This window comes from Ornithorhynchus anatinus, chromosome 4 (genome assembly GCF_004115215.2).
Source record: "Ornithorhynchus anatinus isolate Pmale09 chromosome 4, mOrnAna1.pri.v4, whole genome shotgun sequence".
NCBI lineage: Eukaryota > Metazoa > Chordata > Mammalia > Monotremata > Ornithorhynchidae > Ornithorhynchus > Ornithorhynchus anatinus.
Genome location: NC_041731.1, coordinates 33,535,162 through 33,678,348, shown reverse-complemented (window position 1 = coordinate 33,678,348; position 143,187 = coordinate 33,535,162). Strand labels below are relative to the sequence as shown.

Sequence of the window (143,187 nt, the reverse complement as noted above, 5' to 3'; positions counted from 1 at the left end):
AGAGATTATTAGACTGAGAGCTCACCGTGGGCAAGACTGGATCTGTTTGTTGCTACGTTGTACTCTCCCAAGCGCTTAGTACAGTGTTTTGCACACGGGAAGTGCTCAATAAATGATTGAATGAATGAACATAAATAAATTAAGGATATAAATAAAGTAGGGCTCAACCTTGGCCAGAAAGTGACTAATCAAGAAATGGTTCCCTTTGGTAACAAGGATATGGTTAACAGACAAGTTTTTCTTCGACCGCCTCCCCATTAATGAACGCGCATCGTTTCGGAATATAGTATGTGGATTTTCTACATCGATTAGGCTTGAATGAAGAAGGTGCATATTAAATTCTTGCTCAGCAAGACAGTAATAGCCCAGCCTGGTGTCAGGATTGTATAGACCGGACTAAAGCCGGGGAGCTGGAGGTGAAATTTTGTTTTTGATGGGTCGGTCAGTCAGTTATATTTATGGAGCGCTTATTGTGTGCAGAGCGCTGTACTAAGAGCTTGGGAGAATTCAGTACAACAATAAACACACACATTCCCTGCCCACGACGAGCTTACAGTCTAGAGAGGAAGGGTTCCTTTCACACTGCCTCTTCATTCAATAGTATTTATTGAGCGCTTACTATGTGCAGAGCACTGTACTAAGCGCTTGGAATGAACAAGTCGGCAACAGATAGAGACGGTCCCTGCCGTTTGACGGGCTTACAGTCTCTTCCCAGATTCTTTGGTGGGAAGTACATAGAAATGAGTCAAACCGGTCCCTATTTTCTGATTTCAGTAAAGGGGTTTGCTCCATCTGGCTCAGGGCGGATTACGGCCGTCGGCTGGAAGGATATGGGGTGTGAAAAGAGAGAGCGCCAACTCCAATCTGCTTGAAACCTCCCACCTGGCCAGGTGAAGGGGCTGTCTCCTCACTCGTTTTTCTTTGCAGAAAGGGGAAGTGTCACAGTAGAAGACAGAAAGGGGGATGACCGCCAAATGGCAGAGCTGAGATTCGAACCCATGACTTCTGACTCCCAAGCCCCGGCTCTTTCCACTGAGCCACACTGCCAGACAGTTCAACTAGCTAACCTAATAGCCCTATGCATATCTTCCCCCTCTCTCTCTCCCTGGGAACATCTGTAAGGAAAATCTTGGGGTTGAACCCCTCCTTAGCCCACCTCACACGATTTCAGCCTCCTTTAAGGAGGTGAATGTCACGGGTACTCAGACCTAGCCTCTTGGGTCCGTATCCAAATGTTGTAGTCTATACGAGAAGCAGCGTGGCCTCACTGGAAAGAGCACGGGCTTGGGAGTCAGAGGTCATGGGTTCCAATCCCGGCTCAGCCGCTTGTCAGCTGGGTGACTCTGGTCAAGTCACTTCACTTCTCTGTGCCTCCAGTTCCCTCATCAGTAAAATGGGGATGAAGACTGTGAGCCCCAGGTGGGACAACCTGATCACTTTGTATCCTCCCCAGTGCTTAGAACAGTGCTTTGCACATAGTAAGTGCTAAACAAATGCCATTATTATTATTATTATTATTATTTAGCATATTCAGTAAAGGTAAATAGGGGAGCAGCAGGGCCTAGTGGATGGAGAACTGGCCTGGGAATCAGAAGGCCCTGGGTTCTAATCCCAGCTCCGTCACTTGTCTGCTGTGTGACCTTGGACAAGTCACTTCACTTCTTTGGGCCTCAGTTTTCCCTCATCCGTCGAATGGGGATTAAGACGGTGAGCCCGATGTGAGAGTTGGACTGTGTCCAACCTGATTAGCTTGTATCTCCGCCAGAGTTTAGTACAGTTTCCAGCCCACAGTAAGCACTGAACAGATACCATAAAAAAGTCCCCAAATCTAATTTCTACGTTTATGCTGTACTCGGAAATGGAAGAATTGAACCCAAGGCAGGGGCTCTGTTATGATAAATAGTCCTAGAAAGAAGAAAACGAATAATTATTCAGATGAGGGGCCCTGAAACTTGAGGACTACTTCACTGCGGATCAAAATTCCTTAGAGATGACTTTGGGAATAGCTGACGTCAAGCTCCCTCGTATCTATCCTTTATCACCGAGGACTGCCAGCTTGTGCTTTTTGGTTCTTCCAAACTAAGCCCCTTCATCCCTCCTTCACCCCCTCACCCTCGATTCTCCCACCTCTGACCCACTGGTGAGGGCTTCCCTTTTGCCTGAAATGTCCTCCTGCCTCAACTTTACCGAACCACATCTCTTCTCTCTATCAGACTCTTTCTAAAAAGTCCCCTCCTCCAGAAGGCTTTCCCTGATTACCCTTCGCTTTCCTGGTCACCTAGTTAACTACCTTAATTCTTATATGTGTATCGGTTTATTTGTTATACCCAAAACACTGGCTAAGTTTAGTAAATACCGTGATTATTAATGAACGGCACGCATCTAATGTTTATATCTTCGATCTACATCTCCAGCTCTGATCTCTCTCCTTCTCTTGTCTTGTCTTGTGCCGGCGAGACAATTCCAACCCCTTGCGACACCACAGACACAGTGAGTAGGTTAGTGTTAGAGGAATGAAGTGAACATACTGGCTGGTAGAAGGAAGTCAGAGAGGTGAGGTAGGAGGGAACAAGGTGATTTAAAGTCAATGTCAATGGTAAGGCATTTCTGTTTGATTAGGAGGTGGAGAGCGAGCACTGGAGCTTCTTGAAGTTCTTCAGATGGTCCCGCTCTCCATCTGCAGTCGTTCGGATAGTGTATCCAAGGAGTTTTCTCGGTAAAAATAAGGAAGTGGTTTACCGTTGACAGCTTCCGCGCAGTAAACTCAAGTCTCCGCCTTCGACTCTCTCCCATGCCGCTGCTGCCCAGCATGGGCGAGTTTGGACTCGTTGCAGATTGCTTTCCACTCGCTAGCCACTGCCCAAGCTAAGAATGGAATGGTTAGGCCTCAGCTTGACTCTCCCTCCCGTAGCCGAGACCGGTAGAGGGCCGGAAACTCTCCAGGTGCCACCCTGAGAGGGGTCTCCTTCTCTACAGTCTTGTATATCCTCCTGCTTTCACGACATCTCTCTTTGGATGTCTCGCCTACACTTCAAACTTAACATGCCTAAAACTGAACTCCACACCTTCCCAACCAAGCCTGTCCTACCCTTGACTTTCCCATCGCTGTAGGCAGCACCACTATCTTCCCTGTTTTACGAGCCCATAACCGAGATGTTATCCTCAAGTCATTGCTCTGATTCCACCTGCGTATTCAAGCAGTCACCAAATCCTGTTGGTTCTTCCTTCACAACTCTGCTAAAATCCGCCCTTCCCTCTCCATCCAAACTCTAACCGTGTTAATACAAGCACTTATCCTATCCTGCCTTGCCTCCTCGCTGATCTCCCTTTCTGTATCTTCCCACCCCAGTTCATACTTCACTCTGCTGCCCAGATCATTTTTCTGAAGAAAACAACACTCAGTCCATGTTTTCCCACACTTCAAGAACCTCCCGTGGTCTCCCTCCACCTCCTAATCAAACGGAAACACCCTTACCATTGACTTAAAAGCACTCGATCGCCTTGCTCCCTCCTACCTCACCTCGCCGACTTCCTACTACGACCCAGTTTGTTCACTTCATTCCTCTAAGACTAAGCTACTCACTGTACCTCAAGCTGATATTATCTCACTGCCTACCCCTTGCCCACATCCTCTCCCCGGCCTAGAGTTCCCGCCCCCTTCATATCAACAATCACTCTCTTCACCTTCAAAGTCTTATTAAAATCACGCCTCCTCCAAGAGGCCTTCCCTGACTAAGCCCTCATTTCCCCTACTCCCTCTCCCTTCTGCGTCACCCAGGCACTTGGATCTGTACCCTTTATTAACCCATCCCTCAGCCCCACAGCAGTTATATGCGTATCCGTAATTTTTTTGAATGTCTGGCTCGCCCTTTGCTTCACTCAGGGTTTAGGCGAGAAGAGAGGAAGTGATAGAACGGTGAAAACTCCCTGAATTCCTTTACAGAACTGAACTTGTCTCCAGGTGAAATTCGGGCAGTTCCAGGCAGTGTTGTAAAATCCAGGTCTGGCAGCCGTTTTGGGAATCCGTAATAAGCCCGCATGAAACTTTTACTTGTCTTCCAGAGTTTCATTTAGGAGGGGCAGGGGACCCAAGCTGCTACTGTCTCCTGGGCTGACAATCCTGCCAAGGGCCCTGTAGGGCTTAAGGTCACGTGGACTAAGGGAACAGATTCAGCTTCTGATAATAATAATGATAATAATAATAATAATAATAACTGTGGTATTTGTTAAGCACTTACTATGTGACAAGCACTGTTCTGAGTGCTGGGGTAGGTACAAGATATTCGGGTGGACCCAATCCATGTCCCACATGGGGCTCCCGGTCTTAGTCCCCATTTTACAGATGAGGTAACTGAGGCCCAGGGAAGTGAAGTGACTTGCCCAAGGTCACACAGCAGACAAGTAGCAGAGCCGGGATGAGAACCCACATCCGCCGACTCCCAAGCCCGTGCTCTTTCTACTAGGCCGCGCTGCTTCTGATCCGCTAGCCCTTCACCGTTCTTCTTTTCTTTCTCCTCCTTCTCCTCTCCCTTCTCCATACGGCTGACTAATTATAAGGCTGAGAGGATCTATGATGCTAGAGAAAAACATCAGACAAAGAAGGAACACCCATTTAGACTTTACGAGCGAGTTGAGTAACCCTGACTGTTGGATTGTGTCTGGAATCATTAGGTGAATAACTGAGGTAGGCATTAGCACTCAGTCAATCAATCAGTGGTGTTTATTGAGTGCTCTACTAAACGCTTGGGAGACTACGATGCAACAGAGTTGGAGATGTATTTCCTGTCCTTTAGGAGCTTATAGCCTAAAGAGATGAAAAACGTTAAAATACGGATATGAACACTAGTGCTATGGGGATGAGGGTGGGGTGAATGTCAAAAAAAATCATAATATTAATAAGAATAATCACGGTTTTTGTCTACCACTTACTATGTGTCCGACACTGTTCTAAGCACTGGGTAAGGTACAGGATAGTCAGGATGGACATAGTCCCGGTCCCACATAAGGCTCACATACTAAGTACTGTATTCTATTTAGTTGCCATTGTTTTTACGAGACGTTCTTCCCCTCGACTCTATTTACTGCCATTGTTCTCGTCTGCCCGTCTCCCCCGATTAGACCGTGAGCCCGTCAAACGGCAGGGACTGTCTCTATCTGTTGCTGACTTGTTCATTCCAAGCGCTTAGTATAGTGCTGTGCACGTAGTAAGCGCTCAATAAATACTATTGAATGAATGAATAAGTAGGGAGGAGACCAGTTATTGAATCCTCATTTTACAGATGAGGTAACTGAGGCACAGAGAAATTAAATGATTTCCCCAAAGCCTTGCAGCAGGCACGTGGCGGAGCCAAGATCAGAACCCAGGTCCTCTGACTCCCAGGCCTGTTCTCTTTCCATTAGGCCACAGTTATTATACGAAGAGAGAGGGAGTTCCAGGCCAGAAGCAGGATGAGGGCTAGGGGTCGGCAGTAAGATAGTTGAGATGGAGGTACAGTGAGTAGGTTGGCGTTAGAGGATTAAAGGGTGCCTGTTGGGTTGTGTTAGGAAATCAGAGAGGTAAGGTAGGAGGGGAGAGCCGATTGAATGCTTTGAAGTTGAGGAGAGGAAGGTTCTGTGTGATTCTGCTGCGGATGGGCAACCGTCCGCTGGTTGGTTGTCCATCCACTGGAAGTTCTGGAGGAGTGAAGAGGCATGGATTGAATGTATTTTTAGAAAAATGATCTGGACAGAGGAATGAAGTAATGGCCGAAGTGGCGATCAGTGAGGAGGCTGATGCGGTAGTCAAGGTGGGATATAAATGCTTGGCTCAACATAGTAGAGGAGATGATGAGGAGAGGGCAAATTTTAGAGAGGTCGTGAAGGTAGAACTACAGGATTTGGTGACGGATGGAATATGTGGGTGGAATGACAGAGATGAGTCGAGGACAGCACCAAGGTCATGAGCTTGTGCGATAGGGAGATTAGCGGTGTTGTCTACATTGACGGGAAAGATGCGGGGAGGACGAGGTTTGAGTATGAAGATTAGGAGTTCTGTTTTGGGCATGTTAAGTTTGAGGTGAGGGCGGGACATCCAAGGAGAGATGTCCTGAAGGCAAAAGGACAAGCGAGACTGCGGAGGAGACAGGTCAGGCCTGGAGAGGTCAGAAGGGAAGGAGGAATGGAGGCTGAATTTGGTCAGTCAATCATATTTATTGAGTGCTAACTGTGTGCAGAGCACTGTACTAAGCCCTTGGGAGAGTACAATGTAACGGACACATTCCCGGCCCACAACGAGCTTAGGGTCTAGAGGGGAGGATCTTGGTCTGTCCACTTTTTAGGCATTCTTTCATTTTAGGCCTTTGATCCTTATTATTCCTCTCCTCGTTATTCATTTATAGGTGTAATATTAGGATGACTTCAGCGTGGTGCCGGCGAGATTTAAATCATTCAATTTTGTAAACCATTTAGTGCCCCTTGAATGGAGGGCAGAGAAGAGGGGGCCATCAGCAAGGAAGGGCTAAGATACGATTTGTCTGCGCTCCCCTTTTGGAACGGGACTCCCAGAGAATTAAGGCAGATTGCCTTCCACTCGCTAGCCACTGGCCAAGCTAGGAATGGAACGGGTAGGCCTCTGCTTGACCCTTCCTCCCGTCGTCGAGACTGGTAGAGGACTGGAAACTCTCCAGGTGCGACCCCGAGAGGGGCTTAGGTGCCCTCTAGGTGCCCAGCAAAGCTAGTAAGCAGGAAGGCCTTTTAGATCTGAACATCTGCTAGCTGAGAATGGAGTATCTTGAGTCATCCCTAACTTTCAAAGCCTTAGTGACGACACATCTCTTTCCAGAGGTCTTCCCCGACTAAACTCTCATTTCCTCTTCTCCCGCTGCCTTTTGCGACACCCTTGCACTTGAATTTGCACCCTTTATCCACTCCTCCCTTAGCCCCACATCGCTTATGTCCCTATCCGTACTTCCTTTATTTATATGAATTTTTGTACGAGATGTTCTTCCCCTCGACTCTATTTATCGCCATCGTTCTCGTCTGTCCGTCTCCCCCGATTAGACCGTGAGCCCGTCAAACGGCAGGGACTGTCTCTATCTGTTGCCGACTTGTTCATTCCAAGCGCTTAGTACAGTGCTCTGCACATAGTAAGCGCCCAATAAATACTATTGAATGAATGAATATGAATGTCTGCCTCCCCCTCTAGACCGTGAGCTCACTGTGGGTAGGAAACGAGTCACTGAATGAAGTAGGGCCAGAGATACAGAGTGGGGTTGTGAGCCACTTTTTCCTCGTTGGAGGGTTGTGATTATTTCTGGTTCTCTCTTCTGTCTCTTCACCCCAGACAAGTTTGGATGGATCCAACAGAAGCTCGCTATGTGCAGGAATGTGTCTACCGACTCTGGTTGTATTGTGTTCTCCCAAGCATTTAGTACAGTGCTCTGCATATGGTAAGCACTCAGTAAATACCACTGATGGATTGATGGATCGACATAGTCATTATTTAGAACTCATCCTTTCACTCTGAGGTCACTGTGTCCTGCACCATTAACCCCGGAAGCTTTATGACCCTTCCAGGTAAGGAAGTTAGGATTTTTTTTCCCTTCTAGGAAAAAGGAGAAATTGAAACAGATAATAGGGAAGTGTTATCAAATGACAGTGCCCGCGTCTGGTAGAACTCCACTTTGGTCCTGTATTTTGCATCCAAATCTGACCTGAACCCACAGACTAGTCATCCAAATCTGACCTGAACCCACAGAGAAGGTCTACTAATCCCCCGGACCCCCATTTGTGAATTCATTCAATAATATTTATTGAGCGCTTACTATGTGAAGAGCACTGTACTACCCTGAATCGAGACAAACGTAGCTGCTACGTTGAACGTTAAATATTTCATTCATTCATTCAATAGATTTATCGAGCGCTTCCTATGTGCAGAGCGCTGTACTAAACGCTTGGAATGTACAATTCGGCAACAGAGAGAGACAATCCCTGTATTTCTATTATGCAATAATATCTGAGACAGTCAAAGGGCCAGTCAGAAATAATTTCCCAAAAAGAGAATTCAGAAATGTCAAACAACAGAAAATACTTTTGTACTCTAATCCGCTTAGGTTGAGTCATAGCGACAGGCCTGATGATCTTCTTCCTGGGGGTGATGACAGCATCTTAAGAGCACTAAAAGATACATTCATTCATTCGTTTGTTCAATCGTATTTATTGAGTGCTTGCTGTGTGGGGAGCACGGTATTAAATGCTTGGAAAGTACAATTCGGCAACAGATAGAGACCATCCCTACCCAACAACGAGCTCACAGTCTAGGAGGGGGAGACAGACAACTGAACAAAACAAAACAAGTGAACAGGCATTTGTTCCTATGTCAACGAGGGCCTTTCAGAAGAACTAGTACTGATTTTCGTGCCCTCCTTAATCGCATCCATGGATGTTTTATATGCATTTGACCTATAGCAGGATAGAAACCCTATTTTTTTACGGTATTTCTTAAGCACTTACTAGGATCTAGGCACTGTATCAAGCTCTGGGGTAGATGATACAGGATATGCAGGATAACTGGGTTTGGGGGGGGGGTTTGTTTGTTTTTTATAGTATTTGTTAAGTGCTTCCTATGTGCCAGGCAGGGTACAAAGTTCTAGAGTAAATAGGAGCTAATCAGGTTGGACACAGTCCTTGTCCCACGTGGGGTTCACATTCTTAATCCCCATTTTACAGATGAGGTAACCGAGGCACAGAGAATGAGTGAATGATGATATTTGTTAAACTCATACTATTATCTACACACTGGGGTAGATACTGGCTAATCCGGTTGGATGCAGTCCCTGTCCCATGTGGGGCTCAGAGTCTTAATCTCCATCTTACAGATGAAGTAACTGAGGCCCAGAGAAGTGAAGTGTCTTGCCCAAGGTCACACGGCAGACATGTGGCAGAGCCGGGATTAGAACTCAGGTCCTCTGACTCCTAGGCCCGTGCTCTTCCACGAGTCCATGCTGCTTCTTTCCCAATCCAGCCGTTACCTTTGCTGTGGACACCAATGGGTCAAGTAAATTGCAGGTATTCCGGTCTCTAATATGGAGTGAGGTAATAATAATAATAATGATAGTAATAATGGTATCTGTTAAGCGCTTACTATGTGCAGAGCACTGCTCTAAGCGCTGGAGTAGATACAGGGTCATCAGGTGGTCCCACATGAGGCTCACGGTCTTCATCCCCATTTTACAGATGAGGGAACTGAGGCCCAGAGAAGTTAAATGACCTGCCCACAGTCACACAGCTGACAAGTGGCAGACGCGAATTCGAACCCATAACCTCTGACTTCCAAGCCCGGGATCTTTCCGCTGAGCCACGAGGTGATGTGGCCCGGCTGCTGAGGGCTAAACCTCTGTCCTTCCGTGTGCTACTATCTCTAGAAATAGCTGAAATAGGTAAAATCGGAAGCTCACTCATCTCTCCTGCCAGTTTCCGGGACCAGATTGTTTAAACAGTAGGTTATGCAAATATCCTTCTGCTATTGCCTCCCAGCCTGGCCTCAAGGGGGATGGAGACAGGCCAAGAGAGAAGATAAGAGACCTGATATCATGAAGTGGGTTGAGCCAATGCCAGTTCAAGAACTGGATCTGGGTATAAAATACATGTGAGAGTAAAGAAAAAAAAGAGCATTCATTCATTCATTCATTCATTCATTCAATCGTTCTTATCGAGCACTTACTGTGTGCTAAGGACTGTACTAAGTGATTGGTAGCGTACAATATCACAACAGACACATTCCTGCCCACAGAGAGCTCACAGTCTAGAGGGGGAGACAGATATTAATATAAATAAATAGATAAATAACATCTGGGGACATGAAGTAGGGGCCAAGTAAAATGCCTTTCATCTCTTTCTTACACGAAGAGGAAATACTTGTATACTATACCCGTACACTGGGAACCCTCTAGACCTAAAATTCGTTGTGGACGGGGAATGTGTCTGTTTATCGTGGTGTTGTACTCTCCCAAGTGCTCAGGACAGTGTTCTGCACACAGCGAGTGCTCAATAAATGAGAACGAATGAATGAACTCTCCCCTATTTGTTTGGGAGGACGCAGCCTAGGGAAGTGGAGGACTGAGAAGCGTTCCCTCCAAACCCAGCTACTACCTCCAGTTTGGGGGGGCGGACGGGATAATGGAATGGGGAACGCTTCCAATCCCTTCAATATGTTGGAAATTCAAGTCCCCGATTAAGTCTTAACTTCTCCTATTCACCCTCCCTTCTGCCTCACCGATACTTTCGGGTCTGAACCCCTCAAGCACTTTGCCATTCACCCCGGTCCCAATCCCACGGCACCTACTTACATCTACCGACTCTGTTATATTGTACTCTCCCAAGTGCTCAGTATAGTGTTCTGTGCTTATTAAGCGTTCAATAAATACGCTCGATGGATTGAAATCCATCCTTAATGTGTTTGAATGCCTGGTCTCTTCCTCTAGACCGTAAGCTCATTTTGGGCAGGGAAAGTGTCTACTGACTGTTGTACTGCACTCTCCCTAGCTCTTAGTACAGTGCTCCGCACACAGTAAGCGCTCAATCAATGCCAGCAATTAATTGATTGAAGTCCATCTGTAAAGTATTTCGATACCTGTCTCTCCCTCTAGATTGTAAACTCGCTGTGGGCAGGTATCAGTTCTACCTACTCCATTGTATTGTACTCTCCCAAGTGCTTAGTACAGAGCGGCGCAGACGGGAAGTGCTTAATGAATTCAATTGATTGATCGATTGATTATGGGTTGTTGACAGTGATTTGTCTCGGTCACCTCAGGGTCCACGAGCAGGGAGGCATTTTTGATAGAGTGTGAAAGACCCGGGATCTCAAGATAATGGATGGTTCGAGTTGGCCTGTTGCTCAAATAATAGCAGGCAGCATAGTAGAACTTTGGTTTCTACCTTTTTTCTACCTTTTTTTGGTTTCTACCTTCTGCACTTGGATCTGTGATCTTTGGACTTTTGATATTTGCCCCATCCCCGATCCCTCAGCACTTATGTACATATTGCTCTTGTTTTAATGAGATGTACATCCCCTGATTCTATTTATTGCTATTGTTTTTGTCTGTCTCCCCCGATTAGACTGTGAGCTCATTATGGGCAGGAAACATTTCTAATTCTGTTGCCTCATACTCTCCCAAGTACTTAGGATGGCATTCTGTACATAGTAAGTGCTCAGTAAATGCTATTGATTGACTGACTGATTTTTTAGAGGGGGCCATTTGAAATTACAAAAGAAAAAAGCAAAACTTCATTTTCCCCCTGTAGAGATTTTTGAATTTTCCTGGACTATTGTCCTGGTTTGAGTTTCATAGGATAAAGAAGGGAGAGAGAAGGAAGAGGGAGGGAGACAGCAAGATAGACAAGCAGCGTACCTAGTGGTTAGAGCATGGGCCTAAGAATCACAAGGTCCTGGATTCTAATCCCGGCTCCGCCGCTTCTCTGCTGGGTAACCTCGGACAAGTCGCTTCACTTCTCTGTGCCTCCGTTCCCTCATTTGTAGAATGGGGATTAAGACTGTGAGCCCCATGTGGGACATGGACTGCGTCTAGCCCGATTGGCTTGTATCGACCCCAGCGCTTAGTACGGAGCCTGGCACATGGTAAACAGTTAACGAATACCACGTGCAAAAAAAATTGGGGGTGAGGTGGGGGAAAAGGAGAAGGGGATTGAGAGAAAAGGGAGAAAGAGGAAAGCTATTTTGAAGAGCCTCCTTAAAGACAGCAACACTGTACACTCCTTTGTGGGCAACTGATTATCATAGAAACGTGTTTTCTTTGGAGGTCCCCCTTAGAGGGAGAGAAAGGAAAGGCTGAGCGAGAGTTGTTTCAGGTTGGAGCATGTTGTTAGCCACCCCGTGGCCCCATTTCCGGGAGGATTTACCAAGCAGCAAGTACACCCCTACATCCTTCTATGCAGGACCAACCTCTCTGAGGCTATATCCCACTTTCAGCAGGGCTGTTCTAGGTTGGAGCAGCTCCGAGTGGTAAGACCGAGGCAAAATGATTGCCCGTAGCCACGTCTGGGGTAGGGGAGGCCGGGAGAGTCGGGGAGGAGGGAGAAGGGAAGGGCGAGGGAGGTGGGAAGGTAATGGTGAGTAATGGTGTTTGCGTTTTCTATGACAGCCTCTTTTCCTGACTCTCGGCTCATTCCCAAACTCTCCCTCTTTCTTTCAGCCCTAGAAAAGGAGGTGAGGTCTTGTCTCCTGCTATTTCATGGAGAAACCTAGAAGCCTGCAGTTTTGGGGGAGGGGCTCCCTTGTCTCTGGTGAACCATTTTCTTCGTTAGGTGATAGGTCGGGGGGGGGTGCGGGTGTAATCCCGGCATTCCGCTCTCTTTGATGGCTTCAGGTGAAGTGGCCACTTAGTAATCAGCGTGGCGCAGTGGAAAGAACATGGGCTTTGGAGTCAGGGCTCATGAGTTCGAATCCCAGGTCTGCCACTTGTCAGCTGTGTGACTGTGGGCAAGTCACTTAACTTCTCTGTGCCTCAGTTCCCTCATCTGTAAAATGGGAATTAAGACTGTGAGCCCCACGTGGGACAAACTGATTCCCCTGTGTTTACCCCAGCGCTTAGAACAGTGCTCTGCACATAGTAAGCGCTTAACAAATACCAACATTAATCATCATCATCATCATCATCATCATCATAATTGGTGTATCTGTTAAGCGCTCGCTATGTGCCAGGCACTCTACTAAGCTCGGGGTGGAGACAAGCAAATCTGCTGGGTCACGGTCCCTGTCCCACGTGGGACTCGCAGTCATAATCCCCATTTTACAGATGAGGGAACTGAGGCACAGAGAAACCAATGGCCTTCCCAAGGCCACACAGTAGTCAAGCGGTGGAGCCGGGATTAGAACCCATGACCCGCTGACTCCCGGGCCGGGACTTTAGATACTACACCATGCTGCTTAGTACATCACACTCAGTGGGTGCTCACTAAGTACCCTTTTGACTAAACGGTACCCTAGTCTCATCTTAGGGGCTCCCCAGACCTGCTGCAAGATAGGAGGCGGAGAGGGGTAGAAGATGGGGAGGGGCAGGAGGAGCGCCTGGAGACCGATGGATTGTAGGGGAAGTGGAGAAACCCAAGTTTGTTTTGGCACAGAGTCAGAGATCATATCAATTCTCATTAAGCTATCACCTGAGGAAACATAGCCCAGGAAAGGGTGAAGCCTCTCTTGGCTTTGGAGCCTTGGTTTATCCCTTTTTTTTTCACTATATGGAGGTCAAGTAATAGAGAAGCAAGGCCTGTTTGGGACCAGAGACCCTCTGGCGGGATAGAGTCCGTGAGTAGCCTGCTTCCTGCAAATTACAATTCTTGCTATGTGTCCCAGGAGCTTTCATTCAATAGTATTTATTGAGCGCTTACTATGTGCAGAGCACTGTACTAAGCGCTCGGAATGAACAAGGCGGCAACAGATAGAGACGGTCCCTGCCGTTTGACGGGCTTACGGTCTAATCGGGGGAGACGGACAGACGGGAACAATGGCAATAAATAGAGTCGAGGGGAAGAACATCTCGTAAAAACAGTGGCAACTAAATAGAATCAAGGCGATGTACATTTCATTAACAAAATAGGAGCTCTGTACTCCGGTCAAGAAAGGGATCCTAAAAAAGCTACAGCTTCTATTTGCCAGGCTCCTCTTTCCCATGGCAGCTTTCGCTTCCAGGCAAATAAGTTGGCCCCTTATTTTTCTTTTAACATCACATCCCAGGCTACCGTACATGCTTTATCCCAGCAGCTTGTTGACCACGTAAGTCTTACCTTCTCTGAGCCATTTGGAAACCTGCGGGGACAGGGACCGGGATGGGGAAAAGCATGAGGTAAGGGGCTGTGTTGGGGAACAGGGGAGCTACGGGGATGGCTTCTTAAAAGCGTCATGGGAGGGCCTAGACAGGCAGAAGTGGAGAGGAAATGAGGAAAGGAGTCAGGGAAGGAGGGGGCAGGAGTGGAGCATGTTGGGGAAGCAGCATGGCCTATTGGCAAGAGCATGGAGGAAGTGGGATCTAATTCCAGCTCCACTACTTGTCTGCTGTGTGACCTAGGGCAAGTCACTTAACTTCTCCGGGCCTCAGTAACTCATTTGTAAAAGGGGGATCAAGACGCAGACCCCCAAGGGGGACGGGGACTGTGTCCAACCTGATTACCTTGTATCTAACTCCAGCGCTAAGAACGGTGCCTTGCACATAGTAAGCGCTTAACAAATGCCATTATTATTATTATTCTTCTTAAGAGTCCAAAGTAGTAACAGTATTTATTAAGCCCTTACTGTGTGCAGAACACTGTACTGGGCTCTAGGAAAGAATACACAGTAAGGAATTAGACACGGTCCCTGTCCCTTAGGCTTCCAATTAAAAAGTGCTTCATCCAGAAGTAAAAACAGCTATGCTATTAGGGAACTCACCTAGGCCCCACCCAGGGAAAGTTTGAAATGAAGACAGATTCAAATAAAGAGAAAAAGAAAAACGGGAAAGTGGTAATGGCTAAGCCCTCGGCAAGAAAGAGGGAAACAGAAGCTGGTATTGTCCTCACCCTGGGAAGCAACTGGGGGGGGGGGGGTGGTTTAGTGGAAAGAGCACGGGCCTGGGAGTCAGAAGTCCTGGGTTCTAATCCCAGACCCTCTACTAGCCTGCTGTGTGACCTTGGGCAAGTCACTTAATTTTCCGTGCCTCAATTTCCTCATCGGTCAAATGGGGATTCAATCCTACTCCCTCCTACTTAAGGAGGGACTGTGTCCACTCTGATTGTCTTGTTTCTACCCCAGCACTTAGTACAGCGCTTGGCACATAGCAAACGCTTAACGAAATTCATTCATTCCTTCAATAGTATTTATCGAGCGCTTACTATGTGCAGAGCACCGTATTAAGCGCTTGGAATGAACAATTCGGCAACAGATAGAGACCATCCCTGCCCACTGACGGGCTTACGGTCTAATCGGGGGAGATAGAGAAAAACAATAGCAATAAATAAATAGATATAAATAGAATCAAAATAATACCAGACCATAATAATACCATAGTCATTATTATTATCATTCCCCATAGTTTCCCAGAGCCAAAACAGGGATTCATTGCCTCAAAACTCCAGAGTCCTTTGCTCTCACTAGCTGGAGATCTTTATGTAAGTAGGGGATTAAAGGGTTAGAAAGCGGACATCTCGGAGACCCAGCTAACGTAGTCAGAAAAAAACAATTACGTCAAACCTCTATTCCCCCGCCTTGTGCAATGGCGCTCATCTCTGCTTCTGAGTCAGTTCTCTGCAGTAGATAAACAAAGAGCTGAATCACCGGACATGTCCCCAAAACTAAGACGCACATTTTAAAATTCCTTGTGTTGTTTAAAGCCTCTCGTGAGGAGGCAAGAGACAGGAAGATCACTGTTAGTTTGCTCAGAGTAAAGGGCAGGAAGGGGTCTCAGAGACAATCACCCCCCGTGTCCAAAAGAGCTGTTTCCCTTTTTATTAAACACCTCCAAAGAAAGCGATTCCTCAGCCTCCCTCGGTAGCCTGACCGAAGGTTCTGCCAGCCCTGGTAATCAGGCAACTCTTCCTCATGTCTAACCTACATCCCTCCTGCTGCTATTTAAGTATGCTATTTTAGCCCACCTTGGTGGGAAGACGCCAGGCAGAGACTGACTGAAACCGTATGAGACCAAGTCAACGTTTGCCTCCCCTCCCCAAAACCTGAATCTAGATTTTTCCATCTTCATTTCTAGTCCCATCAGGACAGTGGGCATAGAGAATAAACATGACATGATAGTTGAGAATTAGTGGAAAATTGTTGGATTTAGTCCTTGGAGATGTTACCATGGAGACACTGCGCATACTTCCCGATTGACTCAGGAGGACGCCTGAATGCTGGAAATTCTGGGGCCTCCGATTCCTGGACGCTCACCCTTTTTCAATCTGCCAGGACTCTGGAGACTGCCATGAGCTTCCCCAGGGTTGTGTTTCATTTTTTTGTTTTGTTTGGTTCTTAAAGGTATTTGTTAAGCGCTTACTCTGTGCCAGACACTGTACTAAATGCTGGGGAAGATACAGGCTAATTAAACTAGGTGCAGCCCCTCTCCCACAAGGGATTCACAATCAAACCCCATTTTACAGATGAGGTAACTGAGGCACAGAGGAAGTGAAGGGACTTGCCCAAGGTCACACATCGGGCAAGTGGCAGAGCCGGAATTAGAACCCAGGTCCTTCTGACTCCCAAGACTGCGCTCTATCCACTAGGTCATGCTGCCAACCCTGATAATCAGGATGTTCTTCCTCGTGTCTAACCTACATCCCTCCTTCTTCCATTTAAACATGTTATTTCAGGCTATCTTCAGGGGAAGACGCTGGGCAGAGACTGACTGAAACTATATTGGACAAAGCTAACACTGATGGTATTTGTTAAACCCTTACTACGTGCCAGGCACTCTACTGAGCACTGGGGTAGATACGAGCTAACCAGGTTGGACACAATCCCTGCCCTACATAGGGCTCACAGTCTTAATCCCCATTTTACAGTTGAGGGAACTGAGACCCAGAGAAGTTAAGTGACTTGCTCAAAGTCATACAGTAGACAAGTGGCGGAACCAGGATTAGAAAGCAGGGCCTTCTGATTCCCAGGCCTGTGCTCTAACACTCTCCCTTCCCATTCAGTCATTCATTTATTCAATCGTACTTATTGAGCGCTTACTGTGTGCAGAGCACTGTACTAAGTGCTTGGGAGAGTACAATGCATCAATGAACAGACATATTCCCTGCCCACAAGAAGCTTACAGTCTAGAAGGAGGAGATAGGCATCAATACTAATAAATATATTACAGATCTATACGTAAGTTCTGTGGGGCTGGGAGGGGGGAAGAACAAAGGGAGCAAGTGAGGGGGATGCAGAAGGGAGTGGGAGGAGAGGAAAGGCTGGGGGGCTAGTCTGGGAAGGCCTCTTGGAGGAGACGTGACTTCAATAAGGCTCTGAAGGGGAGTGTCTGTCGGATTTGAGGAGGGAGGACATTCCAGGCCAGAGGCAGGACGCGGGCCAGGGGTCAGCGGCCAGACAGGTGAGAAAGTTAGCACTAGAGGAGCCAAGTGTGCGGGTTGGGTTGTAGAAGAAGAGTTGTGACGTGAGGTAGGAGGGGGCAAGGTAGTGGGATGCTTTAGAGCCAGTGGTAAGGAGTTTTTGTTTGATGTGGTGGTAGATGGGCAACCACTGGAGTTTTCTGAGTAGTGGGGTGACATGTCCTGAATGTTTTTGTAGAAAAGTGATCCAGGCAGCAGAGTGAAGTATGGACTGGAGTGGGGAGAGAGAGGAGGCTGGGAGGTCAACAACGAGGCTGATAGAGCAGTCAGGGAGGGATAGGATAAGTGCTTGGATTAAGGTGCTAGCAGTTTGGATGAAGAGGAAAGGGCGGATTTTAATGATGTTGTGAAGTTGGGACAGGATTTAGTGATGGATTGAATATGTGGATTGAATGAGAGAGAGGAGTCAAGGACAACACCAAGGTTGTGATGCAGGAAAAATGGTGGTGCCGTCTTCAGTGATGGGAAAGTCAGTGGGAGGACAGGAATTGGCTGGGAAGATAAGGAGCTCTGTTTTAGACATGTTAAACTCGAGGTGACGGGAGGACATCCAAGTAGAGGTGTCTTGAAGGCAAGAGGAAATGCGAGACTGCAGAGAGGGAGAGAGATCAGGACTGGAGATGTGGATTTGGGTGTCATCCACATAGAGGTGGTTGTTGAAGCCATGGGAGTGAATGAGTTCTCCAAGGGTATGAGTGTAGGTGGAGAATAGAAGAGGACCCAGATCTGAACCTCGAGGCACACTCACAGTTAGAGGGTGGGAGGCAGAGGAGGAGCCCTTCAAGGAGACTGAGAATGAACAGCCAGAGAGATAAGAGGAGAACCAGGAGAGCACAGAGTCAGTGAAACCAAGGTTGGTTAACAATTCCAGGAGAAGGCGGTGGACCACAGTGTCGAGGGCAGCTGAGAGGCTGAGGAGGATTAGGATGGATTAGACACCATTGGATTTGGCAAGAAGGAAATGATTGGTGACCTTTGAGAGGGAGGTTTCTATGGAGTGGAAGGGACAGAAGCCAGATTGGAGGGGGTCAAGGAGAGAATTGGAGGAAAAGAACTTGAGAAGCAGATGTAGACAACTCGCTCAAGGAGTTTGGAGAGGAAAAACCGGAATCTATATCTTTCTATCTTCATTTCCAGGCTCATCAGATGGCCGGGGCGGGGGGGGGGGGGGGGGGGGGGGAGGGGTGGCGCAGAGAAGAAGCATGACACGATAGTTCAGAATTAGCTGAAAATTGTTGGTTTTAGTCCTTGGACATGTTGTCGTGGAGACTCTTTGCATACTTCCTGATTGACTCAGGAGGACACTTGTTTGCCTGGAAGTTCTGGGACTTCCAATTCAAGGATGCTCACCCTTTTGCCATCCTGCCATGTCTCTGGAGACTGTCATGAGTCTCTGGAGACTGTCATGAGCTTCCCCAGGGAGTTCATCTAGTGAGTGGTGGAGTTTGAGGCTAGAGGAACCCCAGAAGTTACCAATCCCTCAGGCAGATGTGCAATATAACTGAGTTGGCCGACATGTTCCCTGCCCACAATAGCTTACATTCTAATGGGGGAGACAGAGATTAATATAAACAAATTACGTAAAGGTACGTAAGTATTGTGGAGCTGAGGGAGGGATGAATAAAAGAAGCAAATCCAAGTGCCAGGGCGACACAGAAGGGAATGGGGGAAGAGGAAATGAGGGTTTAGCCAGGGAAAACCTCTTGGAGGAGATGTGCCTTCAATAAGGCTTGGAAGATGGAGAGGAAGCTCGTCTGTCAGATATGAAGAGACCGGGAGAACTAATTACAGATAAGTGACTTCTTCTGCACGTGGTGGTTCTAGGGGGACTCCTGAAATTTCTGGAACAGCTGCCCATGTGGAAAAATTCACTGAATCAGTTCTGGCAACATTAAGAAGGGAGACCCAGATCACAGTCACTCCTGTTTGTGCTCGCTTCCAGGGAGGTGTGAGGCTGGCAGGACTCAGAGACCACGGGCCCAGGAGTTCTCTCCGGCAGGTTGGGTGGCCTCGGGATGAGGCCGAGAGTGGATTGAGTCCTGTAAAGAATTTAACTCCGTGGCAAAAGCAAACTGTGGAATGTCAGGAGAGCGTCATGTCCCAGCGTGGTCTAGTGGTTAGAGCACGGGACTAGGGGTCAGAAGGATCTGGGTTCTAATGCCGGCTCTGCCACATGTCTGCTGTGTGACCTGGGGCAAGTCGCTTCACTTCTCTGTGCCTCATTTATCTATTCCGTCGAATGGGGATTAAGACTGTGAGCCCCATGTGGGACACGGTCTGTGTCCAACCTGATTTGCATGTATCCACCCCGGTGCTTAGTAAAGTGCTTAACCATTACCACAATCGGATCTGAGTTTGAGGTCCGCAGATGGCATTCAACCCTACTCTCATTCCCCTTGCCCGGCGAACCCTTCCCTGAGTGAGCCCTACAGTCCACTCTTGCACTTCTTCAGATGAGCAATTTTGGAGAAAAAAAAAATCCTACTGCCTTTTGTCACCATAATTTGTACCTATTTCAACTCTTCCTTTTCACTAGGAAAATAATGCTATTATTCCTCTCTCACTGACTCCCTTGGCGAAAGCTCTGAAATAGCCTTCAACTCTTTTCTAAAGCCTCCAGGACCCCATATTCTTCCTCTCTGCCTCCCAGTGCCCTTGCAAGCTACTTTATCAACCAGACAGAAGACATCAGATGTAAAAATCCTCAAGGACCTTCCCCTACTCAATGTTTTTCTCCCTCCCCCACTCCTCCCACATCCACTTTACCAACGATATTAATGATATCCCTTCTCAGTCCCATGCCATCTTTGACTTTTCTCTCTCTCATTGTTGGGGTCTAATAATATCACTTCATAATCCACCCATCTCTCTTGATCCTCACTTCCACTGTCATGACACAAATAGCATCTTCTTGCCTGCTCTGTCACCCTGGGCAAGTCACTTACATTCTCTGTGCTTCAGTTACATCAGCTTTAAAAAGAGGATTAAGACTGTGAGCCCCATTTGGGACATGGACTATGTCCGACCTGATTAGCCTGTATCTACCCTAGAGCTTAGTTCAGGGCCTGGCACAAAGTAATCGCTTAACAAATATAATAATAATAACGATAGATCTACTCCCAGGTGGATTATGGTAGCAATCTCCCGATAGGTCTTCCTGCCTCTAATCTCTCTCTCCTTTGATGGATTCTTCTCGCAACTGCACAAATAGTCTTTCTAAAATACTGGTCACTGAACTTGTCTCGGTTTTGTCCATCTGTCTCCCCCGATTAGACTGTAAGCCCGTCAATGGGCAGGGATTGTCTCTATCTGTTGCCGAATTGTCCATTCCAAGCGTTTAGTCCAGTGCTTTGCACATAGTAAGCGCTCAGTAAATACTATTGAATGAATGAATGAATGAATGAACTGGTGCTAACAGTTCGGTAGGCCTGGGTAGGGAGATATTCTACAGTCTGGAGGAGGGGAGTTACTGGAACAGAAGCAATTCTACTCTTGGAACCCTACACCAAGGCCTCGGGTCAATGAATCTTGGTTTTACCTGGGACGACCAATTCCCCCTGCCGCCCCTCGCCCCCGACACCCTTCTTCGAGGCAGGTTTGGGGGGTGGGCTTGGGAACTCTGAGAAGCAGCGTGGCTCAGTGGAAAGAGCACGGGATTTGGAGTCAGGGCTCATGAGTTCGAATCCCAGCTCTGCCACTTGTCAGCTGTGTGACTGTGGGCGAGTCACTTCACTTCTCTGGGCCTCAGTTCCCTCGTCTGTAAAATGGGGATGAAGACTGTGAGCCCCACGTGGGACAACCTGATTCCCCTGTGTCTCCCCCAGCGCTTAGAACAGTGCTCGGCACATAGTAAGCGCTTAACAAATACCAACATTATTATTATTATTAACTCTGCCAGTAGGGGTGAGGCCTAGAAATCGCAGCTCTTCCAAAGCGATTATGCACTTCTCCCCTTCCCCTCCCCAAACCAATCCTAACAGAATAGATCATATTATTTCCCACCTCGAAAACCAACGGTACTCTCTATTGACCCTCATGAAAACTAAAAACTCGTGACCATTAACTTCAAGGTTTTTCGTCAGCTTCCCTGAACCTTGCTGACCTCCAAGCTCATGCTCTATGCTCTCTCTAGCAAACCTCTGAGCCATCCCTTGTATTCAACTCTTCTGGTTCTGACCCATTATTCATACCATTCCCACTATTAATAACAATAATAATAATAATTGCGGTATTTGTTAAAGGCATATTATGTCCGGGTACTGTATAAAGAGGTAGGGTGGATGCTAGCAAATCGGGTTGGACGCAGTCCCTGTCCCAGATGAGGCTCACAGTCTAAATCCCCATTTTACAGGGAGGTTACTGAGACCCTGAGAAATGAAGTGACTTGGCTAGGTCACACAGCAGACAAGTGGCAGAGCCGGGATTAGAACCCATGACCTTCTGACTCCCGATCCCATGTTCTATCCATTATGTCATGCTTCTTCCTCCACTACAGAAATTACTCTCCTTTCTCTGCTTCCCCAAACTGTATCACTTTCCTTCTTGAGAGTCCTTCATCTCCACGAGGCCATCCCTCATGATTAATCTCCCTACAATTGTCATTACACCATACTTCCAGCCTCCTCAGCATTCAGTCTTCATTTTACGTGTGTTTTTACCTATGTATTTATTTCCTTCTATATTTGTGCTTGCATTTTTTCTTTGCTTCCTTATTCTAGACTAATCATTACAGCACCTACAACAGTGCTTGGCACATAGTAAGCACTTGACAAATACCATCAATATTATTATTATTTTTATTAGATCCATTTTATGTGTGCTTTCCTCCTCCATTGAACTCTTAGCTCCTTGAGGGCAGGTCCTGGGTTTCTCAATGCGGTATTTTTTGTTTATGATATCTGTTAAGCACTTACTATGTGCCACGCACTCTTACTAAGCATTGGGGTAGACAAGTGAATTCGTTCATTCATTCAATCGTATTTATTGAGCGCTTACTATGTGCAGGCACTGTACTAAGCGCTTGGAACATACTATTCGGCAACAGATAGAGACAATCCCTGCCCAATGACGGGCTCACAGTCTAAAGGTCAGATCAGACATAGCTTATATCCCATATAGGACTCACAGACTGAAACCCCATTTTACAGATGAGGTAGCTGAAGCACAGAGAAGTTAAAGGACTGGCCCAAGGTCACACAGCAGACAAGTGGCGGAGCCCTGATTAGCATCCAGGACTTTTTGACTTCCAGGCCCACGCTCTATCCATTAGGCAACACTGCTTCCCACTATGTCTAGGATAATTTCCAGCACACGATAGACAGTAAATCTTCGTTACTCTCCTTCTTCTCTAGCACTGTCCCTTGCTCTTCGCCGCCTTTCCTTCAGTATTGGGTTTCCAGAAGAGGTCACAAGCAGGCAGACTCGGAGTAGAAATGATAGTAGTAGCAGATTAGTAGTTGTTGTGATGCTTATTACTACTTTGTGCGAAGCGCTGTACTTAGCGATGGGAAAAAAATACACCGATGAGAATTGGACTTGGTCCTGGGCCCTCTAAGGGACTTCCAAGCTAAGAATCGTTTGGGATAGGGGGTTAAACATCTCTAGACCGGACGTTTATTGTGAACAGGGGATGTGCCTCCTTATTACAGTATTGTACTCTCCCAAGCACTTAGTACAGTGCTCTGCGCACAGTCAGCGCTCGATAAATACCGTTAAATGAATGAGCGAATGAAAGATGAAACAATAAAAACACCAGAACTATATAAAAGACAAGGCCATTGACAATGACTTGAGGAAGAGAGGACAAGAGGGAAGATAATAATAATTACTATTATGCTATTTGTTAAGCACTAATCATATGCCAAGCACTGTGCTAAGCATTGAATAGATGCGATCAGATCGGACATAGTCCTTGTCCCTCATAGGGCTCCCAGTTTAAGGAGGAGGGAGAACATGTATTTAGCCCCATTTTACAGGTGAGGAAACTGGGGCATAGAGAAATTAAGTGACCTGCCAAGGTCACACATCAAGCAAATGGTGGAATCAGGATTAGAACCCAAGTCTCTCGATTCCCAGTAGTGTGCTCTTTCCACTAGGCTATACTGCTTCTAGTTAGAGGATATTCTTAGGAGGGAAGACCTCTGGGATGGGTAACTATTTGTGGGTGACTGGGGGAAGCAGCAAAGATGCCCTTGTGTGGGGATGTGAGGCAAGAGGAAATTTAAGAAAGTCTAAAGGAAGCTTTGGCGGAAAAGGTTTGGGAAATCCCGGATTGGTCCATCCATATAAAAGAATAGATAGCAGGCCTGATCAGACCCAGTATAACCAGCGTGGCCTAGTGAATAGAGCCTGGGCCTAGGAGTCAGAAGATCATGGGTTCTAATTCCGACTCTGCAGTGTGACTGCGGGCAAGTCACTTCACTTCTCTGTGCCTGTTACCTCATCTGTAAAATAGGGATTAAAAGTGTGGGACAGGGACTGTATTCAACCTGATACACTTGTATCTACCTCCGTGCTTAGAACGGAGCTTGCTTGCTTGCTTGCGTGCTTAGCTTGACACACAGTAAGTACTTAACAAGTACCATAATTATTATTATAACCAGAACTCACCCCAAACATTATCTCCAGAAGCAGTCAGTTTGGCCCTCTCTGGGCCCCAGAAGTGGAATTGGAGTCATAACTGCCTCGATCGAGGCAGGACACTTACCTGGAGCGGATCTCTTAGCCTGATGTTATCCTACCCTCTTACCAGACTATTGCATCAGCCTCCTTGCTGACCTCCCTGCCTCCGGTCTCTCCCCACTCAGTCCATCCTTCACTCTGCTGCCCGGATCATTTTTCTACGAAAACGTTCAGAACATGTCTCCCCACTCCTCAAGAACCTCCAGTGGTTGCCCATCCAACTCCCCGTCAAACAGAAAATCCGTACCATTGGCTTTAAAGTATTCAATCAGCTTGCCCCCTCCTATCTCACCTCACCGATCTCCTAGTACAGCCAGGCCTCGAAACTTTCGCTCCTCTATCGCCAGCTCACTCACTGGGCCCCAGTCATCTCTCATTGTGAACCCCTTTTCCACTACCTCCCTTTGGCCTGGAATTCCTTCCCCCTCCATATACTTCAGACCACCACTCTCTCCATCTTTAAAGCCACATCTTCTCCAAGAGGACTTCCCCGATTAAGCCCTCTTCCCCGTCTCCCTCTCCCTTCTGCTTTGCCTACCCACTTGGATCTATGACCTAAGGGCATTTGATAGTTGCCCCACCCTCAGCCCCACAGCACTTATGGTCATCTATAAATTTGGTATTATATTTATTCACTGATTTAAACGTCAGTCGCCCTCTCTAGACTGTAAACTCATTGTGGGCAGGGAACGTTTCTACCAACTCTGTTGTATTGTACTTTTCCACACGGTAAGTGCTTTGCACACAGTAAAGCATTCAGTAAATAACCACTGAGAATGATACAGACCCCTCCGCAGAAAATGGCATTGGTATGACCTGCCAATCACTCAGACACTGGCCAGCTCCCCTAATCACATCAATTAGAGCACAGACGATTCAGATGAAAGAATCAAGGGAAGAGTGATGTCAAAAGAAATGTTGAAGAGCAAGACAAACAGGAAATGGACTGTAGCTCTAGCCCCTAGACTGTAAGCTCCTCGTGGGCAGGGAACAAGTTTACCAACCCTGTTGTATTCTCCCAGGTGCTCGTATAGTGCTCAGCACCAATCGATTGACCGATTAATGTAGAAGTGTCTTCTCCTTGACCCCATCTCTAGACGTCACCTTAAACTCAGACCCCCCAGATGTGTGTTGGAGGGGACCCATGTGATGATCTGACCACATAGAAAGAAAGTTTAGGAAATCTCGAACTATCTGTGGGTAGGACCCCAAGTTAAGACCTACTGTCTGGATAGGGACAGCCTATTTTATTTCTCTTAATGTCTGTCTCCCCCTCTAGACTCTTAGCTCACTGCAGGCGGGGAATGTGTCTATTATTATATAGTAGTCTCCCAAGCGCTTAGTACAGGGCTCTGCGCACTCTAAGCACTCCATAAGTACGATTGAATGATTGAATGACTTTTTAATCCAGAATTTTGGTTTTAGATTCTGCTGCTTAAGTACCGTAATTGTTATTTAATATAGGCATGCTGAGGAAGATTTACATTTAAGAATTTAATACTTTTGTGTATAGAGCAAATACATTTATATCTCTTCTTCATTCATTCAGTGGTATTTATTGAGCACTTACTATGTGCAGAGCACTGTACTAAGTGCTTGGAATGTACAATTGGGCAACAGATAGAGACAATCCCTGCCCATTGATGGGCTTACAGTCTAATCGGGGGAGACAGACAGCTATAAAGAGGGGTGCCGGTGAGTTCTGTCTGTTTGGAATCTCGCTACCTCAGAGAGATCACTCTACCTTAGGGAGGGCATGGAGAAAATTAACAGCATGGGGACAATTAGCAGGACCCCTCCCTCCCCAGAGGCTTCCTATGCCTTTCTGAGGACAAAATCTATGGAAAAGGAATGACGCTGGCAAATGACCCGGGCATTACGGGGTACTATTTCTTCACAATTTCCTATTTCCTAGAGGAGCACCATGGCCTAGTGGATAGAGTACGGGCCTGGGAGTCAAAAGGTCATGGTTTTTAATCCTGGTTCTGCACCTTGGGCAAGTCACTTAGCTTCTCTGTACCTCATTTCCCTCATCTGTAAAGTGGGGATAAAGACTGGGAGCCCTACGTGGGACAGGGACTGCATCCGACCCGTTCGTCTTGTATCTACTCCAGCACTTAGAACAGTGTCTGGCACCTAGTAAGCGCTTAACCAAAATTATTAAAGTCATCTCTACCCCCATCCTTAGCCTCAGGACTCTTGGAAAGGGAGGCAGTTGATCTGATGGTCATGTAATTAAAGGCGCTCTGCCATTGTTTTTACGAGATGTTCTTCCCCTCGACTCTATTTATTGCCATTGTTCTCGTCTGTCCGTCCCCCCCGATTAGACCGTAAGCCCGTCAAACGGCAGGGACTGTCTCTATCTGTTGCCGACTTGTTCATTCCAAGCGCTTAGTACAGTGCTCTGCACATAGTAAGCGCTCAATAAATACTATTGAATGAATGAATGGAAGGGAGGTGGGTGGGAGATGGAAAGGTCCATCTGAGGGCAAAAGGAAGTGGCATTGCACGACTCAATTTCTTTAGCAATTCCTTACCTTCATCTCCTCAGCCTGTCTACAAAATTGCATCTGTGTGTTTCACAACTTGACTTTTCCCTGATTTTGGTATCTGGGTCATTCAGGCAGTGTCTGCTGAGCTGGTTTCCGCCTGTCCAAGGGTCTCATGTGTCTCCTGGGGAGGCTGTGGATGATTTGATTTTTTTCTTGGCTTTTTTGGCTTGGTTTGGGTTTTTTGGTATTTGTTAAGCGCTTACTATGTGCCAGGCACTCTACTAAGCTCTGGGGTAGATATAGGCTAATTAGGTTGGACACAGTCCGTGTCCCACATGGGGCTAACAGTCTTAATCCCCACTTTACAGCTGAGGTAACTGAAGGCCAGAGTAATAATAACGATGATGATAGTTGTTAAGCGCTTACTATGAGCCAATCACTGTTCTAAATGCTGGGGTAGACACAGGATAATCAGGTGGTCCCACATGGGACTCACAGTCTTAATCCTCATTTTACAGATGAGGTAACTGAGGCAAGAGAAGCGAAGTAACTTGCCCAAGGTCACCCAACAGACAAGTAGTGGAAACAAGATTAGAGACCAGGTCCTTCTGACTCCTAGAACTGTGCTCTATCCACTACACCAACTGCTCCTGGCTTAGTGGAAAGAGGCTGGGCTTGGGAGTCAGAGGTCATGGGTTCTAATCCCGGCTCCGCAGCTTGTCAGCTGTGTGACTGTGGACAAGTCTCTTCGCTTCTCTGTGCCTCAGTTCCCTCATCTGTAAAATGGGAATTAAGACTGTGAACCCCACGTGAGACAACCTGATCACCTTGCATCCCCCCAGCGCTTAGAACAGTGATTTGCACACAGTAAATGCTTGACAAATACCGGAGAAGCAGCATGGCTCAGTGGAAAGAGCCTGGGCTTGGGAGTCACTTAACTTCTCTGTGCTTCAGTTACCTCATCTGTAAAATGGGGATTAACTGTGACCCAACATCATTATTTCCAAGACCTTTTATTGGTATCTGTTGAAAGGAGGACTGCCAGAAAGTGTAATCCTGAAGGGACTCATTTAATAATGTTGGTATTTGTTAAGCACTTACTATGTGCAGAGCACTGTTCTAAGCGCTGGGGGAGATACAGGGTCATCAGGTTGTCCCACGTGAGGCTCACAGTCTTAATCCCCATTTTACAGATGAGGTAACTGAGGCACAGAGAAGTGAAGTGACTTGCCCACAGTCACACAGCTGACAAGTGGCAGATCCGGGATTTGAACCCATGATCTCTGACTCCCAAGCCCGGGCTCTCTCCACCGAGCCACTCTGCTTCTCTAATTTTAGTCTTTTCCCCCTCCCTTCTGTGTCACCCTGCTTTGCTACCTTTATTCAACCCTCCCTCAGTCCCACAACCCTTATGTATATTGCCATAATGTATCTATTTGTAGTAATGTCTTTCTCCTCTTCTAAACTATGAGCTCATTGTGGTAGGGAATGTATCTGTTGTGCTGCACTCTCCCAAGCTCGCTGTGGTCAGGGAATGTGTCTGTTTATTGTTATATTGTATTCTCCCAAGCACTTAGTACAGAGCTCTGCACACAGTAATGGGCTCAATAAATTCCTCTGACTGTCTGACTGACTAATAAATATGATTCATTGAGCTGCAAACTTTGAAATGTTCAAGTGCTGGAGAGAGTGTGCTGGTTTACTTCTAAGCAAGTGTGAAAGTACATATTAATAATAATAATAGTGGTATTTGTTAAGCACAAACCATATGCCAGTCACTGTACTGAGTGCTAGGGTAGATACAAGTTAATCAGGTTGGACACAGTCTATGTCCCACAAGGGGCTCACGATCTTAATCCCCATTTTACAGATGAGGAAACTGAGGCAGAGAGAAGTAAAGCGATTTGCCCAAGGTCTCACAGCAGACAAGTGGAAGAGCTGGGATAAGAAGCCAGGTTCTTCAGACACCCAAGATCGGGCTCTATCCACAGGGCCACACTGCTTCCCTACATCATGCTACTTCTGAAGCAGCGTGGCTCAGTGGAAAGAGCATGGGCTTTGGAGTCAGGGCTCATGAGTTCGAATCCCAGCTCTGCCCCTTGTCAGCTGTGTGACTGTGGGCAAGTCACTTAACTTCTCTGTGCCTCAGTTCCCTCATCTGTAAAATGGGGATTAAGACTGTGAGCCCCACGTGGGACAACCTGATTCCCCTATGTCTACCCCAGCGCTTAGAACAGTGCTCGGCACATAGTAAGCGCTTAACAAATACCAACATTATTATTCTCTGCAGGTACATGTGACTGCCCTCTCCAAACACCATTTATTCATTCTTATAGTCCCTTTCTACTCCCTTGGCTATCGATTCTTCTATTTGATGTACTCCCATTGTCTGTGCCTTTTTATAATCTATTTTTTTTCGGGTGTCTAACCCCTCCAACTCCCGTGAGCCCCTTGAAGGTCAGCGGCCAAGTCTAAATTTCACTTACCCTGTATTCATCCCATTACAAAGAGAGTATTCAATAAATACCATTACGATCAATACTTCAGGCAACAGTTAGGTTGCTGCTAGCTGAAACTCCAGGGTCATTTACCTCAGATAGACCCTCCCCCCCCCCCGGGGGGCTCCACTCAAGAAAGGAGCCACTCATTTCTAGCAAAAGCTTCTTAAGGATTTTGAGACAAGGAGGCAAGAGTGAAAACCGTGGCAGACACTTGAAACAACAGATAGGACGGAACAACAAAGGACAGTCTTTGTGTGTTCGCAGTGTGTTTGTGGTTATAACATTATTTTGGGGGGGGTTATTTCTGCGGACTTCACGCGGAAGTCTTAAGGCGGTGTCTTCTTTGAGTACAGAGGATGGCTACACAGGGTAGGCCTAGGCACTTAAACAATGGCGGCTAAACAGACCATTAGCGGGCTCTCAGGTAGAAAATGAGTTGATTTCCTGGGTTGACCTCGGCAGTTGGTGCTTAATGGAGCGGAGGAGAAAGTGGTTTGTGGAATTTGCTGGACTGTTGCTTAACCCAGGAGCCCCAGGCTAAATTGTTGATTGTCACACAGTGTCGCCCCCCCCCAACCTGTGGGAGCTGCTGCCCCTCCTCCAAAAGCTGGCTCTAAGCAGGTGGAAGAACAGCTTTCTCCCAGATTACTCCCCCTCATAATAATAATAATAATGTTATCTGTTAAGTGCTTACTATGTGCCTGGCGCTGTACTAAGCACTACAAGCAAATCAAGTTGGACACAGTCCCTGTCCCATGGGGGGCTCATAGTCTCAATCCTCATTTTACAGGTGAGGTAACCGAGGCCCAGAGAAGTGAAGTGATTTGCCCAGGGTCACACAGCAGACAAATGGCAATGCCAGATTAGAACCTCTTCTGACTCTCAGGGCCGTGCCCTATCCACTACACAGTGTAAGTGCTCAATAAGTACCACTGACTGAAAATCACCATCCTCCCTGATTCTTCAGCCCACACCCTGGACATTATCCTTAAGAGGATATTATCCCCTCTCTCGATGCCCATCTTTAGTCTGTCTCTGTATCCTTCATTACTCTGAGCTACCTAATGACGATGATAACGATGAGGAAAAGGGTATTTGTTAAGTGCTTACTATGTGCCATGCATTATTCTAAGCACTGGGGAAAATAAAAGCTAATCAGATTGGACACAGTCCACATCTCATATGGGGCTCCCAGTCTAAGTAGGTGGGAGTAGGATTTAATCCCCATTTTACAAATGGGGTAACTGAGGCACAGAGAACTTAAGTGACTTGCCCAAGGTCACACAGTAGACAGGTGGCAGGGCCAGGATTAGAGCCCAGATCCTCTGACTCCCAGACCCATGCTCTTTAAATATGATTAAAATACTCTCAACCTCCCATAGCAATTACGTACATAGTCATTCAGTCGTTCAATTGTATTTATTGAGTGTCTACTGTGTGTACAGCACTATGCTAAGCACTTAGGAGAGTGCAGTACAACAATAACAGACATATTCTCTGCCCAAAACACACCCCATTATTTAAGCACTAAGTCATGCATATTTTTACTAAAAATAACGCTACGGATCCACTCCCAGAACGATTGCAGATGGAGGTGGGGCGTTCTGGAAGAGATGTGTCCACGCGTCGCTATGGGTCGGAGACGACTCAGGGGCCTAAGACAGACAGACAGACGTGTGTATCTATCCCTGTTCTTTCTTTCTTCTCTCTATAAAGTAAGCTCCGGTGGGAAACGTGTCACTTGGTTTATACTTGCCAAGTGTTTGTTTTGGCTACTGATTTGCCCCCAGTGAGCGTCCAGTTAGTACTTTCGTGTCTGTTTTCCCTGCTAGAGTGTAAGCTCCTTGAGGTTAGAGCCGGTGGGAATTAATTTCATTAGACTCCTTCAAGCATTTAGTACATTGCTCAGAACACGGTAGGTGCTAGAATTATTTTGACTGATTGAATCTTAGCGGGCCTGGGAAATCATCCCCACCTCTTCAGTCATCACAAATCTGAGACCTCCCCCACCCCGTTTAGACCGAGAGTCCGTCAATGGGCAGGGATTGTCTCTATCTGTTGCCCAATTGTACATTCCAAGCGCTTAGTACAGTGCTCTGCACATAGTAAGCGCTCAATAATACTATTGAATGAATGAATGAACCCTTGCAGATGGCAGGAGAAATCAATCAATGGAGAGTATTTACTGATCGCTTACTATGTGCCGCGCACTGTACTGAAAGCTTGGGAGAGTACACTACAACAGAATTAGCAGACACGTTCCCGCCCATAATGACCTTACAGTCTAGAGAGAGAGAAAGAATTCCATGAAGAAAGTATGAAATGCAGACAGCTTGTCATGACACAATAGACAGCCCCTCGGGGCAGCGTTCCTGCCATCCGAGCGTTCTGTACAGTTGAGTTTCAGGAAATACTCAACCACAAGAACAATCCAGCGGTGGTATTTATTGCGTGCTTACTGTACGCAGGGAACTGTATTAAGCGTTTTGGGAGAGTACAGTATAACACCCATTGTTTGTAGCAAGGGGTGCCTGGTGATGTGCAAGAGAGGACGAGAGAGGAAGGGATTTTCCCAATGGGATGGAGACGGTTCTTGTGACTTTTCGGGGTTACAAAACAGTTGCACGGCTCATCCCTTTAGAAATCCTCACGAGACGGTTTGGAAACTGTGCCTAGCTGAGCATTTTTCCAGTAAGCAGCCAGGAATATGACACCCTCCTCGGTGCTGCGTTAGGAAATGGGGTCCTGATGTGTGCCTTTTGGGCGTGGGCCGGAAACGCGTAGCCGAAGCCCTGGCCGGGGTCCACGCGCACTGTGGCGAAGGTGGAGGGAGGGGGTGGGTGGATCAAGGCTGCAGCTCCCCTTCCACTGCCTCCTTTCCCTGGGAGAATTTTCAAGGAAAATTCAGCTCTCTGAGGAGGGAGGAAGAGAGCTGAAAATAGCCCAGCCTTGCCTGCGTCTTCGCTTTTTCTCCAGGACTTGCAGAGTTCCAGGAATTTGCTACTGAAATCTAGCCTTTCTGACACCATCTGGTCTTTTATCCACAAGGACCAACAGATGAGACCAGTCAAGAGGGTGTGGCCTCCGGCCAGGCTGTCCATCATTCACTCGTATTTATTAAACGCTTCCTGTGTGCAGAGCACTGTACTAAGCCCTTGGGAAAGTACTTTACAACAATAAATAGCAGCAATCGCTGCCCACAATGAGCTCACAGTCTCAGTAATAATAACCGTGGCATTTGTTAAACATTTACTCCACGTCAGACACTGAACTAAACGCTGGGGTGGTTACAAGCAAATCAGGTTGGACCCAGTCCCTGTCCCACAGTGAGCTCCGTCGCTTTACAGTTGAGGTAACTGAGGCACAGCGAAGTAAAGTGACTTGCCCAAGTTCATACGGCAGACAAATGTCAGAGCTGAGATTAGAACCCGGGTCCTGCTGACTCCCGGCTCCTTGCTCTGTCCGCTAGGCCACGCTGCTTCTCCAATCGATCAGATTTATGGAGCGCTTACTGTTTTCAGATCACTGTACTAAGCGCTTGGGAGAGTGCAGCCCAAAAGTGTTGTGGGGAATGTGACTGAATCGATCAACTGTACTGAGCAGTTACTGTGTGAAGAACGCTTTACTAAGTACAAGGAGCTTACAGTTTAGAGAGGGATACAGACAATAAAATAAATTAGGGCTATGTACATAATAATAATGTTGGTATTTGTTAAGCGCTTACTATGTGCAGAGCACTGTTCTAAGCGCTGGGGGAGATACAGGATAATCAGGTTGTCCCACGTGAGGCTCACAGTTAATCTCCATTTTACAGATGAGGGAACTGAGGCACAGAGAAGTGAAGTGACTCGCCCACGGTCAGCGCTGACAAGTGGTAGAGCCGGGATTCGAACCCATGAATTCTGACTCCCAAGCCCGGTCTCTTTCCACTGAGCCACGCTGCCTAAGTGCGGTGCGGCTGAGGGTGGGGTAAATAAAGGATAGAAATCCTAATGCAAGGGCTATGTGGAGAAGAGAGGGAGTAGGGGAAATGAGGGCTTAGTCAGGGAAGCCCTCTTGGAGGAGATGTGATTCTAATAAGGCGTTGAAGGTTGGAGAGAGTGATCGTCTGTCGGATTTGAAGGGGGAGAGAGTTCCTTGCCAGAGGCAGAACACAGGCAAGGGGTTGGTGGCGAGATAGACGAGTTCGAGGCACAGTGAGTAGGCGGGCATTAGAGGAGCGAAGTGTGTGGGCTGGGTTGGAGCAGGAAATCATCGAGAAAAATAGAAGGGGGCAAGGTGATCGAGTGCTTCAAAAGTCAGTGGTGAGGAGTTTCTGTTCAGTGCGGAGGTGGACGGGCAGTGGAGGTTCTTGAGGAATGGGGAAAGATAGATTGAGCTGTTTTTTAGAAAAATGATTCAACCAGGAGAGAAAAGTAAAGATTAGAACAGGGAGAGACAGGAACCAGGGAGGTCATCAAGGAAGCTGATGCAGTAGTCCACGATCAATCATACTTATTGAGCGCTTACCACGTGCAGAGCACCATACTAAGCTCTTGGGAGGTTCTTGAGGAATGAGGAAACATCGTTTGAGCTGTTTTGTAGAAAAATGACCCAGTGTGAAGTAAAGACTAGAACAGGGAAAGACAAGAGACAGGGAGGTCATCAAGGAGGTTGATGCACTAGTCAATCAAACGATCGTACTTACCGAGCGCTTACTGTATGTAGTTCTTGGCAGAGTACAATATAACAGAATGAGTAGACACGTTCCCTGCCCACAACCAGTTTACAGTCTAGAGGGGAAGTGGAGCTGAAAACTCCAACGGCGACTGTTGAACAGGATGACGGCAAACGGGGCTGAGGAGGTTGGGGAGGGGTGACACGGTATCATGTCCATCGATGTACATGACATCATTTACCTCGATGTACAGAACGTTGTACTGTATTCTCCCAAGTGCTCAGTACAGTGCTGTGCACACAGTAAGCACTCCATAAATATGTCTAACTGACTGACATCACGGGTGTTACACTGGGCACTCAGCATAGCAGGAGGACATTCTAGCTGCCGTTCTGCACAACCTGCTCTTCCTGGTTGTTAAGCGCTTACTATGTGTCGAACACCCGTTCTAAGCGCTGGGGTAGGTACAAGTTAATCAGGTCAGACACAGTCCCTGTCCCACGTGGGGCTCACGGTCTAAGTAGGAGAGAGAACAGGTTTCGAATCCCCATTTCACAGTCGAGGAACTGAGGCACAGAGAAGTTAAGTGACTAGCCCAAGTTCACGCGGTAAGCAATTGGCATAGCCGGAATTAGAACCTGGGTCCTCTGACTCCCAGGCTTGTGCTCTTTCCATTAGGCCTTCTCGAGTTGAGGAGTAAAGATTTACCCACTCCTAAGGCTCCCTGGTCAAGCACTGGTGGGTACTGACGTACCCACACCTCGTGGCTTTGTGCAAAAATCACCCTCTCTCTGTACTCCTTTCCCCGCAGAGCACCACCACTTTTTCCCAGGTTCCCTGCTCACTGTGGGCAGGGAATGTGACTATTTTTGTATTGTCCTCTCCCAAGCAACTCCATACCAGGCTCTGCACACAGTAAGCACTTAATAAATACGATAGAATGAATGAATGAAAAAGGTTGAGGCGTTTCTATCAGAAAGGAGAAAGAAAATGAGGAGGAAGAGGAGAAGGAAGAGAAGGAGGAGGAGAAGGAGACGTGTCAGTCCCTCTTTCCTGCTGCCTGCTGCCAACTCTGCCCGCCCCCGAGACCGTGGGGTCCCTCCGGCCACCCTGGACAAAAGAGGGATCCGACTGGGTCCTTCCAGAAGCCTCTCTGGTGGTGGGATGGGACCCCCCCAAAACGGTGACAGTCCCACCGTTCAGGAGCCCTGAATTCATAATCCCCTGGTCTCCTAATCCCCAGTTGGTGCGATGGGGGAATGAGTTGATCACTGGCTTCTGGTAGGGTCATCGCGGGCCAAATTTCAGAGGACCTGTACAGTGGCACTTATAGAATTATAGAATTATTCTTATAGGAAGAATTCTCAAGGAGGAAGCATGACCCAAGGCTAGGAAAGGGCAGGGGTGTGGATTAGGAGGGGAGATCTTGGGGACAGCCAGTGAGACTTGCATATTGCTGAGATCATCCAGTTGCAAAATTGCAGCATTTTCATGATTACGCGCTGAGTTGTTAGCATCACTCAGCTTCCCCGCTGGCCATTTCCATATAATATTCTATATTTCCGTTTCAGAATCGGAGTTTTTCTTTAATGGTATCTGTTAAGCATTTACTACGTGTCAGGCACTGTACTAAGCACGGGGGTAGATGCAAGCTAATCAGGTTGGACACAATCTATGTTGCACATGGGGCTCACGGTCTTAATACCCATTTTATAGATGAGGCACAGAGAAGTGAAGCGACTTGCCCAAGGTCCCGGCGGACAAGTGGCTGAGCCTGGATTAGAACCCAGGTCCTTCCGTTTCCCCAGGCCCGTGCAAGCAGTGTGGCTCAGTGGAAAGAGCACTTCTCTGGGCCTCAGTTACCTCATCTGTAAAATGGGGATTAAGACTGTGAGCCCCAAGTGGGACCACCTAATTTCCTTGTATCTACCTAATGCTTAGAACAGTGCTCGGCATGTAGTGAGTGCTTAACAAATACCAAGATTATTATTATTATTATTAGGCCACACTGCTTCTCTTCTAGGTCACGCTGCTTCTCTTTCTCCCCTTACGTGCTTGGTGAGGTCAACAGAGCCCATCTAGAAGGGGGAGATTGACCAGTGGCTCCTTGATTCCCCTTTGTGCTTCTAAACCTCCCCTCCCCACATCTCATTTTGTCCTTGACTCATGCCATATCCCCTGAGTCGGCCTTTGCTAAAGCTGCAGCTCAGCTCTTACCATGTCTGGTCTTGTTCTCCTGGGCTTGGGACAAAATGTCCAGCGAGTAATTTCACAGAGTCAGGAGGGTACGGGGGCGGCGAGCTCCTCAGAGTTTCCGTTGTCCTGCTAATGAGAGAGGCTGGGCTGTCCGTCACAGAGCTAATAATAATAATGATAATGATGATGATAATTATGGTACTTCTAAAGCACTTCTTAAGCCAAACATTGTTCTAAGCACTGGGGCAGATACAAGTTAATGCAACTGGACACAGTCCCTGTCCCACATGGGGCTCACACTCTTAATCCCCATTTTACGGATGAGGTAACTGAGGCCCACAGAAGTGAAGTGCCTTGCCCAAGGTCACACAGCTGACATCTCCCACTCCCTTTCGTATCGCCCTGACTTGCTCCCTTTGCTCTTCCCCCCCCCCTCCCAGCTCCACAGCGCTTATGTGCATATCTGTAATTTTATTGATTTGTATTAATGTCTGTTTATTTGTGTTGATGTCTGTCTCCCCCGCTCTAGACTGTGAGCTCGCTGTGGGGAGGGATTGTCACTCCTTATTGTTGTTTTGTACTTTCCCGAGCGCTTAGTCCGGTGTTCTGCACACAGTAAGCGCTTAATAAATGCGACTGAATGAATGAATGAATGTGGTGGAGCTGGGATTAGAACGCAAGACCTTCTGACTCCCAGAGCCGTGCTCTATCCATTAAGCCACGCTGCCTCCCGCTCCAGATGAACTTGACCGGGCCTGGGGTTGTGGGGTAAGGGACTCCCTGGGGTGTGGGGCATAGGGAGGACCAGCAAAGGGAAAGAAGAGTTGAAACTGGGGCCAGATGACAGTTACTGGCATGAGGTTCGGAGACTTTTCTTTTTGCCTTCATTGGTAATAATAATAATAATGTTGGTATTTGTTAAGCGCTGACTATGTGCAGAGCACTGTTCTATGTGCTGGGGTAGATACAAGGTAATGAGGTTGTCCCTCGTGGGGCTCGCGGTCCTAATCCCCATTTTACAGATGAGGTAACTGGGGCCCAGAGAAGTGAAGTGACTTGCCCACAGTCACACAGCTGACGAGTGGCAGGGCCGGGATTTGAACCCATGACCCCTAACTCCCAAGCCCGGGCTCTTTCCACTGAACCACAATGTTTCTCTAATCTGGGGCAGATCAAAGTCAGCACCTGCAGATATTTAGGAGCCCACCAAGGGCTCCAGTTTCTTTTTTCTTTTTTTGTTTTAATGGTATTTGTTAAGTACTTACTCTGTGCCAGGCACTGTTCTAAGCTCTGGGATAGATACAGAGAAGCAGCGTGGCTTAGTGGAAAGAGCCCGGACTTGGGAGTCAGAGGTCACGGGTTCTAATCCCGGCTCCGTCGCTTGTCAGCTGTGTGACCTTGGGCAAGTCACTTAATTTCTCTGTGCTTCAGTTACCTCATCTGTAAAATGGAGATTAAGACTGGGAGTCCCCCGTGGGACAACCTGATTACCTTGTATCTGCCCCAGAGCTCAGAACAGTGCTTGGCACATAGTAAGCACTTAACAAATACCAACATCATTATTATTATGCAAGGTAATCAGTCTGGACACGGTCTCTGTCCCACTTGGGGTTCACAGTTTTAATCCCCATTTTACAGATGATTTAACTGAGACATGGAGAAGTTAAGTGAATTGCCCAAGGTCACACAGCAGACAAGTGCCAGAACTAGAACCCAGGTCCTTCTGACTTACAGGCCTGTGCTCTATCCACTAGGCCAAGCTGCTTCCTATAAGTCCTACCGTTGCTGCTGTGGGTGAGAGGAATAAATAGCTAAATCGCTCCCCTAAATTACTCTGTTGAAGCTGCCATTTGAGGAAGATAGGGTATTTCTCTATGGATTGGTGGTATTAGTTAAGCACTTACTATGTGCCAAGTTAAGTGACTTGGGCAAGTCACTTAACTTCTCTGAGCCTCAGTTCCCTCATCTGTAAAATGGGGATTGAGTCTGTGAGCCCCACGTGGTACAGAGGACTACGTCCAACTCAATTTGCTTGTTTCCAACCCAGTGCTTAGTACAGTGCCTGGCACATAGTAAGCACTTAACAAATACCACAGTTCCTGTTATTATTATAAATAAACACTGTACTACAAGATAATCAGGTCCCAAATACGGCTGACAGTCTAAGTAGGTGAGAGAGCAGGGATTGAATCTAAGTAGGCAGAAGAGGAAGCATCGGCATGGAGAAGTGAAGTGATTTGCCCAGGGTAACAAAGCAGACAAACGGTGGAGCTGAGATTAGAACCCAGGTCCTTCTGACTCCCAGGCCTGTGATCTTTCCACTAGGCCACGTTGCTTCTCACACTGAGCCTTTGGAAACTTTCCCATAGCCTTCAAAAAATCACCCCCAAATGCTGTGCAAACAGAGAAGGTAGTGGACCTTGACAAAATATCTGGTGCAAATTCCCAAGCCCCTTCATCAGGTTTTACTGGGGGGAGAGGCCAGTTCAGCAGCCTGATTTAGGATTCTGTTTTGGGTTGCTTGGCTCTTGCCGTTCGCCCCTTCTCCGCTGCAGAAGGCTCGAATTCTTCAGTCCAGATGACCTTGAAAGCTGTAAATGAGGCGCTCTGAGTGTCTGGGGGTGGTGCAGAGGGCACCGCTTGTCAGCTGTGTGACTGTGGGCAAGTCACTTCACTTCTCTGTGCCTCAGTTACCTCATCAATAAAATGGGGATTAAGACTGTGAGCCTCATGTGGGACAATCGGATTACCCTGTATCTACCCCAGTGCTTAGAACAGTGCTCGGCACATAGGAAGCGCTTAACAAATACCAACGTTATTATTATTTAATAATGATTGCGGGGTTTGTAAAGCACTTACTATGTGCCAGGCACTGTACTAAGCCCTCAGATAGATACGAGATACTCAGATTGGACACAGTCCCTGTCCCTCGTAGATGTCACAGTCTTAATCCCCATTTTGCAAATGGGGTAACCGAGGCACAGAGAAGGTATGTGACTTGCCCTAGGTCACACAGCCGGCAAGTGGCGAAGTCAGGATTAGAAGCTAGGTCCTTCTGACTCCCAGGCCTAGGCTCTCTCCACTAGGCCACACCGCCTCTCTGCTTCTTTAAAATACCTTTTCCTCCTACAGAGCCTATTCCAGCCTAATTACAGGCCCTCCTGCTTGTGGCCTAGTACAGAGCTCCTCACACAGTAAGCGCTCAAGAAATACGATTGACCGACTGACTGACCGTTGACATTTACTGGCCACCTTCATCTGGTTTTCACCTCATCTTCCAGAAAAAAAAGCAACCTTGGAAATTCAACTTTATTCAGTAACAACTGTTTACTCTTTTACCCTGGAAAGAGGGGGAGGGTTTTGGGGTTTTGTTGTGTTTTTTTTTTTTTCTGAAGGAAATGCCTTGCCGTGAGGTTGCGGCAATCTGTTCTCTCTGAAGTTTAGATGCTGCAACGGAGAATTTGGCATTTCCTCCTAAAATACAGGGGCAGGGGCTAAACTAACTCCGGCTGAGGGCGTGTCGTTGATAAAGAAAAAAAGACCGAGTAGATGCAGCAGTCTCTTCACAAGGTTCTGTGCACGGAGGATGATTATAGACTAAAAGGAGAAACTTTATAAGCATTTTCCCTCTCCCTTCCTCCCTCCTCTCTCTCTCTCTGTTTCTTTCTCTCTTCTCCCCTCCCTGTTCCTGCCCCTTCTCTCACTCATTCACTCAGAGTCTGTCACGCACACGCACAGAACGCCTGCCTCTCCTCCAGAAGAAACCCTCCTCCAACCTCAGGCTTCAGAAGAGGACGAGAACCTCTCTCCAGACTCCAAAATGATGGAAAACGAAGTGTTCGCTTCTTTCACCCTCTACAGCACAATCCTGATTTTAAAAACTTACGTAGTGGCCATCATTACTGGACAAGTGAGGCTGCGGAAGAAGGTGAGTTGAATTCTCTCTGAAACTAACACTTTGCCCTCCTCGTTACGTCTCTGTATTAGTTTGGAAGAGCGAAATGAAACCCAGTTATTGAATGTAACCGCTAGCACTGTGTTGTAGGCTTAGAAAAAGTCAGAAGCTAAACATTTTTCCCTTATATGTCTACTCCAGTTTCCCTCTTTCTATCAGTTTTACCAGTGTTGTGGATCTCAGTCTTTAACATTTAAAGATTAGTTCACCTCTCAGACCTTCCATGCAGGTAAGTGCCCCTGAGGGAACATGCAGTTTTTGTTCAGTCGGCTTGACAGGAAAATCAGATTTCTTTTTGAGGTGCATTTCTGGTTGGCATGCCACTACTCCGTGCTCATGTCTGAACTTTACAGGGCAGACTCTCTGTTTTCTCTCAGAGGAATCTCATTTAGGAAGGAATGGAGTCTCCCAACCAAGAAGGATAGAAATTCAAGCCTAAATTCCTGAACTCCCAACAGATTTTCCCTCCAAGGCCACCGGGACCTTGAAGCTCAGGTTTCCGATAAGCAGTCCGACAAAATTCAGACTTTTTTTCGTATCGCTGGAGCTTGCCAACGAGCCAGGGCCCCTTTACAAAAATAAGATGAGAGAGTCAGAGAGAGCAAAGCAGAACAGTGAGATCGCAAGACGTAAAACTGTTCAAGATGGGACTGTGTTTCTGCCCGAATGATGATCAGAGTGTGTGTGTGTGTGTGTGTGTTGCGTGTGAGCCAGGAGGACAGGCCTGTTTTATATTATATAAAATTATGTGAGAATGTTTGCTATTTATCATAAGGCTAGGAGGCTCTATTCTCTCAGGGTATGCTAGTTTGGGTAGAGAAGGATAAAGGGTGGTGTTCACCTGTGATCTCAGGAGAATCCTGCTCTGCTTATTGATTATTCTGCCTAGCGATAGGCTTTACTGATTCAGTTCATGATGTTGCCCGGTGGCTACTTTTATTTTCCATTAATCAAAACAGAAAAATTGGTGGCCCATCAATGATGGGGAGAGGAATAGTTTTGGTAAAGGTGTGAAGTCAACAGGCAACCCTTTAATGGCTCGGTGCAGCAGAGCTGGGGCTGGTAGCAGCTGGTGAGAAGGAAACCCAGTGGCCCAGGACCCAAAGAAATGACTCCTAAGAATCTGAAATATGTTTCTGAGTCAGTGGTTTATGACCTCCTTTGATAATATCCTCCACTGGCCTCTCTTATAACCACTGACCAAGGTAGGAAATGGTGGTTAATTCAGAGCCATGCACACCGAAGCAAACAGTGAGAGTTCACCCAGAAATTCGTCTTTCAGTTGAACTTCCTGGAACCCTGAGAGCAGGGCGTCCTTCGGGGTCTCTAACCCCTACTTTGCTAGCTCACGACGCTGCATCTTTTCGATCAATCTATCAGTGGTATTTATTGAGCACTTACTATATGCAGAGCACTGTACTAAGTTCTTGGGAGAGTACCATGCAACGGAGTTAGCAGACACGTTTCCTGCTTGCGATAACCTTGTGCGCTGACTGACTTCTGTTCCTAAAGAGACATTCTTTTTCTGCATCTCTGATTGTTTAGTCTGTGTCCCCTCAGAATCTAACTGCTTCTCGATGCGATGAAAGTTCTGGGGAAGGAAGGATTTTCTGAAGGTGGAGAAGAGAAGGTTAAAAGGACAGGTTCTACTAAGGGTGCCTTAGGTAAGGCTAGGAGGTTTGGAGACGTCAGGATCTATGCAAGAAATCTGTTCCATGCCACTGGATTAAAAACAGAGCAGGGAGGAAAATGCCGCTTGTCTGCTGGGTGACCTTGGGTAAGTCACTTAAGCTTCTCCTTGCCTCAGTTACCTCATCTGTAAAATGGGGATTGAGACAGTGAGCTCCATGTGGAACGAAGACGGTGACCAACCCGACTTGCTTGTTTCCACCTCAGCACTTACAGCAGTGCCTGGAACACAGTAAGCGCTTAACACATTCGTTCAATAGCATTTATTGAGCGTTTACTATGGGCACAGCACTGTACTAAGCACTTGGAATGTACAATCTGGTAAGAGATAGAGACAATCCCTGCCCAGTAACAGGCTCACGGTCTAAACACACGCCACAGTTATTATCGGTCCAACCCCCTAATTATAGTAATGGTTTATCAGTTCACCAGGTCTGCTTCCCTGGGACATAATGGTAATCCCATCTCTGACCGATGGACAATGACCGTGGTCAAGTCAAGCCTCTCCCTGGGCCTCAGCTTCCCCATTCCATTTGTTAAGCACTCACTACATGTGAGGCACTGTACTAAACTTTGGGATAGATACAAGATAACCAGGTTGGACTCACGGTCTTAATCCCCATGTTGCCAATGAGATAATTGAGGCATAGAGAAGTGAAATGACTTGCCCGAGGTCACCCAACAGACAAGTGGTAGAGTTGGGATTAGAACCCAGATCTTTCTGACTCCCAGGCCTGTGCTCTTTCCACTAAGCCACCCGCTTCTATGGTATGGAGTGCTTCTTGTGGGTACTGTTGACGACATGGGAACCTGGCAAGAGGGAATGACTGGCTGAACACATCCCAGCACCCCTCTCTCCTGCCTCGTTCCGCTCTTTCCCCAGCCTTAAATTAGTCCTTCATAAGAGGGTGGCCCCATACTTTGGTGTCTTGGCTGAAAGGCAACGGCACCAATTGATCGCACTCTTCCGGGCCAGGTCAATCAATCAATTCAGTCAATTCATATTCAGTCAATCGATCGATCAATCAGTGGAGTTAGTGAGAACTTACTGTGTGGAGATCACTGTACTAAGTGTTTGGGAGACTATAGTAAGATAGAATCGGTAGATACCCTGCCCACAAGGTAAAAATGTGATTCTCACCTTGATGGGATAAGGGGCAAAAAAATGGGTACTCCATTTCTGAGGCAGTAATAATAATAATGGCATTTATTAAACACTTACTATGGGCAAAGCACTGTTCTAAGTGCTGGGGGGATACAAGGTGATCAGGTTGTCCCATGTGGGGCTCACAGTCTCAATCCCCATTTTAAAGATGAGATGAGTGAAGCACAGAGAAGTGAAGTGACTTGCCCAAAGTCACACAGCAGACAAGCGGCAGAGCCGGGATTAGAACTCATGACCTCTGACTCCCAAGCCCGGGCTCTTTCCACTGAGTCACGCTGCTTCCCTAGTGAAGTAGTGAAGAAGGGACTGTCCTTTAGAGACATTTGTGTTTGGTCGAAGGCTCACCACCAGCAACCCCATCTTTAAATAAGGACAATAATAATAATGATGATGGTGGTATTTGTAAAGCGTTTACTATGTTCCAGGCAAATCAAGTTGGACGCGGTCCCTAACATTCATTCGGTCGTATTTATTGAGGGCTTACCGTGTGCAGAGAACTATACTAAGCACTTGGGAAAGTACAATACAGAAATAAAGGGGACAATTCCTGCCCACAAGAAGCTCACAGTCCAGAATGGGGGAGACCGACATCAACACAAGTAAACAGTTATCAGTATAAATAAATAAAAATTACAAATATATGCATGAGTTCTGTGGGGTGGGGAGAGCTGGGAAGAGCAAATGGAGCGAGTCAGGGTGATGCAGAAGGGAGTGGGAGATAAGGAAAAATAGGGCTTAGACTGGGAAGGCCTCTTGGAGGAGATGTACGGCTTTGAAGGGGAGGGAGGGTAATTGTGTGGAGGATTGGAGGAGGGAAAGCGCTCCAGGCTAGAGGTAGGACGTGGGCCAGAGGTCGGTGGCGAGACAGGCGAGATGGAGGCACAGTGAGAAGTGTGAGGACTGGACTGTAGAAGGAGAGAAGGGAGGTGAGGTAGGAGGGGGCAAGGTGACGGAGAACTTGAAAGCCAATGGTGAAGAGTTTTTGTTTGATATGGAGGTGGAGATTTTTGAAGAGTGGGGTGATATGCCCTGAATGTTTGGGTAGTAAAATAATCCAGGCAGCAGAGTGAAGTATGGACTGGAGTGGGGAGAGACAGGAGGTTGGGAGGTCAGAAAGGAAGCTGATGCAGTAATCTAGGTGGGATAAGATAAGTGACTGTACTAACGTGGTAGAGGTTTGGATAGAGAGGAAAGGGTGGATTTTAGCGATAATAATAATAATAACATTGGTATTTGTTAAGCGCTTACTGTGTGATGTGCCGAGCACTGTTCTAAGCACTGGGGTAGATACAGGGTAATCAGGTCGTCCCACATGAGGCTCACAGTTTTAATCCCCATTTTACAGATGAGGTAACCGAGGCACCAAAATAATAATAATAATGGTATTTGTTAAGCGCTTACTATGTGCCGAGCACCGTTCTAAGAGCTGGGGTGGATACAAGGTAGTCAGGTTGTCCCACGTGGGGCTCACAGTTGTAATCCCCATTTTACAGATGAGGTAACAGAGGCACAGGAAAGTTAAGCGGCTTGCCCAAGCCCACGCAGCAGTAGAGCCGGGATTAGAACCCGTGTCCTCTGACTCCCAAGCCTGGGCTCTTTCCATTAAGCCACACTTGTGTGACGCTTACAGTCTCAATCCCCATTTTAAAGATGAGATAACTGAGGCCCAGAGAAGTGAAGTGACTTGACGAAGGCCACACAGCAGACAAGTGGCAGAACTGGGATTAAAACTCCTGACCTTCTGACTCTCAGGACCTTCCTCTATTCACTACACGATGCTGCTTCATAGCTCCTCCTCCCCCCGTGTGTCTCTCTCGCTTTCTCTCTCTCCCTTCCACTCTTCACACAGCATAGCACAGCATCTTTGTGGAGGAAATAGAAGATTATTTTTGGAAGTAATAATACTCTGGGGTAGGGAGCTGAGCGGGTCAGAATGCTGGAGAAAACAGGCTTCCAGAGTCCCACAAACTCTGGGGAAGGGAAAAAGGGATCTTTTTGGAGACTCTGGGAAGAGAGTGAAATCCGGCGAGGAAAGAAAGCCAACTCAGGCTAAGAGAGAAGAGAAGGGAGTGGGAGTTACTTTAAAAACAAATCAAAATGCTCAGTCCATGTCTCCCACTTTTCGAGAACCCCCAGTGACTGCCCATCCACCTCCTCATAAAAGAGAAATCCTTACCACTGGCCTGATTTCCTTCTACAACCCAGCTCCTCTAATACCAACCTACTCACCGTACTTTGATCTCGTCTATCTCACCATTGACCCTTTCCCACATCCTTCCTCTGGCCCCGAACTCTGTCATTTTCCACATCCAACAGTCTATCCCTCTTCCCAGCTTTGAAACCTTATAAAAATCCTATCTCCTCCAAGAAGACTTCTCCAACTAAGCCCTATCTCTCCCTTTCCCTTCTGCGGCACCCTTGAACTTGGATCTGTACACTTTATTCACCCCATCCTCAGCCCTACAGCACTTAGGTACGTATCCAGTATTTATTTTAATGTCTGTCTCTCCCTCTAGACCGTAAGCTCCTTATGGACAGGAACTATGTCTACCAAACTCTACTCTCCCAAGGCTTAATCCACTGCTCTGCTCACAGCAAGCTCTCCATAAATACGATTGTCGATTGACAAATATTCTATCCTGCGCTGGGCAGAGCCGAACGGAAGAGACCCAGTCTCAAGTGCCCTCTTACCTTTCTCTTCCTTCTCCTGTCCATTTTTCCTCTTTTATTTTCTTCTCTTGTTTTCCTGCTGTCCTCATTTATATAGCGAGAGACATAAATATGGATACTTCATGTCTATATCTACATCTATCTTGATTTATACTATATGTATCTACTTCTATAATTATTTATATATGTATATGTACAATTATACATCTATAAATATTTATATCTATAAATATCTGTATATATCTACATCTATAAATATCTACATGCATGCATACATGCATATCACATATATTATCCAGTTAGATAGACTTTTCGATTGGATTCGTCCGGGTAGTGTATTTTTCTGGTCTGTGACTGTCCTCGCTCCAGAGTTCACTTCCGTCCTAAAACCCTAAACCCCATCAGGAAGAAAAAGAACTGGGGGGATGGGGGAATGGGTGAAAAGTATTACCTCTAGCTTCAAGTGATTCTCAGTCCTCTGCTCTTCCAGGAGATTGGTCAGGGTACAGAAATATCCAGCTGGCTGCTTCTGCAATTAGATGCATACTCAAATCACCAGCTGCATCTTTTTATCTTCCAGAAATCTAGGCAAAAGTGAGTGTGTGTGTGTGTGTGTGTGTGTATAAAACAACAGAGGCCAGAGCTACCTCTTCAGACAACCAACTGTTCTGCCCACACGCAGCAGTTTTTAAACAAAAGAGAAAGCAGCAGCTTAGCAGAGAGAAGTGGGGGAGGAACTTGGGGTGAGGATTATTTTTTTCTACAGATATATTTCCCAATATAGTGTCAATCAATGGGAAATTGGGGTCAAATCAATGGAAATTTGCTTCAAGGACAGCGTTTTATCTCGGCATCTGTTCTATAAATTTAGAGCTGCCAGGACAGTGCCCTGCCCAGTTCATTCAGTGCTCTGGCCGCCGGGCCGCCGTGAATTAGGAATACGTGATCCATGTTGATCACGCAGCAGACCATGAATATCACACGTAGGTGCTGATCGACAGGGACTCTCTGCCTCTCAGGTAATAAACTCTTAGTAATGTCTTCCTAGGCCTTTGCCAACCCAGAAGACGCCATGAGACACGGAGGCCTGCAGTATTATCGGATCGACCAAGATGTGGAGAGATGCCTCAGGCAAGTACTGAGCCTTCGTGGCGGGGTGACCGGTGGTCACTAGCTCTCCCAGTAGCCTTCCCCCACTGCCTGCCATTTAGCAAAGAACAACTGCTGACCTCCAACACTGATGGTAGTTAATTATTAGGCCTGGGCAAGAAGGGCGATTTAGTGGAATCCTTCAGTCGGGGAGGCATTTTAATAATGATAATAGTAATAATAATGGATTTGTTAAGTGCTTACTTTGTGTCAGGCACTGTTTTAAGCACTGGGGTGGACAAGCGAACTGGGTTGGACCCAGTCTCTGTCCCATGTGGGATTCGCGGTCTCAACCCCCAATTTACGGATGAGGTGACTGAGGCATAGAGAAGTAAAGCGCCTTGCCCACGGTCACACAGCAGGCAAGTGGCGGAGCCAGGATTAGAACCCATGACCTTTCTGACTCCAAAGCCCGTGCTCTATCCACTACACCATTCTGCTTCTAGCTGCTTCACGTTAGGCTGAGGGTTCATTGTGGGCATGGAATGTGTCCGTTTATTGTTATATTGTACTCTCCCTAGCGCTTAGTAGAGTGTTTTGCACACAGTAGGCACTCAGTAAATGCAATTGAATGGGTGAATGAATGAACTCTGTTTTCAGAGCAGTCAACCCGGTGTCCATTAACCTACATCAACTACGCCAATGAGCCTATGCCCGGAGTCTGAAAAATCAGGGTGGAACCTAAAGAAAAAAAATTAAAAACAATCACGCAGTAGGTTTAAAATAAATGAATGATTCTCTGTTCTCCCTTTTATTATGTTTTTCTTACGTATTCCTGGAAGTGTGGGTTTATGAGAGAACAGTGATTGTATGTGTTTCCTGCAGGCAGATATTTATGTTGCATTCGCCGGAGGAGGCTTCTAGGGGCCGGTGAGGGATATTAGGGCTGAGGTCAAGGCAGATTTAGAAAGCAGGTGACAACTGGGAGATGGATTTTGAACCCGTTGTAGTTGCATTGTTTGTGCGTTAGCCGAACGGAGTAAAATTTCAAGGGTAGCTGAAGAGAAATCTGGTCACATCTGGCCCTGTAGACAACAGGTCTTTCCCTCCATTGGCTGGTTTCACTGGGGAGGACAAGACGTGACTGGAAGCAGCTCTCAGCCAGAAGGGGACATATAAAACCGGCTATTGAATTTCCCAACCAGGGAAACTTTGTGTAGTAAAATGTTGCAACACCTTGACGCTACAGTGCAGGCAAAGAGAGAGGAGAAGGAAGTGAGCAAGTCTGGCCTGGAGCGGCACTGCTTTCATTTGGTCATTCGGCCGACTTCGGCCTTAAAAAGGGTGGTCATTATTCTGAACCGCACATTCCAAGCCCCTCCGGCCCCGGGTCCCTCCCTTTGTTCCAGCTCATTGGCCCTGGATTGTGTTACCGGAAAAACCTTGGCTCCTGAAAAGTACAAGAACAGGATCTTAGTTCTTACCCTTTCCTCTTTCTCTATCTCAGGCCCCCCCACCCATCTCTCCCCCTAAGGGAGCTAGGTTCCATCCGCTGATGCCTCCGCTGCGGGAGCTGCCGAGTTTTTTGGCCGCCCAGACATGGGGTTGGGGTTCAGAACTGTTCCCCTGTTGTGTGGAGTGTGACTTCCAATCAATCAGTCGATGGTATTTATTCATTTATGGAGAAGCAACGTGTCCTGGTGGATAGAGCTCGGGTCTGGGCGTCAGAAGGACAGGGGTTCTAATTCCGGCTCCGTCGCTTGTCTGCTCTGTGACCTTGGGCAGGTCCCTTAGCTTCTCTGTGCCTCAGTTACCTCAGCTGTAAAACGGGGATTAAGACTGTGAGCCCCGTGTGGGGCACGGACTGTGTCCAACCCGATTTGCTTGTAGCCACCCCAGTGCTTAGTAAAGTGTCCGGCACATAGTAAGCACTTAACTTGTATTCTCCCAAGCGCTTAGTACAGTGCCCTGCACACAGAAACCGCTCAATAAATGCGACTGAATGAATGAATGAATGAATGAATGAATGAACGAGGTCCTCAGGAACAAGGCATGTGTCTTTGAAACATTCAGCTGAGTGCTTTGTTAACTGAAGTCACTCAGTCAAGCATCATCCAGGGGATAAAAAAAAAGACCCTGGTAAACAGACAGACCCAATTGTTATAATTGGGAGAGGTGGGGATTCCGAAGCCCCTCCATCTGAATCAGAGAAGGCTTGCTGGAGGAGGCAGGTTTGGAAGGAAAAGAAAGAGTATTTAGCAGGTGCGTGGATTGGGAAGCCAAGGGAGAAACCTTGACCCATTCATTTAAATGATTTTGGAGTTGCTGGAGTTGACACGTTTCAAATTTCATGTTCCGTTTTTTGTCTGCCGCCTTCCAGTACCCTCCGTGGGCTCGGTCACCTAGTGTGAACCAGGTGCCCCGATGCGACAAAGAATGAGATTGGGTGTATATTCTGACTCAGAGGAGGTGAGAGAGCCAGGATGCTGGGAAGCCAGCAAGCCTTCAGAGGAGGTCTTGGCGGTGCCGCAAGCTTTTAGGAAGCTCTCCAACCCACGCGACTGTGTTTTATTTCTTCCCTACTGAAGGAATGTTTGAGAGAAAGCCCTGGGCAGAGAGCAAACCCAGTTCCAGGTTCCCAGACTCCATATTTCTGTCCGTGGCAGCGGCAGGATCTCAGAACTAGTGATTTCTCTCTCTGTCCCCTCAGTTCCACTAACGAGATCTGAGGGTTCAGGGTCGGAATGAGGGAAACCTAGAAGAGGCAGCCTGGTTGTCGGAGAGCTCGGCCACTGGCTGTTTCCAACGAGATGCAGAGTGTGGTGGTGGTGGTTGGGCTGAGGAGAGGATGTAAACAGGGACCGCGATTTGATCTTTCACACTTAACCCCGTTCCCTTATTATCTCTGTCACTGGCTCGGCCGTGCTGGGAGTATAACGGGCACTGCCTAGTTCTTAACGGCGGGCCGTTTAATGTAGCTCTTAACCAAGAACCAACATTTCTCCCTTTACTGTCAACAAAGCAATCTGGGACTTAAGCGACCTGGGCCAGGGAGAGTTTGGTCGTTGGAGTCTAGAAGCAGCTGAGCGATATGGATTTTTTTAATAGTGGTATTTGGTAAGCGCTTACTACATGTCAAAAACTGTTCTAAGCGCCGGGGTAGGTACAAGTTAGGTCGGATACAGTCCCTATCCTGCATGGGGCTTACTCTTAAAGGTCTCCAGTGAAAGAGATGCCATAATCTCCTTTGATTGTCAATTTCCACATCTCACCGGTCAATCTATCCATCAGTGGTCTTTATTGAGCGCTTGCTGTGTGCAGAGCACTGTACTAAGAACCCGAGAGAGTACAATACAACAGAGTTGGCAGTCATGTTCCTTGCACGCAATGAGTTTAAAGTCAAGAAGGGGAGACAGACAATACTATAAATGAATAACTTATAATGTATAATTGAAGATATGTACCTAAGTGCGGTGGGGAGTCAGACCAATATCAAACCCTCAAATCAAAGTGTTAGAAGCTGATTCCCCACCCCAAAACTCTCGTCAAAAAAAGAGAAGGAAACAGGAGGGTGTGAGAGGGAGTGAAATACTGTCTGGCTTGTTGAGAAGCAGCATAACCTAGTGGATAGAGCAAAGGCCCGGGAGTCAGAAGAACCCAACTTCTAATCCCGACTCTACACTAGTCGGCTGTGTGACCTCGGGCAAGTCACTTACCTTCTCTATGCCTCAGTCTCCTCATCTGTAAAATGGGAATTAAGGCTGTGAGCCCTATTGTAGGACAGGGACTGTTTCCAACCCCATTAAATTGTATCTACCCCAGCACAGTATCTGACAACTAGTAAGCACTTAACAAATACCTCAATTATTCTTATTATTATCAGATGTCCTCCTACCACGGCCCCCCGTCAGGCCCATTGGCAGCTGGACGAAGGGGTCGCATCACCCGGGCCACAGACTACAGCGGTTCACCCTGGGCTCTGTTTACATGAACTTTCATTTGGCGAAGGGCCAAACGCAGGAAGTTGGGGGACTGGTGGCCAAGGAAACCACAGAGTCCCACTCACCAACAACGGGGAACAAAGTTCATTCAATTGTATTTACTGAGCACCGCCTGGGTGCAAAGCACTGTACTGAGCACTTGGGAGCGTACACTATCACAGTGGTAGAAAACAGCTGGAGGGCACCTAACTGGAGGGCTCCATAAGCCACTGCCAAAATATCTGTGAAGCATAAAAATATACTGGAAAATCTCTTCTCTCCATCGTTTGCTCAAATCCTCCATCTTTTGAAAACCAACCCAACTGAGACAAGGATGGTCCTCAGATCTGAAGCCCAGCCTTGCAGCCTAGGCTCATACTAGTAAAAATAGTAGTAATTATTATTATTATTATGTATTTCTTAAGTGTTAACTATGTGTCAGGCATAGGTATCTTGGGGTGGATACAAGCAGATCGGGTTGGACACAGCCCCACGAGGGGCTCACAGTCTCAATCACCACTGTACGGATGAGGGAACTGAGGCACAGAGTAGTGAAGTGACTTGCTCAAGGTTACACAGCAGACAAGTGGCAGAGCTGGAATTAGAACCCAAGACCTTCTGACTTGTAGGTCTGGGCTCTAATCACTACGCCATGCTGCTTCTCACTACGCTATCCTTCACCAAACTCAACCTCTCAATAGTCCGTCAGGCGGCTTGTAGCTCCATCGTGCAAGTGTGGAAGCTGAGGCAGGAAGGAATGCTCGCTCCAGCAGAAGAACCCAGGGTGGTGTAGAACTTGCATACAAACTGAAGAACACATTAACAGGTGGCCCAGGAGTGTTTGAAGCTGATCCCCCCAGCTCCCCAAAACTCCCCTCAGAGAAAGAGAAAGAAATGGAAGTCGTAAGAGGGAGTGAAATGGTGGTTGGCTTGTCGTTTATCAGTTTATGAGGTTGAGGATTAAAAGATGAGATCTTCAGTTGTTATTATGATTTTTTAACATGAGCTGAGTCCCAACAACAGTCAAGGCGCTCTCTAAACAGTGGAATTAGACCCGATCTTGGCCGGAGGGTTGACATTCCAAGAGGTGGATTAAAAGGGTTGGTTCCGTCAGCACTGAGGGTGAAGGTAGAAGTGCAGTGGGGTTGGGTTCCCAAACTAATTACACCCCTTCTCTGCCACCTCCCTTTGGGGAGAAATCACCCTGGTTGCAAAAGAATGGGAGCAGGGGAAATGGCAGCGTTTGTCCAAAGAGAATAAGCGTGACCCCTCCTAGTGGAACTAGGGCAGGTGGTTATGTTTGGGGAAAACAGTGATTTGGGAAGAACTGGGATTTTGGTGCACTGGAAGCACTATGGAGTTGGGAAGCAGATTCTTTTTTTTTCCTTCTTTTTAATGGCATTTGTTAAGCGCTTACTATGTGCCAGGCACTTTACTAAGCGCGGGGGTAGATAAAAGCTAATCTGGTTGGATACAGTCCACATCCCGAGCTCACGGTCTTAATCCCCATTTTACAGATGAGGTAACTGAGGCACAGAGAAGTGAAGTGATTTGCCCAAGGTTACACAGCAGCAAAGTGCCGGAGCCGGGATTAGAAGGCAGTTCCTTCTGACTCCTAGGCCCTAGGCCCAAGCACTAGACCACAGTGCTTCTCACTTTCTTGCACTCAGAGTTCTGCTCGGGCATACGTAGTGCTAGGGAATTTATGTGTGTGCTTCCCACCCTACTTCTCTAATGAGAACGTGGACCAGTGAGACAAGAACTCAACTAACTTGATCATCAATGTATGGAGACTGGTAGAAATGCCCGTACTTGGCCCTCAGCTATAAGGAAATTAAGGTTAGCACACTTCATGGAAAATATCCACCAGCACTAATTAGCAGCTGTTAGCTCTCAAAACAATTGAGTGCTTACTTTGTGCAGACTAGTGTACCAAGCACTTGGGAGAGTGCTATGTAACAGAGTCGGTAGTAATAATAATAACAGTGATAATAACTGTGGTATTTGTTAAGCGCTTACTATGTTCCAGGCACTGTACTAAGTGCTGGGTAGATACAAGCAAATCGGGTTGGACAGAGTCCCTGTTTCATGTGGGGCTCACAGTCTCAATCCCCATCTTCCAGATGTGGTAACTGAGTCACAGAGAAGTGAAGTGACTTGCACAGGGCCACACAGAAGACGAGTGGCGGAGCCGGGATTAGAATCCATGACCTTCTGACTTCCCAGGCCCGTGCTTTATCGACACTTTCCCTACGCACAAGAAGCTTAGGGTCTAGAGGGGAAGACAGACATTAATACAAATGAATTAATTACAGGTGTGTTCATAAAGCGCTGGGGGGCTGAGAGTGGGGTGAATAAAGGGGACAAATCCAAGCGCCAGGGCAACACAGAAAGTAGAGGGAGAAGTGGAAATGAGGGCTCAGTCAGCGGAGATCTCTTGGAGAAGATGTGATTTTTTAATTAGGCTTTGAAGGTGGGGAAGGTGATGGTCTGTCAGATATGAAGGGGGAGGGAGTTCCAAACCAGAGGCAGGACGCGGGCAAGGGGTCGGCAACAAGATAGACGAGATTGAGGGACAGTGAGTAGGTTGCATCAGAGAAGCGGAGTAGGAAGTCAGAGGTAAGGTAGGAGGGATGGAGCTGACTGTTTTAAAGCCTATGCTAAGCTCTCCGGTCAGAGTCTTTATATGCAGGTGTCGGTGGCCTCCCTCCTCATCTTTTGATCTCCCTGTATGAAGCCACAGTGCCTTAGAATAGATCGGGTTCCAGAAATCTTGCACCCATGATTATTGGTTTCCAGAAAAGATAAAGATCGTGTGGGTAGGAACATGCAACATTGAGAAGTTGGGCAGCAGTAGGAGGGGGGATAAGGAGAAACCGGCGGGCCTCATTTATATTTATAAACGTTCGGCCTGCATCTAGTAGCATGGCCTAGTGGAAAGAGCGTGGGCCTGGATGTCAGAGGACCGAGGTTCTAATCCAGCTCCACCGTGCGCCGGCTATGCGACTCTGGGCGAGTCCCTTAACTTCTCCATGCCTCATTGACCTTTCCTGTAAAATGGGAATTCGATACCTGTTATTCCTTTTAGACCTTGAGCCCCATGTAGGGCAGGGACCGTGTCTGACATGATTGCCCTGTATCTTCCGCAGCGCTTAAAACGGTGCTTGAGACATAGTAAGAGCTTAACAAGTATCTTAGTGGATAGAGCACGGGCCTGGGAGTCAGAAGGGCCTGGGTTCTAATCCCGGCCCTACCACTTGTCTGCTCCGTGATTCTGGGCACGTGTTCTCTGTGCCTCAATTCCCTCATCTGTAAAATGGGAGTTAAGAGTGGGAGCCCCATGTGGGACGGGGACCGTGTCCAACCTGATCAACTGGTACCTATTCCAGTGCTTGGCACATAGTAAGCCCTTAGCAAATACCATAATTATTATTAAATACCACCATTATTATCTCAATGCAAACCGGTGCAGAAGGAGCTCTCCCCAGTGCGAAAGAAGAGGCTGACGTTTCTGAGACTATGTAACGGAAGTCTGCACTCCAAGTGAGGGAGTAACAGTAGGGAAGGATTACGGTGGGAATCATTCATTCGATTGTATTTATTAAGCACTTACCGTGTGCAGAGCACTGATCTAAGCACTTGGGAAAGTACAATATAATAATATTGTAATATAATAATAATAATATGAGAAACAGTGGCATTCCCTGCCCACAGTGAGCTCACAGACTTGTTGGAGGGGAGACAGACATCAGTGCAAACCAGTAAAATTGCAGAAATATACATAAGTGCTGTGGGGCTGGGACGGCAGGGAAGAACGAAGGGAGCAAGTCAGGACGTCGCAGAAGGGAGTGGGAGATGAGGAAGAGTGGGGCTTAGTCTGGGAAGGTCTCTTGGAGGAGATGGGCCTCCAATAAGGCTTTGAAGGGGGAGAGAGTAATTGTCTGCCACTACTGAGAAGGGAGGGTGTTACAGGCCAGAGGCAGGACGCGGACCAGGGATCGGCGGCGAGACGGGTGAGATCGGGGCACAGTGAGAAGGTCGGCACTAGAGGAGTGAAATACGCGGGCTGGGTTGTAGAAGGATCTCCTCTAGTTCTTCATCCGTGACGGGGCCATGGAGCCGGCTACCGTGAGGTGGGATTTGAGAACCGGGGGTCCGGAAGCAGGGGGGCAACAGATGAGGGCGGGTCCCCCAGCGTACTTGATCTCTACCGTTTCCATTCCAGAGCCCATCGGAATGATATGGAGACCATCTTCCCCTTCCTGTTTCTGGGAGCCATCTACTCCTTCCTCCACCCCAACCTCTTTATAGCCCGGATACACTTCCTCGTCTTCTTCGTGGGGCGGATGGTTCACACCGTGGCCTACCTGATGAAGTTGAAAGCTCCCACCCGCTCTGTGGCCTACTGCCTAGCCCAGCTCCCTTGTTTCTCCATGGCTCTGCAGATCCTCCTGTCCGTCATAAAGAACTGGTGATAGGCAACCGAGTGTGGGGCCACGCTCTGAAGAGGGAGGACGATGACCGCGGGTTTCCAAGAGACCCTGGCACCCCAGCAGCCGCCCTCCCCCCCCAAAACGTGCCCCCTTCTGGATCCTCACTGCAGGAATTTCCGGATTGACGAGCCTCCTGGATGGCGAGCAACTTGCAGGATGCCTCTGCTTGTGTGAGCGTGCTTGCTTTCCCATATATTTAGATATACACCTGAGTGTGTGCGAGTGTGTATGAGTGCATGTACGCCCATATATTTAGGCATACAGGTGCGTGTGCGTATGCAAGTGAGTGTGTGTATGTATGTGCGCCCATATATTTAGGTATACACGTGTGTGTGTTTGTGTATGTATATGTGTGTGCTTCTACGTCCATATATTTAGATATTTATGTGTGTGTCTATGCATGTGTACTTATTTGTGGGCATACGTCTATGTATGTACGCCCATATATTTAGGTAGACGTGTGTGCGTCTGTATGTGCATGTGTGTTTGTGTATCTGAATGATCGCAGGTGCTTGTAAGTGTGAGAATGCTTGGTTAGAGGCAGGAGGGGATGACTGTTGGCATAAGGGTAGATTAACTCCAGGAATTCAGTGGGAGGCTGGAGACCAAGGGCTTTATTGAGGTGGCCCTTCAGATACAAACTCCACTATAGTAATCGATCGGTCGATCATACTGATTAAGCTGCTACCGTGTGCAGAGCTCTGTACTAAGCGCACGGTAGAGTACAATAGAATTTCTAGACATAATCCCTCCCCTTAAAGAGTTTACAATCTAGTAGGGGAGACAGACGTTAAGATTAATTTACAGATAGAAAAAGGAGATACATATATATGTATATATATATTTGAATTAGTGCTTACGTAAGAGCATATTTAAGGTGAATTAGCGCTTAAGTGAGGCGCATTTAAGGTGTGTAAAAGATGCTTTGGGAGGTCGCTTAAATGCTGAGCAGACAGTAGGGATGTAAGCGTGGAGATTACAAATTAATCAGGGTGAGCTTCCTGGAGGAAATATGATTTCAGAAGGGCCTTGAAGGGAGAGCTGTGGGCTGTCAGCTCTGGAGGTGTGAGGGAATTCGGGCAATGGGGGAAGATGAGAGCAAGAGGGGAGTAGCAGGAGAGACAAGAACAAAGCATGGTGAGTAGGTTAGTTTGAGACATAAAGGGTGTGATCTGGGGTGTACTGACAGTTGAGAGTGGATTCGTAGGACAGAGAGAGCTAAATACCCTAGAGATAGTGGTCAGGAGTTTCTGCCCATTGCAGAGAGGAATGGGTTACCATTGGAGTTGTTAGAGGATTTGGGAGATGAGTCCGGAGTAGCATTATAGAAAAATGATCCAGGCAGCAGAGTGAAGTCTGGCCTGGAAAAAGGAGAGGCTGGAGGCCTGGGGCTTGATGACGATGCTGATGCATTAGTGAAAAAAGGTTATGATAGTTGTTCGGACCGACATGATGGTCATGTGGATGGAGAAGCAAGAATTGGATCCTGGAAATGTTGTGGAGGAAAAATCCAGCAGGATTTGGTGACGGACCGATTATGGGAGTTGAAAGAGAGGGAGGAATCAAAGATAATGTCAAGATTGCAGGCTTCTGAGACAGGGAGGATGACTGGTCAACAATAATGGGATTGTTAGGGAGAGGAGAGGAGCTGGGAGAGAAGATGACGAGTCCGGTTTTGGGTATATTGAGCTTGAAGTGGCAGAGGGACATCCACATGGAGATATCCTGAAAAATGTGAGATTTCAGGGAAAGAGAGGGGCCAGAGCTAAAATCAGGTGGATTTGGAAGTTATCTTCATAGAGATGGTAGGTGAAACCATGAGAGTAGCTGAATTCCCCAAGGGAGTAAATGTAAAGTGAGAAGAGAAGGAGACCCAGAACAGAGCCCTGATGAACAACCATGGGGAAAAGTAGTTGTCCGTGAAGGAAACAGAAACATCAACCAGAGAGGTAAGCAGGATACTGGCAAACCCAGAGCTGGAGAAGGTTTCCAGTAGAAGAAAACGATCTATTCTGTTGAAGGCAGCTGGAAGGTCAAGGAGGATTAGGACAGAGATCCTAGGTCTGTTAGATTTGGGAAGAAGGAGGTCATAGTGATCTTGGAGAGAGTGGCCTTAGTAGACTGAAGAGGACCGAGATTGGATTGTAGAAGGTCAAGAAGGGAGTTTGAGGAAAGCAGAGGCAGTGGGTTTATACAATCTGCTTGATACACTTGGACAGGAATTGAAGAAGGGAGAGGGGCTGATAGCTGGATGGTCCAATGGGACCCTGAGAAGGTGTTTTTAGGAGAGGGGAGAAGTGGGGAATATTTGAAGACAGAGTGAAAGGCACCATCAGAGGGAGAGAAATTTGAAAATGGCATTCAGGGTGTGAAGAAGTGTGGGTACAAGGGTTTTTAGACTGTGAGATGGGTTTGCTAAGGAATCACTCGTGGAGGGGGTAGATTTTGAACGCATTCAGATGTTTGGAGAGTCGGCCGAGAATGACAAGAGATATGTCACAGGAAACTCTAAATGTGCCTGGCTCTCTGAAGAAATTAGTTCTTATTTCACTTTCCTATATCGTCAGGCTCTTAAGCAGGACTGCCCTGCCTAGTTGATCTCGAGAAAAAGTGCTGATTTATTTCCCAATCAGTCCAGTGAGGATGTGAGCGGTATCCCTCCTATCTAGATTGTGAGTCCTATGTGGGGCAGGGACTATGACTAACCTGATAAACCTGTATCCACCCCAGTGGTTAGAACAGTGCTTGCCACATAGTAAGCGCTTAACAAATATTATCATCATTGTTATCTTTATTATTATTATCGTTATTATTATTATTACTTCTAGGATCAGGTCAGGAATGGGCATGCCTGTTTCTCTGATGGAAGTCCAGAGAAATTCTTCCATTAATAATGATAACGATAATGATAATAGGAAGAATATAAAAAGTATCCTTATCACTATAACCACCTTCAAGTGGCCATTTATTGATCCATTCAGTGATTCTTTTTGAACACCTCCTGTGGGCAGAATACTGTACTAAGTGCTGGGGAAAAATACAAGAATGACAAATCTTCATGATAAATCTACAAGATTTAAGATAAATCTTTATGATAATAAATGATAAATCTACAAGAATGATAAATACTAACCTCCAGAGGCTCGAAATCTAAGAAGAAGGAAGGGGGATTGGTGATGAATGCAGAAGGAAGGATGGAAAGAAAAATCACAAAACAATGTGAGAAAAAAGGCCAACACTAAAGCAAATCAAGTCTCAATACATCATTATCATTAAAGGAGCAGTCTTCGGGCTTGTCATCGCTCCAGAAGTCCGGTCCAGATTCCGACGGTCACAAATGTACCGAAAAGTTCTAAGGGTTTGGAACCTCTCCTTCTGTCTGTCCCGGTCCCAGTGCTCTCGGTGGGCCGGGCAGGACAGGAAACCGAGAACGTAGAAAGGATGGGAACCCAATTTGCGCAACCTCAGAGACTGCACAGAAGACACATCTTTACTGTCTTGCCTGAGATATACATTAAAGGTATTTTTAATTACTACTAAACTGCATTTTTTGGTAAACTTACCCTCAAAACTTAATTGACTTTTGCTTAATTGTGTCTACTGCTGCCCAAGTCAATGATGATGAAGTTTCCAGGCTTTCCCGGTGGCCTCACTTGTATCAGCAGTGAAATTCAGGCCTTGACTAGAGCTTAAATAAGCTGGAGTATTAAATGACCCTACTGTCTTACTTTACCTGTTGTTGAACAATGATGGCGTAATGTTGTATTTTACACTTCCTTTGCAGCGACTCCTGTCATCTCATTCACTTTCCCAGAATCCGTATGCAGTAAGGAACAGCGGGAGATATTCTCCTGACTCTACTTCACTAGAAAGCTGCGTGGCCTAGTGGAAAGACCATGGGCCCGGGAGTCAGAAAGGCCCGGGTCCTAATCCTGGCTCCACCACTTTGCTGTGTGTCTTTGGGCAAGTCACTTAACTTCTCTGTGCCTCCGTTTCCTCATCTCTAAAATGGGAATTCAATACCTGTTCTCCCTCCTTCTCAGTCTGTAAACCCCATGTGGCGTGGCTCAGTGGAAGGAACCCAGGCTTGGGAGTCAGAGGCCATGGGTTCGAATCCCGGCTCCGCCGCTTGCCAGCTGTGTGACTTTGGGCAGGTCACTTCATTTCTCTGTGCCTCAGTTACCTCCTGTAAAATGGGGATTAAAAACCGTGAGCCCCACGTGGGACAACCTGATCACCTTGTATCCCCCCAGAGCTTAGAACAGTGCTTTGCACATAGTAAGCGCTTAACAAATACCACCATTATTATTATGTTGGACAGGGACTTTGTCAGATCTGGATATTCTGCATCTTCCCTAGTGCATAGGACAGTGCTTGGCACATAGTAAGTGCTTAACAAATTCCATTATTATAATTGTTTTTCTTCTTACTTTTGTTTTTATTACCATTAGGAAACTGAGGTGCAGAGAGGTTAACTGGTTAAGTCTATTCAGTGGATCAGTGATAGAGCCAGAAACAAAATTCCTAACTGTCCATCTAATATTTATTCTCCACGATGCCTGTTTCCTTCCCGCTGTTCCATCATGTAGAATAATAATAATAATAATAATGATAATAATGACATTTGTTAAGCGCTTACTATGTGCAAAGCACTGTTCTAAGCGCTGGGGAGGATACAAGTTGATCAGGTTGTCCCACGTGGGGCTCACAGTCTTCATCCCCGTTTTACAGATGGGGTAACTGAGGCCCAGAGAAGTGAAGTGATTTGCCCAAAGTCACACAGCTGACAAGTGACTGAGCTGGGATTTGAACCCATGACCTCTGAAGCCCAAGCCCGGGCTCTTTCCACTGAGCCACGCTGCTTCTCGGGTAGAATTCTGTGTAGAATGCCACAGTAAAGTGAAAACCAAGCTTGGGTCGGCTTGTCCTCTGACCCCTTCCCCCACTCTCGCAATGACATGGGGGTCCATCTGCAAAATAGGAAAGAATAAGGCCCATCTACGCTCTCAGGGCACCACTGGTGAGAGACCTCCTCTTCCGTGAGCGGAGACTGAATGAGCCAACAGTCGATTAGACTGTAAGCCCGTCGATAGGCAGGGACTGTCTCTATCTGTTGCCGAATTTTCCATTCCAAGCGCTTAGTACAGTGCTCTGCACAGAGCGCTCAATAAATACTATTGAATGAATGAAAGAGACGACGGTTTCTCGGAGATTGGCTTGGCTTCCAGATGCTAACAGGAAAGAGATCTAGTCAGTCAATCATATTTACTTAGCACTTCCCGTGTGCGGAGCACTATCCTAAACGCTCGGGAGAGTACAATGTAACAATATAACGGACACATTCCCTGCTCACCACGAGCTCACAGACTAAAGATGGAGACTGTAAATAATAGTAATAATAATAATGTTGGTATTTGTTAAGCGCTGACTATGTGCAGAGCACTGTTCTAAGCGCTGGGGGAGATACAGGGTCATCAGGTGGTGCCACGTGGGGCTCACAGTCTTAATCCCCATTTTACAGATGAGGTAACTAAAGCACAGAGAAGTGAAGTGATTTGCCCACAGTCACATAGCTGACAAGTGACAGAGTGGAAATTCGAACCCATGACCTCTGACTCCTAAGCCCGGACTCTTTCCACTGAGCCATGCTGAAATAAATAAATAAAGATATAATAATAATTATGGTTTTTGTTAAGCACTTACTATGTGCCAGACACTGTACTAAGCGCAGGGGTGGATCCAAGCAAATCAGCCTGGCCACGGTCCCTTCTTGTCCCACGTGGGGCTCACAGTCTCAATCCCCATTTTACAGATGAGGGAATTGAGGCCCAGAGAAGTTAAGAGACCTGCCCAAGGTCACACAGCAGACAAGTGGAGGAGCCAGGATCAGAACCCATGACATTCTGAGCTCTATCCACCACACTTTAGAATTAACGTGGTGACAGTTCGGATGGAGAGGAAAGGGCGGATTGTTGCGATGCGGTGAAAGTCGAACCGACGGGATTCGGCGATGGATTGAATACGCGGGTCGAAGGAGAGAAAGGAGTCAAGGATATCGTCAAGGTTACGGGCTTGAGAGACAGGGAGGATGGTGGTGCCGTCTGCAGTGATGGGAGAGTCACGGGGAGGACAGGGATTGGGTGGGAAGATAAGGAGCTCCGTTTTAGACACGTTGAGGTGAATCGTCCATTCCAAGTGCTTAGTACAGTCTCTGCACATAGTGAGCGCTCAATAAATACTACTGAATGAATGAAGGTGATGGCAGGACATCCAAGTAGGGATTTAGGAGGGAGGAATTCCCAGATGTTACCTCTTTTCCCTTTTGAGGACTCGGTCTGGGAATGGCATCCCGGTGCCCTCATGTGGTGACTCCTGCACACTGGGGAAGGGTAGGAGGAGCTGAGGTGAGCCTCGGGTGAGGCAATTTTCCAAAGATTTTATTAGCTTTTGCAGCTTCATAAGGAAAGAATTCAGATCTCCTTCACCCTCAAGTGGGATGGAGGTGAAGCCTCGGTAAAACAGAGCCAGAGAGAGGGGTCAGCGGTGACCTTGTCGCTCCCTTCTGAGAAATACTTTACCTCCCCGATTTCCTACTGCGACTCGGCCCGCACGCTTTGCTCCACGAATGCCAACCTACTCACTGTACCTCGATATCATCGATCTCACCGCCGACCCCTCACCCGCGTCCTGCTTCTGGTCTGGAGATCCCTCCCTCTTCATGTCTGACAGATGATCGCTCTCCCCCCTTTCAAAGCCAGAGCGCATCTCCTCCCAGAGGCCTTCCCCTACTAAGCCCTCATTTCCTCTTCTCTCCTTCCTGTATTGCCCTTGAACTTGGATTCGGCCCCTATATTCCCCACCCTCCAGTCTCATAGCACTTAAGAACGCACCCCAAATTTAAACTATTGTTTTAATATTAATGTCTGCCTCCTCCTCTAGACTGTGAGGTGGTTGTGAGCAAGGAATTTATGTACCATCTCTCTTTAGTTCAGGGCTGAAGTGAGTGCTCAGTTAATATGATCGATTGATTGATTTGAGATAATAATAATAATAATAGAAGCAGCATGGCCTAGTGCCCGGAACAGAGGCCTGGGAGTCAGAAGGACTTGGGTTCTAATTCCAGCTCTGCCACATATCTGCTGTGTGACCTTGAGCAGGTCACTTCGCTTCTCGGTGCCTCAGTTTCCTCATCTGTAAAATGGGGATTAAGAGTGTGAGCCCCCTGTGGGACCGGGACTGTATCTGACCTAATCAGCTTTTATCTAACCCAGTGGTTAGAACAGTGCTTGGCACAAAAGCACTTAACAAATGCCATTACTGTTATGATTATTATTATTATCACCTCCCAATTTAACACCAACGTCCTAATTGCCGGTAGCTGGAAACAGTCACTGCAGGGAACAACTGGGGCTGAAAAGCTGTTGCTCTCTGGGTGGCAAGGTTTGGGAAGGAAGCTGGAAACAGTCACTGCAGGGAACAACTGGGGCTGAAAAGCTGCTGCTCTCTGGGTGGCAAGGTTTGGGAAGGAAAGCGGGGGATTGGGCTCAGCACCCCGAAAGTATTACCAGTCCCGTGCCAGACTGATATTCTCCGCACTGCCTTAATCAAATCCCACTCTCCGACCCTGGAACTTTGGGTCTGTGACCCATCCATTTACCCCATCCCTCTATACGCTACGCTAATTGTGGGCGGGAAGCCCACTCTGTTATATTGTACTCTCCCAAGCTCTTAGTACAGGGCTCTGCACACAGTAAACGCTCCATAAATACCACTGATTGATTGATTGATTGATTGATCCCCGGGAAGTCTGCTCCTTTTACGGCCAGTGGGACCGTCACCTAGTGTTTCTTCTGGACGTCACAAACTCGGTTGACTAGTTGCCTAATGATCGAACCAGCCACTGTCACCAATTGCTTCTGCCTTCCGTGGGGGAAGTCTCTCCTGATATGAAAAGATCTTGTGGAGGGAGGATACTACATAAAAGTTCGGTTAACTTCTCTCTGGCTGGTTGTTCTTCTTTATCTTTAGGGAGGCAGCAAGTCGAATAAATCAAATAAATCATATTTATTGAGTGTTTACTGTGTGCAGAGCACTGTACTAAATACTTGGGAGAGTACAATGTAACACTATAACAGAACTGGTAGATACGTTCCCCACCCACAGTGAGCTCACATTCAGGAAGGGGGAGAAGGTATTAATATAAATGAATAAATAAATTGTGGATACGTCCATAAGTGCTGTGAGGCTGGTGGGGGGGTGGGAACAAAGGAATCGAATCATGGAAGTGCAGAAGGAGGGAGTGCGAGAGGATGAAACGAGGGCTTAGTCAGGGAAGGCCTCTCGGAGGAGACGTGCCTTCAGTAAGGCTTTGAAGGTGGAGGGAGTAATTGTCTGTGGGATATTCCTTCCTTCCTTCCTTCATTCAGTAGTATTTATTGAGCGCTTACTATGTTCAGAGCACCGTACTATGCACTTGGAATGGACAGATCGGTAACAGATGGAGACAGTCCCTGCCCTTTGACGGGCTTACGGTCTAATCGGGGGAGACGGACAGACGAGAACGATGGCGATAAATAGAATCAAGGGGATATGAAGAGGGAGGGCGTTCCAGGCCGGAGGCAGAGCGTGGGTGAGAGGTCGGTGGCGGGAAAGTCGACATCGAGGTACGGTGAGAAGGTTGGCATTAGAGGAGAGAAGTGTACGAGCTGGGTTGTAGCAGGAGACCGGCAAGGTGAGGTAGGATGGGGCACGGTGATTGACACAGTTAGTGCTTAACAGATATCACTAAAAAAAAAATCAGCATCTAGGAGATATAACTGCTCTCTAAAGCCCCAGGACGTCTCAAGATAAATGCCTACCAAATCTGTTACATCATAAGCTCTGTTATATTATACTCTCCCAAGGGATTAGTATAGTGCTCTTCACACAGTAAGCATCTGATTACCCTGTATCTACCCCAGCGCTTAGAACGGTGCTCGGCACATAGTAAGCGCTTAACAAATACCAACATTATTATTATTATTAAGCACTCAACAAATCTGATCAATTGATTGATCAGTGAGCCTCTCTACCTCTTGGCTCCTCCGGTTCCCCAGCCCTCATCTGCAGAGGAAACAGTACGTTTTAAAGATGGTTCGCAATAGGCTGGGCAGCCTGTCCCTCCACTGCTGGACTTCTACTGCCATTCGATCGGGATCAGGGAAATTCCTGGTTTCGGCAGGTGGAAGCGAGCCTCAGCAAGGTGCGGGCAACTCAGTCATTTGATCAGATTTATGGAGCGGTTACTCGGTGCGGGTCACTGTCTTGTCTTACGCTGTCGAGTCATCTCCGACCCACAGGGACTCCATGAACACCCCACCGCCATCAGCGATCGCTCTGGTAGTGTATCCAGAGAGTTTTCAGGGTCAAAATCCTGAAGTGGTTTACCGTTGCCTTCCTCCGTGCAGTCATTTGAGTCTCCACCCTCGACTCTCTCCCGTGCCGCTGCTGACCAACACAAGTGAGTTTTGACTCGTAGCAGGTGGCCTGCCACTCATTAGCCACTGCCCAAGCTAAGAATGAAATGGGTAGGCCTCTGTTGGACTCTCCCTTCTATAGTCGAGGCTTATAGAGTACTGGAAACTCTCCAGGTGCGATCCTGAGAGGGGCTTGGGAGAGTCAGATCACTGTACTAAGCACCTTGTAATAATAATAATAATAATAGTGGTATTTTTTAAGCACTTGTTACGTGCCAAGCACTGTACGAAGCTCTGGGATGGATACAAGTAAATCGGGTTGAGCAGAGTCCCTGTCCTCTAAGGGGCTCGCAGTCTCAATCCCCTTTTTACAGATGAGGGAACTGAGGCACAGAGAAGTGAAGTTACTTGCCCAAGGCCACACAGCAGACAAGAGTCGGAGCCAAAATTAGAACTCTCCCCCACCTCAGTATAGAGAGGCAGAATCACTAGGAGAGAGGCAGGTCTTGGTGAGGACAGAGAGGAGGAGAGAGTGGATCAGCATGAAGCAGCATAGCACAGGCCTGGGAGTCAGAAGGTCATGGGTTCTAATCCCAGCTCCGCCACTTGTCCGCTGTGTGACCTTGGACAAGTCACTTCACTTCTCTGGGCCTCAGTTCCCTCATCTGTAAAATGGGGATTAAATTTGTGAGCCCCGTGTAGGACAGGGACTGTGTCCAACCCGATCTGCTTGTATCCACCCCAGCACTCAGTATAGTGCCTGGCACATAGTAAGTGCTTAACCAATGCCATAATTATTAGGATTATTAATATCTGGAAAAGGTCCAGCTCTACCTCGAAACAACTCCAGCCCTCCATCTGTCTGTGGTCTCCTTTCCCCTCCAGGCAGTCCCTAGCTAGTCCTGGGACTTGATACTTTCCCAGCATGTTGTCCAAGAGGGTGGCCGGTCTGGGGCAGTAACTCAGTACTGATGTTAATTAAAATAATCCAGAGGGGAAGTGAACTCACTTCCAAGAGGCTCAGATTAGCAACTGCATCCTAATCTTGGTGTAGAGCTGACACAAAAGTTGTCCAGCTTTGATAGTTGGGGGAACGTGAGAAAAAGAGAGACAGAAAGAAAGAACAAGAATTGACACAGGAGGTGAGAATGATTGTGGGGTGAGGACTTTCCTCTGTGGCCCTAATCATTTTTCTAAATCATTCAATCCACATCTCCCCACCCTTCAAAATCTTCCAGTGGCTGCCCCTCCAGCTCAGCATCAAACAGAAACTCCTCATCATCGATATTAAGACAATCAGCTCTCTCCCTCCTAATAATTTTGGTACTCGTTAAGTGCTTACGGTGTGTGAAGCACTGTTCTACGTGCTGGGGTAGAGTACGGGTTGATCAGGTTGGACACAGTCCTCGTCCCAAATGGGGCTCACAATCTAAGTAAGAGAGAATAGAAATTAATCCTCGTCTCACAGATACGATACCAGAGGCACAGAGAAGTGAAGTGACTGGCCCAAGGTTACACACCAGACGTGAGGGGAGAGCAAGGATTAGAACCCAGGTCCTCTGACTCCCAGGTTTGTGCTCTTTCCACTAGGCCGCCTCTTTCCACTAGGCCATGCTGTTTCTGCTCCCTTACTTCTCTGATCTCTTACTATAACCCCAAATGCTCACTCCACTCCTCTCAATCAATCATATTTATTGAGTGCTTACTGTTTGCAGAACACTGTCCTAAATGCTCGGGAAAGACGGATCTTGTCATCTTGCCCTCTGCCTTGTGCCCATGTCCTTCCTCTGGCCTGGAACTCCCTCCCCTTTCATATCTGACGGACCACCCCCTCCCCAAGCCTTATTAAGGTTACACCTCCTCCAAGAGGGCTTCCCTAATTACGTCCTTATTTCCCCATTTGCCCTCCCTTCTGCATTACCTATGTCCTGGATCTGTACTCTCCCAAAGCATTTGATATCCTCCCTACCCCGAGCCCCACAGCACTTACGGGCATATTCTTATGATCTTCCATTTCCCCCATTCGTTATTTATTTTAAATGTCTCTCTTCCCCCTTGTGAGCAGGGATCACATCCACCAATTCTATTGAGCTGGGATTAGAAACCAGGTCCACTCTCTCCCCGACCCGTGTTCTATCCAAACTCCTAGTACAGTGCTCTGCACCCAATAAGCTGGCTCAGTGGAAAGAGCCCGGACTTGGGAGTCAGAGGTCATGGGTTCGAATCCCAGCTCTGCCACTTGGCGCTGTGTGACTGTGGGCAAGTTACTTCACTTCTCTGTGCCTCAGTTACCTCATCTGTAAAATGGGGAATAAGGCTGTGAGCCTCACGTGGGACAACCTGATTACCCCGTATCTCCCCCAGCGTTTAGAACAGTGCTCTGCACATAGTAAGCGTTTAACAAATACCAACATTATCATTATTATTATTATTATTATTATTATTAAATGGCATTGATGGATTGACTGATTGAGAGGAATTAAGGGGGAAGGAACCCTTCCCAACTGCTGCCCTCTCATATTGTGGAAATAACAGTAGATGAGATTGGTCTGGAAGCAGCGTGGCCCAGTGGTTAGATCGCGGGCCCGGGAGTCAGAAGGATCTGGGTTCTGATCCCAGCTGTGCGACCTTGGGCAAGTCCCTTCACGTCTCTGTGCCTCAGTTACCTCATCTGTAAAATGGGGATCAAGACCGTGAGTCCATGGGGGACGGGGACTGTGTCCAACCTGATTATCTTGTATCTACCCCGGTGCTTAGTACAGTGGCTGGCACATAGTAAGCGCTTAGCAAATACCAGAAAACAACGATCATAATGTGCATTAAGTGCTTACTGTGTGTCAAGCGCTGAGGGTAGATACACGATAATTAGATCAGACACGGTCCCTTCCTCCGTGAGGCTCACAGTCTTAGGGGGCAGGGGAGGATAAGCATTTCATCCCCATCTTACAGATGAGGAAACTGAGACACAGAGAAGGTCACGCAGCGGAGAAATGGCACAGCTGGGACCAGAGAGCCCCCATCTTCTGACTTTCGAGTCCTTGTTCTTTCCACTGAACCACCCGGCCTCTCCCGCATTCATCACTAAGGGGAGGGGCAGCAGGGGGTTGCTAGGCAACTAACCCAGCTGGGGCTTTTTCATCAATTAGCATCAGCTGAGCAGGAGAAGGCCTCATTGTCATGCGGGCCTGAAAGGAAAAGGTCAGAGACCCCGTGGCTCCGTGCTCCGTGTCGGGGCAGGAAAGTAGAGAGTTTCCTAGCCCAAGGGGCCGGTGCTGGCCAACTGGGCTCTTGCTGACTAGGCTGGATAAGAGGGCCCGTGGAGCCTTCCCACATAAGAAAAAGTTGAACGGTTTTCCGTCTGAAGACCTGAGAGTGACCCCGGGGAACCAGTGAGCAACGCTGCATCCGTGGAAAGGAGTCTGGTAAGGAAATTGAGTTTCTCTGACCCCGGTTTTGTTTAAACCTTAGGGACCCTGACCGCTCAAACCGCACGGCGGCCAGTTGAATCTTAAACCCCCTTCTCCAGGGGTTTGAGGCTGGAGCTGTGTCTCCTCCACGGCCTTTCTGAAGACGGCTCTGGGTCTAGAGGGGGCCCTAACTGTCTCTCCCGACTGATTCTGAGCAATGAGCCCTGGCCTAGTTGAGCCCTGAGAGGGCCATCTCTCAGAATGGCAGTCGCCATCAGCAGCAGATAACACCGAGTGACCCTGCACTGTGTGTGTGTGTGTGTGTGTGTGGAGCGCCAAACTCAAGAAGTTAAAGATGTCCCTACTCTTGATCCCTGTGGAGACTATAGATCTAGAAGATGGCTGCCCTTCACCTCCAATAACTGAGTGATGTGTTCGTTACTCTCTTTCCTGTATTTCCAAGGTGCTTGGAGCTAAGATCGAGTGCAGGGTTGCTTTGGTAATCAGGGGAGAACAACCGGTAAAATGTAAAAGCCAGAGGTATCGAGAAAGAAGAACTCAAATGGAGGCAAAATAATACCTCACCTCTATGGGGGCTGTGAAGGTAGCCACCCCTATCATCTTCGTCGTAGCTCCTGTTAATCCTTCAGGTGTATTTTCTGAGCACTTACTGTGTGCAGACCCCTCTACTAAATGCTCGGGAGAATACAGTATAACAGCATTGGTAGATAGGATTCCTGGAGGAAGCAGATTCCCTTTCTGGGGAGGGGAGGAACCCAGCAGAATAAATTGCCTTGATTTGGGAGCTGATGATGAACATCAGACCTGGATTTCTGTTCTCAGTTGATTATGTAGCAGGGGTGGGGGGCAGAGAGAGAGGCAGCGTTGCCTAGTGGATAGAGTTTGGGCCTGGGACTCAGAAGGTCCTAGGTTCTAATCCCAGCTCTACCACTTGTTTGCTGTGTGACCTTGGGCGAGTCAATTTACTTCTCTGGGCCTCGGTTCCCTCGTCTGGAAAATGGGGATGAAGTCCATGTGGGATGTGGACTGTGTCCAACCTGATTACCTCGTGTCTATCCCTGGGTGTAGCGTCTGGGACATAATAAGCACTTAACAAATGCCATATTAAAAAAATATATCTCTTTTTTTTAGCAAGCCGAGGTGGTCGAGGTGGTCTCTGGCAGGTTTGAAGTTAGCGAAGCCTTTAGATGGCAGTGTTGTATAAACCCAGAGGAGCCCAGCTAGGAGCTGGTGTTTAGTTATAACGATCTGGTTATACATGGCAGCATTTGTACCCGAAATTGGTGGGCGCTGCTGCGTTCCATTCTCATGACTCGGTCCTACACTGGTCATTTAGAGGCTCTTGGGTTTTGCTTTATAATCAGCGGTGGAATGAGGGTCTTGCCTAAGGCGCAGAGTTCTGGGATCAGATTGCCAGTGGGCAAGGTTTTGTTTTTCTACAACCCCTGATGTTCGGTCCTCAGGGAGATGACAGATGAGCTTCTGGGCCCTCCCTGCAAAAGTTTCTTCTCTCCTTCCCTTTGCCTGTGGACAAGGTTACGGTAATTACCACTGCTCCCACCCCCCTCAGAAATTCCCCCATTCCCTGTCATCCTGAGGACTGGGTTTCAGGGAGCCAAACCTGCAGTACTGTTTTTGTCTGTAGGCCAGACTCATTCCACTGAAGAAGGTTGTAGGGCAGAGAAGTCCCATGAGTCACCTGATTTGGAAGGAGACACTGTGGACTGGGAATGTGTCTGTTTATTGTTATACTGCACTCTCCCAAGTGCTTAGTACAGTGCTCTGCACACACTAAGTGCTCAATAGATACGACTGAATGAACGAAGAAGGGTGGAAAAAATTCTGACCCCCAAAATAGACCAAGTCACCTCCCTGGGGTGTAACTGGACCGTCCAAGAGGAAATGGATTTTTAGACGGGGGCAGGCATACAGACTCCTGTCTTTCTGTGAGCAAATAATAATAATGGTGTTTAAGTGCCAAGCACTGTACTAAGCGCTGGCATGTCTCTGTGATCCTATTGTGTGACTGTCCAAATCTTTCTCGATTTCATAAAGTCGTGGTGGGACTATGGAGGGGTGGAGATGGGAGAAAAAGAGCTTTTAACTCCACCAGCCTCTGCCGGATTAAAATGGAGAGGATTGATGACGTGTTTTTAGCAGGGGATATAACTCTCCAAATCCTTCAAATCAGCAAGGTTTGACAGACTGCCTAGACCTCCAGGGGCTAATATTTGATCTCTCCATATGCAAGGGTCAAAGGGATAAGAGAGATGGAAGCGAGGAGCTGTGCTCAGGTACCATCAGATCCAGCTTCTAGAACCACCCTGCTGCCAGTCAGGCTGAGCCCAATGCCAAGGCGGGAATTCGGGAAGGGATCGAGGTCAGGAAAAGAGATAAGGGCAAAGTGCAGGAGAAGACTGGGAAGCAGCATGGGCTAGTGGAAAGAGCGCAGGTCTGGAAGTCAAGACCTGGGTTCTAATCCCAGCTCCTCAACTTGTCTGCTGGGTGACCTTGGGCAAGTCACTTCACTTCTCTGTGCCTCGGTTACCCCATCTGTAAACCGGGGATGAAGACTGTGAGCCCCATGTGGGACGTGGACTGTGTCGACCTGATTAGCTTGTATCTACCCCAGCACTTAATACGGTGCCTGGCACATAGTAAGCACTTAAATACCATGTAGGGGGGGCATAGGAGAGGAGACTTTAGACTTCATTTTAAGGTTACCCAGCAGACAGAGGAGCTGGCATCAGGAACCAGGTTGCTCTGACTCCCAGGCCTTCAGTCTTTCCACTAGACCACGCTGCTTCTCACTCTGCAACCTGAGAAGCAGCGTGGCTCAGTGGAAAGAACCCGGGCTTGGGAGCCAGAGGTCGTGGGTTCTAATCCTGGATCCGCCACTTATCAGCTGTGACTTTGAGCAAGACAGTTAACTTCTCTGTGCCTCAGTTAGCTCATCTGTAAAATGGGGATGAAGACTGTGAGCCCCAAGTGGGACGACCTGATTACCTTGTACCTCCCCAGTGCTTAGAACAGTGCTTGGCACATAATAAGCACTTTACAAATGCCATTGTTATTATTATTATGGTGATGCAACCCTGCTTTGCTCCCACCTCTGGATAGCAAGTGCCAGAAAATGTCTGTCCTGGACCATCAGGCTGTGTGCTTAGTACAGTGCTTTGCACACATTAAGCACTCAATAAATACCACTGAGTAATTGATTTCTAGTCTAAGGGTCCTGTAGAGGTGGCAATCTGAGTCTCTTCCTCTCCCACCTTCCTCATTCTCTCCCTTCCCGACCCCCGCACCCCAAAAGCAGGTCCCCTCCTCCCATCTCCCTGCTGGCTTTTGCCACTGGCAACCCAGGAAGGCTGAATCAAGTTGGCTGTCTAGACACCTTGGTACTCAGTAAAATATTTATTTCTCAAATTCTTATGCCAAGAGCTGTTTGTACAAAAGTCCCCTTCATTTCAAAACAAAAAAATAAGTCATGCGAAATCCCCCATCGGTCCTGTTTATGAGAAACTGAAATAGACAAAAGAAATGGAGAGCGAGAACGGATTAAGAATTCTGCATTCCTCACATCATTCAGTGGGGGCAATTTGTATCTTGTCTCAGCAAAGCCTTTATATCAAGTGACAGACGTTGGATAAGCTGCCAAAACATCGCAGCAATTAAGGGCTACAATATCAAGAGCAAATGTTTTAATTTTTTTTTTTCTTAAAGAGAGATCCTTATTTTCTCCTCTTTGGGTTTCCAGCGAGGCATCTGCGAACTATTAAGTCAGTTTATTTTCATTAGTGTGTGCTCAAGGAGGAAGTGACATTTATATCCTTGCGGTTTCATCTTGTACGTCTGAGAGCCGGGAGCTTTCCACGGGAATAGAGCCCCTATGGCTTTTTCCAGAGCTTAGTTTCTCATGACACAGGGCTCCTTTTCCAGGGAAATGCAGGCCCTCCCCAAAACCAGACCCTACGGCCACCTTACGCCTTTGCTTTCGACTTTCTATTTTCCGTGGGGTCTTTTTAAATTACTTTTTTTTTGGTTTTTCTCTGTCTTAGTTGTCCATGACTCCCCGGATGGGGGCATCCCAACAACGGAGTGGACTTTGGTTCTGTTAATTGTATGGAGAAGGGCCTTGGGCCCGGTCGATTTTCTTTTATCAGGGAAATAACGGGATTTGATAGAAGGAAAAGCCTTGTGTCCCAAGCCCTGGCTGTGGCTTCCCTTCTGCCACCTGGCAGCCATCTGAAGTCAGCGCAGGAAGCAGCCAGCGGCCTAGTCTTGCCTTTGATTATTGGCTCCAACCCTTTCAATCCATCGATTGTGTTTATTAAGCGCTTAGTCTCTTCAGAGCACCGTAGCAAGCGCTTGGGAGAGTACAAGTCGGGCCTACCGACTGTGCTGCTTCGGCGCTTACTAAGTGCAAAGCCCTGGGGTAGGGGCAGGATAATCGGATCCGATTTTCCCAGGCCGCGCGGCTGGGTGACGAGCGACGGCAGGATGTGTGACTGGGGCAGCGTCGTCACCGCGGCTGCCAGGCTGGACTTGCCCAGAGCTGCGGGTTGCCTACTGTCGGCGTGTCGCTTAGCTCAGACGCCGTCTTGCCTTCTGTTCCTTCTGCCTGGGAACCAGACAGTTGATGGTGAGCTCCGTCCCAGTGTTCCCTATTCCTGAGAATCAAAGTCCTTCCTGAGCAAGAACCATCTAGTGATCTCCTTCTCTGTCCTCCTCCCCTCCTTCTCTGTCCTCCTCCCCTCCTTCTCTCTCCTCTCCCTGCCCAGAGAGGCAGGCTCGTCTACAGCTTGGGAGCCCTGGGAAACTGTCCGTAGAGTCCGTTCCAGATTCCTCCAAACAAAACCCCCTCCCTGCTTTGCTTGCCGCCCCCTAAAACCACACAGGAAAAATGTGGGATTTGAAGATGGTTCCTAGGGGGCTCTGAGAGTATTGCTGGAACGCTGGTTGGTAGGAGTGAGTGAGCTTCAGCTTCTCCTACAGTGGGGAAGTGGGAGGGGTGGCAGAGTGGAGAGAGAAAGTGGGAAGGAAAATGGTTTCCAGGATGGGCCACCAGACTTTGAAGCACTCCCTCCCTCCACTCCTTGAGCATGGAGGCAGATAATGCTTCCCTCCCAGGGGCTCACTGACTAGGAGGACTGGGAATAAAGAGAATTGGAAGAGAAAGGGAGCAAGAATGTTGGCTGAGGTCTCTCCCTAGATGGAAGACATCACTGACTCATCCAAGGCCCCTTCCATTTGGTTGTGATGTGCCTCATGCTGTACTTTTTCTGCCATAAACTTGGTGGGACCTCATGGAGCAAGAGGGTTCAGTCTAGACATCGCTCTCCTCCCATTCCCAATCCCCAAACCATGACATCTTCTTTTTTAACTCTCCGATGAGTGAGCGTTCCACTCGTGTCTGGACAAGATGGCGGCCGGAACAAGTAATACAGCACAAACGTCACCATTCCCCACTTGCCAGAAGTCGAGGTCCTGGTCTCGGTGGCACACTCTTATAGACGGGGAACGACTACGGGGAAGGAAGAGATCAGTTACACGGTGGGATTGAGGGATCTTCTGGCAAGGCTCCTTGAGTGACCCATCTGGCTCTGGGAACTGAAACGGGTCTCGAGCAAAATCCGTTGGGTTTATACCCAATTATGTACCTTGAAGAAAACTTGTCCAGTCCAGATGAAAAAATCTGGCTTTTTTTCCCCCATCTTTTGTCCACTGAAAGTTTGTTGTTGTTTTTGAAGACTTAAAGCTTTGAATGTGCGTTATACGTAAAACAAACTCCATTCATGGTTACGATTTTGCTCCACCTTTTCCTGGCCTGATGGCACCAGGCTCTCATTTGCCAGGAAACGGGAAGAAATGAGAAAATCATAGTCTTCACCTGTCCCGCTTGGATCTAGAGGCAGGGGGAAGGGAGGAGGAGGGGTCTCGAGAAAGAGTTTGATTGACCCTCCTCCCGTTCCACGTGGGCCCGGGCCAGCTCACCCACGATTCTTCAGCGGGGAGGGGGACGGGGCTTCATTTCCGTATTTTTTTTTTATTTTGGGTTTTTTTTTAATTTTTAAATTTATTTTTTTTAAAAAAGGCAGCTTAGTCCCAGCTGGGGGTTGCTTGAGTATCAGTTCACCGTGGGCACTTGGTTCTGATGCAGACTGAACTCCTTGGCTTTGAGACGGAGACTGGCGATGCTGTTAGCCATGTTGACTCCCTGGGTTGGGGTGGCCGTCCCTCCTGGGCTGTAAGTTGGCACCGTGCTGAGGGTGGGGGAAGAGGAGACACAAAGGGTGGTGAGTGAGCCCAGGACCTGCCCTGATGGTAACCTTCACCTCTAAGAATGTTTTATGGGGTTTTTTTTCTGAGCAGTCAACTCTGGCAGCCTTTCAGACTTAGCCTCGTACAAGGCCTTAATACAGGGGGGACCTTGCTGTCCTCCTAGCCTCCCGTCTCTCCCCGCTCCAGTCCACACTTCACTATGCTGCCCGGATCATTTTTCTACAAAAACGTTCAGACCGTGTTTCCCCACTCAAGAAACTCCCGTGGTTCTCCATCCACCTCCGCGTCAAACTCGTCACCATGGGCTGTAAAGCATTCAGTCACCTTGCCCCCTCCTCCCTCACCTTGCTACTCTCCTACAACAACCCAGCCTGCATTTTGTACTATCCAAGCTCTTAATACAGTGCTCTGCACGCAGTAGACATTCAAATATGACTGAGTGAATGCACATTTTGCTCTCTAACGCTAACCTTTTCACCGTGCCTCGATCTCATCTCATCTCTGACCTCTTGCCCACATCCTGCTTCTGGCCTGGAACACCCTCCCTCTTCACATCTGACAGACAATTACTCTTCCCCTCGCTTCAAAGCCTTATAGAAGGCACATCTCCTCCAAGAGGCCTTCCCTGTCTAAGTTCTACCTCTCTCCTCCGTCTCCTTTCTGAATCGCCCTGAATTGCTCCCTTTTTTCATCTCCCCCTCCCAGGTACACAGCACTTATGTTCATATCTGTAATTTATGTTGTATTAATGTCTGTCTCCCCCTCTAAATTGATTCATTCAATCATATTTATTGAGCGCTGTGTGCAGAGCACTGTAAGCTCATGTGGGCAGGGAGTGTGTGTAGTGTACTCTTGCAAGTTCTTAATACAGTGCTCTACACACTAATCACGAAATGTGACAGTGGGAACAAGATCCTTTTGGAGGAGAAGGGGACTAGGCAAACACAGAACTTTCCTTTTTGCTGAAATGAAGCTTCTCTGGAAACTCTGCCCGTGAAGAACACCAAAGAGTGTCTCTCCTTTTCCCCTTATTTTTTTATCACCGTTTCCCACATCCAAACACAGATGAGGGAGGCGGTTTGTTCCCACTCTCCAGTTTTTCCCCTTGATCCGCTGCTCGCAGCCTCGTTCAGACTTGGAATTGCCCAGCAGAGGACTCTAGAAGTCCCTTCAGCTGGTGTCACAGTAAGGTGTTCCCCACAATAGAACTGGACAGCAGCAAAGAGGTGGGAAGTGGGAAATTGGAGCTCCTTTCTCCTCCCCTCCCCTTAGCCTGACCTCCCCATCGAGTTCTCTCACTTCCTCCCTCACTCCCTTCTGCATCACTCTTGCATTTGGATTTGCTCCCTTTATTCACCCCTCCCTCAACCCCACAGCACTCACGTTACATATCTGTAACATATTAATGTCCGTTTCCACCTCTTGTCTGTAAATTCACTGTGGGCGGAGAACGCGTCTTCCAACTCTGTATTATTGGACAGCCCCCAAGCACTTAATCCGGTGCTCTGCGCACAGTAAGCATTCAATAAATGTCAGTCAAGAAGCAGCATGGCCTAGTGGATGGAGCCTGGCCTTGGGAGTCAAAAGGACCTGGGTTCTAATCCCGGCTCTGCCGTTTGTCTGCTGTACGACCTTGGGCAAGTCACTCCAGTTCTCTGTGCCTCGGGGGCCTCGTGGGGATTGAGACTGTGAGCCCCGTGTGGAATAGGGAACGTGTCCAACCTGACAGTGTTGTACCTACCCCTGCGCATAGTATGCGCATAGTATGTCACGTAGTAAACACCTAATAAATCCCATTACAAATAAATGATCGACTGATCTAGACCCTGCCCCTCTCTTCCTCCAACTCAAGAGCCTGACTGCTTTCTCCTCAGGCCCTCTGGTGAGATTCCTCGACCTCCCTTCCCTGCTGTGGAGGGGAACATCTCTGCCCTGGTCTTCGATGTCAGGCCCCCACACTCGTCAGCAATCTCATCCTGAGGACCCAGAGCTTGCTTGAGTTTAGAGAAGCCGCATGGCCTACTGGAAAGAGCATGGGCCTGGGAGTCAGAGGATCTGTCTTCTAATCCCGGCTCCACCTCTTCAACTGATGATATTTATTAAGTGCTTACTGTGCGCGGGGCCTTTTCTAAGTGCTTGGGCGAGTACAATATAACGGAGACATTCCCTGCCCAAACCTTACCAGCTGTGTGATCTTGGGCGAGTCACTTTACTTCTCCGTGCCTCAGTTCCCTCTGCAAAATGGGGATTCGATACCTGTTGTCCTTCCGACTTAAACGGAGCTCCAGGCGGGACCTCATGATCTCGTATCTACTCAAGCGTTTGACCCTTAATAAGCACTTAAAATTCAGTTATTAGCAGCAGTAGTAATAATAGTTTCCCAAACTATAATTCACTCCCTACGTCCCTTGTTCCTCTCCTTGTGCCTGCCAAGGGGGTAAAGCAAAACTTCTCAAGTCCCCACCACCGCCAAGAGCAGGTTGGCTGCTCTGGGGCAGGAGGTGGGTCCTGCTGGGCCTTTCTGGGGAGGGGGGTCGGGGGCGGGGGGGTACCTCACCTGTACGGGGAGGTGGTGGTCCAGGAGAGATAGTCTGGACTCAGGGCCGTTGGCCTGGGAGCCATGGGCTGCTCAATGGCGGCTTCCTGGCTGTAGGATTTGAGGAGCGAGGCCGACCTGTTGGCTAGCATGGCTCGCTCGTTCCGGCGAAACTTGGCCCGGCGGTTCTGGAACCATACCTGGCGGGGGTGGAAGGGGGAAACGGTGAGCACCGGTTGGTCTCCTTGTGGAGATTGGGAGGGGAGCGAGGGGGCGTGTGGGCCGGTGGGGGAGGCGAGCGTGACACCCTCCCCTCGCCCTGTGGACGCCCCACGGACCTGCGTATAGGCGACCGTGACTGGGCCGGTCCAGGCTCCACCCACTTTGTGGGCAAAGGTTGGCCACGTCTACAGTCGAGGGCGACGCCGCTTGCTCCCTGGCAGGAGCGTGGCGGGGCGAGGGCTGTGGGAAGGGAACGGTTGGTGCCGGGGTGAGGGCTGGGGACCGACCTCCAGGCCTGGAGTCTTCCCAAGCCAGCTCCAAGGCCGGTGACTGAGGGTGGGCGGCGGACACCTTTCCCACCGCGCTCACCTGCACCCGGGCCTCGCTGAGGTTGACCCTCCGGGCCAGCTCCTCCCGCACAAAGGCATCTGGGTAGTGCGTCCTCTCAAATACCCGCTCCAGGGCCTGCAGCTGGCTGCTGTTAAATGTGGTGCGATTCCGCCTCTGCTTCTTCTTCCTCTTGGAGGTGCTGCGGCTGGGGCTGAGACACTCACCTGGGGGCAGAAATAATAATAATGACTGTGGTCTTTGTTAAGCACTTACTATGTGCCAGGTACTTTAAGTGTGGGGTTGGGTCTAAAGAAATCCGGTTGGACACAGTCCCTGCCCCACGTGGGGCTCACGGTCTCAGTCCCCATTTTGCAGATGAGAACTGAGGCACAGAGAAGTGACTTGCCCAATATCACACAGGAGACATACGGTGGGGCTGGGATTGGAAATGACTTGTCCAAGGTCGTGCAGCAGACGCGTGGCGGTGCCAGGATTAGAACCCATGACCTCCTGACTCCCAGACCCGTCTCGTATTCACTAGTCTATGCTAGAGGGAGAGCTACGAGGTCCCGGGGCTAGTCCTTGAGCAAGCAGGCAGGGCCCCAAACCCAAAGCTGGGGAGTCCTGCACCAGGCCCCTCCCTCCCCTCTCCTCAATAGGAGGTTATTCCTCTGCTCTCTGAAGGGCAGGGAGCCCTTGATGGTAACTGTGCTATTTGTTAAGCACCTATTGCGTGTCAAGCACTGTTCTAAATGATCTTGCGCGGTCCCCCACCCACATGGGACTCACGCTCTAAGAGGGAGGGAAAACGGGTATTTAATCTGCAGCAACGTGGCTCAGTGGAAAGAGCACGGGCTTGGGAGTCAGAGGTCAAGGGTTCGAATTCCGGCTCTGTCACGTGGCAGCTGTGTGACCTTGGGCAAGTCACCTCACTTCTCTGTGCCTCAGTTCCCTCACCTGTAAAATGGGGATGAAGACTGTGAGCCTCACGTGGGACAACCTGATGACCCTGTATCTACCCCAGCGCTTCCAACAGTGCCCTGCACATGGGAAGCGCTTAATTTATACCAACATTATTATCTTACAGACGAGGAAACTGAAGCACTGAGAAGCTGAGGGACTTTCCCAAGGTCAAATACACAGCAGTGAGCATTTAGCCCCAGTTCTGGAGCAGGATGGACAGCTTGTCCCGCTGGAGTCGAGATGTCAGTCTATTTGAGCCGGGCGGGAGGTCACTGTCCCCAAACCCAGTCCCTGCCAGGTTCCTTTCGTTCCTGCCGAGCACTGGAGCTGGGCCAGAGGCTTCTGTCTCCTGGGCCCACGTTTCAGTGAGAAGGAACCATATGCCAGTCTCACCCCTGGGCACCCCAGTGAGGCTGGGGGTTCAGGTGTTGGGAATTCAGCTGCCTTCGGTTGAAGATATCCCCATCCCAGCACCCCACCCGGGGCCGTCTGCCCGGTCACGAGCCACTCTCGAGTCCAAAGCAGCCATCCTTTTGTCACCACCACCTGAGTGGTACTGGTTTCCGCTCACTTGGTCTGCACTGGGCTGGCACCTTCTGCCCCGCCACTTGGCTGGTGGTGAGTAGGGAATGCTGTGGTGGTGTTGGTATTTAAGCGCTTACTATGTGCCAAGCACTGTTCTTAGCGCTGGGGTAGATACGAGGTCATCAGGTCGTCCCACGTGGGGCTCACAGTCTTCATCCTCATTTTACAGATGAGGTCACTGAGGCACAGGGAAGTGAAGCGACTTGTCCAAGGTCACACAGCTGACAAGCACCGGAGCCAGGATTAGAACTCATGACCTCTGACTCCCTAGCCCGGGCTCTTTCCACTGAGCCACGCTGCTTCTCTGCTGTGCAGAGGATCCTCCCCTTCTTCCCCCTCCCCCCACCCCACCATTTCTCATTCACTCAGTTGAATGTATTGAACACTGACTGTTTGCAGAGCACTGTAACAATAATAATAATAATAATAATCGCAGTGTTTAAGCACTTACTATGTGCCAAGCACTGTTCCGAGCTGTGGGGTAGGTACAAGTTAATCAGGTTGGACACAGTCCCTGTCTCACATGGGGCTCACACTCTTAATCTCCGTTTTTCAGATGAGGTAACCGAGGCCCAGAGAAGTGAAGCGACTTGCCCACGGTCACACAGCAGACGTGTGGTGGAGCTGAGATTAGAACCCAGGTCCTTCTAACTTCCAGGCCCATGCTCTATTCACTAAGCCACACTGTCCCAAGTGCTTGGGAGAGTACATTATAACAATAAAACAGACACATTCCCTGCCCGCGACGACCTCGCTACTCTCTTTCCCCTTCTCTCCTTTCCTCCTCACCCCCTCAAAGCCTTTCCGATTCTCAGAATGAAAAGATGCTCCTCCCGAACCCCGAAGGAGCTGGCACTCCTCCCTTGCCCTTTCCTTGGTCCAACCCTGCCCTCGCTGATAAGGGCATATCAACACACGGGCACCATCCTCCATCCTCGCTCCCATCTTGCCTCCTCACTTGGCCAACGGGCCAAGCCTTCGTTGACAAAGCCAATGAGTCGTTCCAGCAAAACCATCCTCGTCATCTGAATGATTAGATGGATAATGGAGTGAGTCCTCTGCTCTGTTATCCGGGTCAGAACCTAGTCACACCCAACCAGGAAGCCAGAGACCAATTCTCTCACCTGGACCGCTTCCCTCTGCCTCTCCATTAGCACCCCGAGGTTTTCTTTAGATATTTAAATAATAATTATTATGGTATTTGTTAAACACTATGTGCCACGCACCGTTCTTAGCACTGGGGTAGATCATCAATAGATAATCAGGTTGTCCCACGTGGGGTTCACGGTCTTAATCCCCATTTTACAGATGAGGCGACAGAGGCACAGAGAAGTTAAGTGACTTGCCCAAGGTGACACGGCAGATAAGTGGCAGAGCCGGGATAATAATGATGTTGGTATTTGTTAAGCGTCTACTATGTGCCGAGCACTGTTCTAAGCGCTGGGGTAGACACAGGGGAATCAGGTTGTCCCACGTGGGAGTCTTAATCCCCATTTTGCAGATGAGGTAACTGAGGCACCGAGAAGTTAAGTGACTTGCCCGAAGTCACACAGCTGACAAGTGGCCGAGCTGGGATTCGAACCCATGACATCTGACTCCAAAGCCCGGGCTCTTTCCACTGAGCCACGCTGCTTCTACTTACTATGTGTTAAACACTGTTCTAAGCGCTGGGGTAGACACGAGTTAATTAGCTTGGACACAGTCCCTGTCCCCCATGAGGCTCACGGTCTCCTTAGGAGGGAGAAAAGGAGAACTGAGGAACAGAGAAATGAAGTGACTGGGCCAAGATCACACGATAAACAATTGGCAGATGTGGGATTGGAACCCAGGCCGTGCTCTTTTCACCGTGTCGCTTTCGCTCGGGCAATAATAACGTTGGTATTCGTTAAGCGCCTGCTATGTGCGGAGCACTGTTCTGGTTACGGGATAATCAGGTGGTCCCACGTGAGGCTCACAGTTAATCCCCATTTGACAGATGAAGTCACTGAGGCCCAGAGAAGTGAAGTGACTTGCCCACAGTCACACAGCTGACAAGGGGCAGAGCTGGGATGCAAGGCCCTTACGGGCGTACGAGGTAGGAAACGGAGGGCAGCCTCCTCCCCCAGCCAAGAGTAAGTCAGGACCGCCCGTCCACTTCTCTCCCACCTCCAAAAGCCCGCTTCCTCTAGGAAGCCCCCGTTGATTATGCCCCAACCGCCTGCTGTCCCCTACACTTCCTCCAAGGACACGCCGACGGGAGGATTGCACTTCCGGGCAATGGTCTCCTTCCCCCACAGACCTACTTGCAACCTGAGCCGAAGGAAGGGAGCGAGGTTTCCTTCCACTGGGTCTCTAGAATGAGAGCCAGGGAAGGGCATCCACGGGGTCTCTTTAATACTCCGTGGGAGGTGTTCTTTAGGCTTAATTATCGGCTGATGAGGCTCTGCCCTCCAAGGGGGCGGTCAGCAGGCAGTCGGGGCAGGCAGAGGGAGAGTCTGCCAGGATGGTTCTCTTTCTCATTAATTCCACAGACGGGAACAGAATCTCAAATTGTTGGCGGCGAGCCTTCTCTTCCCCTCCCTCACGCCACATAACACCAGCACCTTTCGGTGACTCAGGCCTGAGTCTGGCAATAAAGAGTGCGGACAGAATTAAACAAGTCACCAGAGTTTAAATAAGAAGTCACTTCCCCTCTCCCCGTCTCCCTCCCCTGCTCCTGCTGGGAACGAACTGGACCCGAGTCGTTTTCCCGGAGACGAGCCTTTTCGAAGCTATCGGTGGATTTTGAAAATAGTATCCTTTGTTGGGCACGGACTGTCTCTCTCTGTTGCCGAACTGTACATTCCAAGCGCTTAGCACATAGTAAGCACTGAGTAAATACGTCTGACTGAATGAATATTAATTGTTATAATAATAAGGACTGGAGTAGACACGAGAGAAGCAGCGTGGCTCAGTGGAAAGAGCCCGGGCTTGGGAGTCAGGGGTCAGGGGTTTGAATGCCGGCTCTGCCGCTCGTCAGCTGTGTGACTGTGGGCAAGTCACTTCACTTCTCTGGGCCTCAGTGACCTCATCCGTCAAATGGGGATGAAGACTGTGAGCCCCACGTGGGACGACCTGATTACTCTATCTCCCCCAGCGCCTAGAACAGTGCACTGCACATAGTAAGCGCTTAGCGAATACCAACGTTATTATTAATTGGGCCCCACTGGGGACTCTCGATCTAGGAGGGAGAACAGGTATCGAATCCCTGTTTTGCATTTGAGGGAACCGAGGCACAGAGAAGTGAAGTGAGGCCAGACAGTGTGGCAGAGTGGGGATTAGAACCCAGGTTCTCTGACTCTCAGCCCCGGGCTCTTTCCGCTAGGCCACTCTCGGGGCAGAAATAGTACAGGTTTTCCCCGCCCCGGCCTGCCTTTCCAACCCCCACTGTCGGATGGTGCTGGTTCCAGCCTTAACGTGATGGAAGAGACGAGTAATGGGTGACTGTCAGCTCATGGTGGAAGATCCCGACTTAACCACAGGCCTGGGGAGGGTGCGGGGAGAGTTGAGCAGCTGTTCCCACATCTATAATGTATTTATCTTCTGCTGATTAGCGTTTTCTCGAGGGAATAAAGTCACGTACGGAGCTAAATAATGAAAAATGGCAGCACCAAAGCAACACGGAGAAGAAACCCCGCAATTAGAAGCGGCAGATGAGAGCAAGGGCTAGGAGGGCTGGAGTCGGTTTCCTGCTCTGCTGGCAATTTACAGGGAGGGGGTCTTGGGGCTCGGTTTTCCCACCATAAAATGGGTTGGAAGTGGGGCAAACGCCACCTTTCCTAGAAATGTTTAAGATTGAGGGTTGCTGCGGTTTTATGCTCATCTCGCTGATTTCATTCATTCAATAGTATTTATTGAGCGCTTACTACGTGTAGAGCACTGTACTAAGCGCTTGGAATGGACAAATCGGTAACAGATAGTGACAGTCCCTGCCCTTTGACGGGCTTACGGTCTAATCGATTTCCTACCGTGCCCCCAGCCCACACCTTCCTCTCCTCTGTCAACCTACTCCCAGTACCTCAATCTCACCTGTCCCACTACCAACCCCTTGCCCACATCCTTCCTATGTCTTGGAACTCCCTTCCCCTTCAAAGCTCATTGTGGGCAGTCACAGTTGCATTTATCCAGCGTTTGCTGTGTACAGAAACTTGTACTAAGCACTTGGAAGAGTACAGTATGACTGTAAACACATTCCCTGCCCAAGGCGAGCCGACAGAGCTCTGGACCTAGTAGGAGCTCGATAGATACAATTGACTGACCGACAGACCACCGCTTTCCCCACCTTCGAAGCCTCATTAAAATCACACCTCCTCCAACAGGCCTTTCCCGATTTAACTCACTCCCTCTTCCTTGCTGGGTCTCCTATGCGCTTTGATTTGTACCTTCTAAGCACCGTCACGTCCACGGTACTTAGGTACGTATCCGTTATTTGTTTCATGTCTTTCACCCCCTCTAGACTGTAAATTCGTTATGGGCGGGGAACGTAACCAACTCTGTTGCATTGTACTCTCCCAAGTGCTTAATACAGTGTTCCGCACAAGGTGAGTGCTCAATAAATACCACTGATTGTTTGAAAGTTCAGTATCGTTGGCGGTAACAAATCTCAGCCGCGGATGGCTCAGCAAGCCTCGTGGTATTTTGCCGTCTTCTCTGCTCCAAGATCGCTGAGCAGATTTCCTTCCAACTCCACATACACAAATCACATTTTGGGCACAGACCCAAGCACGAGAAAAATTTCCACCAAAAAGGGAGAATTTGGGGGGGAAGTTTGAGAAACTCAAAATGAGGGGTTATAATAGAAACGCTTTTGTAAACTTTCTGAAAATGTTTTACCGGCAGGAGCCAAAATCACGGCTTTCTTCTCGCTCTCTAGGTAGGCAGCAGCAGCAGCCTGGGGCGATTTTTCCTGAACATTTCAGATCCTTTGCTTCAGGTGAAGACGTTACTGATTATAACTAACACTTTTGGTAGCTTTTTTAGGGTATTTAAGCGCTTACTATGTGCCATGCACTAAACGAAGCCCTAGGGTAGATACAGGATAATCAGGTTGGACACGGTTCCCGTCCCACAGGGATGGCCTCAATCCTCATTTTACAGATGAGGTAACTGAGGCCCAGAGAAGTGAATAATAATAATAATGGTATTTAAGCGCTTACTATGTGCCAGGAACTGTACTAAATGCTGGGCTGGGTATGAGCAAATCAGATTGGACCCAGTTCCTAAGCGCTTACTATGTGCCAGGAACTTTACTAAATGCTGGGCTGAGTGTGAGCAAATCAGATTGGACCCAGTCCCTGTCCCACGTGGGGCTCACAGTCTCAATCCCCTTTTTAGAGATGAGGGAAGAGGCTCAGAGAAGTGAAGTGACTCGCCTTGGGTCACACAGCAGACAAGTGGCAGAGCCGGGATTAGAATCCCGATCTTTCTAGCTCCTAGGCCCACGGTCTATCCACTAGCCCGCACGGCTTCTCTAGCTACAGTTCATCCTGCTCAGTGGAACCCAGGACGCACTAGGACGTCACTCGGGATCGCATCAATCAAAGGGGGCCGTATTATTAACTTGAACCTTCCAAGGGTGGGGTAGGCAGGGTCACTGAACTCCAATTCAGCCCAGCTCTCGGCTTTCTTGGCGAGCTATTTCAATAGCCCCCACCTAAAATGGTACTAAAGGGTTCATACCGAAGCACTCAATCAATGGCATTTATTGAGTACTTAGTGGGCAGAGCACTGCCCTAAGCCCTTGGGAGAGTACAGTACAATAATAATAATTATGGTACTTGTTAAGGGCTTACTATGTGCCAAGCATCATTCTAAGCATTGGGTAGATACAAGTTAATCAGGTTGGACCCAATCCCTGTCCCACATAATAATAATAATGAAAATGGTATTTGTTAAGCGCTTACTCTGTGCAGAGCACTGTTCTAAGCGCTGGGGGAGATACAGGGTCATCAGATTGTCCCACGTGGGGCTCACATTTCTTAATCCCCATTTTTACGGATGAGGTAACTGAGGCCCAGAGAGGTTAAGTGACCTGCCCAAGGTCACACAGCAGACAAGTGGCAGAGGAGGGATTAGAACCCAGGACCTCTGACTCCCAAACCCGGGGTCTTTCCACTAAGCCACGCCACATGGGGCTCACAGTCTTAATCTTCATTTTAGAGATGAGGTGATTTGCCCAAGGTCACACAGCACACAGAGGCAACATTGGAACCCAGGTCCTTCTGACTCCCAGGCTTGTGCTCTATCCACTTCTGCTGCTTCTCCACGATACGGTACACCACCACAGAGCCGGTAGTCACGTTCCCTGCCCACAGCGGGCTTACAATCTAGAGAAAGCAGGCCGACACTCCTCCGGATACCTTTTATGTGTAGCCTGGGAACTGTGAAATGATGGTTCTGACGGCAAAAGCTGTTTCTCTTTCAAATGTAGAGAAAAGTGGGTCAGACGTTAACATTTTCTGGGGAGGTTTTTTTTTTTCTTTAAACCACTGCATCCTGTCACTAGTCACTACCAACCAAGTGGCCTTAAGGTTTGCCCTTCGATGCCCTTAGGGCCATCAGTAATAATGGGATTCATGGGGGAAAGACAAGCATTCCTCTGCCCCACCTCATTGACTGGGGGAGAATGCTTTTCTTCCACGGAATTCTCTAACTTTCTGACAAAGTAATTTCACATGTGTGATATCTCACTTAAGCTTCAAAATATCTCTGTGATACAAGAAGAGGCAGGTTTTATAATCATTTGGCCGATTGGGAAACCGAGGTCCTGGGAGGGGACGCGACCGGCCCAAAATCAGACCAGAAATCACCCGTCAGAAGGTCGTGGGTTCTAATCCCTCCTCTGCCGTTTGTCTGCTGCGTGACCTAAGGCAGGTCACCTCACTTCTCTGTGCCTCCGTTCTCTCAACTTTAAAATGGGGATTGAGTCTGTGTGCCCCACATGGGACAGGAACTGTGTCCAACTCAATTTGCTTGTATCCACCCCAGTGCTTATTTCAGTGCCTGGCACAAAGTCAGTGCTTAACAAATACCATCATTATTATTATGATGATGATGATGATGATGATGATGATGAAGAACCCAGGCGTTCTGATTCCTGGCCCGGGGCTCCACCTGCTGGGCCCTGCCTCTCCTCCCTCTCTTTCTCTTGCTGGATCTGAAATATAAAATGCCGCACATAACGAAGAGGGTTGTGTTAGCTTCTTAAATCATCTCTTCTGGAACGTGTCTTGGTGGAATTTAGCTTCTCCTCTGGGAGTTGAAGTTTAGGATGGACGTGGAAAAACCCAACTGTACTCTGTTCAAATAAATCCCTTCAGACCCAAGGGTGATGAGGCAAGCTGGGAGCCAAGCTTAGAAAAAGTCCCAAGAATGACATTTCTCAAGTGGGAAAGAGTCAAAGTTTCCCCACCCCCAAATTCCTGCTCTGAGATTTAAAAACAAATCATAAAAACGCTTCCTTTGGAAGGGCGGCTTCAATACTGTTTTGAATAACGGATTAAGCAATGGCATACTTGGTTCCTTCTCTGGGCCTGGACAGATGGAAGGGAGCTTTGATTTACATCACTGGGGCAATCCATCGACCGATCTTCCTTCTTGAGCGCTTACTATGTACAGAGCACTGTGCTTAGCGCTTGGGAGCGGGCGATAGCCCTTCCAGCAAAAGCTACGCTGCGCCCTAGAACACGCGATGAAAAACTGACTCGTGCGCAGTTCTCTGCCGTTAAATTATTTCACACATTCCATTTATTTGCGGACAGCTTGCCAAGGCCATTTTAAAGTCCACTCCCGGCTAAATGATCAAGAATTTCTTACTCACTTCCCCTCCCGGCCCCCTTTGGTTTTTCTTACTCCGTGTAATTTAAGGGTCGAAATAGCCTGGGGGGAATTAGTTGCAAATTCTTCCTAAGACAAATAAATTCACCCTCTACGTTTCTGCCTCTGCCGAACTGTAGAGAGACGCTCTCTGTTTGTTTTCGGTGGAAATAATCAGTTTGAGTCTGACCCCGGGGGCCGTGGCTGGCTCAAAACCAAATAAATAAGTTTTATTAATTAGCATTTATTCTTACCAAATAAAGCTCCCCACCCCCATCCGCGCTCAGCCAGCACGTTAGAAAAAATAAACAACCGGGCCGCCAGATCTTGATGTGGATTTAACAAATTAACACTGGGCCCTAATCAGAGGAGCCGCAGAGCCTAGGAGCCCCGTTTACAGCCAAGGAAACTTCTCAGGGAGGAAGGAAAAAAGAGAAGGAGTCTTTTGCTTCACCTAAAGGTTTGCTCGGTAAAGATGTGGACTCCTTTTAAAACTCCCTAGGAAGACGGTCTTTAAAACAGAAGGCCAATAATGATGACTTTGGTGATTAGGTGCTTTCCTTTTTGTGCGAAGAGGTCATGAATGCGCCGTGTTTCTCCGACCCCCTGCTCGCTGTGGGCAGGGAACACGTCTACCCGCTCCGTGATACTGTACGCTTCCGAGCGCTTAGTCGATCGTATTTACTGAGCGCTTACTGAGTGCCGAGCACTGTACCGAGCACTTGGTGGACTACGATGTAACGATAAACAAATACAGGGTGCTCTGCACATAGTAAGCGCTGAAGAAATACGACTGATTGAATCAGTCGGGGTAGGGGCGGACCAGAGGCTGCTGTCAATCAATCAAGGGTATTATTGAGCACTTACTGTGTGCCGAACACTGTAATAAGCTCTTGGGAGAAGCAGCATGGCTTAGTGGATAGAGCACGGGCCTGGGAGTCAGAAGGCAGTGGGTTCTAATCCCAGCTCCACCATAAATCGGTTGTGTTGTGTGACCTTGGGTGAGTCACTTCACTTCTCTGGGCCTCAGTTCCCTCATCTGTAAAATGGGGATTAAGATTGTGAGCCCCATGACTGTGTCCAACCTGATTAATTTGTCTCTACCCCAGTGCTTAGAACGGTGCTTGGCACATAGGAAGCGCTTAACAAGTACCATTATTCTCCTTATTAGTATCATTAATAGTTACGGTATTTGTTAAGCGCTTACTATGTGCAGAGCACTGGTCTAAGTGCTGGGGTAGATACAGGATAATCAGATTGTCCCACGTGGGGCTCACACTTTTAGTCCCCGTTTTTGCAGATGAGGTAACTGAGGCACAGAGAAGTGAAGTGACTTGCCCAAGGTCACACAGCAGACAAGTGGCGGAGCCGGGATTAGAACCCACGACCTCTGACTCCCAAGCCCGGGCTCTTTCCACTAAGCCACGCTGCTTCTTACAGTATAACAGAGTTGGTAGACACATTCCCTGCCCACAACAAGCTGTCATGATTGGCTGGCTCAGTGGAAAGAGCACGGGCTTTGGAGTCAGAGGTCATGAGTTCGAATCCCGGCTCGGCCACTTGTCAGCTGGGTGACTGTGGGCAAGTCACTTAACTTCTCTGGGCCTCAGTGACCTCATCTGTAAAATGGGGATTAAGACTGGGAGCCCCACGTGGGACCACCTGATTCCCCTGTGTCTACCCCAGCGCTTAGAACAGTGCTCGGCACATAGTAAGCGCTTAACAAATACCAACATTATTAAAATGTGCAGGGACCATCTCTCTGTCATCCCACCGCGCACTCCCCCTCCCAAAGGAAATGTCCAGTTCCGCCCTCGGGGAACTGGACTCCATTCCAAGACAATTTGCTTGGGAAGAAGAAACAGGTCAAAGACCTGCAACTTCCTAAAAGCTACAAGCCCTGCTTTGTGTTCACTGAGGAGCGTGGAATAATCATGATGATGATAATGATAATGTTGGTATTTGTTAAGCGCTTACTACGTGCCAAGCACTGTTCTAAGCGCTGGGGTAGACACAGGGGAATCAGGCTCACAGTCTTAATCCCCATTTTAAGGATGAGGTAACTGAGGCACTGAGAAGTGAAGTGACTTGCCCAAAGTCACACAGCTGACAGGTGGCCGAGCAGGGATTCGAACCCATGACCTCTGGCTCCAAAGCCCGTGCTCTTTCCACTGAGCCACGCTGCTTCTCTAAAGTGGGAGTTGTGTATCACCCCCGTGGGGTTGAGCACTGGGTTCCCCTAGGTAGTGAAAAAAGGAAAGGGAAAGAGAACCGCATTTCCCTGTAAAGCAGAGGCGACTCCTGGGATCAGCAACCAGGCTAGTCACAGACGTCCCATTTACAGCCCCTGCTGGAAGAAACCCTTGCGCCTCGGTCTGCCCTGCCCCTTAATAATTGTGGTAATAATAATAATGTTGGTATTTAAGCGCTTATTATGTGCAGAGCACTGTTCTAAGCACTGGGGTAGATACGAGGTAATCGGGTTGTCCCACGTAAGGCTCACAGTTAATCCCCATCTTACAGATGAGGTAACTGAGGCACAGAGAAGTGAAGTGACTTGCCCATAGTCACATAGCTGACAAGTGGCAGAGCCGGGATTAGAACCCATGACCTCTGACTCCCAGGCCCGGGCTCTTTCCGCTGAACCACGCTGCTTCTCAAGTTGCTAAGCGTTTATTATGTGCCAGGCACTGTGCTAAGTGCCAGGGAAGATACAAGCGAATCGATCGATCCTTTTATTGAGCTCTTACTAGGCACAGAGCACCGTTCGAAGTACAACGTAAGAGTATTAGCAGACGTTTTTCCTCCCCATAATTGGCTTATAGTCTAGTGGGGGAGATGGACATTATTGTGATTAAATAAGTAATTTATAATAATTTAAAGATATGCATAGGTGGTGCGGGGTTGGGGCGTGCATGCGCTACCATTTACTGAATTAAAATGATTTTGCCTTGGAGTAGTTAAATTAAAAATTACATAAAGACCATCAGGTCCCACATGGGGCTTACAGGTCGAAGTAGTAGGGAGCATAGGTATCGAAACCCCATTTTGCAGATGAGAGAACTGAGGCACAGAGAAGCGACTAGCCCAAGGTCACAGAGCAGACAAGTGGCGGATTTGAACCCAGGTCCTCTGACTCCACTAGGCCGCACGCCTTCCCGGGGCTTCTGTTGGCTTGGCATTTGCCCTCCACACCTCTCAGGCTAGAGGCAGCAATACAATCCCTGAGATTCCCTGGGCTCTCACCCAGAAGAGAACCTGGCAGCTGAAGTTAATTGCTGCACTTGTCCTTCTGAAACCGGCAAACGCAGTGTTTGGGTTTAGGAGCCTAAACACTTAGGCTCTTAAAGCCCGCTGGCGGAAGGCGATTTTTATTTCCAGTGGTGTATTTGGACAGTTGCGGGAGTGCAGGACCCTTACGAGAAAAGCCCCGAGATGGCAGGTAACAGAAACAGTGAAGGGGAGGTAAAGGTTTGCATGGTCTAGTGGATAAAGCGTGGGCCTGGGAGTCAAAAGGTCATGGGTTCTAGTCCCGGCCGTCCCACTTGTCTGCTGCGTGGCCTCGGGCCTGCCACTTCACTCGTCGGTGCCTCAGTTACCTCGTCTGTAAAATGAGGATGAAGAAGGCGAGCCCTGTGTGGGACGTGGATTGTGTCCAACTGGATTTGCTGGTATCCACCCCAATGCTCAGTACAGTGCCTGGCACATAGTAAGCGCTTAGCAAATACCATAATTGTTATTGTGGGAAGGGGCCCCGGAGCCAACTACCCCCAGCCCCTCTCTCCGAGCCAGATCTCCCCTCACATCAGAGAGAAGCCAGGTGATCTTCTCTCTGTACCCAAGCGTGAGAAGCAGCTGGCTTGGATGGGAGAGATTCAATGTGGCCGAGTGGAAAGAGCACAAGCCTGGGAGCCAGAAGACCTGAGTTCTAATCCCACTCTGCCACGGGTCTCCTGCGAGACCTTGGGCGAGTCATTTTGCTTCTCTGTGCCTCATCTGTAAAATGGGAATTCGATACCTGCGCCCCTTCCACAATTGACTGCAAGCCTCCTGTGGGACAGGGACTGTGTCCGACCCGATTAGTCTGTATTTACCCCATTGCTTGATACCGTGGCACACAGGCGCTTAAATACTTTTTTTTTAAAAAAAAGAAATATTCGTATAGCAGTTCAAGGTGACATAGTGTGATCACAGAATGGCAGAGAGAAATTAAGATCAACCGGGAAGGAGGTTGGGGAGGATGTGCTGAGAGTTGAGGCCGGATGATGAACCGAAAAAAGTTCTTGTATTGCCAAAGGCGCAACCTGTGGGAAAGAACCAGCAGGCAAGCGCCATGCCGACTGAATGCGGAGGAACAGAGGGAACCAACGATAGTCCAGAGGTACTTGAGTAGAGCAAAATAATAATAATCATGGCATTTGTTAAATGCTTATTAGGTCCCAGGCACTTGACTAAGAGCAGGGGGAAATAAAAGCAAATTGGGTTGGACGCAGTCCCTGCCCCATTTCGGGCTCACCGTCTTAATCCCCATTTTCCAGATGAGGTAACTGAGGCCCAGAGAAGTGAAGTGATTTGCCCAAGGTCACACAGCAGAAGCCCGTGAAGAGTTGGGAAACGAGGAGGGCAGCTCAGGAACCAGGCAATGTAGCCCCGGTGGGGCTCCCACTCTGTCCTTCATTTCCCCCTGCCAAGTTGGTTCTGGCCTCTGGCAAGCGTGCTGTTGGTCTTCGCGTGTACATGTGCAGCTCCCTCAGAAGCCCGGGGATGCCGAGCACATGTATCCGGAGGCAGATCGGCTCGGCCTCACGTGACACGGGAATCGGGCGGCCTGCTTGCTCTCCCCGGGGTCCTCCTCTAACACAAATGTGCAATACCCTCCGAGCCAAACTCCAACTCCTATAATAATAATAATAATGTAGGTATTTGTTAAGCGCTTACTATGTGCAGAGCACTGTTCTAAGCGCTGGGGGAGATACAGGGTAATCGGGTTGTCCCACATGAGGCTCACAGTTAATCCCCATTTTACAGATGAGGTAACTGAGGCACCGAGAAGTGAAGTGACTTGCCCGCAGTCACACAGCTGACAAGTGGCAGAGCCGGGTTTCGAACCCATGACCTCCGATTCCAAAGCCCGGGCTCTTTCCACTAAGCCACGCTGCTTCTCTGACTCTGCCCGGGTGGGGCAAGGGGGTGATGGTTAGGGTTAATCTCCAAGAGAAGTGAGAGCGTGGAAGGCTTCACTGGCCACCCCCACCTCGAATACAGAGACTAAGGATAAAGATTCTGATTTACAGCATCCTACTACAGCTGGGCTCCGAGTATTGAATCTCTACCTTCTCGTTCTCTCCCTCAGGACTGCCCTGGGAGTCGCACGGACCTGGGTTCCAATCCCGGCTCCCCCACCTATCCGCTGTGTGACCTTGGGCAAGTCACTTCACTTCCTCTGGGCCTCAGTTACCTCATCTGTAAAATGGGGATTAAATGTGTGAGCCCCGTATGGGACGGGGACTGTGTCCAACCTGATTAACTCGTATCTACCCCATCACTTAGAAGAGTGTCTGGCACATAGAACGGGCTTAACAAATATCATAAAAAAAATGGATTAGACTGTAAGCCCGTCAAAGGGCAGGGACTGTCTCTATCTGTTACCGATTTGTACATTCCAAGTGCTTAGTACAGTGCTCTGCACATAGTAAGCGCTCAATAAATACTATTGAATGAATGAATTAGGAATTGTATTGCAGGGATCGGGAAGCACCTTCTGGTGGTATTTTTTTGTGTCGTCTCTGCATAAATCACCCACTGGGGCTCTGGGTGATTTGATCCCTGACTTGATCTCTGGTGGGAGATGGTCACAGGCCTAGAGCTACCTAAAGACCGCAAGCTCTCTGTGGGCAGGGGTTGCATCTACCAGGTCTGTTGTATTATACTTTCCTAAGAACTTAGTACAGTCCTCTGCATACAGTAAGTGCTTAAATATCATCGACCGGGGGATGTGGTGGCTGGCCACCACCATTAGCTGCAGGGAGTTTTCTGGGCTAGTAGATCGCCCGCCCAATCAATTGTACTTACGGAGAGCTTACCATATGTAGAGCCCTATAGTAAGCGCTTGGGAGAGTACAATAATACAGAGTTGGTAGACACATTCCCTGCCCACAACGAGCTTACAGTCTAGAGGGGGAGCCAGACATTAATATAAATGAATTAAACAACAGATATGTACTAGAGGGATGAGGATAGGGTGGATAAAGGATGCAAATCCTAGTGCAAAGGTGATGCAGAGGGAGTTAAAAAGGAAAAATGCGGGCTTAGTTCTTCCTCTTTATGGTATTTAAATGCTTACCTTGTTCCAGGCACTGTTGTAAATGCTGGGGTAGATACAAGGTAGTCAGGTTGGACACAGTCCGTGTCTCACATGGGGCTCACAATCTTCACCCCCCATTTTACAGATGAGGGAACTCTGAGGCCCAGAGAAGTGAGTTGACTTGCTCAAGGTCACACAGTAGAGTGGCTCTGTGGGAAAGAGCCCGGGCTTGGGAAGTCAGAGGATGTGGGTTCTAATCCAGGCTCCGCCACTTGTCTGCTGTGTGATCTTGGGCAAGTCACTTCACTTCTCTGTGCCTCGGTTACCTCAGCTGTAAAATGGAGATTAGGACTGTCAGCCCCACGTGGGACAAACTGATTACCTTGTATCTACCCCAGCGCTTAAAACAGTGCTTGGCACATAGTAAGTGCTTACCAAATACCATAATTATTATTAAGTGGAAGAGGTGGGATTAGAACCCAGGACCTTCTAACTCCCCAGGCCCATGCTCTATCCACTAGGCTACGCTGCTTAGTTGGGAAGGGCCTCTTGGAGATGTGTCTTTAATAAGACTCTGAAGGTGGGGAGAGTGAACGTCCGTGAGCTGTGAAGAGAGAGAGCGTTCCAGGCCAGAGGCAGGATGTGGGCGAGAGGTCGGCAGTGAGATCGACAAGATCGAGGGACAGTGAGCACGTTGGTACTGGAGGAATAAAGTGTATAGGGCTGGGTTGTAGTAGGAAATCAGAGTGGTAAGATAGGAGGAGGCAAGGTGATTGAGTGCTTTAAAGCCAACGGTAAGGAGTTTCTGTTTGATGCAGAGGTGGATGGGAAACCCCTGGAGGTTCTTGAGGAGTGGGGAAACATCAAATGTTTCTGTAAAAAAAAAGATCGGAGCAGCAGAGTGAATCCTGGACTGGAGTGGGGAGACACAGGAGGCAGGGAGCTCAGCAAGGAAGCTGATGGAGTAATCAACGTGGTCTAGGATAAGCATTGGATGAACGTGGAAGTGGTAGATAAATCTCCTCCGGCCCATCGGCAAATCAATCGGTCTGGGCATCAAGCAGCATCGGGTCACCAGAAGGCTGAATGAGGGTCGAGACTCTAAAATCTTCCCGTAGCCACCCCCGGTGTGGCAGCTGCTAGCTAGCTGCTAAAGCACCACAGCCCACGCAGCGCGATCAGTCAGCCTCAGGCCAGTGCCAGAGACGCCTGAGAGAGGCTTGAGTTCAAAGGAAAACTTCCTCAGAGAAAGCGGAGCCGTGAAAAATCCACGAGCGCCGGAGAGGTAGCAGGAAGTGGGGAGGGGAAGAGCGAGGGGCCCACGGGGCCGGGCCTAGCTACCGTGGTAACCTTACAGAGCCACGTTTCTGAGGATGTTTCACCTCGTTAACGGTGGAAAAAACTGGGATCCTGACACGTTTTTATGGGCTGCCAGTCTGCGGGGGGAAAAAGCGTCTCCACTGGAGGAAGTAAAAAAAAAAAAAAAAAAGGCAACCTGAGTCTGGACTGAGAAGGGAATCCACAGCTTTCCCTGGAGGACCCTCCGTTCCAGCCTCTGACAGGCAGCGGTGCAGTGTTTTATGGTTAGGGAGGTACAACCCACCCTTTCATCCATTCGGTCGTATTTATTGAGCTCTTACTCTGCGCAAAGCACTGTACTAAGTCCTTAGGAGAGTGCATTATAACAGACGCATTGCCTGCCCACACTGAGCTTGGAGTCCAGAGGGAGAGACGGACACCATTATGAATAAATTACCCCGGACAAAAACCATCCTCTGGCTGCCGTATCTTTGCTCAGCAGCCCCCAGCAGAGATGGGCCAAGCTCAGGGAGAACTGGGTGATGAGCCACTGAGTCATTTATTCAGAGATACTTTGCTTATCAAGTACAATTGAATGGAAGATCGTCGTGGTTCATGTTTATATTGAAACTGGAGGAGAACTTTGCTGTTCTTATAAAAAAAAAAAAGTTTCTAAAATATGAATGGGAGTGTGCGGGGCGGGGGGGGAGTGTTTGTGTGTTATATTAATGTCTGTCTCCCCCTCTAGACTGCAAGCATATTGTGGGCAGGGAATGTGTCTGTTTATTGTTACAGCATACTCTCCCAATTGCTTAGTACAGAGCTCTGCACCCTGTAAATGCTCAATAAATACGATTGAATGAATGCAATAATAATAATAATTATGGTATTTAAGCACTTATGATGTGCCAAGCACTGTTCTAAGTGCTGGGGGTAAGTACAAGGTAAGTGTGTGTGTGTGTGTGTGTGTGTTTAATTTATGGATAATTTAAAATATGTACCCGGGAAGTCAAAATACATCAGATAGGCCCTGAACCCAAAGAATGGCAAAATAGCCTGCAGCTCCTGGAAAGAGAGCCCGCTCTGTGGGGGAAGACACATGGATCTATTTGTCTGGTGGCTAGAGAGAGAGGGATTTTGGGTGTTCATTCAATAGTATTTATTGAGCACTTAGTATGTGCAGAGCACTGTACTAAGCGCTTGGGGGATTGCTCGCAGAGGGCGGATGGGTTCAAAAGCAAAGGCCGAGGTTGAATGCAGATTGCACTGGGAGACAGAGTGGAATAGATGTGAATGGCCCTGGAAAGGCGGGACCTGGCTAACCTGCAACCTGGAATCTGGAGCCTGACGCCCCAGCCCTCATCTTTGGCATCGCTGAAGAGACGCTCACCAATCACCTGTAGGGTGCACAGCGCTGCCCAAAACAAACCACCTTTTCCCCGAAAGGGACTGGACAATCCATTCCCTAGCCCTTCACTGACTCTAAGAGACTCTGGTCCACGCCTTGACCTCAGTGCCTCAGTTTTCCTTCTGGGAAAATGGGAGTCTCCGAAAGGCAGGATCCAGTGTGCATGCTAAGAGCCCTGCGGGCATTGTGGCTGTAAAAACTGCAACACAATTCAACGGGGTTCAGGTAAGTGTCTTGCAGTTTCTGGCCCTCTCCCCTTTTGCCAAGCTTTCCATCCCCAAGTCTTTTCAGATATATCAGAGCGAATTCAAAAAAACCCCAAAAACTAGAACCAAATTCTGTTTTGGTAAATACCAGGTGTGAAATGAAAATGGGATCCTGAGCTCTGAGGTTCTTTTCTATGAAATTCTGGCTATGAATGAAGAATTAGGAGAATGCAGTTACTATGAGAGGCAGGGTGACATGAGTTCTAATCCTCGATCTGACAGTTCTTTTCACTTGCCTTCATGGAGCAGAGTCAGAAAGATGGAGCAATCTGGAAGATTTAGATCCAGAAGGCGGGGAAAGGAGGTCAGGTCTGAAAAGAGCCGCCTACTAGATTGAGGGGTGCGTGTGCCTGAAATCTGCCCAAATTCAGAAGGTTTCTTTTCCAATCCTGCACCCGGAGGTGAGAAAGATTAGATTCACTGCCTCCAGAATGCGACAGGCTAACATCCCATTGGAATATTAAGGACAGAAGCAGTAGGCATTCTGGGATCTGACCCTCGTCTATCTTGTTCCATTCCTACCACTGTTGGAAGCTTTGGTTATTAAAAAAAGGAGTATTGTGAGTCGTCCATTTAAATCATTCTGTCGTATTTATTGAGTGCTTACTGGGTGCAGAGCACTGTACTAAGCGCTTGGAAGAGTACACTATAACAATAAACAGACACATTCCCTGCCCACGAATCCTTCTCTCCCCACCCCACACCTCAAACGGTTGGAGCCGAGCAACGTCAAGTCTTTTGGGGTCATTGTGGTGTCAGACATTTAGGTAAAAGATTTTTGCCTCTAGCAAAGAAGAGCATCCATTTTGCCCCAAGCAGATTATGTGGTTAAAGCACTCATTCGAACGAATATGCGCAGTATCTCCCCCACTGCACTTAAGGAGGAGGTGGGGTGCCTCTCGCAACCTAATAGGCGCAAGAAGTCCAGAACCAACTCTGCGAATGGCATCTGATGTGGAAACTGAACACCAATCCTTTGGGTTAAAAGTGGACCCGAATTGCACTAGGGCGGCCGCCAAAATAGCCAGGCACTGTGGGTCACGCAGCATAACCCGCTACCTGATGGACAAGGTGATTATCTAAAAAGTGGACTGTGTCGTCCGATCAGCTTTTATTGTCTCAGCCACTTCTTGGCCTCGCTGCAGAGAGAGAGGTCCGAGGAAAGAAATTTAAATGAGATAGCTGCAGAAGAGCCTCGGGGTCCGACGCCACCTGTGAGGGGAGTCCCGCCTGGCGAGTCTCTCTTTGGGTTTGGCCGGATCGGTTTTTTTTCTACAAAAATGTTCGGGCCGTGTCTCTTCACTCCTCAAGAAATTCCAGTGGTTGCCAGTCTACCTCTGCATCAAACAAAAACTCCTCACCCTTGGCCTTTAAGCGGTCAGTCACCTTGCCCCTTCCAAGCTCACCTCACTACTCTCCTAACTACAGCCCAGCCCGCACACTTCGCTTCTCTAATGCTAACTTTCTCACTGCACCTCAATCTCGTAGCCACCGACCTCTCTTCCACATCCTACCTCTGGCCTGGAATGCCCTCCCTCCTGATTCATCCCTCCCTCTTCAAAGCCTTACTGAAGGCACATCTCCTCCAAGAGTTCTTCCCTGCCTTGGCCCTCCTTTCCTCTTCTCCCTCTCCCTTCTGTGTCACCTTGACTCCCTTTATTCATCCCCCTCTCCCAGCCGCACGGCACTTATGCATATATCTGTAATTTATTTATATTAATGTCTGTCTCCCGTCTAGACTTCCAGATCGGTGTTTATTGTTATGTTGTACTGTCCCACGCGTGTAGTACGGTCCTCTGCACACAGTAAGCGCCCAATAAATACAATTGCATGAATGAATGAAAGTTAGGCGTGGGTGAGGTGGCAATAACGGTGTGTGTGTTTGTGTGTGTACGCGTGCCCATGCACTCTGGAAACGGAGAGTCTGAAAATCCACATGCTCTCTGTTTGTCTGTTTTTAATTTGTGGTTGATGGACTCCGGCCAAATTTACTGTAAAACTTTCATTTTAGTAAATGGCTGGTATCTCTCTAAAACCTGCCCTATTTAACTATTTCCAGCTCAAGCGGTGCTTTGGCTGATAAGAAATCCCAGTTTCACGGACTGGCGTTTTTACAACGCTGCACCTGCTGAGGAGCTGGGGAGAAGAGAAGTGATCCTTCAGTCAATCAGTAGTACTTATTGAGGGTTTACTCTGTGCAGGACACTGTGCTAAATGCTTGGGAGAGTATAAAAGAGTTAGAAGATAGATCACCTTGCCCTCAAGGAGCTTACATTCCTGTTTAGCCTGTATCTACCCCAGCGCATAGAACAGTGTTCGGCACATAGTAAGTGCTTAACAGATACCAACATTATTATTATGATTATCTTAGACTGTACGAGTCTAGACTGTGGACGAGGCTAAACATACAAGCGGATACAATCGGAGCAGTAGCGGTTTCCTTCCAGGAGGGGTAGGATGGGACAATTCTTCAAGCAACTTGGGGGAGCTAAACCCAGAGAGGGCGTGTGAACACCAGCAGCTTTATTTTTCATGGGGTTTTTTTTAAGTGCTTACTCTGTTCCAGGGACTGTTCTTAACACGAGGGTAGATATAAAGTATTCAGGTTGGACACAGTCCATGTCCCACAAGGGGCTCATTCAGCACAGAGAAGCTAAGTGACTTGCCCAAGGTGACAAAGCAGACAAGTGGAATTAGAACCCAGGTCCTTCTGACTCCTAGGCCCATGCTCTATCCACTGGGCCAAGCTGCTTCTCCTTGTCCTTTTGGACCAACTGCTGCAAAAATGACAAACAGCCGCCGAAGAGCTTATGGGTGAGGACTCCCTAACTAGCCTTTGTTCTGGACTCTCCCACATCCAAACCCCCCATTAATGCCTGGAATTCCCTCCCTTCAAAGTTCTGCTAAAGGACAGAAAGACCTCCTCGGGTGAGCTCCTTGTGTGCAGGGTTCATATTTGCCTGTCCAGTATGTTCTCTCAGGCACTTAGTACAGTGTTCAGCTTCCAATAAACACTCAATTCATAGCCCTGACTGAGGCCTGCCCCAGTAACCTCCAACTCCCTTCTCAGCCCTCCCTGCCCATCCCCTATCAGCCACCGTCATCACTTTCGCTCATTCATTCATTCAGTCACACTTATTGAGTGCTTACTGTGTGCAAAGCACTGTACTGAGCGCTTGGGAGAGTTCACTATAACATCAGATTCACTGTAACATCAGACACATTCCCTGCCCACAACGAGCTCACAGTTTAGAGGGTGAGATAAATTACGGGCATTTACAGATAGAAACATATGTGCCGTGGGAAAGGGAGGGAGGATGAATGAAGGAACAAGTATGAGCGAGGCAGAAGGGAGCGGGAGAAGAGGAGAGGAGGGCTCAGTCAGGGAAGCCTTTCTGGGGGAGATGTGCCTTCAATAAGGCTTTGAAGTGGGGGAGAGCAATTATCTGTCTGATAGGAGGAGAGAGGGCGTTCGAGGCCAGAAGTAGGATGTGGGCCTGAGGTTGGCGGTGAGATTGACGAGATTGTGATCGCTTACGCCCCTATCAGTTTATTTAGTCCACTTACAAATTGCTAACAAAAGTAGAAGCGTCTGCCAACTCTGTTGTACTGTATTCTCCCAAGTGCTCTGTACTCAATAAATACCACTGATTGATTACACAACGCATAAGTATTTGTTGAACCTCTTGTTCCCCTTCTGTGTACACTGCACTCATCCCTAGCTATCTGGCTCCCTCATTAGATGCTAAACTCCTCAAAGGCAAGGACCTACGATGTACACACCCCGTCAATGCTGGGGATGATGAAGTAATAATAACTGGTATTTGTGAAGAGCTTTCTTTGTTCCAAGCACAGTATGGAGCATTAAGCGGGTGGGATAGATGCAAGATCAACCCATCAGTGGTATTTACTGAGCACTTACTGTGGGCAGAGCACTGTACTGAACGCTTGGGAGAGGACAGTATAACAGAGTTGGTACAGTGCTGCCCACAGTGAGCTCACAGTCTAGACTCGTACAGTCTAAGTCAAGATAATCATAATAATGATGTTGGTATTTGTTAAGCGCTTACTATGTGCGGAACACTGTTCTATGCGCTGGGGTAGATACAGGCTAAACAGGTTGTCCCACGTGAGGCGCACAGTCTTAATCCCCATTTTCCAGATGAGGTAACTGAGGCACAGAGAAGTTAAGTGACTTGCCCACAGTCACACGGTTGACAAGTGGCAGATCGGGGATTCGAACCCACGACCTCTGACTCCCAAGCCCGGGCTCTTTCCACTGAGCCACGCTGCTCAGCCGGATTTGGTTAGGGGTCTAAGTGTCAGATGCCAGCATTCTCCTTGGGTCTGAGGGCGTCCTAAAGAAGTTTCGCCTGACCTCCAGCCTTCCCGCAGTTAAACTCGGGGCCTTTCAGAAAGTTGTCCTCCCTCTTGGCTCCACTAACTCTCTCTGACTAACTCCGGGAGCTGGGAGTTCGACTAATATTCCCATCACAGTTGACACCACCGTCATCCTGATCCTCGTCCCTGAAGCCTATTATCTTTTGTTATCTTTTGACTCCTGTCTGTCTTTTGGTTCCCATATTCGGGCTGTTGCCAACTCGTATCAATTCTTTCTCCATAACATCTCCAGGATTCATGGCTTACTGTCCATCCAAACTCCCACCAGGCTGGCCCGGGCCCGAGAGATGCCCCGGTTCGCCTCCTCCGCTTCCAATTCCAACTCCGCCTCCAGTTGCTTCCCTCTCCGATTCATATTTCACTCCACCATCTGGTTCGTTTTTCTTGCAGCCTCGCCTGTGCACTTAGATCTGTGCTCTTTAAGCCCTTGCTATTCAGACCCACAGCACTTGAGCACATCTTCACCATTCATTTTAATGTTTGTCCCCCCTTCTAGACCGTAAGCTCCCGTGGGTAGGGATCGTGTCTGTCGACTCTGTTACATCGTACTCTCTCAATCGCTTAGCACAACACTCTGCATGCAGTAACACTCAAATACCATTAATTGATTGCTCCCTATACATCTTCCCCTCTCTTCAAAACCCTCTAATGGTTGTCCATTCCTTTCTGTGACCAGCAGAAGTTCCTGGATTATCACATTAGGGCATTCGGTCATCTCTTTCCTTCCTTCCTCTCAAGCTAACCTAGCCAGTGAGCCTCATTCTCACCTCTCATTCATTCATTCAATAGTATTTATTGAGCGCTTACTATGTGCAGAGCACTGTACTAAGCGCTTGGAATGAACAAATCGGTAACAGAGACAGTCCCTCCCCTATGACGGGCTTACGGTCTAATCGGGGGAGACAGACGAGGACAATAGCAATAAATAGACTCAAAGGGATGAACATCTCATTAAGACAATAGCAAATAAATAGAACCTCTTGCTCGTCAATCATTCAGTTGTATTTACTGAGGACTTACTGGGCGCGGAACACCGTACTAAGCGTTTTGGGTGTGGCAGAGTTGGTAAGACAGGTTTCCGGCCTACAGTCTAAAGGGACTCATGCCCGTCTCCCTGTCTGGAGCATCCTCCCCCTCTTCAAAGAGCTCCTCTGAAATCTCATCTCCTCCAAGAAGCCCTCCCTGATTAATGTCTCTTCTTATATCATCCCCAACTCAGCCCTTCTGCACCCCTTAAGCACTAAGGTATTCACGCGCCCCACAGCACTTATGTACGTATCTTTATCTCTTAGATCCTAAAACTACGGAGAGGAGGAAGTGCTTTCATGCTTAATTGTAAACTCTTTAAGGGTAGAGATCATATCTACCAACTCCATTGTTCTCTCAAGTGTTTAATACCATGTTCTGAGTGGGATTAGACCAGGATAAGATCTATTCGATTGTGGAGAAAAATACCAACAAGCTAGGAGGCCCGATTTTACTGGAGAGGTTGGCGCTCTGCAGACTGCCTCTTTCTAATCAATCAATCAATCAATCTTTTTAAAAATCACTCTATAAAGTGTTCCCTTCCCAAGGTGATCCTGCCTGCTTCTTCTGCCCGGGACCTCACTACCATCTGCCGGGGGAAATGGCCCGTGAAAGCTTAGCCTGCTCATCAACCCAACATCCGACTGGTTGGTCGTAAGCGTGTTGCGGGCAGGGAATGTGTCCGTTATATTGTACTCTCCCAGACACTTAGTACAGTCTTCTGCACCCAGTAAGCGCTCAGTAAATACGACTGACTTGAGCCTTCCATGACGCTGGCCATTGCTCAACGTCTCGCTCCTAAGTAGACGGGGACTTTACGGCGCTGGCAGAGACTTTTACGATTCATTTGTGAGTTCTGGGTATGCTGGAAAATGTGAATTTGGTGCTCGTGAAAATGAAGGGCGGATGACTGAGGCTGGTCAGAGCCAGGCACGGAGCCAGGAGATGCCTTATGAATTTCCCCTGTCCAGCTCTCACAACATGCCTGCTTTGACCTGAGATCCCTTAACAGCGGGGCGGGGGACACCGCAGCCTCCAACCAACAACCTTGGCTGTGGCCTTCTCTCGCTTGGGCTGGTCATGGGATGTGACTTGGTTACGGCGGGGCTGAGCCTCAGCCGAAGCTGTGATCTCTGTTTTTCTGGCTGCGGCGAAATCTTAGTGCTCTGCCCACGCCCCCAGACCAGACCTCACACTCTCCTCTGCACCCTTGCAGCTGTGGGAAAAGAACAGCCTTAATCCTATCACACAACGTTTGCACAGTGTTGCCTGCCTGTTTGGCACGGGGTGGGAGGGGATTTCTTTTTTTTTTTTAATGGCATTTGTTAAGCTCTAACTATACTTACTAGAGAAGCAGCGGGGCTTAGTGGAAAGAGCACGGGCTTGGGAGTCAGAGGATCTGGGTTCTAATTCCGGCTCCACCACTCGACTGCTGTGTGACCTTCAGCAAGCAATTTAACTTCTCTGTGCCTCAGTTACCTCATCTGTAAAATGGCAATTAAGACTGTGAGCCCCACGTGGGACAAACTGATTACCTTGTATCTTCCCCAGCGCTTAGAACAGTGTCTGGCACATAGTAAGTGCTTAACAAATACCATAATGATGATACTATGTGCCAGGCACTGTTCTAAGCACTGGAGTAGATACAGGGTAATCAGGTTGGAGTCCCTGTCCCACACGGGGCTCACAGTCCGTTTTTTACAGGTGAGGGAGAAGTTGAGTGACTCGCCCAAGGTCACGCAGGCAAATGGAGGAGGTGGAACTAGAACCCGGGTCCTTCGGACTCCCAGGCCCCGCTCTCTCCACTAGACCACACTGCTTCTCCATTTGTTGGCATGGGCATCACTCACAAACCTTTTGGAGGTACTTACCTGGGTGGCATTGAAATCTTTCGGAACAAGAACCACCAGCATGCAAACATTAGGCAAATGAGCGAGATCCATTCCAGAAGGGGAGTGAAAGGATTTTGTCTAGCAAAACGCCACATGGTTTTGCTCCCAGCGATCTGTCCGAGATCATCATCTGAGGCTTTAAAAGCTTCCCCTACCAGCCGAAGAAGCACTTCCCTGCTGCCTGTCTCCTTGGGCCCACCAAAAATAGGCACAGGATCTGGATTCCTTGAGGACGGAAGGGGCAGCTCTCCTGGACCTCCGGGTTTCTTTTTTTCTTTCTCTCTCTCTCTGCCCCAAGCTCCTTTCTAAATGGGTAGGAACAGCTCCCCCCTGTTACCTTTTCTCTCCTTTTATTTTCCCTCTTAGCAGAAGCAGCAGGGAGTAGTGGATAGAGCACAGGTCTGGGAGCCAGAAGGTCATGGGTTCTAATTCTCACTCCATTTGTCTGCTGTGTGGCCTTGGGCAAGTCACTTCACTTCCCTGTGCCTCTCAGTAACCTCACTTGTAAAATGGGGATTTCAGCTGTGAGCCCCACGCGGGACTGGGACTGTGTCCAACCCAATTTGCATGTAATAATAATAATAATGATGATGATGTTGGTATTTGTTAAGCGCTTACTATGTGCAGAGCACTGTGCTAAGCGCTGGGGTAGAAACGGGGTGATCAGGTTGCCCCACGTGAGGCTCACAGTTAATCCCCATTTTACAGATGAGGGAACTGAGGCACAGAGAAGTGAAATGACTTGCCCACAGTCACACAGCTGACAAGTGGCAGAGCCGGGAATCGAACTCAACACCTCTGACTCCCAAGCCCGGGCTCTTTCCACTGACCCACGGTGGTATCCTCCCCAGCGTTTAGTACAGTGCCTGACACATACTAAGTACTTAGCAAACACCACAATTATTATTATCATGTTATTATTATTGTCCAGATGGGAAAACGGAGCTCCAGATCAGGGAAACCACTACTTTCATATCTCCTCTCCCCTCCCGGCCCCATCGCGGATTGGATTATAAGCAGAATGGAAGAGGGCTAGTCCAGCTAGGCGGCAGTAAATTATTACAATCTCTCGCTCTTCGTGCCCCCTCTCTTCCCTCCCGCCCCCACAGATTTTTTTTTTTTTAAGAGGCCAAAGCACTAACCCCTCCAAAGAAAAACCCTGACAAAGCAAACGCGAGGTGGCCCCGGCTCTCTGATGTGTCCCATACGAAAGCATTTATCGGAATATCGGTTTTCTCGTGTCCTTATGAGCTGTCAGAGCAGGCTGGGATGGAGCCAGCTCAACACAGCCCAAGAGGGAAGGAGGCCAAGCCAGCTCACCTGAAACAAGCACCAAATTTCCCCCCTTTTTATATATTAATCTATTCTCTGGAGAATTCCGGTGTCAAACGCATAACGAGCCCTGCACTCCTTCTTTCGCCGTGTCCGGGAGTTGAGTTTGGCTGGGCATTCGGTTCCCCGCCGCCTCCCTCCCCAACAAGGCCCATCTCCTCCAAGAGGCCTTCCCTGATTAAGTCCTCCTTTCCTCTTTTTCCACTCCCTTCTGCGCCACCCTTACTCCCTCCCAGCCCCACAGCACTATGCCCATATCTGTAATTGATTTATTTATATTAATGTCTGCCTCCCCCCTCTAGACTGTAAGACCGTTGTGGGCAGGGAATGTGTCCGTTTATTGTTCTATTGTCCTTTCTCAGGTGCTTAGTACGGTGCTCTGCACACAGTTAGCGCTTAAATACGATCAGATTAATGAATTTAGGACGTGAGGCCGGCGGTCTTGCCTTCTAGGCTCCTCTTCACCTCGTGCTTGGGAAAGATCTCTGTCCTCTCTAGACTGTAAACTCGTCGTGGGCAGGGGACGTGCCTACCAACTCTGTATTGCACTCTCCCAAGCGCTTAGTGCAGTGTTTCGCATACAGGAAGCGCTCGTATTTATTGATGTCTGCCTCCTCTCTAGACTAAACTCGTTGTGGGCAGGCGATGCGTCTGCTTCTTGTCATATGGTACTCTCCCAAACGCCTAGTACGGGGCTTCTGCACACAGTAAGCGCTCAATAAATACGATTGATTGAATGAATGAATGGATCAACTCCTCCCCGCCCCCCAAACACACATATAATAATAATAGTGGTATGTGATTAGCGCTTACTCTGTGCCAAGCACTGTTCTAAGCGCTGGGGTAGATACAAGATCATCAGGTTGTCCCACGTGGGGCTCACAGTCTTCATCCCCATTTTACAGATGAGGTAACTAAGGTCCAGAGAAGTGAAGTGACTTGCCTAAGGTCATACAGCTGACAACTTGCCTAAGGTCATACAGCTGACAAGCGGCGGAGCCAAGATTAGGACCCACAACCTCTGACTCCCAAGCCCGGGCTCTTGCCACTAAGCCACGCTGCTTCAGGACATGTGTCTCATTCATCCTTTCGTTCCTATTTATTGGGTGCTTGCTGTGTGCGGGGGACTATACTAGGCGCTTCGGAGAGTATCTTACAAAGCCCTGAGCAGGGACGAGTTCAGGGGGCGGTGCAGCCCCTCTGGATCCCCAGGGGTCCTGTGGGGTCCACCTCGGCTCTCATTCATCCAGTAGTATTTATTGAGCGCTTACTATGGGCAGAGCACTGCACTAAGCGTTTGGAATGGACAATTTGGCAACAGATAGGGACAATCCCTGCCCAGTGACGGGCTCACGGTCTCCCAGGAGGGCACCCGGGCTTGGGTTTCTGCGGTGGATTTGGGGGTGCAGGACGGCGGGGGGCGTTCACACAGTGTCCTGGGAGACGTGAGGGACGGCTTCTCAGCCCGTTAACGCCGGGTCGACAGTTTCCAGGCTGATGGGGGATGGGCGAGGGGAGGGAGAGGAGGGGTCGAGGGACGGGAGATGGGTGGCCAACGTGGCTCTTGCAGGAATTGGGTCGGAGGGGAGATGGGGAGGGGGCCTGGGGGCTGCAGAGCCAGATTTAATAATAATGACAGTATTTGGAAGCGCTTATTCTATGCCAAGCACTGTTCTAAGCGCTGGAGGAGATACAAGGTCATCAGGTGGTCGCACATGGGACTCACAGTCTTCATCCCCATTTGACAGATGAAGTCACTGAGGCCCAGAGAAGTGAAGTGACTGGCCCAAAGTCACCCAGCCGATCAGTGGCAGAGTCGCGGGATTAGAATCCACGACCTCTGACTCCCAAGCCCGGGCTCTTGCCACGAAGCCACGCTGCTTCTTTAAGCCGTGCTGCTTTAGGGCAGAGCCAGGCTGGACGTTTTTCCTGCGGGCCTGGGGCGAGCTTGCACCCTCGTCCCTCCCGCCCTGGGGGGCTCCTCTCCACTCTTCTCTCCTCCCCAGCCCCCTGGATCCCTCCCAGAGGGGTGGGGGGCCCGAGGAGCAGAACCCACCGGCTGGATTTAGGGCAGACCCAGGCTGGTTGCTATTCTGTGGGCCTGGGGCGAGCTTGCACCCCGCTGCGCTCAGCAGCCCCCAGGCCTCCTCTCCAATTCCCTTCCTTTCCCCCTGGATCCCTTCCAGATGAGTGGGGGGCCCGGGGGGGGGGGGCGGCAAAGCCCACCGGCTGGATGGAGGGCAGAGTCAGGCTGGATGCTCTTTCTGCGGGCCTGGGGCGAGCTTGCCCCTGCTGCCCCCCCCCCCCGGGGGGGGGTCTCCTGTCCACTCTCCTCCCCTCCCCACCCCCCTGGATCCCTTCCAGATGGGTGGGGGGCTGGGGAGGGAAAAGCCACCGGCCGGATGGAGGGCAGAGCCGGGCTGGATGCTTTTCCTGCGGACCCGGGGCGAGCTTGCGCCCTGCTGCCCCCCCCGGGGGTCTCCCGTCCACTTTCCTCCCCTCCCCTCCCCGCCCCAGCGGGTCCCTTTCCAGATGCGCCCCCCCGCCCGCCCCCTTCCCTCCCCGCCGGCTCCCGTCCTTCTCCTTCCCCCCTGCCATGTGCTCGCCAGTCCCTTGGCGTGTGAGGGCTGCCTTTCGGGGGCTGGGCGGGATGGCGCCTCTCCACATCTGGTTCGATGCGAGAGGCTGGCGCCGGCCTTCGCCACAGGCTTCAGCCAGAGACGCGCAGACCTTAATAGACCCCCTCGCACAGTCCTCCCCGAGCTACGGGCCCGGGGCCGCCGCCGCCAAGCCGCTTTAGTGCAGAGCTCCCTAAGCGAAAATAAAAAGGGGGGTGCGTAGCCTGTGCTTTTCCACTCTGGACCGTCCCGGGCAGCTCCATCGTGGGAGGGCTCCCCTGAGGCAGAGGGATGCCCCCGACACACACAGACACCCACCCCCCTCCAAACCCACCAACCCTGGGTCACGAGGCCCTGCCCCAGCCGGGACTGAAGGCCTGTAGACCTCGGATCTGTCTCCTTTCTGGGGAGTGGGCAGGGAAGGGGCTGAGGCCTTGGGATGCCACTGCCCTCCCACCCCCCTTTCTCTCCATCCCACCCTTTCTAAACACGCCGAAGGCAACGCTCGCGTCCCTTTCCTAACCTCACCAAGGCTTCTTGCAGAGTTGACTTCACGATACCCTGGAAACCCCAAGCGGACAGCCTCACACAACTGTACTGAAGACGAGTTCACAAGTGGCAGAACTTCACTGGCAGGGACTGAAGCAAGCCCAGAGAAGAAGGCAGGGTGATGGCGGGGCGGGGGAGGAGAGAGTGCCCCTCTTTCCCAGAGTGAATGCTCAGAGCTAATGATCCTTCTGCAGGGTGGCCCGCCCCGCCTCCAAATGTCCCCTTCCCTGGCTACAGAGCCGGCCATCTCTCTCCCGGGGCCCCATTCCGAACTGTCTGACCGCTGCGATTGCCGTGAGTCGGTGATGGTTTGAACTGTGCAGGGAAAAATACAAGTGTGTATTTTGCCTGATAGATCAATCTGAGACTAGCTCTTTGCAGCCCGCTTCTCTGAGTGGCGAACAGGCTGACGTCATTTAGAAGGCTGTTTCTATAGTTGATTGGTTTTATTTTGCAAGACAGCCGTAATACGTTGGACGGGAGCCCCCGGTAATAACAACTGTGGTATTTGTTAAGCACTTATTAGGGGTCAGGCCCGGCGTTCTCAGAGTAAAAGAAAGGGGGAACGGGTATTTCATCCCCGTTTTACAGGTGAGGAAAATGAGGCACTGAGAAGTTAGGTGATTTGCTCGAGGTCACGCAGTTGAAAACGGCTAAAGAACAAGAATAAATTTTCACGCCACTGGCTCTCGCGGAATTGAAGATGGTAAATTTTGATTTTTAACGATTGCACTTTCGGTCCGTATTTCTTCAGTATGCCCTTGCAAGTTGTAGGTTACTGGTGATGGGAGTGTGCGGGGGGCTCCCTGTTAAAACCTAGGTTCCCCCCTACCAAGCACATCTTTAGAGGAAAATCTTTAATGAAACGGATCACGGTCAGAGAAACATCAAAGCAACTCTGCTTTTAAGCAGCCCAGGTTGCTGCCTAGACCGTCCCCTTTAAGAGGCTCCAGATTAAATCCGCGGTCACGGTAACGTGGACTGTCAGAAATTCTGGATTTTAAGATAAACCGCAACTTTCTTTTCAGGCAGTTCCAAACCCCTAAGAAACACAATCCCAAATCACTGACTTGAACACGGCAAATACAGCCCTGCATTTTGAAATGCAGCAACTGAAAGACAGATACTTCTCCACTTCCCTGCCAGGGCTCCGGTTCAGGATTCTGTTTTTCCTGGCCGGGATCGGTGGCGGTGGTGGTGTCCCTCTCCCCCATAGGATGTGGAGGGGGGAAAGGTTTCCAGGTCTGAGGATGGTGCTGCAGAAGAGTGGAGGATGCCTGATTTCCACATCAGCCAGAAGGGCAGTTTTCAGTGGGTCAGTTTGGCTTCATTTGCGATTTTGCTGCCTTTGGACGCTTAGCTGGTGTGAGAAGCCCCACGCACTGTCACACGGGAGAATAACCTACCCCCCGCACGGTGGCTAAACTTCATCATTCGCTTCTGTTTATGTAAAAATAAAATGCATTTTTTGCTGAATCTCTCTGGTCCGATGGGGCCAAGCGGAAGCTTTAGCAAGTGACTTACTAGGTTTTGAAAAACATAAACCACCTAAGAGAAACGACTTCCAATGAATTGCCCACGTCCTCAAAGTGTCTTGAAGATGATGGTATTTGTTAAGCACTTACTATGTGCCTGCACTGTGCTAAGTGCTGGAGTGGATTCAAGCAAATCGAGTGGACACAGTCCCTGACCCCTGTGGGGCTCCCGGTCTCAGTCCCCACTTTACAGATGAGTTAACTGAGGCACAGGGAAGTGAAGTGACTTGCCCTGGGTCACACAGCAGACATGGGATTAGAACCCATGATCTCCTGACTCCCAGGCCCGTGCTCTACCCACTGTGTCATCTGGCTTTTCTATTTTGTCTAAGGGTCTTATTCCTTTTTCTTGCCTCTGTTCCCCATCCCGTGACTTCTGTCAGGAAACTCTCTGCCTCTCACATGAGGACAGGGGCGATCGAACGGTGCGGCTACAGTTTGATGATGATGGTGGTATTTAAGTGCTTACTGTGTCCCAGACACTGTACTAAGCCTTGGGGAGGATACAAGCAAATCGGATTGGACAGAGTCCCCATCCCATATGGGGCTCACAGTTTTAATCCCCATTTTCCAGATGAGGGAATTGAGGCCTGGAAAAGTGAAGTGACTTGCCCAAGGTCACAAAGCAGAAAAGTTGCAGAGCCAGGATTAAAACCCAGGTGCTTAGTTCAGTGCTCTGCACATAGTAAACTCTCAATAAATACCAACGACTGATTGTTGCTACCGGAGGGCTCGGATGCTTTAGAGTGCACCCTAACCACTGCTCCATCACCAGTGGCCTGTCACCCTCCCACTTCCCATAATTACTCAGCTACCTCCTTCTCTCCTGGTCCCCAGAATCTCTACAAGATCAAATAGCTTGGTGAGTGATGTTGATGTCCTCTCCCACTGGATAGAGCCCGGGCCTGGAAGTCAGAAGGACCTGGGTTCTAATCCCAGCTCCACCACTTGTCAGCTGGGTGACCTTGGGAAAGTCACCTAATTTCTCTGTGCCTGTTACCTCATCTGTAAAATGGGGACTAACACTGGGAGTCCCATGTGAGACAGGGACTGGGTCCAACCTGATTCGCTTGTATCTACCCCAGCCCTTAGAACAGTGCTGGACACATAGTAAGCGCTTAACAAATATTATTATTACTTCCTCTTCCTCCCCCTGCCTCATTCGATCATATTTATTGAGTGCTTACTGTGTGCAGAGCACCTCGTGGTTTCACCTTCAGGAGCATTTATTGAGCTGCTGTATAGGACACTGAAATAGGAACATAGAAGTACACAATCTCTGTTCTGGACTCGACAGCCTAATAATTACAATAACGATCATATTTTTTAAAGGTTTTCTATGTGCCACATACTGTGATAAGTCCTGGGATAGATAGTCCAGAAGCAGCGTGGCTCAGTGGAAAGAGCACGGGCTTTGGAGTCAGGGGTCAGGGGTTCGAATCCCGGCTCGGTCACTTGTCAGCTGTGTGACTTTGGGCAAGTCACTTAACTTCTCGGTGCCTCAGTTACCTCATCTGTAAAATGGGGATGCAGACTGTGAGCCCCACGTGGGACAACCTGATTCCCCTGTGTCTACCCCAGCGCTTAGAACAGTGCTCGGCGCATAGTAAGCGCTTAACAAATACCAACATTATTATTATTATAGATACAACTAGATTGGACAAAGCCCCTGTTCCACATGGGGCTCACAGTCGATGTGGAGGGAAAACCAGTAAAATCCCCCATTTTACAGATGAGGAAACTGAAGTCCAGAGAGGTGGAATGATTTGCCCAAGGTCACACAGGAGTTTGTGTTGGATGCAGAGATGGATAGGCAACTCCTGGAGGTTCTTGAGGAGGGGAGAGATGTGGTCCGAATGTTTTTTCAGAAAAATGATGCTGGCAGCAGAGTAAAGTATGGACTGGAGTGGGAAGAGATAGGAGGCAGGGAGGTCAGTGAGGAGTCTGATGCAGTAATCGAGGTGGGATTATAAGTACTTGGATCAGCATAGTATATAGGTTTGGGTGGAGAGAACAACTTCAGCAATGTTGTGAAGATAGAATGAACAGGATTTGGTGGCACTGAATACGTGGGTTGAATGAGGGAGATGAGTTGAGAATAATGCCAAGGTTACAGGACTGTGAGACAGGGAGGATAGTGGTCTTATCTACAGTGATGGGAAAGACTCAGAGAGGAGAAGGTTTGGATGAGAAGATGAGTTCTGTTTAGGATACATTAAGTTGGAGGTTTTGGCGGGACATCCAAGTGAAGATGTACTGGAGTCAGAAGAAAATGCGAGCCTGCCAAAAAGAAAAGAAGATGGGGCTGGAGAGGTAGATTTGGGAATCATACCTAGCAAAGGTAAGAATAATAATGTTGGTATTTGTTAAGCGCTTACTATGTGTGGAGCACTGTTCTAAGCGCTGGTGTAGATACAGGGTAATCAGGTTGTCCCACATGAAGCTCACAGTCTTAATCCCCATTTTACAGAGGAGGTAACTGAGGCAGAGAGAAGTTGTGACTTGCCCAAAGTCACACAGCTGAGAAGTGGCAGAGCAGGGATAAGGTAGTTGAAGCTGACAGGTCAAGGAGGATTTGGATGAAGTAGAAGCCGTTGGATTTGATAAGGGCATTGGTGACCTTAGAGAGCGGTTATGGGAGCAGAAACCAGATGGGAAGGGATCAAGGAGATAATCAGAGGAGAGGAAGTGGAGGCAGCAGGTGTAGACAATTCACTCAAGGAGTTTGGAGAGGAATGGTAGGAGGGAAATGGGGTGATAACTGGAGGGAGCCATGGGGTCAAAGGAGGGGTTTTTTTTTTAGGATAGGGGCTACATGAACAAGTTGGAAAGCGATGAGAAAGAAGCCATTGGAAATTGAATAGCTGAAGATGGCGACGAGGGAAGTAAGAAGGGAGGGCAAAGTGTTTTGATAAGTTGCCAAGGGATGAGGTCAGAGAGTTAGGAGGTATGATCCCTGCCCTCTAGGAGTTGAGAGTCTAGCAGGGGAGACCCTAAAACAAATTACAGGTAAATGGGAGAAATAGAGATCTGAATCTAATCCACTCCTCGATGCAAGGCATGCCATATCGGGGATAATAACAATAATAAATATAATATGATCTATTAATAAAATTTGGGATTTTTTAATTATTATTATGGTACTTGTGAAGCACTTACTATGTGCCAAGCACTGTACTAAGCACTGGAGTAGATACAGATACACGGGGCTCACATTTTAAGTAGGAGAGAGGAAGATATAATCCCCATTTTACAAATGAGGAAACTGAGACGCAGAGAAGTTAAGTGACTTGCCCAAGGTCACACTGCGGACAGATGGAGGAGCCGGGATTAGAACCCAGGGCCTCTCCATTAGGCCTTGCTGTTTCCCAACCTTTGTTATGTATGGACACACGAACATGGTGCCAGTTGTCCTTCCCCCCTCTCTCTCCATCCACCTCACGTCATTAATGGACAAGCCGCAAAAGTAGCTGAGGTTGTGGGGGAGGAATTGTGCATTCATGCGTACTGCCTAGACTCGTGCGTGCATTTCATGCTCAAGACGGAACGCAAGAAGGAACCTGCTCCACCCCCCCATCTCCCAACCTAAAGAGGAGTCAATAAATGCAAAATAGCAGCCCCTGTCTTCCCAGGAAACATCAGGATCAAGAAGCATGGGGCAAAGGGAGGTTTTTTTTTTTAGGATGGGGGTTACATGAACAAGTTTGAAAACAGTGCCTGGGTGCACACGTGGGGAAGTCCTGCTTGGTAGGAGCTACCCCATCCCCAAGCCTTCTAGATAACCTGTTTTTAAGTCCAAAGAACTCAACCTGGTTTCATTTGAACTAATTTATACCAGTATCATCACTCATACGAAAGGCTAGGCCAGAAATTCACAGCGAGTAGCCACAGATGTAGAACATCTCTGACTGTGCTTCCACAATGGGGTGCTCGCCTCCTGGGTGTGACTGTCCAGCTGCCAACCTGTCGGGGGGTGATGAGGGGTCAGCGTCCAAACCAAGCAAGCTCCAGTGGGTTGAGAGAGATGCTCGGCCAATCAAAGATGATCCAGGCAGGGATCAAACCGTTTCTGATGGCCAAGAAGGGCAAGGTACTTGGTGATTGGAGCAAGATGATCATAATTATATAATAATGATAATTGGGGTATTTGTCAAGCGCTTGCTGTGTGCCAGGCATTGTACTAAGCACGGGGATGGAGATGAGCAAACTGAGCTGGACACATTCCCTGTCCCATATAGGGCTCACCATCTTAATCCCCATTTTACAGATGAGGTAACTGAGGCACAGAGAAAGAAAGTGACTCTCCCAAGGTCACACAGCAGACAAGTGATCGGGCTGGGTATAGAACCCAGGTCCTTCTGACTCCCAGGTCAGTGGTCTATCCACTTGGCCATGCAGTTTCACTTTACCTTTTCCCCACTATTCCTTCCTGCTCAAGTAGTAGGATCTTCAAAGATGGAATGTGAGATCCTCCTTCCATATTTCTCAGGGAATTGAGGGATCGGTTAGGGAGTGTGGATAGAGGGAGAGAGATGCAAGCAGAATTCTGGACCTTGGCCATTATCACTTGCATTTATTGAGCACCTACTATGTTCAGAGCAATTTATTGGGCACTTGAATGAGTGTAATAGAAGGAATCTCGGTGATAAGGCCCATACGATCTAATAAGGGTGACAGGCAGACACATAATTGTTTACAAGTACTGGGAACAGAGGGAAGAACTATAGCCAGAATTAGTCATAATATGGAGAGATGAATAATTGAATAAGTAGAATTCATGAATCGCTGCATGCAGGATTTCAGGAGAGCTTTAATAATGATACTAATAATAATAATGGTATTGTTTACCGTGTGCCAAGCACTGTGCTAAGGGCTGTAGTGGATTAAGAAAATCAGCCATGACACAGTCCCTTCCCCAAACGTGGCCCAGTCTCATTGGTAGGAATTGAAGGTACCTTATCCCCATTTGACAGAGGAGGAAACTGAGGGACAGAGAGGTGCAGATCACTGCCCTTTCTCCTAGACCTTGCTGCCTTCCCTAAGACAGTGGGGAGAGCTAGGATCGGATGGAATTGAAAGAGTTCTAGGCGGGGGAAAAGGGTGAGCGAGGGGTCGGAGCTGGAGAGTTAGAGGTGATGATCTTGGGAAGAGTAAAGACTGAGGAGTAGCAGGTGAGGAGAGGTCATCTGTCAAAGGGAGAGGACTGGTGAAAGGCCTCGAAGCCAAAGGCTTCCGTTGGATCCGTTGGATTCTCATGACATGATGGAATTGAAAGGAACCAGAGTTCTATCATTAGCCTTTTCTGTTGAGATAGAGTTCTACAAATAAATTAGCATATTAAGTCAACCGCCTTCCAACCCCCACACACTCTGAGTAATGCGTGTGGCGGTGGGGGGAGGTGGTCTTGTCTGTCTTCTGCTCCGTTAATAATGTGTTGGCTGCCTGTATGGTTTTAATTGCAGATCTTTTCCTCTGAGGCAGAGTCGTTCCCTGCAGTAACAGCCAATTCAATATGGAAATGAGCCTCGCCCAAATCGCATCCCATTTGCTTAATTCAAATCTAATCTGGTCAGGACATGGGGACGGACCTGCCCCCGCTTCTGCCCCTCATGGGGCTTGCCATTCCGACACCCTTCCATAAATCCATCCTAGCCCCGGTCCACCTCCTTCTCTGGTCCTGAGGGATGTTTCTCTACCCCCGCACCCTAAAAATCAGCACGCGTGAGATTTTGAAGGGTGGAGACGGAGTCCAGAGAGAACAGAATGGACTTCTTGGGTCAAAGTTGATAATGAGTGGCTGCACCCTAGAGTTGGACAAACAGGATGGGTGGTATGTGAGTCAGGTCAGGAGACAGAGCCCGGTGGCCTGAGGGACCGGATGGGGGACAGGTGGTGAGGCTGGGGAGGGAGGGAGAGTAGGATGGTGAGTGTGTGGGTATGTGTGTGCATTTGTGTGTTCACAGTATCATTCATTCAATCATTTGGTGAGCGCTTACTATGCGCAGAGCACCGTACTAAGCGCTTGGGAGAGTAGAAGACAAGAATAAACAGACACATTCCCTACCCATAATGAGCTTACGGTCTGGAGGGGGAGCCAGTCTAAGGGGAACCAGAGAGCCCTGTTTCTAATTGCTGATAATAATAATGATAGTTGTGGTATTTGTTGAGCACTTACTGTGTGCCACGGATTGTAGTAAGGGCGGGGGAGTATACAAGATAGGTCCCACAGAGGGCTCATAGTCTAAATAAAAGAAAGAACAGGTATTGAATCCCCATTTTACAGATAGGTGTGGCACGGAGAAGTTAAGTGAATTGCCCAAGGTCACCCAGCAGACAAGTAGCAGAGCCGGGGCTAGAACCCAGGTCTTCCATTCATTCATTCAATAGTATTTATTGAGCGCTTACTATGTGCAGAGCACTGTACTAAGCACTTGGAATGAACAAGTCGGCAACAGATAGAGACGGTCCCTGCCGTCTGACGGGCTCACGGTCTAATCAGGGGAGACGGACAGACGAGAACGATGGCGATAAATAGAGTCGAGGGGAAGAACGTCTCGTAAAAACAATGGCAACTAAATAGAATCGAGGCGATGTACATTTCATTAACAAAATAAATAGGGTAATGAAAATATATACAGTTGAGTACACCCAGGCCCGTGGTCAATCCGCTAGCTCTATCCACACTGCCTCTCCACTAGTCCTCGCTGCTGGCGCTCTTAGGAAGCAGGCAGTTCAAATGTCTGATATCTCAAAGGTAAACCTCTTCCTTGGGGAACAGATCCCCTCCACCACCCCCGCCCAAACCTTCCAGCAGAGGGGATGTACAAGGACAAAAGAGAAGCAAGTTGGAGGAGCAAAGAGAGCTTGGGAGGGCCGTCCCTGGCCTTCCTTCCCTGGGTCTCTCTGGGGAGCCTTTGGAGCTCACAACATTGGCCACCGAAGGCATTGATTGCCTTAGACCAGATGAGAAGATGCCCACGATGTCACACTCACCACGCCGGGCATGCAGTGTAACGTGATCACGTCAAGGTGCCGTTTCCCGGAACTAGACCACCTTTTGTGTCTGGTCCACCCTTGCTTTCACTCTGCCCTTCAATCTAAGCCACTGCTGCCTCCTCTTCCACTTTGAGAGTAATCGCTACTGCAGAAGTGTCTGGTACTCAGAGAAGAGTGGACCTCGGGATGTACAAGCTGGTCTCTGTGCCTTCTTCCCTCTCCTCTTGGGGAAGAGCACATCGCCCTGCCAGGAGCCAAGGCCTGCCTGCCTACCCTCTTCCCCTTCTTGGGCCCCTGCCATTCTGAGTTCCTTAGCAATCTTCCTTCAAGAGGGGAATCCCTGGGCATCTACTCTGTGGACCGGGTTCCTCTCTGGCCGAGACCAGCTGCCTCCTCAGAACTCTGTGGCACTTACCATGTTGTTACAGTTCCCTAAATACCCAGTAAAGCCTCATTCTAGGAGATCTCACTGAAACTCGAGGGGTGGGGAAAAGTTCTCCCCCAAAGAAGAAACGGGCATCAATTGAAGCAAGAGAGAGTCCAGTTAGACATAGGGAAGAACCTCTGCACGTCAGCGGGATTAACTACAGGAATGGGATATCCGTCCCTCAGATACCAACCACCCCTGTGTACTTTCCCACAGTAGGTGCCCAGTAACGACTATTTCTACCACTACTAATCTAAAAAGAAAAAGAGAGAGGCAGCTAGCTATCCTGAATAATAATGATGGTATCTGTTAAGCACGTACTATGTGTCGAGCACTGTCCTAAGCGCTGGGGTAGATCCGAGCTAATCAGGTTGGACCTATCTGTGAGACCCACATGGGGCTCACGGTCTTCCCCATTTTACAGATGAGGTAACTGAGGCGCAGAGAAGCTAAGTGCTCAAGGTCACACAGCAGACAAGTGGCCTAGGCAGGATGAGAATGCAGGACCTTTTGACTCCCAGACCCATGGTCTATCCACTAGGCCATGCCGCTTCCCTAGGTCACGCTGCTTCCTGGAATGATATGGGTATCCACTTGTCCGAAGGCAAAAGTTTGATCCAAATACCTCTTCACTTCCAGTTGTAGAAAACTCTGAGCACTAAAAGACTGGAAATACCTCCATGGTTTTCGTGGGGGACCAGGCTGACTAGGAAGGGAAACACTTATTCAGACAACTGTTCTCGAGAAGAAATCTGATGTCTCCTCAGCCCTGCCGGTACCGTGGCTGGTGAAGGCTACACAGAGGAGAAAGGACGGAGCCCAAGATTTTGTCTGCGCTTCACAAGACTTCTCAGGCCAGTCTTCTCCCCCAAGCCCTTGATCCTGGTCCACAGGCACTGGGAACGTTGCTACAGGTTGGGGAAGGATCCTTGGGCGAGCCGAGGGGAAAGGGACGGCCTGCCTTTCGCCAGAGCTATAGGAAGGGTTTTCCACTCTGCTTCTGGAGTGGCCCCTTGGTGCTTTTGTCTGTCTGTCTGTTTTGCCAAAAGCAGCTAAGAGCTAAAAATACCCATACTGTCTCCGCAGAGGTTTGGCTGCTGCCACAGGCCCCCCGGACCGATCTGACGGTGCCGAAAGATGGGGAGGGAGGAAGGGAGGAGACAGCGCCCAAGCCAACGGGGGTCTGGGTCTGCAGACGGCGTGTCTGTCTCCACCTCCTGAGAAACATTAAAGAGCCCTGGCACCATCGGGGTTTTCATCCTCACCCTCTGTCTTCATTTAGCACCTTCTGGACTTTGAACAATGTACTGTAGAAGGCGCTGACGGGAATTACAAGAGAAGAATGAGGCAGAGTCCCTGCCGTCAGAGCCACCAACCAGCAAATGTAGGATGTGAACATATTAAAAAAAAAAAAGTCAAGAGCTCAAAGAGCCGAACTATCTCCATTAATTTGCAGGCAGGCACCTTCGGGCCGGGTAAATAGCGGAGGTTGGGGACAGCAGGGCAGACCTTCGTGGGGAAGACTTCATGGAGGAGGTGGGTTTTGAGAAGAGGAAGAACAGAGTTTGGTTTCCAGGTGACTCATTCTAGAGACGCAGGGAATCTATGTCTCATCCGAGCAGGTCCCCAGGGACCCGTGTGAGTGAGAGGAAGATGAGACCGGAGTTCTACTCCTCCGCTCCAGATGGCGTCTGGGGAGAGAACTCCACTCCACATCTGGCTGGGGGAGGCCCAGAGCCATCTCCTCTCCAGTGGACTCTTGACCCCAGGCTGCTGGGACTCTCCATTTCAAAACCATACTGGTCAAGGCCGTCCATCCTAGTAATAATAGTAATGCCATTTGTTAAGCGCTTACTATGTGCCAGGCACTGTACTGAGGCGCTGGATGGATACAGGCAAATCCCTGTCCCACATGGGGCTCACAGTCTTAATCCCCATTTTACAGATGAGATCACTGAGGCACAGAGAAGTGAACTGAGTTGCCCAAGGTCACAGCAGATCCGGGGTTAGAATCCATGACCTTCAGATTTCCGGGCCTGTGCTCTAGCCACTAGGCCATGCTGCTTCTCTGTCAATCAGTGGTCCCTAGGACTGCTGGAAAAATCAGGAGAGGAGAAGGTGAGGCCCTGGCCCTTGAGCCGCACCTGTGGGAAAGGGGAGGACAAAACTCGCTCTGGCCAAGAAGAAGCTTCATCTGCGGCTGTCCGTCCAGAGGGAGACTGAATCCCCACAACCAGAGCCTGCGAAAATCTCGGGCCAGAGGCACGGTCACCGAGGGATCTTGAGGCTGGGAGCTTCTCTCCATCCTATGCCCCATCCAGGGTATTAGATTGACTTGGGGCCATTCTGCCAAGACCTCTTCCCTATGACGTGCTTCTTGTTGGTTTCCACAGCCTGGAAGCTGTAACCTATTGGGCTTTACTTCATTCCCTCCGCTGGACTGTAAAGCAGCCTGACCTGGTGGAAAGAGCCTGGGAGTCAGAGGACATGGGTTCTAATCCAGACTCCACTATGTACCCGTTGTGTGACCTTGGGCAAGCCACTTAACTTGTCTGTGCCTCGGTTCCCTCATCTGTAAAATGGAAATTCAGTACTTGTTCTCCCTCCTACTTTGTGAGCCCCATGTGGGGCTTGATTATCCTGTATCTACCCCAGTGTTTAGAACAGTGCTGGGCACATATACCACATTTATTTTCATTATTATCATTAAGCTCCTTGAGGGCAGGGATTGCATCTACCAACTGTTGTACTCACCCAAGAACAGAGTGCAGTGCTTTGCAATCAGTAAGCATTTAATAAATCCATTAATTGATGGCTAGATTAGTATACATTCAGCCTGACTCAGGCTCCAGAGAGTCTTCCCAGAGGAGTACACCACACCTCACGAGAGGGAATATTAATGTATCAATTTTATCTCCCTCCTGCAGCGGGCAGGGAGTCAGGAGGAGGGGCAGTAGTCCCTAATCCTCGAAAAGTGAACCCCCTTCACTTTCTCCCACCTTCTGCGACCATCAAGCTCATCAGACTTCCCCACTTTCATCCTCTGGCTTTAATCCCTGCTAAAGCTCCCCAGTGTCAAGTCAGTAGGGTCCCCCCAATCTCAGATCCAACCATTTGTTGACTTATTTTATCTTCGGCTTGGGGGTATATTCTGGCTGAGGGCAGGGAGGTGGGGCTTGGATGGCCACGGGGCATGCCTTAGAAAGTTCAACCGGCCAAATTCTGTTCCCTATGCCATCCGGCTAACATTTTCTTGGAATCTGCTTTCTCATAACGATGACTCCCACTTATGGCTAAAGTGACCTTTCCTTAAGCATATTCCCCCAAGTTGGTTTTCTGTTTTATGCCACCAGGTAAAGTGACATTTTTGGCAAAGTCACACGGGTTGCTTTGGGAATCCCCTACAAAGCAGACATTTGCCTAACTGTCATTTTTGCAATATATTCCCCTCCCTCTAATTGCAAATGCTAGATGGAAGCCAAACCTTTACCATTTCTCCCCAGAAAACTTTGGCGGGTTAATTCCAGTACCTTATTGCTGTGAATGGGTTTGAGCATCCGGGCTGGCAGAGGGAACGATTTGTGCTACTTAATGGGATTAAAAAAAAAAACCCCAAGTCTGCTATTAGTCAAATTTCTTTCCACGGGAATCGTAGGAGTATTATCTGGTTACTTTGGTCTTCCCTACATGCCTTATCTGGAGATCCTCTGAGACGTGGAAATTAATCTTCGAATTGAATTTGTTAACCTCAAACACAACCACCACTTTATATAAATAGACAGCGGGGCACTGTTTTTAGAGATGATATTTGTCCTGCGATTTTTTGTGGTTGCGACTTGTGCTGCGAAAAGAAAAGGCTGCAGTGAATGTTTAAACATCTTCGCAAGAATGGAGGGATCAGCTCCACTGGATCAGACCAAAAACCTTTTTCTAAAGTGCGATCAATCAATCAATCGAATTTATTGAGCACTTACTCTGTGCAGAGCACTGTACTAAACACTTGGGAGAGTACATTACAACAGAATTAGCAAACACGTTCTCAGCCCCTAACGAACCTAGAGTCTCGAGGGGGAGATAGACATTAATGTGAATAAATAATTTATAATATATAATTTAACAATGTGCACATAAGTGCTGTGGGATTGGGGATGGGGCGAATATCTAAGGTCCAGAGGTCACAGGTCCAAGTGCGTAGATGACGCAGAAGGGAGAGTGAGCCGGGGAAGAGGGCTTAATAGGGGAAGGGCTTTTGGAGATGTGACCTTAGTAATTCTTTGAAGGTGAAGAGATGTCACGTGTACTCGTGCCATCCTTGGGGAGGCCCTGGAAAAGACTGGGGTTAGAACACAGGGAAAAGATTTGGGGACTATCCAACCTCATGATGATGGTCTGCTATTTGAAGATTAGGAAAAAAGAATGGCAAAATTTGATTCCATCCGCAACCATGTGAAATACTTCTCCAGGGCAGACGAACGGATACCTGCCATAACGGCACCGACTCAGTAGCCAAAAGACAGGGCAGAAGTCAGGGTTTTAATTCTGGGTTTTAATCCTTCCTGTGCTTGCTCTCTGGGCCTCAGTTTCTCCATTTGTGAAACAGGTGTGCCGTTCCTAAATTGCCACCTAACATCATAATGGTGGTAGAAGGAGTGATGACTGCAAAGCACTTGGAAAGTGTGGTCTGTTTTGTGCCTTGTAATGAGAACACAGATAGCCTTTTCCCTTTAGTTTCTCTTTCCCAAGATATCTCCTGGTCCAGTGACTATTTCAGTGGAACGTAAAGAGTTGATAGTTTCTTTCTGACCCTCCCACCTGGAAGATGTTGCATTTGAGTCTCTCTAACTCACGAAGGGCCTCTAAACAAGTCCATCTACAGAGGTGCAAGAAAACTTCGTAAAATCAGAGACTGAAAATCAAGGAACCCTAGGCCTAGCAGAATTCAGCTTAGCCAACCTAATCCACCAGGTGCCGGGGCCTCACCATTCCCCTCGTCGTCTGCTCGACTCCTCTCCCCAGTCCCCGGGAATACACATAGGAGAAGGAAACTCTGCTACGTACTATCGTTGCATGGATTTCTCACAGTACTGGGGGTGCTGTGAAACCCCAGAGAATAGCTGTGAGGGACCCAGAACACCTTGGATGGAAGGCACTGGAGAGATGAGAAGTGGGTTGAGACCAAGCCGAGTCCTGAACTACAGCTAGATGAGGCCCTGGGGCTCAGTAAAGCAATCATTGGTATTTATTGAGCGCTTATGGTGTGCAGAGCACTGTAATAATAATAATAATAATAATGTTGGTATTTGTTAAGCACTTACTATGTGCAGAGCACTGTTCTAAGCGCTGGGGCAGACACAGGGGAATCAGGTTGTCCCACGTGGGGCTCACAGTATTAATCCCCATTTTACAGATGAGGGAACTGAGGCACAGAGAAGTGAAGTGACTTGCCCACAGTCACACAGCTGACAAGTGGCAGAGCGGGGCTTCGAACCCATGACCTCTGACTCCAAAGCCCGGGCTCTTTCCACTGAGCCATGCACTGTACTAAACGCTTGGGGAGTATAGTAATAACAGAGTTGGTAAGCACGTTCCATGACTACAACAAGACGTGTTCTAAGCAAAGATTAATGAAGGTTTCTCTAGAGATGAATGCATCTGGTCTACTGTCCCAAATATTCAACCTTACTGCAGCTCCTTTCAGGTTCCTTGAATCCTCCAAAACCAAGGAGGACCTCTAGCTAGGTAGGAGCCACATCAACCCAGTTTTGAATTGGAGATATAACCCAGGCCATAGAACTGTTCAGAAGCGTCCCTTCTGCAGACCGAAGGAGTCTAAAATAGCCCTGGGTAATCAAGACTCGTTAAAGCAATCAAGTAGAAATTATAATAAAATAATGAAATCATAACTCCCCGCCCTCGCCAGAAAGAGACGGGACTTCTGAGAGAAATCCGCACGGGAGTTCCTAGAGTCTCGGACACATGTTCTGGGAAACCTCCCTCTGGGCCCCTCTCTCCCACCCAGATCAACATTTTTAAAGGGAAGTCCGGGGGAAATGCCCATTTAAAACTGCTCTCACCTCGCCACCCCATCCCCACAGGGGGCTACTCCTATCACTCAAATTCATGGAAATGAAAAGAGTTTTTGCCCACTTCCCTTTCTGCTGTTGGTTTGATTTCTCTCTGGTCTTTGTACATATCAAGGAAACCAGTTGGGTCTGTTTATTTCTTGTATGTAGTCCTTTCCCTGTCTGATTTTGTGATCAGAATTTGTGTGATTTTGTGATCCCCGTCCTACCGTTCCCCTCCAAATTCCCGTGAGCTAGTTGTCTACACCTGCAGTCTCCACTTCATCTCCTCCAGTTCTCTCCATGACCCCCTTCCAATCTGGTTTCCCACCCCCTTCCCTCTACAGAAAATGCCCTCACACAGGTCACCAATGATCTCATTCTTGCCAAATCCAACAGCCTCTACTCCATCCTAATCCTCCTTTGCCTTCTCAGATGCTTTCGACACTGTCGACCACCACCTTCTCCCGGAAACATTATCCAACCTTGGCTTCACTGACACTCCCTCTCCTGGTTCTCCTGTCTTTTTGACAGCTTGTTCTCAGTCTCTTTCCTGGGTTCTTCATCTGCCTCCCACCCACTAAGTGTGGGAGCTCCTCAAGGTTCAGTTCCGGGTCCTCTTCTATTCTCCATCTCTACCCACTCCTTTGGAGGACTCATTTGCTCCCATGACCTCAACTATCATCTCTCTGCAGATAATTCCCAAGTCTAAATTCCTAGCTCTGATCTCCCTCCTTTTCTGAGATCTTGCATTTCCTCCTGCCTTCAGGACATCTCTACTTGGATGTCCCACCGACACCTCAAACTTAACATGTCCAAAACAGAACTCCTTATCTTCCCACCCAAACCCTGTCCTGTCCCTGAGTTTCCCATCCCTGTAAATAGCACCATCATCCTCCCTGTCTCACAGGCCCATAACCTTGGCATTATCCTTGACTCATATCGCTCATTCAGCCCACGTGAGATCCCGTTGGTTCAACCGTCACAACATCACTAAAATCCTCCCTTTTCTCTCCATTCGAACTGTTACCTCATTAATCCAAGCATTCATCCCATCCCACACTGATTACTGCATCAACCTCCTTGCTGACCGCCCTGCCTTCTGTCTCTCCCCAATCCAGGTTACACTTCATTCGGCTGCCCAGATCATTTTTCTTAAAATCCGTTCAGTCCATGTTTCCGTACTCCTCAACAACCTCCAGTGGTTGCCCGTTCACCTCTGCATCAAACAGAAAGTCCTTACCATCAGCTTTAAAGCACTTAATCACCTTGCCCCCTCCTACCTTACCTACTTGATTTCCTACTACGACTCAGCCCTGCCCACTTCACTCCTCCAATGCCAATCTACTCAGTGTACCTCCATCTCATCCACCTCACCACTGACCTCTCGCCCATGTCCTGCCCTCTGGCCTGGAACGCCCTCTCTCTTCATATCCAACAGACGATCACTCCCTCCACCTTCAAAGCCTCCCTGAAGGCACATCTCCTCCAAGAGGCCTTCCCCGACTAAGCCCTCATTTCCTCTTCTCCCACTTCCTTCTGTGTCACCCTTGAACTTGGATTTGTACCCTTATTCCCACCTCCCTCTACTCCACAGCACTTACATACCTATATGTAATTAATTTATTGTAATGCCTGTATCCCCCTCTACGATGTAAGCTCAGTATAAGCGGAGCGGGCATTTACCAACTCTGTTATACTGTACTCTCCCAACTGCTTAGTACAGTTCTCTGCTCACAGTAAGCACTCAATAAATATGATTTTCCTGCTTTGATTAAGGGGTGAGCTTCTACCACTGTAGGGAGAGGGGCAGGGTCTTTGAAACCAAGCCCCACATCCACTGGAAACAGTTTCCCTGCCGCTGTCACCTGTTTCCCTGTCCTCCGCCCTCCCATCTCAGAAACTAGAAGTCGGCCTTCTTGACTGTGTCCCCTTCCCATGTCTCCCACAGGTGTGGCTATGGGAGAGACACCACTGGGAAGAGTCCCTGGATGCCCGGATCAAGGCACGCTGCAGTCCACCCAACCTTCAGAGAGCGCTCGGGGTGAGTAGCAGATGCTTCCAGTGGCCCATCCCCCTCTCCAGATCTCTGAATGGTTGAATCTATGTTCGAAGAAAGCTCCATTCCCCTCGATACTGTAAGCTCATTGTGGGGAGGGAATGTGTCTATTTATTGTTGTATTGTACTCTCCTAAGCGCTTAGTACAGTGCTCTGCACACAGTAAGTGCTCAGTGGTTGAATGAATGAATGAATTACACCCAGCAAAGGAGCTCTTCTTCCACCTGACTCTCCCTGGGTTCAAGAGGAACAGACTTTCCCAGTGGGCCGGGAGCGCGAGTAATTTAAGTAGCATGGCTCAGTGGAAAGAGCACGGGCTTGGGATTCAGAGGCCATGGGTTCTAATCCGGGCTCTGCTGCTTGTCAGCTGTGTGACTTTGGGCAAGTCACTTCACTTCTCTGGGTCTCAGTTATCTCATTTGTAAAATGGGGATGAAGACTGGGAGCCCCACGTGGGACATTCTGATCACCTTGTATCCCCCCCCCAGTGCTTAGAACAGTGCTTTGCACATAGTAAGCGCTAAACAAATACCAACATTATTATTATTATTGTTAAGATGGGAGCTGGGACTGATGAGATTACCAGGTATTTCTCGGCTATGGTTTTTGCAATCTTCTAGCTCTCCCTGAACAGGAACATTCTCTAGAATCATTCCAGATAACAGGACCCGATGGCAAATTTACCCTTCCCTACCTGGCACTCATGCTGAGAAGCAGCATATCTTAGTGGATAGAGCACGGGCTTGGGAGTCATAAGCCCCATGTGGGATCGGGACTGTGTCCAACCCGATTATCTTGTATTCACCCCGGCCCTTAGTACAGTGCCTGGCACATAGTGAGCACTTAATAATAATAATGGCATCTGTTAAGCATTTACTATGTACCACCCACTGTTCTAAGCGCCGGGGTAGATACAAGGCAATCAGGTTGTCCCACGTGGGGCTCACAGTCTTCATCCCCATTTTCAGATGAGGTGACTGAGGCACAGAGAAGTTAACTGACTTGCCCAAGGTCACACAGCAGACAAATGGCGGAGCCAGGATTAGAACCCATATCCTTTGACTCCCAAGCCTGTGCTCTTTCCACTGAGGCACGCTGCTTCTCTGACAAATGCCATTATTAGTAGTAGTAGTAGGAATGCCGAGCCAAACAGCCTTTCTTGTTTTTTTTTCTTTCTAAGTAAAGACCTTCTTTGATTTGGGAACCAGGAAAAGGGTGATAGGGAGTCATCTCCCTTCCCCGACTATCAGAAGCTGTCGGAAAAGAATGCCATCACCTCTGGCATTTCTTATCATTACATTGGCTTTTGCCCTAACCCCACCCATGACTGGATAATAATCATAATAATAATTATTGTATTTAAAGTGCTTACTAGTCCCAAGTACTGTTCTAAGCACTGGGGTTGATACAAGTTAATCAGGCTGGACACAGGCCCTGTCCCACATGGGGCTCACAATCTTAGTAGGAGGGAGTAAACTTGAATCCCCATTTTGAAGATGGGTAACTGAGGCAAGTAATGAAGTGATTTGCCCGAGATCACCCGGCAGATACATGGCAGAGCTGGAGTTAGAACCCAGGTCCTCTGACTCCTAGGCCCCATGCCTTTCCCACTAGGCTATGCTGCTTCTCCGTTCCTAGGTGGCCATGCAATGGTCCTAACATTCATTCATTCATTCATTCAATAGTATTTATTGAGCGCTTACTATGTGCAGAGCACTGTACTAAGCGCTTGGAATGAACAAGTCGGCAACAGATAGAGACGGTCCCTGCCGTTTGACGGGCTTACGGTCTAATCGGGGGAGGCGGACGGACGAGAACGATGGCGATAAATAGAGGCAAGAGGAAGAACATCTCGTAAAAACAATGGCAACTAAATAAAATCGAGGCGATGTACAATTCATTAACAAAATAAATAGGGTAATGGAAATATATACAGTCGAGCAGATGAGTACAGTGCTGAGGGGATGGGAAGGGAGAGGGGGAGGAGCAGAGGGACATGGGGGGAAAAGAGGGTTAAGCTGCGGAGAGGTGAAGGGGGGGTGGTAGAGGGAGTAGAGGCAGAAGGGGAGCTCAGTCTGGGAAGGCCTCTTGGAGGAGGTGAGTTTTAAGTAGGGTTTCGAAGAGGGGAAGAGAATCAGTTTGGCGGAGGTGAGGAGGGAGGGCGTTCCGGGACCGCGGGAGGACGCGGCCCGGGGGTCGACGGCGGGATGGGCGAGACCGAGGGACGGTGAGGAGGTCTGGAGTCAGTGCAGACTGGCATCTCGGAGGGTACGGAGAAAGGCTCTCACGCAGGGTCCTGGGTGAATCCCAGGCTGCTGCTCCATGGCCCTCATTCGTTCATTCAGTTGCATTTATTGAGTGCTTACTGTGGGCAGAGCACTGTACTGACCGCTTCGGAGAGTACAATTAATAAACAGACACCTGAGTGTGACCAGTGATTCAGCTGCCCTGGGTGCAAGCCCTGGCCAGGAGTTGGTGGGAAGGCCTCCTTGGCCCAGGTGGCTTCCTCAAGTCCCTTATCTTCTACCCTCTCGGAGGGTCTCGGGTGTGAGGAGGGGGTCAAAAAGCGGTCCCTGCAGGGCCGCAGGGAGGGACCTTCCAGCCACGATTCCCCGGGACCCTCCGAGAGAGAGCCGCTCCCGACGGGACGACGCAGGTCAGGGCGAGCCTGCCCCCAAGGACTCCCAACTTCTCCCGGGGGACCCCAGAAGAAACTGCAGCTCGAAACGGCATGAGACAGAGGCCCGCTGGCTAAAATTACCCTTCTGCTTTATCATCTTGAGAACATTAAGGGCTGTTGCTAACAGATGGTTTCTGTTACACGTTATTTGTTAGTCTAATGAAAGGAGGTACACTAGCTTTCAAGACCTCAGAGTCCTGCAGAAGGTTTTATATGGGAGGTTATTGCACGGCTCTGGTGGATGGAACAGCCCCTGCCAATTGTGCTCGCCGGTTCTTGCTTTGATTTTGATGTTTGCAACCATTTGCATGGTAATTTTAGCTCTGGTTGAATGTCATTTTTAATAACTCCATCTACGGCGTGTGAATGTCTGAACACTGGGCGGTGGGGAGAACGAGGGAGGGAGGGAGGAGTGGAAAGAGATTGAAGAGTGAAGCGGATTTGGGCAGGGAAGGTATGTGCTAATTCTGCTGTACGTACCCTCCCAACTGCTTAGCACGGTGCTCTGCCCACAGTAAGCGCTCGGCAAATTACCACTGACTGATTCCTGGTCAGCAGTTGGGAATAGCGGAGCTGGTGGTGACTAGCAAGCCTACTTGGTGGAAGCGTCTGATGGAGTCAAATAAATGGGAAGGGGTCCCAGAGGTGGTGAGGGGGAAATCTGAGCAGAGCCTTGTCTATGTCGTGTAGAGGTAAAGTCTACTCTACAGAGACAAGCGACTGGAGACCGAGACCAAGGCGAGGTGAGCGAGGATCAGTAATAATAATAATGATGTCGGTATTTGTTAAGCACTTACTATGTGCAGAGCACTGCTCTAAGCGCTGGGGGAGATACAGGGTGATCAGGTTGTCCCACGTGGGGCTCACAGTCTTAATCCCCATTTTCCAGATGAGGGAACTGAGGCCCAGAGAAGTGAAGGGACTTGCCCACAGTCACACAGCTGCCAAGTGGCAGAGTCGGGATTAGAACCCATGACCTCTGACTCCCAAGCCCGGGCTCTTTCCACTGAGCTACCTGAATGGGAGGCTTTGACATTCCATGGACCAGACTTACGTTTCCAGAGGCGAATGTGGATGCTGGGGTGGCCAAAGTGGGAGAAGTTCCCAGGACCATTAGTCATTTCTCAACTAAGTTGCACCAGGGAAACTGCCCTTGGGGCTGGGGATTGGACCTTATTAGAATCAGAGATGAATGGAAAACTTCCTCCTCCTGGTTGGTTTATTCCTGTCAGTCGACCAATCGATGGTATTTATTGAGCTCTTTCTGTGTGCAGAGTGTTAACAATAATGTTGGTATTTGTTAAGCGCTTACTATGTGCAGAGCACTGTTCTAAGCGCTGGGGTAGATAACAGGGTGATCAGGTTGTCCCACGTGAGGCTCACAGTTAATCCCCATTTTACAGATGAGGGAACTGAGGCCCAGAGAAGTGAAGTGACTTGCCCACAGTCACACAGCTGACAAGTGGCAGAGCCGGGAATCGAACCCATGACCCCTGACTCCGAAGCCCGGGCTCTTTCCACTGAGCCACGCTAAGCTCTTGAGAGAGTACAGTACATTCATTCATTCATTCGATCGTATTTCCCGAGTGCTTCCTGTGTGCAGAGCATTGTGCTAAGCACTTGGGAGAGTACAAAATAACAATAAACGGGAACATTCCCTACCCGCAGGGAGCTCACAGTCTGGAGGGGGAGACAGCGAATCAATATCGATCAATAAATAAGTGCTGTGGGGCTGGGAAGGGGATGAATAAAGGGATCAAGTCAGGGCGACACGGAAGGGAGTGGGCGAAGAGGAAAGGAGGGTTTAGGGAAGGCTTCATTGATTGATAATCACACTCCCTGTCCACAAAGTGTTTACAATCTAGAGAGTTACCGCTTGGGTTGTTGCCTCTGAAGGTTTAGTTACCCTTTCTATTGATGGTGCCCGTTTCCTTTCCTTCACCCGAAGCACTAGGATGCTCAGAAATACTAATTCCTTGGAAATACACAAAGCTCTAACCCTCTGCTGGATCAGGCCATCACTCTACCCTATACAATATGTCTGCCTCACTCCTTCTTACTGAAGGGTAGCATGGCCTAGTGGATAAAACACAGGTTTGGGAGTCAGAGGATCTGGGTTCTAATCCCAGCTCTGCCTTGCCTGCTGTGTAACCTTGGGCAAGTCTCTTCACTTCTTTGTGCCTCAGTTTCCTCAACTGCAAAATGGGGATTCAATACCTGTTTCTCCCTCCTACTTAGACTGTGAGCCCCACGTGGGACGGGGACTGGGTCCAACCTGATTTCTACCCCAGCACTTAGAACAGCCCTTGACACATAGTAAGCGCTTAACAAATACCATAAAAAGGGCACCTAGGTCCTTGGGCCAAACAGATGAATTCGGTTTCTCCCATGTGGTCCCAGGGAAATCAGATCTCCATGGCAACAGTTTGGCCACCCAAGGAGAGTGGAACTAGAGAGTATTTGCCACTCACACCCCAGAGAGGAAATTGTTCACGGGGCTAGCTTTCATTGTAAAATTGTTCATCTGGGGGTTCTCTGTGGCTCATCTGGTCCACTGAAGCCAGCCCTCCCACACCCAGGCCCCTTGCGCCCCCCTTTCCACCTCCACAGACTTTGTAGGGGCAGGATGAACCCCAGGTTCATGAAGGAGGTTCAACTATGGGCTTTGTTAGTAACAGGGGCAGTAATTCCTCTGCCCTAGACTCTGCAAGTCCTTCTCTTCATCCCATGCGCAGCTGGGAGGAGAAAGAGATGGCAATAAAGAGGGAACAAAATAAAAACTTCCAGGGCCTGTTTCATTTTAGGACACCAATAAAAGATATCATTCCCTGTAAACGTCCCATGTGGACTGGGTCCTGTCATCACAACGCCCTTCCATGCCAGGGCGGGAGCGGGAGGGCCCCAGATGTGCACTGAGGAGTGGGAAGGGCTTTGGAGGAGGAGGTGGCAGTGGGACAAGCAGATCCTCTCACCGAGGCTTGAGAGACCCAGATCCCGGGATGCGGGCCGGGATCCCAGCTTGGAAAAAGTCTGGGAGGTGGAACCCGGAACCTCGGGGGGAAGGGGCGGGGAGTGGATCTTGGCGAGACTTTTCCGGTGGGCTTTGTAATCAGTGATTCCGGTGTCCAGCCAGGGCCTCTCTTGCACTCTTAAAGCCTCTAATTGACGAAGTCGCCGGCAAACTGCCAGGACACCCTTCCTCCGACTCCGACTCTTGTTCCACCGGCCTGAGGAAAGGGCCTGGACTCTCCCCCGGGTCTAAACTTCCAAGTAGAGGAAGCATCGTGGAAGAGTCAGCCCCCACCCAGACTCCTGTCTCCATGAGTCAGTTGGGGCTGGGAGGGGAAGGACAGGAGTGAACCGGCTGATTTGGAAATCACCGGTGAGCTCCAGGGGTCACCCCAACCCAGAAAGACTGTGGGGGCAGAGCCTCCCTCTAGGCTGTGAGCTTGTGGTGGGCAGGGATTGTCCCTGTTTATTGTTGTACTGTTCTTTCCCGAGCACTTAGTACAGTAGCCTGTACTAAGTGCTTAAAAAATACAATCGAATGAACGAAAGGATGAAAATGGCCCTCTGGCTTCCACTCTCCTCAGCAGTTGGGGCGCCTATTCCAGCCAGGGGTGGGCCTGGGAGCAGACAAAAAATCACTGTCAAATAGGAGAAAGAAACGTTCAAAGGTATAGTATATAAAACAGCGCCTTGAGAAGCAATGAATGTAAAGGTACTGAGGTGATAGGAAAGAGGATGTGACCTAAGGAGAAGAAATATTAACCAGGGAGGTGGGATTTTAGAAGAGCTCTTCAGATCGGGGAGCTGTGGCCTGGTTGATTTGAAAAGGGAAGAGGAGCCAGGGGGTCAGAGTTAGGAGAAACAGGAACGATGCCCAGTGAGGAGGTGAGTTTAGGAGAAATGGAGAGTGGGAGTTGGAGTGTGCTAGGAAAGGAGAGTGGACTGGTAAGGTAGGATGGGCTAACGGAGCGCCCTAAAGCCAATGATCAGGATAAAACGAATGGCTAAACTAACCATTGGAGACTTGGCCAGTGGAGAGACGTTGGCAGGACGAGCAGGAGAGGAGGCCGGTATGGTAATCAAGCTGAGACGTGATGAATACTTGGAACAAGGTGTTAGATGTTTGGAAGGAGAAGAAGGAGTAGGTCCCCAAAAAGTAAGACACCCCCCCTTACTTTGACCACCTGAGGGGAGGGAAGCTAGAGGACCTTTGTCAATCTAATTCCAGTGAGGAAATTGCTGATGGGACTAGCAATTTACTAACAATTGTAAAATTGTTCATCTGGGGTCTCTCTGTGGCTCGTCTGGGCCAGTGAAGCCAACACCCAGGCCCCCCATCCCCACCCCCACAGCCTTCATAGGGATGGGATGAACCCCAACTCTCTCTCATGCATGAAGGGGGTTCAGGTACATGTTTTCTTTGTAATGGGGATATTAATCCTCCTGCTTCAGACTTCACAAATCTCTGCCCTCCAATCCATGCACAGCTGGGAGGAGAAAGAGGTGGAGGAAATTCATTCAGTCAGTCATATTTATTGAGCGCTAACTGTGTGCAGAACACTGTTCATATTCATTGAGCGCTAACTGTAGGCAGAACACTGTACTAAGTGCTTGGAAGAGTACCGCACAACAATAAACGGACACATTCTCTGTCCACAGCGAGTTTAGAGTCTAGAGCGGGGCGAGACAGACATTAATATAAATAAATTACAGATAAGTACAAATGTTCTGTGGGGCTGGGAGGGAGGAAGAACAAAGGGAGCGAGTCAGGGTGACGCAGAAAGGGGTGGGAGAAGAGGAAAGGGAGGCTTAGTCAGGGCAGACCTCTTGGAGGAGATGTGCCTTCAATAAGGCTTTGAAGCTGGGGGAGGAATTGTCTGTTGGATTTGAGGAGGCAGGGCAGGATGAGAGGCACAGTGAAATATGGACTGGAGTGGGGGGAGGCTGGAAGCAAGGAGATCAGTTTAGAGCCGGATACAGTAGTCAAGCTGGGATAGAATAAATGCCTGCATCAGGGTGGTGGCCATTTGGATAGAGAAGAAAGGGTGGATCCCAGGGAAATAGGGAAAAACCATCAGGATTTAGCAATAGACTGGATGTGAAAGTTGAAAGAGTGAGCAATCGAGATGATGAGTTGCCAAATGTCATGGGAAAGTTTGGTGGTGGAGGGGATCTAGGAGGTTGAGGTGACGGTGGGATGTCCAAATGGAGACCAAACCACCGAAGGATACCAAAAGCTCAGTTAGAACCCCTAAACCAGTCCTCCTCAGTGTCGAACAAACTCCTCTCCGTGGCATTTTAGGACTTTGGTTTTTTTCAGCTCGAAAATCCCCACCAGTGTCAGGCTAATACCAAGCAGTTACTTGAGGAGAAATCCTCCTCGCACATTGCAGCTGGGAACAATAATAATAATAATTGTGGTATTTAAGTGCTTACTCTGTGCTAGGCACTGTACTAAGCACTGGGATAGATACAGGCAAATCAGGTGGACCCAGTCCCTGTCCCGTATGGAGCTCTCAGTCTTAACCCCCATTTTACAGATGAGAGAACAGAGACACGAAGTGAAGTGACTTGTCCAAGGTCACACAGCAGACAAGTGGCAGAGCCGAGCTCTCACCTTGACTCCTGAATGTGGGTAGATCCAGCCTACCTTAGCCCCAGGAAGCTCTCACCTCTCTCAAAAGCCCTGTTGGTGGGTGAGTTGGGGGTGGGGTTCTTTTCCGGCCTGGGCATCCTCTCCGAGCCTCGAGGGGCAGGCATCGAAGAACCGGGCCCTTTCTCTACTGCCCGATGTTTTTTTCCTTCATCCATATACTCGTGAGCCATCGATCCAGAGGGCACTTCCTCTTGGAGAGGTGACAGAGGCCTAATCCCATTCACTTCAAGTTGCAGCTAATGATAGGGCAGCTCTTTCAAGAAGCTGCCATTTAAGGCTGCAGGGGCTCAGTGTCTCTCAACTGTAAACTCGGTTAAGAAGGCAAGACCACGCTGAAAACCAGATGCGGCCTCTGAGCTGCAATATATTAAAAAATAAAATAGAACACACCCTTTCAACTAATGAGTTAGTGTTACACAGAAGCCATCGGAGAGCAGAAGGTTTGAGTCCCACAGAAAGCCAGACTGGGATAAAGCAGACTGGATGATCCAAGAGAAGAAACCAGCTCCCAGACTGCAAGCCCAGAGGCTAGCTGGGCCTCTCCCCTGGGGGCTATTTTCCCAGTTCCCCTCCCTCTTCATTTTTCATTTTCAGGGATCCCTCCCCAGGCCGCTCTGAAGGTTGGCAAGGAGGATCCAGCGGGTGGGCTATGGCGCTTGAGTATTATATCTGTGTGTGTGCGCGCGGGGCGGGGGAGACGCACATTGTAACTTTCTTCTCGTGCGTCGGTGCGTGTTTATCCCAGCACACTCCCAGCTGTCCTGAAAGGAGGCGTTCACCAAGGCTACCCTGGCAGAGGAAAGGGACTGCTTACAGCTCTGGTCCCCAGGGTCCCGTTTGGGAAAAAGCAGCAAACACAAATGGCCTAGTTGTCTAATCCCACACCCCAGGGCACTTCTGCACAGAGCCAAGGAGGAAGTAAAAGACAGCCAGAGCGGACAGTGAGAATTCTCCCAGGATCAAACCGCCTCTGTGGTAGTTAGCTATGGCTTTTATATTAAGCGCTTACTGTGTGCCAAACGCTGTACTAAATCCTGGGGTAGGTACAAGATCATCCGATCAGCCAGTCCCTGTCCCACTCAGGGCCTCAAGGGGAAACGGGGGGCAGTTGTTTACCCATCAGATCCTGCAGGACTCAGCAAGCATGAAAGACCAATCTTTTGGCTTAAAAAGCCCACGTCGGGTGTGATCGCCTTGTCTTTCCATCCCTAAACCAAGCCACCTCTTCCTCGTACCCAGCCGCCCCAAACAGACATAATAATGTTGGTATTTGTTAAGCGCTTACGATGTGCAGAGCACTGTTCTAAGCGCTGAGGTAGATACAGGGTCATCAGGTTGTCCCACTTGAGGCTCACACTTAATCCCCATTTTACAGATGAGGTAACTGAGGCCCAGAGAAGTTAAGTGACTTGCCCACGGTCACACAGCTGACGAGTGGTAGAGCTGGGATAGGAAACGGGGGGAATTATGTGGGTTTCTCCACCAGTCAGGTTTCCAACTAGGTAATGAAAAGGTCATATTGAAGACTGAAATGGAGCTGAATGCTGCCTGCAACAGTCGCTCATTATCTGCTCCTTGGCCGGGAGGGCAAAGGAGGGGCTCCGGTCCTGCCTTCCCCAGCCTTCCCCCCCGGGGCTCAGGGTGCCCACAGAGGCCTGCACATTCTGGTTTCCTGTTTGGAATCGTTTCTCCCTGGACATTTCTTCTTGTCTGGTGGTTCCCCTAGAGCTCTGAGGTTCTGCTCTGCTGCCCAGGATTGAAATCACTCTCGATAAGCTCCAGGTCGACTTGAGTCTCTGTCCTTTGGTTTAAATCCCAGAGAGAAGACATCCTGGGATTATGGAAAAATGCTTTTGTTTTGTCTTCCTCCTCCCAACTCCCAAATTGTCTTAGTGAAAAGCCCTAATTTGGGGTTAGGACTTGAGTTTTTTTCCCAAAGGTTAGAGGAATCAAAAACAAGTAAGGGAAAGACAGCTCTGTTTAGTTGAGCGGTTTAACTCTTCACTGGGCTGTGCAGGTTTTATTTATTTTTGCAGAGTGTGTGCAACTAGTTTCCGCTCTACTCACTGGAGGGATTCTTTTAAAGAAACTCTCAGTTATTAAAGTGGTTTCTTTTGTTATAACTCATTGTGCAGGCAGCAAAGGAGGGTTTATTTTCTTAACGTGCTTGGCATATCTTAACGCCCCGGCTCAGACCCCAGAGTTTGATTTGGGAGGAATCCGAGCGCACGGCTTGCCGTGACTCACCGAGGAAGCCGCAGCCTTCCCCTGCTATCTCCGTGCAAGAGGAGCCGGGTGTCTGAGAAAAGGCCGGCCAGAAACGACATGCGCCCACCGGGCGGTTTTCCACCAAAGCTCAGAAATCGGGTCCTGACATTCGGCGGCGAAGACACCGATGTCCTGATTCTTTTGTCTTTCCTTTTCTCGAGGGGACCCACCCACCGGATTGTCTCTTTATTCAGAACTGGAAAGTGGTTCCCCGAAGCCGCAGGGAAACTTACAAAGAGGAACAAATCCGTGGGGAACTCTGGGGGGGGGCCCGAGGAGAGGATCGTCTTTGGGGAAAGCAGAACGTTCAGCCGAAGCTGGTTGGAAACTGGGTCTGAGGGACCCGGCTGGCACTTGCAGCCGTAGAAGGGCTAGATAAGTGAATGCCAGCCTTAGAAATGGCGGGTGAAGGGCCAGGAGGGTACTCCATGGCAGAGGCAAGGAGGAAGAAGAGAGCAAAGAGGAAGAGGAGAACAAGGTGGAGGAAGTAGAGATGAAGAAGGTGGGAGAGGAGGAGAAGGTGGTGGAGGAGGAAGAAGAGGGCAAGAAAGTGCTGGAGGAGGAGGAGGAGGAGGTGGTGGAGGAAGACGGTGGAGGAGGCAGAAGAGGAGGAAGAAAAGGAGGAGGAGAAGGAGCTGGCCATCAAGGAGAAGGAAGTTGAAATCGCCTCCACCTCACCTGAAGTTAGCTTTCCTCTGCATTTCACGAAACGGGCCTTTTCAATCTCTGAATCAATCCATCAGTAGCATTTGAGTGTTTACCCTGTACACGGCACTATCCTCAGCATTTGGGAGAATACAAGAGAGGTAGTAGACACGATTTCTAGACTGTGAGCCCGTTGTTGGTCAGGGATTGTCTCTATCTGTTGCCGAATTGTACTTTCCAAGCACTCGGTACAGCGCTCTGCGCACAGTAAGCGCTCAGGAATGAACGATTCCTGCCGTAGAGGAGCTTACAGTCCAGGACTTGAGACTGAAACTCACAGTCCTCAGCAGCGGGCAGGTTAAAGGGGCTGGGGGTAGAGCTGAGGCTGAAACCCATAGGATCTATCTCAGACTCTTCCCTCCAAATGCCGTGTCCGAGGCTAGCTCCGCTGCCTGCGTCTTCCTCTGTGCCCATAAATGTGGCCTGCCCGGTGGGCTGGGCCAATGGGGGCAGGCACAGCGATGATGCTCAGAGCTGCCCTCCTGACCGGCCAAGCTGCCCACAACCACGCCCCAGCCTTGATCTCTGGTGCCACCCAGCCAGCCTCAGACCCTGAACTTTCCTTAAGTGCTGTGACTCCGGGCAGAGGTCCAGGGCCCTAAAGCCGGTCCTATCGAATCCAGCCCTACCTAGTAGCCCCTGCTGGCTCTCTCTGAGGTCCACGTCCTGCCTCTGGCCTGGAACACCCTCCCTCTTCATATCCGTCGGACGATCACCCTCTCCACCTTCAAAGCCTTATTGAAGGCACATCTCCAAGAAGCCTTCCCTGCCTAAGCCCTCATTCCCTCCTTTCCTACTCCCTTCAGCGTCGCTCTGATTTGCTCCCTTTATTCACCCCCTCGCTGAGCCCCACAGCACTTATGTATCTATCTGTAATTGATTTATATTAATGTCTGTCTCCCCCTCTAGACGGTGACCGACTCTGTTATACTGCACTCTCGCGAGTGCTTAGTACAGTGCTCTGCACGCAGTAAGCACTCGATAAGTTTGACTGAGTGATTGATTGGTCTAGACCAAAATAATAATAATAATAATAATAATAATATTTGTTAAGTGCTTACTATGTACAGAGCACTCTTCTAAGCGCTGGGGTAGACACAGGGTAATCAGGTTGTCCCACATGAGGCTCACAGTCTTAATCCCCATTTTACAGATGAGGGAACTGAGGCACAGAGAAGTGAAGTGACTTGCCCACCGTCACCTAGGTGACAAGTGGCAGAGCTGGGTTTCGAAGCCATGACCTCTGACTCCCAAGTCCGGGCTCGGTCCACTGAGCCACGCTGCTTCTCTGCCAGTGGCAGAGGAGGTTTGGACTGGGGCTTGTGCAACACAGCTCTGGATTTGTAAAGAGGGAGTAACCATTCAAGATCTCAGAGTCTTTGAGTCTGAGTGCTGTAGCAAGCTGAAATATTCAGGTGACATGATGAGGGGGGTTCTGGAGGGGGAAGGCAATTTCCTGGCTTTCTGCACTCTCTCTCCCTACGAATCAGGGAACTCTGCCTTACGCTTTTCTGCCCCATAAGGGCTGAGCCCTTTTGCTTTGCCAAGGACCCGCTCTCAGGGAAAGCAGCACCCATCTGTCCTGATAGTCGCAGCCCTTCCATCCTTCCTTCCTCTGCCAGAGGCTACTGTGTTCCTCAGGGGCAAGCAGGTTTTTTTGTTTGCTTTTTTTAGTGGTATTCGTTAAGTGCTTACTATGTGCCGGACGCTGTACTAAACTCTGGGGTAGGTACAAGCTCATCGGGCTGGGCACAGTCCACGTCCCACTTAGGGGCTCACGGGCTTAATCCCTGTTTTACAGATGAGTAACTGGGGCAGGGAGAAGTTAAGCGACTTTCAAGGTCACACAGCAGACAAGTGGCGGAGCTGGGATTGGAACCCACGTCCTTCTGACTCCCAGGCCCATGTTCTGCCCACTAGGCTATGCTACTTCTCACAGTTCAGAAGTTCTGTCCCTTCTCCAAAGGTAGCCCTCACTTCAGGTTCCCTTCACCTCTCTCTCACCGCCCCCTCACCTGGCCACGGGATCTAGCCATCGATTTCTTGCCGACCCAGCTGAACCTCTCTATGCCACAAGCCTCACCACCTTCCTCAAAAACAATGACCTGGACCTCGGTGACTCCCCCGACTCCCACCCTGGACTCGTCAGGCAGCTCCAGCCCCATATCCCGGTCAGGACATTGAATTCCCGTGGCTTGTGGGGAGAGGATCCGCTTTGCAAACCCCCCAAATGCCTCACCTCCTCTCACCGCTCTGTTTCCCCACTCCTTTCGGCTCTTCTTTGTTTCTCTGCTGCTCTATCAACTGAGTCGGGGAGCCACACATGGGGTGACACTCTCTGTCACAGGGCAAATCCAACCCGCTGCCCTTCATTAATTCGGTCGTATTTATTGAGCGCTCGCAGTGTGCAGAGCACTGTACTAAGTGCTTGGGCAGTGCGATTCAGCAACAAACAGAGATTATCCCGGCCCACACCGGGCTCACAGCCTGGAAGGGAGGAGGGCAAGGTGGGCCCTTGACTGGCCCACCTTGCTCCCTGTTCTGGGTATTTACAGTCACCAAAGAGCTTCTCTCTGGAAGTTTGCCCCCCTCAAGTCGGAATGGCAGAAGGGGTCGCCAGGGGCCGCTCTCCTCCAACCTTCCTATGAAGGGCATTTAACAACTCCTCACTCTGGATGCTGGCACCACCTCCCCCACCCCGTGGGACCTCAGAGGAGGACTTTGAGGAGGACACCAGTCCTACATCCTTGAATTTAGTCCCTTCGGTGGCTCCGACTGCCTCCGAGTTGAGGGCGATGTGACACCAGTCCTACATCCTTGAATTTAGTGCCTTCGGTGGCTCCGACTGCCTCCGAGTTGAGGGCGATGTGCCGGAGCAGTCACTTTCTTTCCCCTTGGATTCATTAGGAATAACAAACCGGAGCGATCGGAGGAACTCCGAAAGGAGACTTGGCTGAGCCGGGATTTTTCTCTTTGCAGGGAGATTAGGAACGGCTACAGATATGCTGTTAATGACACAGGCGCTTTTCAACTTCCCCTCGGCCCCTACCCCAAACACACACAGGCACCCCCGCGCGCACGCTTCATCCGAGTCAGCTCTCTGAGAGCATTTCTACCCCTGCGAAAACCCCCCAGCAAAACACCCTGCAATTCCTTGAAGCCCCGGAGGGACGAAGGCAGCCAGGGGCCGGGGAACATATTAGTCATTTGTACAGATGCGGTGCACTCCTAACTTCCTGGCAGAGGAGATGCCGTGGAATATGGCTCTAGCCCTTACGGAGAGGAAGAAGCTAAGGATAGGGAAGAGAGCCGAATGACTTCTGCGCTGGGTTTAGCTGTGGGTGAGGGAGTTATCCCCAGAGCTTTCGCCACTGCGAGAAAACTCAGGCCTGAGGGGCAGGCTGCCGGGACGCGGGGTTCGGCCTTCCTAGAAGCCCCCTCGGGGGTGCTTACGAGGGCCACGCACCACGTCTCCGTGGGCCTCTTTGCCTTCCTTCCGAGAGCTGACGAGGGGCCGAGGGACCAAGAGTAGTGACGAATAAACCCCCCCAAGTAACGGGCTTCCTCGTGTCTCGGAAGAACCCGATAAAGTTTGTTTTTTAAACGTCCTCCCCTTCCCGCCGGCCTTAGCAGGAGGGGAGGCGGCTGGGGGGTCCTGGGGTCCCGAGCCTTGGAGTTTCCGATTGCTCAAGGGGCCCGGGGGCCCGTGGCTTTGGGGGAACCCCTGGGCCCAAAGGCCACCACCAGGTAGAGCAGACGAGTGGAGTCAGAGCGGGCAAACCTGCCGATGAGGTGGAAATCGCCCGGCCTGGGCGGAGGAGCGCCTCACCGAATACAACGGGACGGCGGCTGCACGTCACGCCGTCCACGGCCACGGGTCAGTCCCCGGACTGACCCTCTCCTGGATCGAGATTCATCGTGGACGTGTTTTAAAAACAAACGAGACCCCCCATACCCTTCATCCTCACTCCGGGGTCTATTTAGCCTCGGGGTTGGGACGCAGGGCCACGGGATCTCCGGCGCTTAGAACAGTGCCCCGCACACGGTGAGCGCTTAACAAACACCACCGTCGTCAACATCCCCGCGGGGAGAAACGTCCCAGCCCCGGAGAGTCATTCATTCCTTCAGTCGGATTTATCGAGTGCCTACTGTGCGCGGAGCACTGTACTGAGCGCTTGGGAAAGTACAATACGAGAATAAACAGTGACGATCTCTGCCGGGAATGAGCTCACGGTCTAGAGACGGGTGGAGACAGACATCGGTACAGATAAATAAAATGACATATCTATAAGTAAGCGCTGTGGGGGCAGGGGGTGGGGGAGAGCGAAGGGAGCAAGTCAGGGTGACGCAGAAGGGAGCGGGAGGGGAGGAGAAGCGGGGCTCGGTGCGGGAAGGCCTCTCGGAGATGGGCCTTCAGTCACCCCCCTCCCTGAAGTGCCAGGCCGGTTGGGTTTTGGGAGTTCCTCCACCCTGGCCCTGGCCGGGCGGGGGGGTTCCCGCAGGCTCACTGACCCTTGGCCGGGGGGGACCCCCCTCTCCACCCCGAAAAGCGTTTCCCGTAGGAGGTCATTTCGTCCGTATTCAGGGCTCCCCCGCCACCCCTTAGAGTGGGGGGTTTCCCAGAGCCGTCACCCCCCGGACGGGGGCCGTCCTGCAGCTCCCCCCAAATCCCGGGGCTCTCCCCCTTCCCCTGTGAACTTTGGGAGGGTTCCCCCGAATCCTGGGGCTCTGCCCCCTCCCCCACGTTCCGCCACTTGTCTGCCGCGTGACCTTGGGCAAGCCACTTAGCATCCCTGGGCCTCAGCTCCCTCATCTGTAAAATGGGGATTAAGACTGGGAGCCCCACCCGAGACAACCTGATTACCTAGTGTCTACCCCAGCGCTCAGAACGGCGCTCGGCCTATATATGGTAAGTGCTTAAATAGCATCGTCATTATTATCTGACGGGGGGGGGGGTCCCCCAAATCCTAGGGCGCTGCCCCCTCTCCCACGACTTTGAGGGGACGGGTCCCCCCGAATCCGGGGGCTCTGCGGTCTGTCCCACGGGAGGGGGGGTCCCCCCGCAAATCCGGGGGCTCTGCCCCCTCTCCCACGACTTTGAGGGGGTGGGGTCCCCCAAATCAGGGGCCCCGGCCCCCTGGCGTGGCCGCCGTCCCCAGAGCCGGTGGCAGGGTGGGTGGCACGGTGGGGGCCTTACCGTCCTGGGTCTGCGCCTCGCTGCCGCTGCTGCCCCCGGACGGGTCCTGCGGGGCGGGCCCGGCCTCTCCCTCTCCGGCCTCCCCTCCTCCTCCTCCTCCTCCTCCTCCTCCTGCTCCTCCTCCCCCTCCGGCGGGGTGCTGGGTGCGAGGTCCCGCGGCGTCGGGGTGAGCCGCCCGCTCCTCCAGGTCCAGCAGGCGGCTGACGCTGAACTTGTTGGGCGGCTGGGCGCCGTCGGCCGGCGGAGGAGGCGGGGGCGGACCCGGGGACGAAGGGGCCAAGGCGCTGTCCATCCCGGGACGCACCGACGGGCAGCCGGGCAGCTGGACAACGGCCGGACGGGACCGGACAGAGCCGGACAGCCTCTGGCCCCAGCCGCGCACGGTCCTCTCCCTAAGCCCCCCGCTCCTCCTCGTGCCCACTTCTGGGCCGAAACCAACTTTTTTTCTCTCCCCCCCCCCACCCCCGTCCTGCTCCTCCTCCCTCTCCTTCCCTCCCTCTTCCCAAGTCGTTAAAACACAAGGCCTCCTCTCTCCCCACGCCCCTTCGGAAGGGAAAGCCCTCTCCCTCTCCTCCCTTCCCTCTCCCTCTCCTCCCTTCCCTCTCCCTGTCCGCCTTTCCCTCTCCCTCTCCTCCTTTTCCCTCTCCCTCTCCTTTCCCTCTCCCTCTCCTCCCTTCCCTCTCCCTCTCCTCCCTTCCCTCTCCCTGTCCGCCTTTCCCTCTCCCTCTCCTCCTTTTCCCTCTCCCTCTCCTTTCCCTCTCCCTCTCCTCCTTTCCTTCTCCCTCTCCTCCTTCTCCCTCTCCTCCTTCTCCCTCTCCTCCTTTTCCTCTCCTCCTTTCCCTCTCTTCCTTTCGCTCTCCCTCTCCTCCTTTCCCTCTCCTCCCTTCCCTCTCCCTCTCCTCCCTTCCCTCTTCCTCTCCGCCTTTCCCGCTCTTCCTTTCCCTCTCCTCCCTTCCCTCTCCTCCTTTCCCTCTCCCCTCTCCTCCTTTCCCGCTCTTCCTTTCCCTCTCCTCCCTTCCCTCTCCTCCTTTCCCTCTCCCCTCTCCTCCTTTCCCTCTCCTCCCTTCCCTCTTCCTCTCCGCCTTTCCCTCTCTTCCTTTCCCTCTCCTCCCTTCCCTCTCCTCCTTTCCCTCTCCTCCTTTCCGTGCCCCTTTCCCTCTCCCTCTGCTCCTTTCCCTCTCTCTCTCCTCCTTTCCCTCTCCCTCTTTCCCTCCCTCCTTTTCCGTCCCCCCGCGCCCCCCTTCTCGCCCTTAATCCTTGCAGTCGTGTTTACCGGGCGCTTACTGAGCGCAGAGCACTGGACTAAGCGCTCGGGACAGGACGGTGCGGCAATAGAGACGATCCCGGCCCACGACGGGATCACAATCTACACTGGGGATGGGGGGTGGGCGGGGGGGAGACAGACGTCGGTACAAATAAACGGACTACGATGTAAATAAATCGATCGACAGATAGATGCAAAGGTGCCGTGGGGCGGGAAAAGTTGAGGGGGAAGAGCAGATCGGGGCGACGCAGAAGGGAGTGGATGCTTTCTCCCTGACGGGGGTCAGATGGGGAAAGGCAAAAGTGGGGAAAAAAAAATCGAAACAGTCCCCCCCCCCCGCCCCCCACACCGAATTGGGGGTTTTAAAGGGAAGGGATACGACGGCCGTGTTTTTGTTTTTCTCCTCCACCGGCCCCCTTCCCTCCTTGCCAGTTTTCCGCCGTTTCCCGGGGGTGGGAATGTTAAAGTGCTTCCATCAACAAGTGTCGGGGAATCGGTTGGGTTGCGCCGGTAGGCTGGAAAAGGCTGCCTCGGCCCGTCTCTCCCCCTCCCCTCCACCCCTCCCTCGCAGGCCCCAGCTCTTCCACATTCCCAAATTCCACTAGGGCAGGATCTGACCCGAGAGGTTAACATTAGGGACCTTCTAAGGCCCACCCCGCCTCCTAAAATCCAGCCTGCCCTCCTAACCCCATCTCAGCCCCAGAGAATAGAAAGTCTTCAAGAGCCCTCCCCCGGCCGCAATCGAGGTCATCTCTCCGGGGAAAGCCCCTCTCCCCTTCTCTAATGAGTCGATCGTGCCCCGCTCCGCTCACACACACCCTTCCCCTGAATCGGATCAGGAGACTCCCTAATGGAAACCGGGAAGGGAAAAACCAGTTTTCCCGTGGACAAAAAAACAAACAAAAAAAAGACGATAAGCTTCTAAACTGAGTCTGGGGCTTGTTACTGCGGGCTGCCGGAGA

The 143,187-nt window shown here is 49.3% G+C and overlaps 2 protein-coding genes and 1 non-coding gene across 3 annotated transcripts; 1 reads left to right on the top strand and 2 right to left on the bottom strand.

The window, feature by feature from the left end:
- Positions 1–6,545: 6,545 nt before the first annotated feature.
- Positions 6,546–6,683, bottom strand: LOC114811629. The gene has a single exon (XR_003759325.1). It is a non-coding gene; the product is annotated as a small nucleolar RNA SNORA7 (small nucleolar RNA).
- A 32,367-nt stretch (positions 6,684–39,050) lies between these two features.
- On the top strand, positions 39,051–55,393 carry PTGES (prostaglandin E synthase). Its single transcript, XM_029063686.2, has 3 exons — positions 39,051–39,525; positions 46,125–46,207; positions 54,371–55,393. The coding sequence occupies exons 1-3, from the start codon at positions 39,418–39,420 to the stop codon at positions 54,618–54,620; spliced, it is 441 nt and encodes a 146-aa protein (XP_028919519.1). The 5' UTR covers positions 39,051–39,417; the 3' UTR covers positions 54,621–55,393.
- A 15,527-nt stretch (positions 55,394–70,920) lies between these two features.
- On the bottom strand, positions 70,921–141,358 carry PRRX2 (paired related homeobox 2). Its single transcript, XM_029064074.1, has 4 exons — positions 140,962–141,358; positions 76,931–77,115; positions 76,361–76,539; positions 70,921–73,784 (listed from the first exon to the last, which is right to left on the bottom strand). Exons 1-4 carry the CDS (start codon positions 141,251–141,253, stop codon positions 73,649–73,651), a joined length of 792 nt encoding a protein of 263 aa, XP_028919907.1. The 5' UTR covers positions 141,254–141,358; the 3' UTR covers positions 70,921–73,648.
- Positions 141,359–143,187: the final 1,829 nt, after the last annotated feature.

Bases quoted from the DNA above. Each gene is read 5' to 3' on its own strand.
- PTGES (XM_029063686.2), top strand. From the start codon at position 39,418: ATGATGGAAAACGAAGTGTTCGCTTCTTTCACCCTCTACAGCACAATC. The intron at 39,526-46,124 runs GTGAGTTGAATT...ATGTCTTCCTAG, and splicing joins AAGTGAGGCTGCGGAAGAAG to GCCTTTGCCAACCCAGAAGA. The intron at 46,208-54,370 runs GCAAGTACTGAG...TTTCCATTCCAG, and splicing joins GATGTGGAGAGATGCCTCAG to AGCCCATCGGAATGATATGG.
- PRRX2 (XM_029064074.1), bottom strand. From the start codon at position 141,253: ATGGACAGCGCCTTGGCCCCTTCGTCCCCGGGTCCGCCCCCGCCTCCT. The intron at 77,116-140,961 runs GTAAGGCCCCCA...TTCTGCCCCCAG, and splicing joins CGAGGCGCAGACCCAGGACG to GTGAGTGTCTCAGCCCCAGC. The intron at 73,785-76,360 runs GTGAGGTACCCC...CCCCACCCTCAG, and splicing joins ACCACCACCTCCCCGTACAG to CACGGTGCCAACTTACAGCC.